Source organism: Juglans microcarpa x Juglans regia, chromosome 2D (assembly GCF_004785595.1).
Source record: "Juglans microcarpa x Juglans regia isolate MS1-56 chromosome 2D, Jm3101_v1.0, whole genome shotgun sequence".
Taxonomy (NCBI): Eukaryota; Viridiplantae; Streptophyta; class Magnoliopsida; order Fagales; family Juglandaceae; genus Juglans; species Juglans microcarpa x Juglans regia.
The window spans coordinates 30,241,379-30,379,691 of record NC_054596.1 but is presented as its reverse complement, the minus strand read 5'-3'; the positions used below and the strand labels follow the sequence as shown (position 1 = coordinate 30,379,691).

The 138,313-nt window shown below is 37.9% G+C and overlaps 4 protein-coding genes and 1 non-coding gene across 7 annotated transcripts; 1 reads left to right on the top strand and 4 right to left on the bottom strand.

Moving 5' to 3' along the window:
- Positions 1–11,599: 11,599 nt before the first annotated feature.
- LOC121248031 (pentatricopeptide repeat-containing protein At4g02750-like) lies at positions 11,600–14,104 on the bottom strand. The gene has a single exon (XM_041146385.1). It carries the CDS (start codon positions 13,933–13,935, stop codon positions 11,716–11,718), a length of 2,220 nt encoding a protein of 739 aa, XP_041002319.1. The 5' UTR covers positions 13,936–14,104; the 3' UTR covers positions 11,600–11,715.
- A 35,350-nt stretch (positions 14,105–49,454) lies between these two features.
- On the top strand, positions 49,455–49,581 carry LOC121251284. Its single transcript, XR_005937952.1, has one exon. It is a non-coding gene; the product is annotated as a small nucleolar RNA snoR80 (small nucleolar RNA).
- Positions 49,582–54,310: 4,729 nt separating this feature from the next.
- LOC121250258 (protein PAT1 homolog 2-like) lies at positions 54,311–86,368 on the bottom strand. Of its 3 annotated transcripts, XM_041149314.1 has the most exons (5): positions 85,917–86,368; positions 85,060–85,208; positions 77,339–77,395; positions 59,145–59,220; positions 54,311–56,912 (listed from the first exon to the last, which is right to left on the bottom strand). In XM_041149314.1, the coding sequence occupies exons 1-5, from the start codon at positions 85,966–85,968 to the stop codon at positions 54,826–54,828; spliced, it is 2,421 nt and encodes an 806-aa protein (XP_041005248.1). In that variant the 5' UTR covers positions 85,969–86,368; the 3' UTR covers positions 54,311–54,825. The 3 variants fall into 3 exon arrangements, with proteins under 3 accessions (XP_041005248.1, XP_041005249.1, XP_041005250.1); XM_041149315.1 differs by lacking the exons at positions 59,145–59,220; positions 85,917–86,368 and having other exon boundaries at positions 85,060–85,133; XM_041149316.1 differs by lacking the exons at positions 59,145–59,220; positions 77,339–77,395; positions 85,060–85,208; positions 85,917–86,368 and adding an exon at positions 58,070–58,087.
- A 1,244-nt stretch (positions 86,369–87,612) lies between these two features.
- On the bottom strand, positions 87,613–89,045 carry LOC121249430. The gene is made up of 2 exons (XM_041148140.1): positions 88,868–89,045; positions 87,613–88,274 (listed from the first exon to the last, which is right to left on the bottom strand). Exons 1-2 carry the CDS (start codon positions 89,043–89,045, stop codon positions 87,613–87,615), a joined length of 840 nt encoding a protein of 279 aa, XP_041004074.1.
- An 11,028-nt stretch (positions 89,046–100,073) lies between these two features.
- LOC121250257 (protein PAT1 homolog 2-like) lies at positions 100,074–114,443 on the bottom strand. Its single transcript, XM_041149313.1, is given in 6 exon segments — positions 100,074–101,567; positions 101,570–102,646; positions 106,522–106,597; positions 111,197–111,253; positions 113,147–113,295; positions 113,994–114,443. Coding segments are annotated over 6 exon segments (2,421 nt in total). The 5' UTR covers positions 114,046–114,443; the 3' UTR covers positions 100,074–100,557.
- Between the last annotated feature and the right edge of the window lie 23,870 nt (positions 114,444–138,313).

Genomic DNA, 138,313 nt, shown 5'->3' with positions numbered 1-138,313 from the left:
GTCTCCTTGCCCACTGCATTCGGCCAGATGATACTCGCCTAAGCTTCCTGGCCAACGCTAAGCTCCTCGACCAGCTTTGTCACAACCCCAATGGAGGACTCTCCATTCTCCCGACTCGACCCTGACCCAAGGGAGAACCCCTCCCTCGACCACCTCATGCACATGCATCCACCTCTCCCTCAGTCACCAAGTTCCTCAGACCAAGTTGCCCGGCAGCCAAGCACATGGGCACCTCTCCTTGACCAATCACATAGGCATCTCTGCCAAGCAGCTTGGTCACCACTGGCGAGCAACGTCCTAACCAGTCAGAAGATGACAGCCCTTGAGCCCTTCGGTCACCATGGCAAGCAACACATTGCCCAGCCAAGTCTCCTCGGTCACAACACTAGCCTCACCACACGGATTTTCCCATCCCGAGGACAATGCTTACCCGAGGAGAAGTTGCTCACGTTGCATGGGCCATGCAACGTGCTCCACCAACTTGCTCGCTCAACATGATCGCCTTACTTGCTCGCCCAACATGCTCATCCAACTTGCTCGCCCAACATGCTCTACCAACATGCTCGCCCAACATGACCCACCAACTTGCTTGCCCAATTTAAGTCATGCAAGGACCGATTACAGTGGCTAAATACCCCGATTTGTCTCAAAACTTAATGTGGATTTTGTTTTTGCTAACATAATTGATTCTTGTAGCACGAAATAGTGGCCAAACACCCGGCCCCACTCAGACACCATTTGGACGTCTCAATACGTCTCTTTCAGAATAAACTCTTTGGCATTCACATGCATGTGGACAAGCGCCTCTCCTACTTAACTCCCCACGGGATCCAAAGGGATGAGTTACGCCTTAAGGCTGCTTTATCCTCCCACGGTGGATAGTGGGTCTAGCCTTTGACTACCTGACGCTTACCTTCTCTGTAGGAGAGAGCGGGTCTAGTCCCAAATTGCTCAAAAACTTACCTCCCCATGAGAGTCAACAGGCGGGTCTAGCTAGGGGTGTAACCGGTCCGATTCGGTCCGGTTTTGAACAAAATCTAGGACCGAACCGGTATGTACCGGTTTTGTATTTTTCAAAACCGATTATGCACCAGTTACCCTCCTAAATCGGTACTTCCAGTTTCACCGATTTCCGGTCCAGTCTGGTCCCGTTTTTCGATTTTTTTAAAATGTAAGTTTCACAATTTTTCATTAAAAATTTGTTTATAAAAAAAAAATTGATTTAAAAATATATGTTTTATACTTTTATTAATCTATTAGACTATATAATAGTATTAATATTAGACTATTGGTATAGTTATATGTTATATATTAGTATTAGTTATAAACTATATATTTATTATTATTATTAGTTATAAACTTTTAGTGATTTAGTATTAACATTTTATGTAATAATTTATAAATTATAATAAGAAATTATTTCATATATGAATATATATAATTATATATTATATATAAAAATTTATAATTATACATAATATATAAAACTTATATATATTAATATATATAATATTTTGTATGAAACTTATATATACAATAATACAAATATTATTTTTTATATATATTTTTTATCAACAGGTCCGGTCCGGTCCGAAAAATCCTAAAACCGGAACCGGACTGGAACCGGCCGGTTTTCACATTCTAAGAACCGGTCTTGGACCAGACTGGTTCAAAACTGGTAAAACCGGTCCAGTCCAGACTGGTTTTCCAATTTTCCGGTTTGAATTTACACCCTAGGTCTAGCTCCCATGGTGGCTCGACCTCCCTCACGGAGGAGAGCGAGTCTAGTCTCTCGGCTGCCTGACAACTTGCCCTGACCTCTGTCATGGCAAAGAGCGGAATTAGCACCATCCTACCCGACACTTACCTTCTTTGTGATATTAACGGGCAGGAACGGGTCCAGTCCCAAACTGCCAGGCAGCTTACCTCCCCGTGAAAGTCAATAGGCGGGTCCAACCCCCCGATGGCTCAACCTCCCTCACGAATGAGAGTGGGTCTAGCCTCTGCTTGATAACTTACCCCCCTGGGCGGGCGAGATCCAAAGGGGTGGGTTATATCTTAAGGTTGCTTTATCCCTCCCGCGGTGGAGAGCAGATCTAGCCTTTGGTTGACCGACACTTACCTTCTTCGTAGGCGTCAACAAGCGGGAGCAGGTACAGTCACAAACTGTCTGGAAACTTACCTCCTCGTGAGGATCAACAGGCTAATCTAGCCCCCATTGGCCCGACCTCCCTCATGGAGGAGAGCGGGTCCAGCCTTTCGACAACAGGCAACTTACCCCAACCTTTGCCATGGCAAAGAGCGGGATTAGCGCCAGTCTGCCCGAAACTTACCTTTCCTGTGATGACAACAGGCGGGAGCAGGTCCAAACCCAAATTGCTCAACACTTACCTCCCTGTGAGAGTCAACAGGCTTGTCTAGCCCCCTGGTGGCCCAACCTCCTACATGGAGGAGAGAGGGTCTTACCTCTCAGTGGTCCGGCGACTTGCCCCGACTACCATCACGGTGAAGAGCGGACAAGCTCTTTAGCTGTCAGACAACTTACCTCCCCGGGGGACCAAAGAGGTGGGCTTAGCCTGAGGCATCCCGACCTCTCCCCCGGTTGAGTGCGGGTTCAGTCTTTTGACTGCCAGACATTACTCCTGGGATGCCATCTTCTGCAATTGAACACCAAATGGATAATGCCTTAGACCCTAGCCACATTTCATCTCCATCAAACGAGATGCCAAATGAGTAACGCCTCAAACCTTTGCCGCACCCCAGCAACACAGTTCCAGTTTGTAAATTTTGTACTCGTGATTGGAGATTATTTATATTAACCGGTTTGACTTTTGTAGCATGATCAAACATCTCTTATTTACCTTCCCTTTAAGGGTTAATAGGTGGGTCCAGCCTTAAAGCAGCCCGACTTGCCTCACGACAATGTGTGGGTCTAGTCTTTCAACAACCAGACATTACTCTAGGGATCGCATCTCCTCCAGCAAACGTCGAGCCTTTGACCTTCGCCGCACTCCAAGACGACAATTTAGGTTTGCAAATTTCGCACTCATGATTGGAGATTATTTACATTGACCAATTTGACTTTTGCAGCATGATCAAATATATCCTACTTACCTTCCCGTTAAGGGTCAACATGTGGGTCTAGCCTTAAGGCAGCCCTGCCTGCCTCACGATGAAGTGTAGGTTTAGTCTTTCAACTACTCGACGTTACTCTAGGGATCGCATCTTCTCCAGCAAATGCCGAGCCTCTAACCTTCTTCACACTCCAGGACGAAAATTTAGGTTTGTGAATTTTGCGCTTGTGATTGGAGAATATTTAAACTGACCGGTTTGACTTTTGTAGCAAGGTCAAACATCTCATACTTACCTTCCCGTTGAGGGTCAACATGCCGGTCCAACGTTAAGGAGGCCTGGCCTACCTCACAACGAAGTGCAGTTCCAGATTTTTGGCTGCCCAACATTACTCTTGAGATAGTATCTCCTCCAGCAAACACAGAGTGTTTACACTTGAGCCATGACTGCCTCTCCTAGGTTATTTTCAACATTGAGTCAATAAACGGGAAAGGCCAGGGACAGCTTGGGCCCCTGGCACCCAGCAAGCAGGTAGGTCACTGGGTTGCCTAACCTTTGCACTCTAAGATGAGCTTCGCGCATGCACCTTACGCTGTAGAGAACATCTCCCGCCAAAACTGAGCTTTGCGTTCACACCTTATGCAGTAGAGAACATTTCTCCACCAAAGTCGAGCTTCGCGCTCGCACCTAGTGTGGTCGAGCTAACCTCCTGATTCTTTGGCCAAGACGAGCTCCACGCTTGCACCTTTCACAGTCGAGTGCATCTTCGCGTTCACACCCTACGCGGTCAAGCCTATCTCTTGTTTATCTCTCTAAGCTAAGCTTTTCTTTCAGACCCTACACAGTCGAGCCTATCTCCCTCTTATCTCTCTAAGTCGAGCCCTGTGCTCGCACTTAACGTGGTCGAGCCCATCTGCCACCAAAGCCAAACTCCATGTTCGCACTTCATGCGGTCGAACTCATCTCTCGCCTAATATTGTGCTTGGAGATCTTTATCACTTAACGAAGTAAAACGGATTACGAGGAACCCGCTCCTGAAATTTATTTCTCTACGAACTTGGGCAGATCAGTTTGATTGCATATTTTACCTTAAGGATTCTCAAGGTATTTTTTGGAACAAATTGCTCTTAAAAATCGTGGGCAACTGGAATTGATAAAATATACCAAGTTCATGGGACTCATCAGGAGGGAAGAAATAGAGAAAGAAGGAGGGGACAAAAGACCGAGGGAAGACAGGGTGTTAGGAGGAAAATGAAAGATGTGACATAAAGGAGAGGGGATGTGACATAAAGGAGGAAGGGGCAGAAGATAAGAGAGGGGCAACTAGAAAACTTCAGGGACTTTTGGCCAAGCTTCTCCTAGGGGACTTCGACTTCCACAGGGGCTTCATCAACCTGGCGATAGGAGTTCTAGCGACAATGTCTTCACCATAAGATAGATTTCTTATATCTATTATATAGTGAGGATGAGAGACCATGAGAGACTATATAATAAACATATTATAATGGACTCTCCCCTCCCTGAACCCCCATGTACGTAAGATCAATGCCGAACCACATAAATCTGTATGTCCACCTCTCTTTATTTTCCCTTTACTTATTTTCCTTTCATTGCCATGGATGTACGCACCACACCGTACAGTCACAATGAACCATTGCTAAGGGCTCCACACCACACTAATCGAGGCCCAGATCCCCACAGCAGGCCGAGAATGACTATTTCTCCCCTTCCGGCCTGTTGTGATGATTTTAGTCATTAATAAATGGAATTATGAATACAATGTTGGTCAATTTATAATAAAAGACTCAACTAAAGATGTTTCAAATCTTGAGATTGGTAGTGGATTTGATTATGGCACATTACAACACATCCAATGGTAGATGTAGTCTTTGGGGGGATACATATCCCATGGCAAGAGTCTCTTGAGTCCTATGAGAGGACAACCTTAGGTGGTGAAAGATAGTACAGGGCACACAACCCACTGGAGGGTTAAACCAAGTGCGTAAGTTACAGATACTATGAACATAAAACAAAATAAATATTAATAATACATATTAAATTTTAGATAAAGGTGAGCTTATTGATAATTGATTTAGTTATTAATACATTTTTCATGTGATCATGGTTCATTACATGTTCTTCTATTCATTATTACTTATTCTTTATTATCCACTCTTTATTATTTGTTTGATTATAATCTGCTTATTTATTCACATCACTGGCACTGGATCTATTTTTGAACTCTCCCCTCTCCCTATTGTTTTTACATAGATGACACTATACAGGAGAACCACGACTAAATTGTTCAATTTTAGCATTTTATTGTAGATTATCACATCCAAATGCCTGATGAAAATTTGCAAGTATTTTTTTGGACGAACACTTGTTCAAAAATAATTAATGGCAATGACAAGAAATATGGAGAAACCATTGGTTTCCCTCAAACCTCCCAATAGTCGAGTTATACCAGCTCCTGGTAGCACTTGCTATGGTGATCCCCACTTCCCTAGGAAACGATTTCCCAAACTTTATCACGGAGGACCTGTCTCATGAGGATAGGGATTTGAATGGAATTCATCCTTAGAATGAATAGGATTAGTGCCACTACTGTCCAAATGAGGAAATTTTGTTATGTATTATAACCCTCTTGTGTTTGAGAACATTTTGTAACCCTTTTAGTCATTTTTTGGTATGTAAGAAAAATCCACTTTTATGTTAAATTTGCCTTCCTTATTTATCACGTCTTTGTTGATGGCATCTTTTCTTTAATTAGCTCAGAATCGTTGTGCAATACATGTGCGTGATTCTCCACAGGAGGCAAAGTGCTCGCTATCCAAGGAAGCAGCACAATAGCATGTGTTCGCCATCTGGACAAGAAACATGGGGAGAGATAGTGCTCACCCTGGGTGAGCAACATGGGAACCAAAATAGTCGACATCCTAGGTAAGCACTACGGGATACAAAGGTGGGGAGAATTAGAGCTCGCTTCAAGTGAGCACCTCGGTGAGGAACATAACTTTGGGATAGAGTTCAGGCTGTGTGACGCCTCCAACCTCTGCTTGGGATGGAATGGGGATTTAAAGCGTCGGGACATGCAACACAATATTACATACCCCTATTCATGATAGTTAATATGCAATGCATCCTATAAATACATCTAGTAGTATGCAATAACCGCAATAGAATAAGGGTAACTAAATAAAATTTATGTAAGAATAAGCTAAAACATCACAATGTCATTTATAACCATCATAAAGTTCAACTCCTCTTCAATTATTCTTGATAAGAAGTCTCCATAGCTAAATCAACAGCTTCATGCGTTCTAATGCATAAAGAGTTAGAGCTGTAAACATCAAAAAGTGGTCCAATCTTTTGTCGAGATCCAACTCCTCTTCAATTAATCAGATCCACTGTTCCATCTAGTACATCCTCAATGGGTCCTGACACAACTTCTATTATTCCAAATGGAATGATAGTGGGTCCACAAAGATAAATTATACATGATGAATAATAAATATGAAATGCATGCGATGTAGAAAAATTAGTGTATGTCTCTCATCCAGATTCCTCAATATTTTTAGAAAAACTTAAGACATACATTTTCTTACAGAAAATATTTTTCACTTCAACTTTTAAAAACATATAGTCCATCGTAACGTTTCATCAATATTAGCAATTCACATTTAATCATAACATTAACATCATAACATATAGTATCGTCACAGTTCCCCATATGCACTGTGAGTACCTGTTGGTGATTGTAGTACAACTCATGTTGAAACTACGTTGTCTGGAGACTCGTTCTCAATGCATTGGTAATATAACATAACATCATCATAACATTATAACATATACACCTACCAGCTTTAGGTGTCATAATATTTGACTTCACTTCAGCGTTTTTTAAAAAGAACTCATTTGAAACCCATTGATTGTTCTTCGTTAACCCAGGGTTACCACTCCATTTTTACTCACTCTAAATTGGACAAATGAGTTCCACTAGGATAATTCCCTATCATGGCCTTTGGGGTTGTGAAAAAAAGTATTTTTATGCTATGTTTGAAAAATGTATTTCATGGCATGTGCATATGTAGTAAGCTTTCATGTAAAAATTACATTTATATGCAATATGCTAAAAATGATGAAAATGTCACATGTCATGTAAGTAAGTAGTCATGTACTCGATGTATCATATAACATGATGTTTCATGCTCAAAATGACAATTATAACATTAATGTTGCATTATCAAAAAATTTATCTAAGTGTAAGTTAGAGATCAACTTACAAACTGCTTGGGTTTGGAAAAATGTAGCCGCTGTAATCAAAATTGTACTAAGTTAGGATTTGAACTACTATGGAAGATTTTCATAATCAAAAGGTTTAAAAAAAGGGTAGTTACAAAAATATCCCTAAACTTTTAAAAATTGACAATAAGGCCTTAATTTTTCACTATTTGAAAGCAAACTCCAAATTTAACCAAATTTCATAAATCTCATATTTTTCATATTCTAAAATCAACTATACCCTTATAATTCCAAAAATCAAAATGGAACTAGTCCAAATACACTCAACCCGTGGATGCACTCTAGTTGATGCTTAAGTGTAATTTTAACTATTGACCCTTATGAATGCATGCATATTCAGTTTTCTTTAATTACAGATAATTACTATAATCCTTAATGACATGTTAAAAGCTTAATCTTAGGTGAACAAGTTCATCCTAATACTTAATCATGGCTAAACACCTTAATCTCTATTAAACTAGTCCTTAAGCATGCATGATATTTCTTAGTCTTTTTCATCAAGAAAAGTTTCAAAAACTGGAATTAAATCATGTATTTATCTTCTCATCCCAATCACAAGATTTTCCAAATTTTGATATTTCAAGCCTAGGTGAAGTAAATCAAAACTCAATAAGTTAAGCATAAGTTAATCAAATTGTGCATGCTTTGATGATCAACACAATATAGAATTAAAACCAATCATGTCATGTTTCTAATCTCAAAATCAAACCTTCAATGATCATTCTAAGATATTAATACATCATATCAAAATATGCTAAGACATGTCATAGCTATAATTCTCACTTAAAACAATTTAAATACTTAATCCCACCTTAATGAACTCGATTTTGATTTAAGTATGGTAACATTTTCTAAACTCATCCAAAAATCACTTCAACACTTAAAAACAACACATAACATGCAAACTAAGATCTAGGGCAAGAAAACTTACAATTTTGGTGGCTCTCTAAAGCTCTCAACACAATAACTCTCAAAAACTTCCCAAAAACACTCAAGACCACTCAATTTCTCTCTATGGCTTGCTAAGGGAGGATAAGCTCCCAAGATCTCAAGAGAAGCTTGGAGAAGAGGTGTGAAGGAAATGAAGGAGTGGAAGGGGGTTTTTATAGGCTTCAAGAGGGGAGGGGATGCTTACCTTGGTTCATGGTGATTGGGTGAAGTGGTGGACTTTCAATTTTCTAGCTTGGTTGCATCACCTTGTGCAGGTGAATAGTGATCCAAATCAAATGATAGTCTTCATTTTCAGGTGTTGCAAAGTGCTAAATGGGTGCAGGAGTTGCCATGGGGTGAAAAATAAAAAAAAGGAAAACAAAAATGAGGCATGAGGACATGCCATTGTGTCGTTGGGTAGTAGAATGAAAATTTGGACAGATTTTCATTTTTTTGGTGCATCATATTTGTTTTATCTCCATGGCTAATTTGTGTAGTTATCAGGACACTCCTTGAAGGATTTTCCAGGTGGTAGAAGGTGGAGGGTTGGCTTCTATGTGATGATATATGTACAGCTCAAAGAAGAGGGTGAAATGAGGGTGGTTGCTGAGTGATGTTTTGCACAAAAGCCAATCGGTTTTGATTTTATTTGGGGTGGCTTTGGGTCAAGGTTTACCATGATGACTGGAGTGGCTCTTGGGGATTGAAGGATAAGGGAGGTGGCATGTGATGGTGGCTCAACCATGTGCAGAAGTGCAACCAAAACACAAGCCATTTGGTTTGGCTTCAACTAGGCCTCCAATGGAATCAATTGGCTTCTTTGACTTAGTTTCCTTGGGGCAAAAAGGTCCAACACTCAAACTGAACTACGGGATAATGTGAGGTGTTAAAAGACAAAAATACCCTTGAAGAAAGAATGAAATTGGCATGGACTAGGGGCTGGATTGGTATAATGCACCAAGTGATGTATTAAGGGGCCGATTGGTGGTTTTGGACATTGATATGTCTTTGCCCTTAATGACATGTGTGGAGGTTATCTAGGGTTCTAATATGATCTATAAATAATGAAATTGAATAATAAAATAAGAAAATTTCAGATAAAAAAGGTGAGAAATAATTAAAAAGAAAATTAAGCTTAAAACATGGTTTTAGAGATTACTAATCATGTAGAGTTTGATCCATGCTCTTAACCCAAGTTCAAAACTTAATTTGGGTCCAAAGAAGTCCTTAGGGTCGTGGGGTACAACTTGGGCTGAAGGAAAACAATGGTATGGTGTATATAGGCTTCAAATAGAAGTGTAAAAATGCAAGACAATGCTTTGGACCTTGTTGGGCTTAAAAAGTCCATGAGAATGAGTTGCATGGTTTATGGGATTTGGGTGTGGGTTGATGGGAGGCCTCGGTTCCAGATTTTAAGAGGTCATGAGAGGCCTTAAAATCCACAAAAATGGGACTTGAAAGACTTGCCTTATCATAAATGGGTCATGGGTCAATGCTAACACCAAATTAGGCCCTAAATGCCTTATGCTTCCTTCACACTTGGGCCAAACCTTTCTAAGGCTAACCCACCAAGACTTAAACTCTTATAAGCCTTTGTTCAAGTCTTGGCCATTCTAAAGGTTTAAGGGCTTTAAGTGTAGCATAATGGGCTTACTTCCTAAACCAACCATTCTTAACCCTTAAGCTTAACCACTAATGACACTAAGTGTCATAGTTTAATGAGTAAAATAAACCTTACTCCCAAAAATAAATAATAACTCTTATGCTAAAAAAAATTGTAAAGAACAAAAATATAATATTATAAGCTCATTCTAAAGGAGATTAAGGGTTAATCCTAATAGATAATTAGGCGGAGTGTTACAAGCTATAGGCGAGCAATAACTTGAGCAAAGTGCTCGCCACTATGCGAGTACTATGGGAAACAAAGTAATCGCCACCTAGCGAGCAATACCAAAAGAAAAGTGCTCATTACCACATGCTCACTACGAGATCTAAAGTGTTCGCTCCTAGACGAGTAAAATAGAAGTAAAGTGCTTGTACCCTAGGCGGGCCCTACAGGAAGCAAAGAGCTCAACACTCCAAAGACAAATGTGGAGAGAGAATGTGCTTGCCACCAGGCGAGCACCTTTGTGACAATAAAAAAAATCTAGGTCGTGATGTAAGGATTCTTTCACAAAATTGTAACTCCAAGTAAAAGATATAAAGATCTCAAATAGTATTTGAACTATCTCATAATTCTAGCAAAAGATGATCTTTCCTAAGTACTATTTTCGCAGCCGAAAACACTCCAACTATTATTTGAATTAATTCTTTTTTGTAATTGTCTATATGATGCAAGAGTGAAGCACTAATAATATCCAGCATATGTGAGCAATTCAAAATTAGCATTGCAAAAGATAAAATGAGGGGAAATTACACTTTGCACTCTCAAACTACCGTTCATCTTGATATGCGCACTATAAAACAACAAAATGCTATAAGACCTACACTAAACTACTTTAAGTTTCATCTGCATCCTTGATTAAAATATGACTGTTAAAATGATTCAAAAGTAGGTAATGTTATATAATTTGAACGTACAGATTTCAATGGAAGGTATACTAATTGGTAGTTTAGGGTGCAATTTAGACTTCACAACTTTCCGATGTAATTACTCCAAAAAGTAATATAATTAGAACCGAATAAAATCTCCATCAAGAGAACAAAAGGAAAAGGCAGTTATCCCATCAATGTATTTGCTATACTTATGGTTTAACAACATAGTGGAATTCCAAGCTTTCATGAGTGGCAGTAGGGAGAGCAGTTGGTATTCGATATGCTAACATGAATTATAGTTACATGAATTCATCAATTGGTGATAAGGACAGCTGACACACTTTAAGCTTTTCTTCTTTCTATGTTTACAAGGCAAATTGTGAGCGTGCGTATAATAAACTACATTGCCACAAACAGAGATACATTCTTTTACTGAAAAATCCATAAGAAAACGAGGTACTTCATAGAACTTCAACATGCTATTTTCCTTACCAGTAAGGAAAAGGTGTCAAGGTAGAACTGACCTAAGCAATCATCTTCCACAGAGGATATTAGAAAAACTTGGACTATGATCCTGCAAGGCATGAGTTGCCTGGTGGCTGCAAAAAACTGGGCGAAGACATTGTTGAGGCTCATGAAAACTAATAAACGCAAAGTGACCTCAGAACACAACTATATAAACAGCCCCAAAGGTTTCATGTACACATGTACACTCGTGAAATAATTTTTTTTGATCGGTCACTTGTGAAATAATTAATACAAGAAAAAGATTGCATATATCCCATAATGTACAGGATGCCATCATTGCTCTAATACTCATGTTGGAAAAATGTGTCAGTCGATGCTACAGTCATTTCAACCAAAAATGTCGAGTCAATATCTGAAATCAGATAAGGCACCTGGGTTTCTCATAACTGCTGTTAAACCCTTTAATGTATTACATATCTCTGCTGTCCTAGGCTGCACTTGATTATCCGTTACAAAAGCAAGTATTTGATTTCTGATTTCTATCCAGCTGCAGCCTGTATGCTTCTCTGCTCTACTCTTTTTCATTGATAGCCTGACTCTCTCAACCTCCTCCCAACGACCAGCCTCAGCATGCATATGTGACAAGAGCACATAATTTGAAGTTTTATAAGGTTCAAGTTCTAAGAGCTTCTCAGCAGCAAGTCTACCAAGTTCTAGATTATGGAGTACCCGGGAAGCTCCTAGGAGTGAACCCCATATTCCAGAATTGGCATTGATCTTCATTCCTCTCACCAAGTTAAAGGCCTCTTCTAGTCTTCCTGCTCGGCCAAGCAAGTCTACCACACATGCGTAGTGCTCAGATAAAGGTTCAACACCGTATACTTCAGTCATGCTTTTGAACAATTCCAAACCACAATCGATGAGGCCAGCATGACTACACGCAGACAACACTCCAACAAAGGTGGCTTGGTCAGGAACTGGTCCATTAACCAGCATCTCTTGAAACAGCTTGACAGCCTTTTGGCCATACCCATTCAAAGCAAACCCAGCTATCAAGGAATTCCAAGAAACAATGTCAACAAAATTCATATCTCTGAAGAAAATCTCAGCAGCAAAGATCCTTCCGCTTTTAGCATACATGGTGATCAGAGCATTACTGACAAATAAATCATTCACAAAACCATTTTTTACAATCATATTGTGAAGTTGCTTCCCAACTTGCAAAGCTGCAAGATTGGCACATGCACTTAGTCCACATGCAAAAGTTGATTGATCCGATCTTATTCCTTCCTTCTCCATCAACATGTAACTCTTTAGTGCATCCAAATATAACCCATTTTGGGTGAAACCTGTAATCAGAGAATTCCAAGAAACAATATTCCTTTCACCCATCTCCTTGAATATGTTAAACGCTTCATCCATTTGTCCAACTTGAGCATAACCAACAATCATAATGTTCCATGAAACCATGTCCTTATTATCCATTTTTCTAAAAATACACACAGCATCATCCATTCTCCCACACTGAACATAGCCTTTAATCATCGTGTTCCAGCAAACAGTATCACAGGTGTCAATCTGACTGAATATTTGACTAGCTTCAGCTATCATTCTATTTTGTACATATCCAGAGATCATTGCGGTTTGGGCTGCTATGTTTTTGTAAGGCATTCGGTCAAGATATTCCCTTGCTTCACCAATCTTACCAACACGAACAAACCCATTAACCATTGTAGTCCATGACACAGAATCCCTCTCTGGCATTACCTTAAATAGCTTAGTAGCCTCATCAATTTGGCAGTTTTGAACATATGCTGCAATCATTGCATTCCAAGAGACGACATTTCTACATGGCATCTGATCAAAAAGTCTCCTAGCCTCAACAAGCTTACCATTTCGTGCAAACCCACAGAGCATTGTAACCCATGAAACCATATTTGGGTCTGGAATCTTTTCAAACAACTGCCAAGCAGAGTTCAAATCACCCACCTGAACAAACCCATCCAAAATCAAATTCCATGAAACCACATTCTTCTCATCCATTTCCTCAAAAAACCGCAACGCCAAATGCATCTCTGCATTCTGGGTATAGCCAGCTAGCATTGAATTCCATGAAACTAAATTTCTGACTGGCATTTCATCAAGCAATTTCTTGGCGTCATCAAACTGCCTGTTCTTCGCGTAACCAGCAATCATAGCATTCCAACAAACTGTGTCTCGCTTATCAGGAAGCAAATCAAACAATTTTCTGGCCTTTTCAAGCTCCTTATTACGTGTATGGCAAGTTATCATTAAAGACCAGGAAAAGAGGTCTCTTTTAGGCATTTTATCAAATAGCTCAGAGGCTTCTTCAACATTACCACTATGCAAATAACCGGCTATCATAGAGTTCCATGAAATCAAGTTTCTATGAGACATTTCATCGAACAATCGGCGTGCGTCACTCGTTCTGCCATTCTTGCAATAAGCAGATATCATGGAGTTGTAGCTAACAACATTCTTTAGTGGCATCTGTGAGAAAACTTTAATGGCTTCTTCAATCCGGCCCGATTTCCCGAATCGGGTAATCTTCAGATTCTGCTTAAACACAAGGCTTTCTTTTTCACCTATCAATCTGAGCCTCATAGATCCTCGCGGTTTTAATATACAACCCTTGGGTAGTCGCAGAAAAATTCGGCCTCATGCAAAACCAATGTTTGCTAGTTGAATTTGGTAGACGCTAGATGCTAAAGGCCTACAATGTACGATTAGCTCTCTTCCTACTTGTTCGGGTTTATAATGTTTCTTTTGCATATTGCGCTGACTCGTCAATAGTCGGGTAAAATGTATAACGTTTATAAACGTACTGGTGTAACCGGTTCGGTTTTGGATAAAATTTAAGATCGAATTGGTATGTACTGATTTTATATTTTTGAAAATTGATTACGCATGGTTTATCCTTCTAAACCGATACCTCCGGTTTATCTGTTCCAGTCCGATTCAATCTGATTTTTTAGTTTTAATAAAATAATACATTGATACTAAATTATTACTAATATTATACACTATTTTAATAGTGATATTAATACTATACAATAATATATGGTCATAATGATATAGCCATAGTGATATTAATACTATATATAATTATAGTGATTTAGTTATAGTGAATCAGTGATTAGTATAATTATATAATAGTATTAGTATTAGTATAACTATATATTAGTATTAGTTAATAGTGATTTAGTATAACAATATTAGTATTAGTATAAATATTAGTTAAAGTTATAGTGATTACTGATTAATATAACTATATATTAGTATTTGTTATAGTGATTTTAATTTAATATAACTATATAATAGTATTAGTATAACTATCAGTATAACTATATCACTGATAGTTATACTAATACTAGTATTAGTATTACTATATACTATAGTATTATATAGTGATAGTACTTTTTTTTTTGAAATAGAAGTAATCATGATCTATTTATGAATAATGTTGGTAATCAACCATTACAATATCAGAAATAGAAGAACAAATAGAATCAACATCAATTCTTTCTTCATCTAATAGCATTGCTACCCTTGCGAGCTCATGTGCTACTTGGTTGCCACTCCTCTTGACATGTCTTACCCTCCAATCAGTACCCTCCAACAGTTGTATAATGTCTGCTATGATAGGATTGTTGCAGTAATCAAGGTCTCTCTGATTATGTATTGCAGACACAACATTTGAAGAATCTCCCTCAAATAAGCACTCAAGCAAGCCAAGGTCCTTGCATAACTTAACTGCTTCGAACAGCCCCTTGCTTAAGCCATATCAGCATTTGAACAAAAGACATAGGCTTCATCAAGCTTAGTATTACATACCCTTCCCAATCTCTAAGCACAATGCCAATGCCAATTCTATTGGCTTGTTTCTATACTGCAATATCCTAGTTGATTTTCATAAACCCCTCAGGTGGTCTTTCCCATTGAACAGCAACATTTGAAACTGAGACAAGGTGACAAGTGGTGGTCTCCATAGCTTGCTGATATAGATCACATTCATTGACTGCATGCTGGAACAAAAAGGAGGGTGAAGTAAACTGCCCTTGATGAATTAAGGAATTCCTTATGTGCCATAAAGAACGAGCCACATAAGCAAAACAAGCAAGATCTCTCCCTTGCAACTTGTCAAGCACCTGCTTAAAAATCTGAGCGAAGTCAACATCAATAACAGACATTTTCTGCAAGGTCTTATCACCCATCAACCAAACATCCATAGCAACAGGACATGCCCATAAAATGTGCCCAGTTGACTCAGGTTCTAATAGACAGATAGGACATAAGTTGTTCTCAATCACCTTCCTTTTATAAAGATTCAACTTAGTTGGGAGTGAGTTTGAAATAGCTCTCCACATGAAATTCTTGACAGAGTTAGCAACAGGTAAATCCCACAATTCTTTCCAACAAGGGTCACACTCAGCTCGAGTAGAGGTCTCACCATAGATACTGCTAATTGTTTCCATATAGAGATGATAAGCACTTCTGACAGAAAATAAACCATTCTTAGTCCCTCTCCATACCAATCTATCTGTATTCCCAACACATTAATTGGAATCTGTAAAATTGTAGCAGCCTCCACATTATTAAAAACAGACTGAACCAATTGAACATTCAACCAAGCATTTTGTTTATCAATTAGTTCCTCTACCAAAGCATTAGGACCCAAAGTCTGAATTTGAGATTGAGGCATTCCTGAGATGGTCCCTGGAATCCATCTGTCTTGCCATATGTGAATCTGACTACCATTCCCCACCCTCTAGATGAGACCATCTTTAAGAATCCTTATGGCTTGCCAAATGCTTCTCCACATATAGGAGGGTTTTGACCCTAAGTTTGCTTGCAACACTGAAGATGAGGGATAGTATTTTGCCTTAAAAATTCTACTAGGAAGGCTGTTTGGGGTAATGAGGAATCTCCAAGCTTGTTTAGCTAATAAAGTCATGTTGAAACCAGAAAGGTCTCTGAACCCACATCCTCCTTTCAGCTTACCAGTGCATAAAACATGCCAAGATTTCCAATGCATCTTATTTTTATCTTCCAGACCACTCCACCAGAAATTGGAGATTAAAGAATTCAGCTTCTGACATAAGGTTTTCGGCAAGAGAAACACACTCATACAGTATGTAGGGACTGACTGAAGCACAACCTTGATTAGAACTTCCCTTCCAGCTTGAGATAGAAATTTATTTTTCCAATTTCCAATCTTGCTTTGTACTTTACTCACAATAGTCTGGAAAGCCTTCCTTCGAGATTTGCCCACCAAGCTAGGTAGCCCCAGATACTTCTCCATATTAGAAGAGTCATTCAAACCAGCAATCTCCTTAATATAATCTCTAGTTGAGGCTTTTGTGTTCCTACTGAAAAAAAGAGAAGTCTTATCTCTATTGAGCAATTGACCAGGGGCCTCTTCATAAAGACTCAGAATATGATTCAATCTCCCCCATTCCATCATATTAGCTTGACAAAATATCAAACTATCATCTGCGAAAAACAGATGATTCATGGATAACACACCCCTAGCAATAGGTACACCAGAAATCAGCCCTTGATCTTCTGCTGCAAATAGTTGAGAACTCAAGGCCTCAGCACAAAGGATGAATAGGTATAGTGAGAGTGGACATCCTTGTCTTAAGCCTCTTGAGGGTTTGAAAGGTTGTTGAGGTGAACCATTAACTAGCACTGAAAAGCTAGAAAAGGAAACACATTCCATAATCAAATGGATGAAATTCTGTGCAAAGCCTAACTTAGCCAAAATTGCCTTGAGGAACTCCCATTCCACACGATCATAAGCTTTGCTCATGTTGAGCTTTAAAGCCATATAACCCTTCCTGCCATACATCTTACTATTCATTGTATGAAGAGTTTCAAAAGCTGCTAATATGTTGTCAGAAATCAAACGTCCAGGCACAAAAGCACATTGGGTTGGAGATATTAACTTTGGCAAAACACACTTCAATCTGTTTGCTAACACCTTTGCAATCATCTTGTATAGCACATTACAAAGACTAATTAGTCGATATTTAGATAAAAATTGAGGCTTGAACTTCTTTGGTAACATAACAAGATAAGTGTGATTAATCCCAGCTAATGATTGCTTGTTATTCAGAAAAGAGAGGACTGCCTTACAAACATCCTCCTTCACAATTGGCCAATGATCTTGAAAAAAGTAGGCAGCATAACCATCAGGGCCCAGGGCTTTATGAGGACCCATTTGGAAAAGAGCATTTTCTATTTCTGTTATAGTAAAAGGCTGGTTCAGCATTGCATTCATCTCAGTAGAGACCTTTTCTGTTAAATGAGCAAGACATAAATCAATGTTAGTAGGAATAGAGGAAGTGAAGAGTGATTGATAATAGCTAGTAAAAGCATTCCCAATATCCTTTGATTTAGTAAACACTGTCCCCCTTTCATCAGCAATCTTCAAGATATGATTTCTTCTCTTTCTTTGAGTAGCACAGAAATGAAAGTACTTGGAATTGCGATCACCCTTTTGCAGCCAATGCACCTTTGCTCTTTGTTTCCATCTGATATTGATTCTCTCCAAAAGGATATTAATCTCTTTCTGCAGATGCTTAATTTCCCCAACAGAAGTAGCTGTCATAGACTGCTGCAGGAAATTCAGTCTTTCCATCTTAGCCTGCAGAAAAGAATCAGATAGAGGCTCCTTGCTTCTGCTCCATCTTTTGAGGGTTGACATACCTTGCTTTAGCTTGGACATGACTGAAGAAAAACTAACTTCTGAGTTATTAGACCCTTGCCAAATTCGCTTTACCAGTTCTCCACAATCATCACAGGAAGACCAACTTGCTTCATATCTTACAATTCTGCAGTGAGGTACATGCTACTGTCTCTGTGGCAGTAGTGTAACCATGAGGGGACAATGATTAGATGAGAGTGTAGGCAGAACTTGAATGTTACCATCTCCAAAAACATCGCTCCATTGCTTTGTAGCCACGACTCTGTCCAACTTTTCTTTAATAAAACTAGCATCCTGTCTGTTATTAGACCACGTGAAAAAACCATACCCAAACTCCAAATCACACAAGTTACAATCTTGTAGCACTTGGTGAAAAAGTTGCATTTGACTCTGCTGCCTCTCGGCACCACCCAACTTCTCATGATTATACAAAAGCTCGTTAAAATCACCAACACACAACCACATACTTGTATCCAAACTGTTCAAAGCTCTTGAAATATTGTATCCCAAAATTCTACGTTCAGTCATGGGGTGGCCATAAAAGCATGTCAGCATCCACTTAGAGGTCTGCTTAGAAGTCACCCAACTATTGATATGTCTTTGAGAAAAAGATTGAATAGAGAGAGATACCTCTTCCTTCCAAAAAATTGCCAAACCTCCACTAAGCCCAATCCCATCTACAGAAAATAAATTCTGAAAACCAAACTTAACTTTCAAAAGATCCAGTTTAAACTTCAATACCTTTGTTTCCATAAGAAAAACAATAGTTGGCTTATGAGTCTTGATCATGCAATCAAGATCACAAACTGTTCGAGGGTTGCCAATCCCTCGACAGTTCCAACTTAAGAGTTTCATTTCTCCCGGTGGGGCTGTAACACAGCCTCCACCGATTCATTCTTATTATGAGTTTGTGCTCTAGACTTCCTAAGAGTTTTGTAAGGAAGAATAGATGGCAAATCAGAACTTTTGGGAAATGACTTCCTCTTCTGACCACCTTTTGAGATTTGAGGTTTGAGCAATCCCCAGCCCTCCTCCTTTCCTTATGTGCCTTTTCAATTTCTGCAATGAATTGCCATAATTTGTATCTGAACTAGAAGAGCCACGTCTAGGACTATCAACCTGATTCATACCAGAAGCATGGAGACACAACCCTTCCCTCCCCTTCACCATATCCACACTAATTGCACTCATGTAGCCAAAAGAGAATCAACACCACTTGGGAGCACAGATTGTTCCACAATAGTTTTTCCAATAGTTACCTTTGAATATACGTTAGAGTCATTTACAGGACACGTAAACATAACTGCCTTCTCACCCAATCCTTGAGTGATATTTTCAGAAACTTCCTGTAACTGTCCAGAGCAGTTATCATTTTCATGCACATCCTCAGTAACTGCCATCTTCCTACCTTCAGCAGAAGAACATGAACCATGGGGAATAGCAGGAACAAATTTGCTAAGTCCCATGAATGGACCTGTATTAGTTGCTCTCATCCAACTACCATACTGCAGATTAGACTCATCCCTTCCATAGCCAACCACAGGCTTTTGAGGGCATCCATTCGTACCATGTAAGATCAATCCACAATAGAAACAGAATCGCGATATTCTCACATATTTAAATTGAATAAAACACCTCTTCCCATAGACATTAATTGTCTTGCCTCGAATCAAAGGCATAGTGAAATCCAACTCAAGCAGTACACGAAGGTACCGTCCCCAACTAGTACCCATATCGTCAGCCTCCACATGAATTACCTTCCCAATTGAACTACCCAATTGAACACCAATATCAGCATTCATACAACCAAATGGCAAATTATGCAATTGGACCCATAAGTAAGTATGATTGAAAGACATGGCAGAAGGAGAAGTGAGACCATCAAAGTATTTAATGCAAAGAAGACACTGATCAAAAGACCAAGGCTGGCCATCCCACACCTTTTGCAATGCAGTCTCATTAGCAAATTCAAAAAGAAAAAGATTAAAACCCACGTCAATGATGTTTATAGTAGTGTCCACTTTCCATATCTTCATCATAGTGCCCTTAAAAGCATCACGATTTACCCTCTTATCGGTGATAATCTTACCAATCAAACAAAATCTGCCCCTTTCCAACGTTGCATGAATATCACCTTCCTTCACAACAACATCTTTAGTCTCTTCTTCCGTTAAAGATAATTTGTCCCACAAAGAAGTAATATCCTCAGCCATCCGTAGCTAGAGGTGAACAAAGAAAGAATCAAACACTCTAATCTCCTTAGAGAAAGATTGCATTACATCCACCCGACTCAAACCTTCGCTTGGTAGGAAGGAGAGAAAACTTTCGCCTCATGCACGAGAGAAAGACATTTATAATAATTTATATAGTTCTTTATATATAAACTTAAAGTGGATTACTAATACTAAATTAGTATTAGGGCATAAAATATAATTAATATAGTAATATACTACTAGTATTACTAATGTATTATGTATTTATTAAAAGGAATATGTTGAGATTCGAGAATTTATTATGCCATAAAATGTTATTAATATATATAATTTTATGTTTAAAGCATATGATCAAATAAATTTTCATGTTTAACATTAAAATTTTATGTTGTAAATTATAACAACATTATCTTATATATAATTATAATTTATATTATTATATATATTATATATATAATTTTTATATAATATAAAAAAATTAATTTAAAATAGATAATATAGTGAACCGGTCCGATATAGTTTTAAAAAGCATAGAATCGGAACCGTACCAGTACTGGCTGGTTTTGGAATTAAGGGAATGAGTCTTAAACCGGACCGGTCCAAAACTGAGTTGGTTCCACTGGTTCGGGCCGGTTCAGTTTGATTTTTCGATTTTTCAGTTAACTTTTACACCTCCATATAAATGCATACACAAACTCGCATCTCATTTATCACCTTTTAAAATTCTATCTCAATCAAACTTTTCAACTAATTAAATTCATAAATATATCTTATTAATTCATATATCACATTTTCATATTCGTTAATCTTTTACTTATATATATAAAAAATAGTTCTTATCCTCTTATGCCTATAAAATAGTATTGATGATCATTTGTACAAAAATAAATAAATAAATAAATAAATGAAGTGAATAATATTGAGCTCATGAAAAGCTAATTTTATATTGCAATATTTCAATTCTCTTGCTATGCCTCTTTAGTTTTACAATATGTTTTCAGCACGAGACTTTAGGTAGTGTTCTTTTAATATTTGGTAAGATAATATACGTAACGTATATCAACCACTGTAATTTTCTCTCCTATAAATATTGATATCTGCTAATTGTGAAAATCTTGATATGATCTATGTGATATTATATAAAGTATAATATTATCATATCAATGTGATGAATATTCTTTTTAGTCTAATTTTTAAATATTTATTTCTCATTCAATATTAATATATCTGTTATAAATAATGTGAAATCTTATAAAACCCGAGTTTGTTGCCCTCAATGTTTCTTACAATAACTGATAACAATTATTATCATGGATCATTGATGTTGAGATTCATTTATCTTGAAAATATTATTAAGGTAGTAAATAAGCACCCTTGCAAGATCACTCTGAAGTACCTCACAATAAAATATCCATAGATTCTATGAGATAATTTAAGGCAGAGATACGAGTATCATAAGAGCCTAATCTTCCTAAAAGCACATTATAATTGGATGCACACAAAATTGCAATATTATTAATGAAGCAACAAGCATCTAAACATATCTTTGTGCATAAAAGGTACCAATCCGAGAGTTTATGCTTAATGCCTTGCTAATAATGTGTATTTGACACCTAAATCTTTAAAGTCATCCAAGATCTTCAATAAACCTTAAACAAAGGTCATATTTTAGAAATTCTATGATATGAGGAGGTTTGGATAGTGAGTTGTGATAAGACAGGATAGAAGTTAAAAGTTGAATAAAATATTGTTAGAATATTATTTTTGTTTTGAGATTTGAAAAAGTTGAATTGCTTATTATATTTTGTATAAAAGTTTGTGAAAGTTGTAATAATAGGATAAGATGAGTTTGAATAAATTTTGAATCCAACCCTCCCTCATATATCCTACGGTTACACAAGTGGAATACCATATAGAACTCAAAATCTTAACCAAGACATGTTCTAAACATCTTTGTTGCATAGAAGCGTTCATCAACATAAATCCAATGTACTATTTGCACAACCATCAACTTAAACATGTTATAAGCTTAAAACATAAACTAAATCCATCATTTTTTCATAAACTCACCATTTACCAGTCAAGAAATACGAGATATCATCAAAATCATAAATGAAGCTTAAAATGAAACCTACATTGTCACTTGCAAATTTCAAAGCTTTTTGTTGCTTAGTCCTCGTTGGAAGGAAAAGATTGTCAAACTCTGTCTTGAGTCGTTCCCAAGTGAGTGCAGTCAAACTTCCCAGTTCTTAGGCCAAAAGTTGCCTTTTGGTATGCCACCAAATTCCAGCTTCTCCTTAAAGCATACGACCCGCGTACTGGACCTTCTGCTCCTCTGAGCATCCACTAATTTTGAAGGTTCTTTCTAAATCCATAAGCCACTTATTAGCCTTTAAAGGTCCTTCGGTTCCAACGAAATTTGGGTATCTATACACCATGAACTTCTCGGAAGTACATCCATGTTCTCCTTTAGGCTGTACTTGTCTGGCATTTTGTCCTTGTTCCATCTGAGTACATACACCTCAGTCATCTGCTGAATGGCTTCAGTTATAGCCTATCCCCCTTCCATTGGAGCATTCCCAATCTCTTGATCCCCACCTCTCGGAGATGTATTCTCACGCCGGTTTCAAACCATAATTTCCTTCTTCCTGAAAATGCACAAAACCAATGTGGGCCAGTCTCTTCCTTAAGGAGAATATCCTTTCTTCCCTTGAACTCGCGATCTTACAAACGTAGCTTCTTCTTCTCATAATTCAAGCCAAAAGCTATAAGATTCAAGCCTATGACTACAGATCTCAAGCCTAGTTAAAGGTACCATGTATTCCTAGGACAACGTGTGAGTTTACCCAGAGACGTAATTGCTTTGATATCATGCTCGGTGGTGCCCCTAGCCCTCACTTGGGATTGGACAGTGATTGAGATGACGGAACATGTAACACAAGGCTACACACCCCTCGTACATGACATATAATATGTTATGCACCTTAGTACACTAGCAATATGCAATGGCATAGCAGTGGAAAATTAATAAAAGTCAGATAAACTAAGCAACGCGATAAGCAATTGCAAGCACATGGCACCATACTAATATCATAACCCAAAACATTGTCCAAACGTAAACATGAGCCATAAAGGCATAATATCCCAAAAATCATAAAGCATAGTTTAAAATTCCCAAAACACGGGATTTCCTCAAAAGTAACATAAATCCACAAAAGTTGGCCATAAATCCACATGCAAAAAGCTAGCTAAATCCGAAATCTCATAGGCCTCCCTTCAGTTTCCTATGCAAAACTTCAAGAAAAGCTCCATTTCACTTCCATAAGCTTCCCTTTCTAAGAAATCTACATTGGAACTTGAATTCTGGACAAAAACAATGGGCTAGGCGTGCAAGCCCATCTTGGTGCCTTCCTACACCTTTCTTTCCCCCTTAACCCAATATCAAGACTAGGTTTAAGGTGTAACATTCGCATGACACATGGCACTATTAACTTAGAATTGGATCATGAGCCTAAACCATTGGACCTAAGTTTCTAAATAGAGCCAAAATTCCAAAGTAAACTAAGGCCACTCTCCTCTTGGGCTCAAGTTACTACATCAAAGGTTCTAAGGCCTTCCAAAGTAACTAAGGCTCCTAAAATGCCATGGCAACCTAGAACAAATTCTAAGGGCCAAACCTAGACAAAACTTGGGTCATCACACTTAACCACTTTATTACATCCTGCTAATCACATTGGGTGAAAAAATTTGGATTTGGGCTTGAACCCAACCGAAACCTCAAAAGGAATCCCATGAAACCCTAAAATTCAGCTCATCGGTAAGGCCCATCTTTTTCCCACTGAAAGTCACCACCATGGGAGGCTTCTTGAGGACATCTCGTCCCCCAATGATCACTTGATAGATGACAAGAAGCCTCGCCAAAGCCTAAGCCATCCACTCTACTAGAAGTGTTGTTGCCAACAGCAGCTGTGCAGCACCTTGTTCCCCTGATTTTTGGCTACCAACCTCCCATCCAAAGTTTATTCAACCACCCCATATCATCCCCCCATCATGTATATCAAGCCTCTTGCCTCCCACACTTCACCATTTGCAATTACACTCCATTTTCTAGAAAGAACTAGAGAGAGAGTCTTGGTAGTTTTCATGTTTGTTCTTGCTTGATTTTTTCTAAGCCTTTTTAAGTCGATTGTCACAAAAATTCATTCATATAGTTTGTTTCTATTTTATTATATTTTCAATTAATATATTTCAGATAATTTCTCAATGAGTATTGAATGGTAAAAGTTAGGTTTGAACGTGCAAAGGTCATTCTGGGAGACAGTTTCGGTGTCGTGAAATTTTGATATTTGGATGAAGTTTTTGATTGAATATTGGGTATATCTTGCTGTGGTGAAGTGTTAACATGTTAATACGAAATTTAGGTTTGGATTTATTGCATGTTAATAATTTTTATAAAGAGTTTGCATGATTTTAGAAAGTCGAAAACTGGAAGTATCAAAATAGTTTCTGTTTTGGTGAAGTTGAAATATATTATTATAGAAACATGATCCAATGGTCTTGATATTCACTTAGGATGTACTTATGGCTTTTATATATGTTTTAGAAGTTTATTTTTGGAGAATATTAGTTTTGATGGAATAATATTTACACATGCAAAAATTTCTGTAGGACCCAATCTAAAGGCTTTCAGGTATGTGTTAAGTTTCAATGAAACTTTTTCCATGTGGTTCTAGAATTAATGCTTAGATTAATTTTAGAACTTGAATATGAGGTATATGGTATTAGTTTTTGAAGTTTTATTTCATGAAAATCAAGGATCTTGTGTCTTTATTCCAAGTCAAATCATAAGGTACATGGTTTTGAAGTTAGTGTCAAGCCTATTGTTTGGTGAGGAGTTTTGTGATATTTGTTATTTGTTCAAGTATGTTACCACTTAGGTTTTATTTTTAAACCTGCTAAGAATGTGTTTATGGACTTTTAGAGTCCTTGGAGTTGATTAGAAAAGCATTAGACAAAGAACATCAAGAGTTGGTCCCTTTAGACCTAGAACTTGGTATTTTGGCATTTTTATTGATATGATGAGATTATGATTTTTATAAAATGTGTTTATCAATGTCTTAGAATGATTCTAGAACCTAGGACATGATTTTTAGAAGTTGGTGAAATTGGTTTAAGCATAAAAGTTTGTTTGAATAACAAGTATGCAACAAAGTGTTGATTTTTGCCCTAGAATGGTTCAGCCATAGTAAAGTTCTCCTAGTTATGATTTGTTTTAAATTTTTCTGATTTGATATTTAGATTTAGAACAAAGCATTTGGAGTTAGTATGCAAAATCCTTATTTTGGAGGCAAATTAGTAATTTCCCATATGTAGAGGGGTTACTTTGCCATTTAGCCCTAAGTTAGTGAGTCTTTATGTTGTATGAGGCTTAGTGAGATATTTTAACCTTAGGAATTATCTCCTTTCAATCAATACTTTTTCACACTACGCTTATGCTTTACGTGAAAAATTTGTAAGTTAGCTTCTTACTCTCGGGATATCTATGTATGTGTTATGGTAAGACTGCCATTTTTATATTTATGTCACTATGCTTATTGAAGTTGCTATGATATACCATGCCATGTCATTAGTTATCTGTTATACATTTAACTATTACCCTTTTATCTCTTACATGTCACAAATGTCATGTCATTATTATATGCCATGAATGCCATGCCATTTGTTACATGAATGTCATTACTGTAACATGTCTATCTGTTACATGTCATGAATGCCACATCATCATGCCTATTACATGTTTATCTATTACATGTCATGAATATCATTTCATCGATTACATACTTATCAATTACACGCCATGGATACATGTCATGAGTCACACAAGCCCATCAAGAAATGTTTTAGTCAGTGATGCATGGGATACTCAAGGTATAATCACTATGACTGTCCAAATATCTCCATTGATAATTCATACAAGTACTTATAGCGTAATCATTTTGATTGTTAGAGTACCTCTACGACAATACTCATGGCGTAATCATTGTGATTGTTAGGGTATCTTCATTAAAATACTCATGGCATAATCATTCTCAGTCTGAGTATCTCTGATAAAATATGTTAGGTGAAATCATTCTGATTTTTCACTTATTCTGATGAAACGACTGGCGAAATCATTCTGATTGTCAAGTTCAATTCATGTCAAGTATTTTAAGTTCATGCTCAGTTCATGGCAAGTATCTTTTAGTTCATGTCAAGCCACATTATGTTCATGTCACGTTCATTTATGTTCATGTCAAGTTATGTCATGTTCAATTTAGTTTAGTTCAGTCAAGGCAAGCACATCCATGTTTCAGTCACGTTATTTTCAGTCTAGCTCATGTCATGCTATTTTCCACATCATGTCACGCATATTTATGTCACGATGCATCCATGCCATTTTAAAGTCATGCATGCATATGTCTACTGTTAGTATCTTGGTAGATTACTTACTGAGATTTGTGAACAAATCTCACTTGGTAGTCCCAACTACTATTCCCCTCAGAATGGTAGACAATGTGTCAAGATCTAGACGAGGCTAACTAATCCACAGAGAGACGACAAAGAATTGATAACTATAGTTATTCACTTTCTAGACTATGTTTTTTAATGTCTCCAGTACTCTTTATTTTACAGACATGTTGGAACAGTTTGTAACCTTTTGGATATCAGTTACTACGTGAGTTTTATGAAAAATATTTATGTTTTAGGATATATTACTTCTAGTACATAGTATTTATCAAAGAAAAAATTTGTCCACTGCGAATATTGCATACTGTTAAATGCATAGTTACATTGCATCGTTAATTGTCATGAGCGGGGGCAATTAACCTTGTATTGCATGTTCCGACGCTTTAAATTTCATCTGAAGCTGATCTGAGGGCGTCATAGGGTGATATCAAAGCAATATGTCTTTGAGTTAAACCCACATGTCCCTAGGAATTGTACCAGAGTATAGGATAAGATTTTAGTCTTTTATTGTGCTTGAATTTTCCTAAGTATAAGAGTTAGTACGTGAAGTTGATACACATAAACATATGTTTCAATAAGTAACACATGACATGTGGTAGAGCACCCAGAAACCCTGGTGGAGATAACAACCAAGAAGAACATAATCCTCCAATGGAAGGAGGGCAAGGATTAGCTGAGGCTATATGTTTGCTGATTGACATGCTGAGACAGCAACAACAATAGCAAGTGCACGTGCCTAGACCAAAGTTAGAGACTGTTCCTATGAAAAGTTTATGGTTCACCGTTACCCAAACTTTGTCGGTAACGAAGGGCCCCTGAGGGCAACTAATAGATGATCGATCGTGATAGGAGATTCGAGATCTGTGGTTGCACTAAAGACCAAAAAGTAATGTATACCAGATATCTACTTGAAGGAGAAGCCAGCATTTGGTGGGATACGCGGAGGCAGCTTCTGACAAGGGAGTTGGGAACCCTAGTTGCCTTAACTTGGGGAAGATTACAGGAGGAGATTGATAATTGATTCTTCCTAGTACGAGGCAGTATGTATATGGAATAGTATGCTGCCAAATTTATGGAATTATGGAGGTTTGCACCTCACCTAATTTCTACTGAGAAGATGCAAGTCTAGAAGTTTCAAAGAGGCTTGCAGCCGACGATCTACAACCAGGTGGCTTGCTTCCGGACCAAGAACTACCAGGAGTTGATCAATGTAGCAACTATTTCATAAGCAGTGCAGAAAGGTTTGACCATCCATATCATTTCAGAATGAAAAAGGACTTCACCGAAAGCTACTAAAGAAAGTCCAGAAAAGAAGAAGATGTATACTGGACCAAATAAGGGAAAATACATCAAGACTAGGAGCTCAATGCGAACCACATATCGAATATGTGGGATGTGCGGTAAAAACCATGGAGGAAAGTGCAAACTTACTTTAGGACTCTGTTTCGAGTGTGGCCAACATGACCGCTTGATAAAAACCTGTCCCAAAAGAGCTTGGAGAAATGGGGTTGCTCCCAACAGGGATTTCAAACCAAAGCCACGACCTCCAGTACCAGCTCAAGTGTATGCAGTCACTCCTAGAGAGGTAGATGCTGACACCCCAAGAACAGAAGGACCAAACGTCATTTCTGGTATTTTCCTAAGACCTATGTATTGTTAAGCTTAACTAGATTGAGTGGATTGCAATTGATGGTATTATTGCATTATTGTTCTTATGGGGTAATGTCAAGCTGTTGAGGTTTGTACATTGTACATTGTTATCTAAGTCATGTATGAGTCTTTTATGTTATCACGACCCCAAGTGCATAACAGTTAGTCATGAAATATTTTGAGTCAAGCATGAAGCATTTATCAAGTTAAACTGCATTACAGTCAAGGAGATACAATCTGTCGGGTATTAAGGTGAAGGCACATGAGCTATCGAGTACTATGACAAAGGGTATACATCTGTCGTAATATGAAGGGTACTTAGTGTGAAGGCGTGCAAGCTAATTGAGTACTTCTATTCTCAGTTAAAATGCTTGAATTCAGTTTACATGAGCAAGCACACCATGTTCATGTCAAGTCAAGTTATTTTCAGTCATGTCACGTTCATGTCAAGTCATTCCACGTTCAGTTCAAGTCAAGTCATGTCATGTTCATTTATAGCCGTGTTAATTTCAAGTCATGTCATGCATGTTCAAGTTCATATCATGATGCATATATGTCATATTACTGTCATGCATGCTTATTCATATTGTTGGTAGTTTAGGAGCTTTACTTGCTGAGATTTTATAAATATCACTGTGGTAGTCTCAACTCCGGAATGGTAGGAGCTGGGTCAGGGCTCGATGGAGCACCGTGTCCCAGATTGGATGACATCGAGTAGATTGGGGACAAGCCTCTAAGAATCAATGGGTAAGATACTTCAGTCTTTTAATATGATTTTGGCACTGGTAACCGAGCTGAGTGAGTAGCTTGACAAATAGACTAAATATATTTTAGCCTGTAACTAAGGAGTTCCAACTCCAGTACAATGTCTACTTAGTTTGAAGATTGGTTGGACTAATGATGTTACTTTTGAGTATGCTTATTTGAATGAAAAGTAAGGATGTTTTGGGATCAATATTCTGGTACATTATGTATTGCTCAAAGAAAAAAAAACTATCTACTGCGAATACTACATACTATCAAATGCATGCTAGGTGCACTGTATCTTTTACTGTCATTAATGGGGTATGTGACCTTTCGTTGTATATCCCAACACTACAAGTTTCGTAAAACTCCAAGCGGAGCTTACAAGCATCACAATTAGCCATGAATCTAAAATAAAATCAACAAGTAAATGGCTAGTTAGATCCACAATATAATAACCAATACTAAATAATCCAAAGGCTTGTTCATAGAACTAGCACAATTCCCACTTACAATGATCAGTAAATTTTAACAATCTTCAGAGCATGTTTCTCTCTTTTTCTTTTTCTCTCTGTTTTCCTTGCTCACTGGTGCCCACTCTCTTTTTCCTTTCATTCCTCACCCACTCTCACTGGTGTTCTAATTTCTTTCCACATCCACTTTTCGCCTTTTACTCTCACTTGGGCTATCTATTCTTTCACTACTCTCTTCTCGCCTTCTACTCTCACTTTATACTTTTTCATTGCTCATAAGTTACCACTGGTCTCCCTATTTATAGTGCTAGGAGTCTTACTGCTGAAGTAAGAGTAAAGTCTTTCAGCAATCTTACCCACTGTTATTCTAGTGCCTAGTCCGACACCTTACTTAGGCAGCATCTCAGCCATGTTTTTAGTTATTCTCTCTAGACCCCTCTCTTCATGTGCTCCATCCTGCTTAGCATATGAAGCCCCCTATGTATACATATAGCAACTTAGGTGACACTACAAATCTTTAGTTCTGAGCAAGAATACTCTGTAATTTTGGTCAGTATGCTTAGCATTTTAGTTGGAGGTGATGTTGGGTTGGTCCCAGTTGGCTAGGTTTCAATTGGTATAGGAGTGTGCAATTGCTTGGTTCATAGTTGTTCCAAGACGACTCACAACATAGAGAGATGGCGTGATAAGGACAAATTGGACTTCACTAGTCAACACCAAAACACGAAATGGCAACATGAGAGAAGAAAAATAGTCATGAATGGTTGGGAAGAGTTGCGTTGAGGGAAGAAGAGGGGTAGAGGACTCATAGTGATCATGGCTTCCGTTGGATGTACGTCTTCAGCGTGCAATGGTAATAGGGTGGGGCAAAGATTTTATAGAGATGGTTGGCTTGCGATGCAGCGGACCGACTTTGTCGGCAACTTCTATGCACCTTGCAATGGTGCTGGTAGCCCTTTGTAGTGATGGTGATGTTAAAAAGTAGTGTAGAGAGAGGCAATGCTAGTGGGAGCAAAGCACAGGGATAGAGAAAGGGAGACATGAAGAAATAGAGGAGGGACACGCACCTGATTATTGGTGCAATTGACCGAGCTTGGGGAAGAAACTAGTGGCGTAATATGATGTGACACCCCCAACCTTCACTTGGGATGGAATGGAGACTTAAAGCGTTGAGACATGCAACACAAGGTTACATACCCCCGTTAAATATGAAATGCATATAACAATATGCAATAATCGTGACTAAATAAAACTTATGCCAGAATAAGCTAAAACATCCCAATGTCATTCATAACCATCATAAGTTCAAAACATAGGGTAGCATAATCTTAGTACAATTATTCTTGATAAGAAGTCTCCATAGCTAAATCACTTGTTTCATGCGTTCCAATGCACGAAGGGTTAGAGCTATAAACATCAAAATGAGGTCCAATCTTTTGTTGAGATCTGGCTCCTCTTCAACCAATCGGATCCACTAGTCCATCCTCGTCTGGTCCTGACACAACTTCTATCATTTTGACTAGAACAATAGTTGGTCTACTAGGGGTAACATTTACTTGAATCTCAGTAAATTAGACAACCAATGTGCACAAAGATAAATTATGAATGATGAATGATAAATATGAAATGCATGCGATGTAGAAAAACCAGTGTATCCCCATCAAGATTCCTCAACATTTTCAGAAAAACTTAAAACACACATTTTCTTACGGAGAACATTTTTCACTTCAACTTTTAAAAACATATAGTTCATCATAACATTTCATCAATATTAGCAATTCACATTTAATCATAACATATGGTATCGTCACAGTTCCCTCATATGCATGTGCATACCTGCTGGTGACTATAGTACAACTCACGTTGAAAATATGTTTTCTGCATACTCATTCTCAATGCATTGGTGCATAACATAACATCATCATAATATCATAAAACGTACACCCACTAGCCATAGGTGTCATAACACTTGACTTTGCTCCGGTATTCTTTAAAAAAGAACCCATTTGAAGCCCGTTGACTATTCTTCGTCAACCCAAGGCGTTACCATTCCATTTTTACTCACTCCAAAGTGGATAGGGGAGTCCCACTAGGACAATTCCTCATCTTAGCCTTTGGGGTCATGACAAATTATTTTCATGCTATGCTTGAAAAATGTAGTTAATGACATTTGCATATGTAGCAAGCTTTCATATAAAAATGACATTTATATACAATATGCTAAAAATAGAGACAATGTCACATGTCATGTTGGTAAGCAGTCATGTACTTGATGTATCATATAACATGATGTTTAATGCTCAAAACGACAATTATAACATGAATGTGACATTTACCAATAAAAAACTATTCAAACTAGGAAACCAACATAAGAATACACGGGGTATTGATAGGGGAAGAAAACCAATAAAATAAAATCACTATTTTAAAACTGATCTGTTAAAATATTTACTAAAATATAATAATAATAGTTATTATTATTATAAAAATAATAATTCTAAACCCTAATTTAGGATTCATATGTTACAATCTCCTCCCTTAAAAGAAATCTCGTCCTCGAGATGTGTACTCAAATCCCTTTCAGCACGTTAGAAGGTCCTAAATATCTCGGACTCTACTCGCCTTTCTTTTCGATCTCCTGATTCTCTTCACCAATGCCACCTTCAAGAATACTCAATTCTAGGGAAGCCAGTGTGCTACTAACCTTAACAAAATTTCTTCTTGCTAGATCCGAAAGATTCCGTAATTAAAACCAATCTTTATTAAAAATACTAAGAAAATCGGAAAGAGATCCTACAAAAGCACTTATTAAAACCAACCAAGTCTGACGTGCTTAATAAATAGCTTATAAAAATAAATAACTCATAAAATGAGCATGTCATAAAATGCCTAGGCCTCTGCCTCGTCTCCCTCGTTCAAATCTTGTCCTGCAACTCCATCCTCACAAAGATCATCACCTGCTACCTCATCATTAGTAGTAAGAGCAAACACTCTAGCTAGTGTTGTAGCCCTCTTCCCACTTCCTTCTACTGAAACTAATGCATTCTTTTTCGGACAATCTCGAGCCAAATGGTTGGACTCTCCACATTTGAAGCAAGCATTATGGTCCTACAAACAGTTTCTCGGATGCATCCTTCCACATGTCTTGCAAACTGAGTAGGACTGACTACCATGAGATGGCCTTGGACAATCGTTCGGAGTAGGCTTTTTGTTGCGGTAAGGCTCTTGCAGTGAAATTACAGATCCTGAGTGTTATAATATGACTTCGAATTCTCAAATGTACTCCCCGCTCGAACTTCTCTGCTTTCCTCACTTCATTCCGAGTCAATTAACTTGCGAAATGTGACAGTGCAACAAATGTTGAAGCATAGTGCCCTATAGTCATAGTTCCCTGTACTAGATCAAGAAATTGTCTAGCTTTTGCTTCCCAAAGTGCGGGGGAAAAGAATCGGTCTAAAACTGATAGCTTGAAGCGATCCCAAGTGATGGGTACTCCTTCACCGAGTTCGAGCTGCAGTAATTCCCGTGTAGAAGACCACCACTCATTTGCCAGTACATAGATAGCATACTCCACTTTTTGCTTGTCAGTACATAAAAGAACCCTGAAGATCTTCTCGATCCTTTTAATCTAGCTTTCAGTCTCGAGTGCTTTCGACTTGCCATCAAAGGTCAAAGGATTCAAACAAAACAAGAGAACTTAAGTTTGAACACTAACAGAATAAATATAGCATTCTCACAAACATCTCTTCTCAATCATTGTAAATCTCTCAACATACCTCCTTTTATTGTACTTTCAAGTATCTCTCTCTTTACCCCTCTATTCGATAGGTCAGACATCTCTCTTCTTCTTTTTTTGTGTGAAAATATTCCATACTATGTCGACTACCTTTGTAGATGACTCTCGTCAGCCTTTTCCTGTTGGCCACACAGTAGACGAGTTGACTCTTCACACCCTCAAACTTACGATTTTGACAATATTGCTATACTTAACTTTACTTGTAGACCTTCTACCTCTCTTGCCTTTCATGCTCTTGTGAGTCTGTGACTTTGTGTAAATTTAGTTCTCTTGAAAGGTAAGAAAATCAGTGTTTCAGCTCAAATAGGGTAAGGAATATGAGGTTTACAAGAAAGAAAAATATAAGACCAAAATATATTTCAATAAAGCTCAAAGGGATGACTAGAGATAAAGAGAATAAACAAGTAAGCTTGAAAGGCTCAATCGGTTCAAAGAATGCCTTAATCATTTCCTTAGTAATATTCTGTCTAAGATTTCGTCTCAAGTATAATCAAGCAAGTTCTAGAGTAAGTTGAGAGCATATAAATTCATAAAATTCACATTAAATTTCTCTAGGTACATAAAAACAATTAATGATCAAAAGAAACATTCATTGAACATAGAAAATACCAAATTAAGTAAGATCAAGTAAAGAATTAACAACTAGACTTAAGCATTCATCATCATCATCATCATCATCATTATTTTTAGAAAATAATATCCTTTACCTCCAAACTTAAATATCACATTGTACTCAATGGGAAAAAGGAAGAGAAATAAAGTAAAATAACCTGGAATATAAACTATGTTTTCAATGTTAGGTTACATCAAAGCTCTAGAAAATAAAATTAGTTCATAATGAAATTAAAAAGAACAAATAAAACTGGTGTTCTTCGTTGGAGTAAGTTGATGAAGCATGCGGCTCTCGCCTCTGCTCCCCCAGATCTACCTCCATGAAAGAAACTCAAATAATAAACTCAGAACTATCGAAACCTAAACTTAGACTCTCTAAAACTCGAAACTAAAACTCAAAAACCAAAGACTAAAACTAAAACTAAGATTAAGAACCCCAGATTCCCTATTCATCCTATAAGATGGGATTAAATAGATGTCAAAACTCAAATCCGGAAACAAAATAAATGCGGCTAGAATCTATCTTAAAAATCTGGAAAATAGTTTTCCAAGATAGATGTTAACATAAAGAAATTTATTCCTAGAATATCATAATTATCTAAAATGGAAGATTCAGTGATATGCGGCTTGAATTGTGGAGTTCGGGAGGATTTGATCATCATATTGCAGAACTCGAAAGGGTCCCATCGAGTAGATGTCGTGGGCACTGAATATAACTGGCAGGAAGGTCACAAATGAACGAGTGTGGAGGTCACAAAGACCACACGACCCTCTCCTCGCCTACCGAGTGGAAAAACTCCCAACCGAGATGAAAGACTTCTCTCGCCTTTTCTAGTTGTTGCCCATGATGTCGTTTAGATTGGTTTTTTAGGTTGATCGTTCAAACTAGTCACTCAATCTAACAGCCTAGAGCCTTGTCGCCAAGTCTTCACGCATTCTGGATGCACCTTTTGGTCGCGAGTCTCCTCGCCCACCGAGAGGAAGTCTTCTAGCTTTTGGGCGAGAAAAATCTCTTTGCTACCCAAGGGACAATGCTCCTCACCCAAATCTCATCGGCTCTCCTAAGATCTCGTTGCCTCTCATCAGTCTGGATTCGTAGTCTCTTCTTTTGTACCAAATTGCTATTCTTTTGCACAAAATCTTTAATTTCTTCAAATCCATGAAAATAAATAAAAATATATAGAAATAAAATAAAATCAATAGTATTAAAGGGAAAATGACACTTTTCATAAATAAAAGAGTGATAAAAATTACATAAAAAGAACACTTATCAAATACCTCCAAACTTAAGCTTTGCTTGCCCTCGAGCAAAGAAGAAAAGAAAAGACAATTAAAACAAGCATTGGTTTGATTCATAAAATTTATTGCCTTAAAGATTGTCTAAAGTCTATAATTCAAAAGAATCATTCAAGATCAATCAAGTCCAAGATTTAATTCAAAACTCAATTCCACCGCATTATCCATCCCCACATTCATGCATAACCATCATTCTCACTTCATCATTAGCTCCACAGATAGTTTTATACAAACAAGTAAATAAATAATGATCTCTAAAAACTCCATAGGTTTGCTTTTCAAATCACACTCCACTAATGTAGAACAGAAACTATCACTAGGAATCAATATGTCTTTATTAAGCTTGTAATGTAAGGTTAGGGTGTGGGCAACAAAAAAAAAAAGGTAGGATTCAAACAAAACAAGAGAACTTAAGTTTGAACACTAACAAAATAAATAGAGCATTCTCACAAACATCTCTTTTCAATCATTGTAAATCTCTCAACATACCTCACTTTATTGTACTTTCAAGTATCTCTATCTTTACCCCTCTATTCGGTAGGCCAAACATCTCTCTTCTTCTTCTTCTTCTTCTTATTCTTCTTCTTCTTTGTGTGGAAATATTCCATACAATGTCAACTACCTTTGTGGATGACTCTCATCGGCCTTTTCTTGCTGGTCGCACAGTAGACAAGTTGACACTTCACACCTCCAAACTTATGATTTTGATAATATTGCTATACTTAACTTTACTTGTAGACCTTCTACTCTGTTGCCTTTCATGCTCTTGTGAGTCTGTGACTTTGTGTAAACTTAGTTCTCTTGAAAGGTAAGGAAATCAGCGTTTAAGCTCAAATAGGGTAGGGAAATCAGTGTTCAATAAAGCGCAAAAGGACGACTAGAGATAAAGAGAATAAATAGGTAAGCTTGAAAGGCTCAATCGGTCCAAAGAATGTCTTAATCATTTCCCCAGTAATATTTTGTCTAGGATTTCACCTCAAGTGTAATCAAACAAGTTCTAGAGTAAGTTGAAACCATATAAATTCATAAGATTCACATAAAATTTCTCTAGGTACTCAAAATAATTAATGATCATAAGAAGCATTCATTGAACATAGAAAATATCAAATTAAGTAAGATCAAGTAAGGAATTAATAACTAGACTTAAGCAATTAGTATTTTTCCTAAAAAATTTAATCAATTCCAATCATATTCTTATCATAGGTTTTTTATTCACCAAACCATACTATTTTCTTCATCATCATCATCATCATCATCATTATTATTGTTATTATTATTATTATTATTAGAAAATAATATCCCTTCCCCCCAAACTTAAATATCATATTGTCCTTAATGGGAAAAAGGAAGATAAACTAAAGTAAAGAATGAGAGAAGGCAAGAGATGCTCCCTTGAGTTTTATTTTTTTCTGGTCTTCCAATTGAATATTTTCCTTGAAGATATAACCATGTACCACTTGGAGATCTCCCTAGCCTCTTCGTTCCTTAAATTTGATGGAAACAGTTTGAGTTCAAGCTTAGATAGTTCCATACTTAGTAGCTTTGGGAATTCAGCTCCATAAGTCTTGTCGGCCATGACCATGTCTCGGTCGGTTATTTGAAAACAAGAATGTACCTTGGAAGGGAATTCTATAGATTTAAATACATCATAAGTGACCTGCTCCTCGCCAACCCTTAAAATGAGTTTCCTTTTCTGGACATCAATTAAAGTTCTCTCCGTCGCAAGGAAAGGTTGGCCCAGTATCAAAGGGGTCTCCTCGTCCTCCTCCATATCGAGTACAATGAAGTCGGTTGGGAAGATGAACTTATCAACTTTCACTAGTACTTCCTCAATAAGTCCTCTCGGGTATTTAATGGATCTGTCTGCCAACTGTAGAGAGATGGTGGTCGACTTTGCTTCTCCAAGACCTAGTTCCTTAGGCGGCAGCTTCTTTTGTACAATTGCACTGCTCTCCTCGGTCGCCAACTGTAGAGAGAACTGATTATCAATCTTATTTTTTCTTAATCTCTATAGAAAATGAATCGGTGGATCATAAATTGAAGAAGAATAAGTTTCAGAAATAAACTCCTTCGACTTCTTCGGTTTTGCAGCCCCTTTATTCTCTCTAGTCTTCTCAGCTTGCTGGTCGTTTGCCTCGCAATCGGTTTCTTTCACATCGTCATTTGTTTCCTTCTTCTTGGACTCCACATTTTCGAAAACTTCTTCATCTTGCTCAATATTTACCGACTTTGGCTGGTCATTTGTCCGCCCACTTCTCAACATTATGACTTTGACATGTTCCTTTGAATTCGTTACAGTGTTGCTAGGTAAAGTCCATGTTGTCCTCTTGGTAAGTCCCACCAAGAGGTAAGTCTTCGCACCTTTGGGCGAGAAAAATCTCTTTGCTGCCCACGGGACAAGGCTCCTCGCTCAAATCTCATCGACTCTCTTCAAATCTTGCTGCCTCTCATTGGTCTAGATCCGTAGTCTCTTTTTTTGTACCGAAATGCTCTCCTTTTGCACTAAATCTTCTCATTCCTTCAAATCCACGAAAATAAATAAGAATATGCAGAAATAAAATAAAATCAATAGTATTGAAGGGAAAATGACACTTTTCATAAATAAAAGAGTGATAAAAATCACATAAAAATAACACTTACCAGATGCTGCTGTATAAATTGATTTAGAGGGCAACCAACCCTGGGAGTCCTAGCTCCTATGTTGCGACCATTGGCTAAATGTTGGAGTCGTCTAGCAGCAGTAGCAGCCAAAATCTCAGGCTCGCTCAATTGTGGTTCTGCGGACCCTTCAGAGTGCGCGTTGCTTCTAGTAGTCGGTGTCATTTTAAATAATATAGTTCATGTAGATGAGTAAATGATAGCAGAAATATTTCATCCATTATACAATCAATCAAGAACATAGCAATAAGCATCAAACATAATAGTAAATAACTTCTCTTGAACTTCGAGCTAGCCTGGAGTCATCCTAGGTATTTCCTATCCTAGAACTCTTTCCTAAAAAGTCTATAGAATCTATCGACTTGGCTCTGATACCAATTTGTAACACCCCTTTCCGTAGGTCACAAATATTACAAACATTCATAACATTATGCCCAGTGAAGAGATTCAAAGTCATAAAAATACCTCATTTATTGGATCATCAAACTAACTTAACAAAACAATCTTTGATAACATAAAGCTTAAAACATAATGAAAAGGCATAAACTAGTTCTATGTGATACCAGCACTGCTTAATTGTCTAGATCATACACAAAGTCTTTGGAAATTGATTCTACTCCTGGCACTCCTGTTCTGTATCCACGAAATCATCATCTGGGACATTAAAACATTAAAACATAAAAACATAGAAACAAACAAATGAGTCGAAGACTCAGTAATAACACATCATATTGTAAACTTACCTTAGTTTAACATTCGGCTTAAAACTTACATATATCGCCACACATTCACATAACATATATCATTCATTAGTAACATTAGCGGAATCAAACATAATCATGACAATACATGTAACGTGGATGCATGAATGAATGACTCCATGCATTTCCTAACAATCGTACATGACTTGTTCATCTTGTCTTTAACTTATTTAGTGGAAATCATTACATGTGTGTACCGGTCCAATTGGCATTGACTGTATACAACATATCATAACATATGGTAAACCACGCTTGGGTCTGTGGTACCGTATAACTTATCATAACATGTAGTGAAACACGTTTGGGTCCATGTTATTAGTTAACATATGGTGAACCATGCTTGAGTCCATGACACCATCTAACATGTTATAACATGTGAAACACGCTTGGATCCATGTTATCACATATCATATGGTGAACCACGCTTGAGTCCGTGGCACCTCATAACATAACATGTGGCGGAGCATGCTTGAGTCCATGTCACCTCAAAACATCATATCTTTCATGTGGTGTGGTAGACCATGCTTGACTCTGTGACTTTCACATCCACCCATAACATACGACCATTTTTAAATTTTACTCATCATTAATGTGTTTTCTTACTAACTTTCATAATGCATGAGAACATGTTTGATTTCATGAATTTATCTGGTATGCCATACTCTTGTGCATGTCATAACATTATACATGGCATATTAATATGAGTTTTATAGCACATAGCATAACATAGCCATGGCGTAACATGATCTAAACATTACATAGCATACATGATCAAAGTATTACATGAACATTACATGGCATACATGTGATTTTCATGACATCTCATCCATCAAATAGAAATCCATATCAGCATAGCACATAGGCTCATTTACAAGCATATCATCATATTCATAGAGGTTCGTGAAAAGGGGCCTAACCTTGACCTTGCTCGTAACGTAGCGTAGGTAAACATCACATTTTTCATTCACAATCAGAATAATTACAGCACATATATAATTATGATCATGCTACTTACCTCTTAGCGTTGCTTCCACAATCCCACGTCATAGCTCGTGACCTATACGATGATGCACTAATCATCACTAACGTTTCTTAGAACAACGTGTCGTAGCATTCTAACTACTTGGAATCATACCATAGAGAAAATTTAATAAATATTCAATTATACTAAAATTAATAAATAGTAATATTATTTAAAGCTCATAACATATTCCTTGATTTTCTATTTAAATATAACATAATAATTTTATTAAAAACCCAATTAAATAGACAATTGGATATTAACTAGAATAATAGACTCAATAGTGTACTTTAAAATATACTTTAAATTCCTTATAACTTACTACTATAACATGGTTTATAAAAAGATTAATACTTAATAACATAATTTAACTCCTAAGTATGTTCTAGAAAAATAAGGTTTTTGGACTAACATAACCGAGCCCAAACTAATCTTAAACACAAGTCCCATTTAAAATTAAGCCCAACCCCAACAAAACTCAGCCTAATAAAAAGGGCGTTTTGGGAAAACATCATAAATGGGCATGGGCATTTTGGGAAGGCTGAAGACAACAATAAAAGGAAAGAAGCAAGAAAGTTATGGAAGAGAAGCATCGTGGGACAGAAGGATTTGGGACTCACTGAGAGAGAAGGAGAGGTGCGGCGGTGGAGGTGAGTCGAGTTCGACCGCGGCAACTGGAGGATTCCTCTGAAAATGGTGGTGTGACATAGGGAGAGAGTTCACAGAGGGAGAGAGAAACTGTCAATCCGAAAGTAACAAAGAAAGTGGAGAGTGGCAAACAGTCGTGGCTTTATCAGAATAGTGGGGATCCGATGGAACTTGGCTGGCCGGCAGTTTCTGGGTTACCTCGTGGTGGTCTGGTGTCCTCTGAGGTTGGCGGTGGGCGGTGGGCGGTGGCAACAACACACACAACTATTAGTTAATAACGATAGAGAGAGAAATGATAGAGAGATATGGGTCAACGCACGCGGTGGAGGAATGAGGGCTTACATCAACATTCTCTGTGGTGGTTTCCAACAAGGAGAGAACCTCGATTTGCTAAGAAGGTCTACGAGGCTCTGCTGAGGGTTGGTTTGTGTAAGGAAGGTGATAGGGCTTTTATTTTCAATGCGGGGGCTTGCTGTGAGAAAGGATTTAGCCGCAAGGGTGCTGCTGGTTTGATGAAGGGAATATTGTGAGTGTAAAGGAATGACTTATTGAAGGGTTTTTGGAGCGTGAATTGGTTACCAAATAGGAAACTATTCAAACTAGAAACCAACAAAAGAATACACAGGGTGTTGATAGGGGAAGAAACCCAATCAAGTAAAATCACTATTTTAAAAATGATCTGTTATAATATTTACTAAAATAATAATAATAATGATAATTATAAAAATAATAAATCTAAGCCCTAATTTAGGACCCGTATGTTACAGGCTCAGGGCTCGAAGGGGGTCTCTTAGTGTCATCTTTTGTCATCTCATCCCGAGTGTGGTAATAGTACTCATCATCCTCGGAATCATAAAAAGCATTAACTCTTTCCTCATTGAACCTCGACTGTCGAATCTCCTCGCTCTCAAGCCAAGGATCTCCCTCCTCATGGAAACGAACGCGACTCAATGAGGAGTCAGAAAAATCTAATGTGTCGAGGGGAGAGGGGTTAGGATATAGCAGCTCCTGCTTAGCCTGACGCTACTCGGCTGCCTACCTCAAGTCAAGCTAATTTGGTGTAGCTGAAGGAGTCAATCTAATACGGCGTCTAAGCCATCGAGCCCTTGTCTCTCCCATCCACCTAACGAGGTCATATGGTTGGCACTTTTCATGTGGCAGTGCTCTCCTAATATAGACATTACCTCTTCCGTCATGGTCAAGGATGTGAGTCCTATGGTACTCCAACCTCTCCTACTGAGTCCAAAAGATATCAATCATACGGTCTAGTCGTCGACGTCACTACTCAGCTCTAAGCCTCCGAAGTCGACTGGGGGTCATATATGTTCGTTGGGCAGCTTTACCATTTCCGGCCATGGTGCAACTATAAACGATAAGAGAAATGTAGGTCATAGGAAAAAATGAAATGGATGCCATGCATGCATGAATGGGTACGAATGCCATGATGTCGTGTGATGCCACACAAGTCACAAGCCATACAAATAGGGGTATTTGTTTCTCATATCAATTTCCTTCTCCCAAATAGCTTCCTCAACATCGTGATTCCGCCACAAAACCTTAATCGGAGGAATTTTTCGATTACGAAGTTCCTTATCCTTCCAATTTGTGATTTGAACAAAAATTTCTTCATAAGTTAGGTCGAGTTGTAGTGAAATATCCCTCGTATCTACAATTGTTGGTGTTTATTTCTCAAATCTCTTCTTGAGGGAAGATATGTGGAATACGTTGTGAATTCCTTAGAATTCAGCTGGAAGATCCAGTCTACAAGTGACTGTTCCTACTCTTTCTAGTATCTTATAGGGTCCAACATATCTCGAACTTAACTTCCCCTATTTCCCAAACATAAAAACTCCTTTCATCGGCGATACTTTGAGGTAGACCCAATCGCCAACTCTGAACTCAAGGTTCCTTCTCCTCCCAATCTATAGGTACAATTTCTTGTACTGCGGCAAGAGATGCATTAGGATGAAGATCCTTAATCAATAAACTTCTCATGCTATGCAGAAGTGACTCCATTTTTAAGGCGGGATCTGAGGGATCATCATTTTGTGACTTTCGACTTAAAGCATCTGCTACCACGTTAACCTTGCCAGGGTGATACTTGATTTCACACCGTTAGTCGCTAATCTTTCCCACCACCTCCTCTGCCTCATTTAAATTTTGTTACTAAATAAGTACGTTAGACTTTTGTGGTCAGTGTAGATTTCGCAAGTTGCACCATACAAGTAGTGCCTCCAAACCTTCAAGGTGAAAACTACAGTGGCTAGCTCCAAGTCATGGGTGAGGTAATTTTGCTCATGGTTCTTTAGTTGTCGTGAAGTGTAGGTGACAACCCACTCACCTTGCATGAGTATGCATCCAAGTCCTGATTTGGACGCGTCGTTGAATACTACGTAAGGCTTATGGGGTTCAGGCAGGGCTAGTACTGGTGCGGTTGTGAGTCTTTCCTTGAATTCCATGAAATTGTACTCTCACTTCTCTGTCCAAATATAATTAGTGTTTTTCTTGGTTGGGGAAGTAAGGGGTCCTGACAGCTCGGAGAATTCTTCCACGAGTCGCCGATAGTAACCAGCTAAGCTCAGGAAACTTCGAATCTCAAGCACACTAGTCGGGCATTTCCAATTTATCACAGCTTCGACCTTGTAAGGATCAACTGCTACTCCTTGGCTCAATATTACGTGCCCTAAGAATTTTACCTACTTGAGCCAAAATTCACATTTGCTAAATTTAGCATACAACTTCTGTTCTTTCAGCCTTTCCAAAGCCAAACGGAGATGTTGTTTGTGCTCTTCCTCGCTCCTAGAGTAAATTCATATGTCGTCAATGAATACGACAACAAAGTTATCTAGGTAGGGTCTAAATACTCTGTTCATCATATCCATGAATGTGGCAGGGGCATTGGTTAGACCAAAGGACATTACTAAGAATTCATAGTGTCCGTATCTAGTTTGAAACACCGTTTTAGGGATATCTTGTTCCCTAATCTTGAGTTGATGATAACCAAACCTTAAGTCTATCTTCGAGAACACTGATGCTCCTTCTAGTTGATCTAACAGGTCATCAATACATCCGTGTAGATCATCAGTGAAAACCTCAAGATAATCTTCAACTATAGCTATCCCTTGAATCTCCTTACTAATACCGTAAGCTTCAACTATGAATGCTAGGTAGGTCGTGGCACCACTAGCGATGCACTTCTTTGCTTGCAAAGTCAAAATTAGAGAGAGGGTAACCTTCACAGTCCCTTCCGTATAACGGATCTGTCCATCTTTGGGTGATTCAAAGATAATCTCCTTGTTCTGGCAATCTGTCCTACAACAATGTTTAGATAACCAGACCATCCTTAGTATAATATCAAATCTTAATAGGTTGAAGATGGTCAAGTCGGCTTCCATCAATTTACCTTCTAGGCTTAGTGGGTAGTTTTTCAATATGCGGGTAAAGGTGATCGTGCTTCCATCAAGAATTGACACTACTATAAGTTGAGGTAACGTCTAGGTCGGCAGGTTACATGTGCATGCAAACGCTGCAGACACAAAAGACCTTATAGCGCCGGAGTCAAACAAAGACAAGTCATATATTCGTATAGCGCGATCTTACCTAAGGTGTAATCAACTACCAACTACTTAGCAGCTAATTCAAAAAAACTAATTACTAAGAGGGGTACTTAAAGAAAAATACCAGTGATGACTCCCTCCTCTTCATCTTCGAGAATCTCCTCGTTTATCTCACCAGGGGTGATAGCATACACATGAGCTTCGGCAGGCGGCCTCTGATTGGGTCAATTGTTAGGAGCGTTCCTTCCGCCTTGTGCATTTTGAGGGCACCCCGTATCATGTGTCCTGACTAACCAGATCGAAAACATACTCCTAAACCCACTCGACATTCTCCACCATGATTCTTTCTACACTTCTTACAAGTAGTAGGTGGGTTTGTCATAATGACTTTGCCCTTGTTGGCTCCCTATATAATCCTACTTTTGGCATTATTCCCTCCTGTAGAGAAAGAAGAAGCCATTTTCCATTCTAGCTTAATCTGGGCTGCCACCCTTCGTTGTTTCGCTTTTGTCATCGAGGCCACGTTAACTAACTCCTAGAAATTGTTGATGCAAAACCCGACTACATAACTACGAATCCGGGGTTGTAGTTCTCCTTGAAACTTCTGGGTCTGTATCTTTTCCGTGGCAATCAGATGTGGGGCAAACCGTCACAACTCCATGAATTTTACAACAAATTGTTTGACTATGAGATTGCCTTGCACCAAAGTGGCAAACTATTGAGCCTTATGAGTCATAATCGATTCATGGAAGAATCGAGTGTCAAACTCCTCTTTGAACCTATCCCAGGTCAAAGCAGCAATATTGCCTAATTCCCTTATTAGCAGTTGCCTCTTGGTATCCCACCAGATACTGGCTTCTCCTTGAAGCAGATGCCCTGCTTACTGTACCTTCTGCTCTTTCATACATCCACTAATCTCGAAGGTCCTGTCGAGACCTAGTAGCCACTTGTTGGCTTTCATGGGTCCTTTGATTCCCATGAAACTAGGGTTTCTGTATATTAAAAATTTCTCATATGAGCAACCTCGGCTCTCCTGCCTTTCAACATGCGGGTGTGGTTGTTTTTGGTTTTGCCATAGGATTGTCTCCTGTTGCTACTTCATGGTTTCCATTATCTGGCAAATTACATTCGCCAAATTGCTTCTCTCACATGCCATTCAAACAGCAGTCTTCTTCATGACAAGCATGGGACCATTCAAGATTTCTTTCCCTTCTCTCACGTGTCATTTTGCTTCAGTCTTCAAATCCTATGAGGCACGTGTATCAAATCCAATTCCTGCTGCAAGATTCAAGCCTATCCCATCTAAAGGTTAAAACCTATACTTTGGCATATCATTCCTAAGGACATGTGGTACCCAGAGACATAGTTGATCTAATACCACCCTGTGACGCCCCCAACCTCCGCTTGGGATGGAACGGAGACTTAGAGTGTCGAGACATGCAACGTAAAGTTACATACCCTCGTTCATGATAGTAAATATGTAATGCATCCTATAAATGTATCTAAAAGTATGCAATAACCGCAGCAGAATATGGGTGATTAAATAAAACTTATGCCAGAATAAGCTAAAACATCCCAATGTCATTCATAACCATCATAACTTCAAAACATAAGGTAGTATAATCTTAGTACAATTATCTTGATAAGAAGTCTCCATAGCTAAATCAAATGTTTCAAACGTTCTAATGCACAAAGGGTTAGAGCTATAAACATCAAAATGAGGTCCAATCTTTTGTCAAGATTCCGCTCCTCTTCAATCAATCAGATCCAGTGATCAATCTAGTCCATCCTCGACAAGTCCTAACACAAATTCTATCATTTAGTGGAGTGATAGTGGGTCCACAAGGGGTGAGATTTACTTGAAATCTCAGTAAGTTAGACAACCAGCGTACACAAAGATAAATTATGCATGATAAATGATAAAAATGAAATGCATACGATGCAAAGAAATCAATGTATTTCTCCCATCTAGATTCCTCAACATTTTCAGAAAAACTTGAGACACACATTTCTTATAGAGAACATTTTTCACTTCAACTTTTAAAAACATATAGTTCATCATAAAGTTTCATAAATATTAGCAATTCACATTTAATCATAACATTAACATCATAATGTACAGTATTGTCACAATTCTCCATATGCACTGTGAGTACCTGCTGATGACCATAGTACAACTCACGTTGAAACTACATTGTCTACAGACTCATTCTCAATGATTTGGTAACATAACATAACATAACATCATAACATCATAACATGTACACCCACCAGCCTTAGGTGTCTACACTCAACTTCACTCTGGTGTTCTTTAAAAAGAACCCATTCAAAACTTGTTGACTATTATTTGTCAATCCAAGGGTCATCACTTCATTTTTACTCACTCCAGAGTGGACATAAGAGTTTCACTAGGATAATTCTCCATCCTAGCCTTTGTGGTCGTGAAAAAAATTATTTTCATGCTATACTTGTAAAAAGTAATTCATGACATGTGCATATGTAGCAAGCTTTCATGTGAAAATGACATTTATATGCAATATGCTAAAAATGGTGAAAATGTCACATCATATGGGTAATTAGTCATGTACTCGATGTATCATATAACATGACGTTTTATGCTCAAAATTTTTGCTCAAAATGACAACTATAACATGAATGTGGCATTTTTCAATAAATCATAAATAATTTATCAATGTGTAAATTAGAGGCCAACTTATAAACTACCTGAGTTTGGAAAAACATAACCGTTGTAATCAAAGTTTTACTAAGTTAAGATTTGAACTACTATGGAAGATTTTCATAATCAAAAGGTTTCAAAAATAGATATTTTTTGTAAATACCCCTAGACTTTCAAAAATTGCCACTAAGGCCCTAATTTTTCACTATTTACAAACGATCTCTAAATTTAACCAAACTTCATCAACCTCATATTTTCCATATTCTAAAACCATCTATGCCCTTAGAATTCCAAAAATCAAAGTGGTACTAGTCAAAATACACTCAACCCGTGGCATGCACTCTAGTTGATGCTCAAGTGTAATTTCAACTATTGAGCCTTATGAATGCAAGCATATTCAATTGTTTTTAATTAAAAATAATTACTATAATCCTTAATGACATGTTAAAAGCTTAATCTTAGGTGAACAATTTCATTCCAACTCTTAATCATGGCTAAAAACCTTAATCTCTATTAAACTAGTCTTTAAGCATGCATGATATCTCTTAGTCTTTTTCATCAAGAAAAGTTTCAAAAACTGGAATGAGATCATGTACTTATCTTCTTATCCCAATCACAATTTTTTCTAAATACTCATATCTCAAGCCTAGGTGAAATAAATCAAAACTCCATAAGTTGAGCATAAATGAATCAAACTATGCATGCTTTGATGATCAATATAATATAGAATTAAAACCTATCATAGCATGCTTCTAATCTCAAAATCAAACCTTCAATGATCATTCTAAGACATTAATACATCATATCAAAATATGCTAAGACATGTCATAGCTAAAATTCCCAGTTAAAACAATTTAAACACTTAATCCCACCATAATGAACTCGGTTTTGATTTAAGCATGGTAACCTTTTCTACGCTAATCCAAAAATCACTTTAACACTTAAAAGCAACACGTAACATGCAAACTAAGATCTAGGGCAAGAAAAATTACCATTTTCGTGACCCTCTAAAGCTGCCAACACAAGAAGTCTCAAAAACTTCCCAAGAACACTCGAGAACACTCGGTTTCTCTCCATGGCTCACTAAGAGCACTGGCAATGGACTAGCCATTGCCAAGTCCAAGTCTAAATTGCATTTGATTCTGAGATAAAATCCTTGCATTGGAATAGGCAAAGTCATATTTTTCTAATTTTAGCTACAGTAAATTCCTCTCGCTAGTCATAGTTGGCGAGTTCCTGTAGAAGGAGCAAACATATATTTTATTGTTTCCGCTCTCTCTTTCCCTCGTGTTTTCCATTTCCCTCGTATTTGCCCTCTTCTCTCATCTTTCCCCTTTCCCTCGCCATTTTTTTTCTGAAGCTCCTATCTCGTCTTCTCTCTCTCACTCGTCTGTCCCTCTTCTCTTCGTTTGCCATTTTTGTTTTCTGAAACTGCTCTCCCTCTTCTCTCCCTTGCTCATCTCTCCCTCTTCTCTCTGTTTGCCATTTTTTAACCTCTAAAACTCATCTTCCTCTTCTCTCCCTCACTCGTCTCTCTCTCTTCTCTCCGTTTGCCATTTTCTTTTTTTGAAACTCCTCTCCCTCTTCTCTCTTCCTCAATCGATTTTCTCTCCGTTCCTGGGTCGATCTTCAACGGTCGTGCAATTTCCCCTCTCTCTCTCTCTCTATCAGCTTGGCTCAAGAACGCAACACTCTCTCTCAGTTTGGGTTGGTAAAACTACCGAAACTTTATTTGGGTAAACTTTGTATTGAATATTGAGTATAAATTTGTGAATTTGTGAAATGGGTATGAATTTATTTGGGTAAGATGGTTATTATCGTTGCTGATTTTTCTACAGTTGGTGTTGTTGATTTTTCTAAAGTTGGTGTTGCTGATTTTTCATCAGTTGGTTATTATTGCGTCCAGCCAAACCTCCTCTCAGATTCTTGGAGCTGAGCCCCCATATATTTTGTTTTTTTTTTTTTTGTGTTTTCAGTAACTACAATCCACTGTTTCTACTTTCATTTTTTTGGGTTTGTTTGCTTTACGTGCATGGCTATTTTCTTGTGTCCCACTCTGTTGTTTTACTAATCATTTTGGTTATCGATTGGTTTTGTGTTCGCTATTGGTTACTTGGTTCTGTATTTTTGTTGTTGTTGTTGTTTTTGTGCATATTCAGGGTTTTGATTTGAGCTTGTATTCAACATGAAAAGATAATGTTGGGATTTTCTTGTTTACTAGTTTATATGCTTTCATGTATAGGCTCTTTTTTTTTTTAACGTGTGTATCACCACACCTCTATTTTTTTTATGTGCACATGAATCAAAACACCTTTTCTGTGAATCATGTAAAGGATGGAGTCAGATTAAACTGACTAGGTTGAAGTGGCTCTTTGTTTCATCTCAATTCTCAATGCATTTTCATCTCTACAGAAGTTGATTATTATTGTGGACCTGTTCGACAACATCAATTTGACCTTTGGAATTTGAATTCTTCTCATTGTAGTTGTTTTAAAACTTCCCACCAATCCACATGGTTCATGTATTAGTGCCTTTGATCTTGGTATTGATGCATTCCATAATGAAGCTATTGTAAGGATTTTGGGCTGATTCAATGCATCTCATCAACAAATTTTTTGATGAGTTTCTGAACCGGCAACCTCATATTATATCATCACCCAGCTTCTTCATATCATTCATCAACAATTAAATGTCCATTTCAATAAAAGGGCCAAGCATATTACTTCAGGGTTTTGATTTGAAAATGTCCTAGATTTTCCCTAATTTAAGCTCTCCTTTCATGAAAGCATGCTTAAGGGTGTATTTATGTGTGTATGTAGTAATATATGTATGTGGGTAACGGCTTGGACGCTACATATAACGTTTGTGGCTATCTTGATCGATAGTTTCTTTCAATACCATTTTATCCCAAAAACACCACATATATTATTTGTTACCATCGTTGATTTGTGAGCATGCCTATTATTGTTTAGATAATATTGATTTAGATTGAGTAGAACATTAACATCAACACATCCAACCACAAATAGAGATGAGTTTGCTGTTCTTTGCAAAACAGATGAGGAATAAAATGTGTTTGTTGTTCTTCTTTGCAAAACAGAACAAGAAGTTTATTTCTTTGTTGTTTTTCTGCATATTTCTTTGCTTTTTTTCTTTGATATTTTTCTACATATTTCTTTGCATACCAGATCAGCAAATGAATTTTATTTCTGACTCTGATTTTCTGCATATTTGTGGACTGTTTGCATGTCAGTTTGTTTAATTTGTGGTAACATGATTTGCTATTTGTGGGACTTGAAAATTTTAAAACTTTTCTGACTCCTTGAAAATGTAATATTTTTCAAGGATGGACACACAAATTGATGATGATCTCTTCTTTACCACTCTATTACAAAGTGGAGGAGAGGGTTGTAATAGCACCTGAATGCAACATTCTAATGTTGTGCTCCAAGCAACATTCAATGACGGTGAAAAGAGGCATCCTCCAAAAAAAGTTCAAAGGGGTACATCTTTCACTGCAGAGGAGGATAACCTCCTCGTCTCAACTTGGCTCAACATTAGTATCGATGCAATAAAGGGTACTGATCAAAAGTCCAGTCAAATGTAGGAAAGAATTTTAAAATTTTATCATGAATATAAAAAACAGAACAATGTGAACCATCCTATAGTTTCTTTGATGAATTGGTGGTCCTCGATTTAGAAATGCACAAATAAGTTTTGTGCATTTTTAGCACAAGTAGAGTCATTGCATCCTAGTGGTGCAATGGAGCAAGACAAGGTATGTAACATTTTCTTTTAATTATCACAATTATATAGGACTGATTTATGAACTAACAATATTCCTATGGATTTGTAGATTGAGAAGGCAAAAATTTTGTACAAAGAGATTGAGAAGAGTAACTTCACAATGGAGCATTGTTGGTGTCTTCTGAGACACCAACCAAAATGGCAGCAGTACATCTCCACCCTTGGGATGAGGAATCTCCACCTTTGGGACGAGGAGAAGGCCACAAGGTGAAGTTGCTATTGACACAGTGGAGGAGAACATGGAGGTTTTTGCTGAGAGACCTCTAGGAAAAAAAGCTGAGAAAGAAAGGGAGAGGAAGCAAAAGTCGATGGAAGGCAAAGAGTCTGAGATCAGCATTTCCTTACTAAAATGACAGAGGATAGAGCCATGACCATGGAAGAGCGGAGAAATACTGCGTTGAAGGCAGACCAAAAAAGAGAGAAAGTATTTGAACTAAAGCAGAAGTTTGAACTAGAGAAGAAGAAATTTGAAGGCAAGATGATAATGATAGATCTATGTGGCATGAATGCCATGCAACAAGATCTAACTCTCCTTCGACACCTTATTATGTATATATCTAACTTCTAATATTTATAGAACAAGTTTTTTTGAGAATTTAGTGGCTGCCCAGCCACATGTGGGTTGGATAAATATGTGGCTGGGTAGCAACTAATTTGTGGACTGTTTTGGTAACTTTTCTGATTCTTTTGGTATATAAAGAGGTATTTATTTGTGGGACTCTTTTGTATAGGACTCTTTTGTATTTGCACTAAGTTTGGGACTATGTTGCTGGACTTGAATAAGATTGTGTTGGTATTTATTTGTGGGACTCTTTTGTATGGGACTGTGTTGCTGTTTTGTATATGGCTTGCTAGTTTCAGGATCTTCTATTTTTTTTCTCGGTTCTGATTCTATATTTTTTGTAACTTCTATATTTTTACTTCACAATTGGAACTTATATATTTTTTGTAGATGAAAAATAATAGGTTGAGGAAAAAAATTAGTTGGGAAACAATAATTTAAGTATCAAATTAAATTATTAATTAACATATGGTTAGTGTAATTGTAAAATATGAAAAAATAAATAAAAATAATATTATTAAAAAAATAATATTATATTAATATTTTGACTAATCTAATGGCTAGTCCAATGTGGATTCATCTAGCCAAAGATTAAGGCTATAGCCAAAACTTGAAATTCTAGCTTAAATTTGGACTTGGCAATGGCCAATGCTCTAAGGGAGGATAAGCTCTCAAGATCTAAAGAGAAGCTTGGAGAAGTGGTGTGGATGAAATGAGGGAATGGAGGGAGGTTTTATAGGGCTTCAAGAAGGGAGGGGACGCTGGCTTTGGTTCAAGGTGATTGGGTGAAGTGGGCAGTGGTGAAGGAGTTTGAATTTTTCAGCTTGGTTGCTTCCCCTTGTGCAGGTGAATAGTGACCCAAATCAAACTATGGTCATCATTTTCAGGTGTTGTAAAGTGCTATGCGGGTGCAGGAGCTGCACAAGGTGATGCAACCAAAATTAAAAAAAAAAAAAAAAAAAGGAAAACAAAAATGAGGCATGGTGTCGTCGGGTAGTAGAATGAGAATTTGGACAGATTTTCATTTTTTTTCTTGCATCACCTTTGTGTTATCTCCATGGCTGATTTGTTTAGGTATAATGACATTCCTTGAAGGCTTTTTTTAGATGGCAGAAGGTGGAGGGTGGACTGTCTTGTGATGATGTATGTGCAGCTCAAAGAAGAGGGTGAAATGGGGGTGTTGCCGAGTGATGTCTTGCACAAAGCCAATTAGTTTTGGATCTATTTGGGGTGGCTTTGGGTCAAGGTTCACCATGATGACTGGAGGGGCTCTTGGGGATTGGAGAAGAAGGGAGGTGGCGTGTGGTGGTGGCTCAGCCATGTGCAGAAATGCAACCAAAACACAAGCCATTCGGTTTGGCTTCAACTAGGACTCCAATGGAATCGGTTGGCTTCTTTGGCTTAAGCCTCGTTTGCATTCAAAACCCACCGCAACTTATCCCATCTCATTATTATAATTTTTTCAAATTTTCACAAAAAATATAATAAACAATTCAACTTTTTCAAATTTCATAACAAATTTCCTATTAAGCCTCGTTTGCATTCAAAACCCACTGCAACTTATCTCATCTCATTATTACAAATTTTTCAAATTTCCACAAAAAATATAATAAACAATTCAACTTTTTCAAATTTCATAACAAATTTCCTAAATTTTCATAGAAAATATAATAAATAATTCAATTTTTATTCTACTATTCACAAGCTATCTCAACCCATCTCAACTCATCTTTGAATCCAAACCACTCCAGTTTTCTTGGGGCAAAAATGTCCAACACTCAAACTGAACAAATGGGATAATGTGAGGTGTTAAAAGACAAAAATACCCTTGAGGAAAGAATGAAATTGGAGTGGACTAGGGGCTGGATTGGTATAATGCACCAAGTGATGTATTAGGGGCCGATTGGTGATTTTGGGCATTGATATGTCTTTGCCCTTAATGACATGTGTGGAGATTTGTCTAGGGATCTAATATGATCTAAGAATGATAAAATTGAATAATAAAATAAGAAAATTTCAGATAAAAAAAGGTGAGAAATAATTAAAAAGGAAATTAAGTTTAAAACATGATTTTAGAGATCACTAATCATGTGGAGTTTGATCCATGCTCTTAACCCAAGTTCAAAACTTAATTTGGGTCCAAAGAAGTCCTTAGGGTGTGGGCTACAAATTGGACTTGAGGAAAACCAATGATATAGTGTATGTGGGCTTTAAATAGAAGTATGAAAATGCAAGACAAGGCTTTGGGCTTTGTTGGGCTTAAAAAGGCCATGAGAAGGAGTTGCATGATTTATGGGCTTTGGGTGTCGGTTGATGGGAGGCCTTGATTCCAGATTTTAAGAGGTCACAAGAGATCTCAAAATCCACAAAGCTGGAGTTTGAAAGGTTTGCCTTACCGTAAATGGGTCATGGATCAATGCTAACACCAAGTTAGGCCCAAATGGCTTGGTTCAAGGCTTCTAAGTCTTGACCCGTAAGGTTCTAAAGGTTTAAGGGCCTTAAGTGTAGCACTAATGGGCTTGCTTTCTAAACCACCCATTCTTAACCCTTAAGCTTAACCACTAATGACACTAAGTGCCATAGTTTAATGAGTAAAATAAACGTAACTAACTCCCAAAAATAAATAATAAATCTTATGCAAAAAATAATAAATCTTGTGCGAAAAAAGAAAAAAAAAATTGAAAAGCCCAAAAATATAATATTATAAGCTCATTCTAAGGGAGATTAAGGGTTAATCCTAACAGGTAATTAGGTGTGGTGTTACACGTGACATAGAGGGAGTTATGTTTTGTGGCATTTGACTCTGGAGGCTTGCTCACTGGTGGTTTCAATGGGTGTTCCGTGGCTATTGGCTAATGGCGTGCTGAGTAATGCTACTCATCATCCCAATTCTCATCATCCTAATTCTCAGCATCCTTCTCATCATCTCATGATGTGACATTACATGATTGAAGACTATTTATTATATTTTACTTGCAAACCTATTACCTAATGTCATATTATGGGATGATGAATTCTTCTTAAAAAAGAAGTGGGTGTGATAGAAATAAAAGAAAGAGAGAAGAAAAAAAGTTGTAGTCATTTGGTTTTTTTTTTTTTTTTTTTGATAATATATTCATTTTGACAACAATATCCAATTTTATTAAAAAAATGAAGTAACTTTTTAAAATGCCAAAAAGAAGCAAATTCGGTGTATTCAAAGTTCTAACATTCAATAGCTCGTGTCTAAGTTAACGAGTTTGGTTCCATGATAAACAAGTGAAAAAAAGGTTTCCAAGTAGTAGATAATGACCATTCAGTCAAGTGAATTAGATAGAATGAAACGAAGTTTTGGAAGGTTCAGTAAGATCAACCTGTACATTCTATACCCACCATGCTTATGTCTGGAGTTTTAACACAGCACCAGTGTAGGTCCCCAAAAGAAGAATTTCGCTTACAATCATGCACCATGAAGTTCCATCATAATACACAATTATGCAAGACCATAGTCTGTCAAAATGAGCATCATAGGGAAATTTTGTCTCAAGTAAGCTAAATAACACATATTACACGAGCCTTGAAGTGCTCCTGCAACAATCGCACATGCCTTGCATACACTTCCCATGCAGCCAAATTTCCCTCCAAAGCAGATTCGCTTCGTGAAATCATTCAAGAGAGATCTCCACTTCACATTTACTACATCAAAGCATACTAAAGGAGATCCGTACTTTCACGAAAGCATCCAAAGAAGATCTGGAGAGAAAAAATCAACCAAGGCATAGATTCTTCCAAAACCTTTAAAATTTATCCGTTGGTATCCTCAGTCACTTCACTGATTCTGAGGTTATCCGGCTGCTACTCTCCCCACTGGAATTGAACCCAGCAATGGGCATGGAACGGTTACCAAAATCTAATAGAAGTTTCCGTTGGTGCTCATTAGTGTGAGGAAGACTGGCGCGTAGAAGCTGAACAGGCATTTCCCTACTAATAGCTAGGGCTGCATCTGATCCAATGACGTCTGTACTTGGCTGGATCTGTGAACATATGGATTGCACTATAGTTTCATATTTACTCAGGCAATACTTGGTAAGAAGTGTGAAAAATTCATCAAATGAAGCTTGCCACAGCGCACGATTAGGAATGCTGCAGTTGCCAGCAGCGTGAGGATCAGTTAAGAGCTCAGTAGCCCTTTCAAGGACAGATTTCAAAATAATAGAGGCCCCATCACCAGCAGGGCTTCCAACCGGGCGCAGTGGTGGCTGCTCTGAAGAACAAACAACTGCAACTAGACAAGCACTTAGTGACCGTAAATCCATGACCTTGACACATGAGGAAACTGTCTTCGCAAGATGAGTGGTTGTCTCAGCTGCTCCAGGATCAGACTGAAGGCCGCCGAACAAAAACCTTAAATGACGAAAAATAGCCATACAAACAATACGGGCAAGCTCACTACCAGAGAAGAGAAGCTGAAGGAACCTAGATAAGAGTTTTCGACCCTTGGGAAGAGAGACCAATCGTAAGAACACAAGGTCATCCTTGGAAGTCAGCCCAACAGTGTGGCTGGTTTTGCCAAGTGGGTCTACAAGTTGAAGTGATGTTGCCAGACCTTCTAGAAGGATCTGTCGCCTTCGCCTGAGCTGAGCCCCACCATCCTGGGATGGACTAGATTGAAGAAACCGATCAATATCATCGACATCAAGAAGAAGACAAAGTCCATCCTCAATGGTGATTCTAGCAGCAAGCATCGGTTCCTGTTCCAGAGGCTTCTCAGAGACCTTCTGCTCGGAGCTATCACCAGAAGCAGTGGGAGGAGGGTCAACTTCAAGGAGGGGGCGAGGTCTGCGTATGGAAGAGAGAGGTATCCTACCAATAGCATCAATAGAGAGATGAGGATGTTGTTCTGTACTATTACGGCCACGAGAAGGGAGCTCCCTCAAGTGAGATGGGCAGAAAGGCTGTTTCAACCTCGATCCAGTAGCTCTTTTGGCAAGACTTGCTTGGTGGTAATAGTCATCAATGTATGGGTCATTGCCATGTGTAGCAGCATGCTGCATTTTAAGTATATTCTCTATTTCCTCAGATGTCATATACTTGGATCTAATATGGACCCACCCAGTCTCACTTTTCTGGCTACTAGTATCGGATCCTTGCTGAGAAAAACGCAGATTATGTTTGCTCCTTTGTGATGATTTTGGTCTTTGGTCTCTCATATCAGCCAATCCAAACTTTGACTTATGTGAGGACGATGGATGGACATTATACGGTTGGGACTGTAGTGCGGCAAAATGGGCCAAAGAGGGTAATTGATGTTGCAGTCTCTGCTGTTGCAGCATCTGTTGTGGTGCCATTATTTGTGGGGACCTGAGACCATTTTGATGAGGTAACTGTTGTTGCACAATAGTGTTTAAAAGGCCTGCGTGATCCCCATGCAGTATACCAGCATGGTTGGCCCAGTGATTTTGCGGCCTGCTATTAAAAGAAAGGCCACCACTGGTGAACTGAAGCATATTTCCGCCATAATTCAAACCATGAGATAAACCAGCCAAGTGATGAGTAGAGTTAGAACAAGGAGAGAGGTTTGGTGTAGAGAAGGGTATCTGTGGACCACCACCAAGGAAAGACATATTAGGGTGGTGTGGTGAACCTTGTTCGGATCTGCTTCCAGGTGGAGGGAAAGACGTGAATGTTGATTTAGGTACTAGAATTGGTTCACTAGAGTAGCGATGCAGCACTGGTTGCTGCTCCGGGTATGAGGATGTTCTGTACAAAGGTTTGTATTCTGCAACACGAGCAGAGGGTTGAGGTTGTGATGACCACCTCTTCTCTTCTTCAACACCATCTGTGCCAAACATATGCTGATCTAACCAGTTACCAAAGTCTCCATCTTGTGTCCACTCAGCAGCAGACGAACCTGCACAGAACTTGCCATTAGCGAGAGGGAAGTTCAGAAGGGAAAACAGGGGCGGACGGGACAACAAGAAGCAGTCTTTTGCAATTAACAAACAAATGACGAAAAATGAGGTAAACAAATGAGCACCAGACTTGATCGTCAAAACTTGTTGGCATCAAATAATTAATAAATTCACCAAAAAAGCGTTTTTCAATGAAGACACTCATTTTGGCATGGAGAGGGATTAACACAATTTGAGAACCATATGAATCAGATTCACTGTTAATCTTAATCAGCCTGATATCAGTAACCTGCAAGTGTGATGGGAATGAAGAGGGCATTTCATAACAGTGAAATTGGTACAGACCCAACGAAAATCTCACATGAACGTTTAAACCCTGATAATATAATCCTAGGAATTGAGCACAAATAAATGGTTCGGACAAACAATAATGGATAAGATTCATATTTTATATGTTCTTTCCAAAAAGCTACAAAAGCGTGTTTTTGTACTTGAAGCTTACTAAAAAAAGTGCCGAAAACTGTAGTTAGGTGCGCTTTCATAAATGTACATCACTTTTGAAAAGAGAAGCGCTTTAGCCTTGGCACTTTGCACTAAGCACTTAAGCGTACTGGGGATGTTTGTAGGATAAGATGAGATGAGAATTTTGTAAATAGTAGTGAAATGGCTTGTGAATAGTAGTGAAATAGTTTGAGTTAAGATATTTTATTGGGTTTTGGGAAATGAGAGAAAAAGTTGAATAAAAATATTATAAAGTTCAAATATTGTTAGAATATTTTTTGTTGGTAAAAAATATTGTTAAAATATAACTTTTTAATATTATTTCTGTTTTAGAATTTGAAAAAGTTGTATTGTTTTTGTGTTTTTTCTGGAAGTTTGAGAAAGTTGTAATGATCAGGTAATAATTAGATGAAAAAGTTGAAAATTTAAAATTGAAAAGTATTTGTGTTTGAGTGATGTTTGGGAAGGAAATTATGAGATGAGATGGTTTGTGTTCCCAAACAAAGGCATAGAATTAAACCTTTCACTTGCAAAAATAAAAAATAAAAAATTGAAAATCCACTCTCCATAATAACCAAATTCTTCTAGTCCGTTGAAGCTGAAGGTTGGTTGACATTCAATACTGTAAAATACACAGGGATTGGTAAAATAATACCAGATCAATCTTCCAGAACACCAATGAATGACCAGCCAACTTTCTGAATGTAAAGAGAAAGAAATGGTTAATCTAGCCATATGGTTCATGAGTAATTTCACAAGGTAGTGCAGAAGTTACATATAATTTTGTTGAGTTATTAAAGGGTATTTTATTCTTTTGGCTTATTTTTGTTAATTAATATATGGACAACATTGACAGATATTAAAAGTACAATGTTTTCTGGTTTAAAACATTCCCTTCTAAAAAATCACAGAATACTTTAGGCCTAGTTTGGTTATATAGATGAGATGAGAAATCTATGAATAGTAGTGAAATGGTTTGAGTTAAGATATTTTATGGGGTTGTGAGAAATGAGAGAAAAAGTAGAATAAAAATATTATAAAGTTAAAATATTGTTAAGAATATAATTTTTTAAAATTATTTTTGTTTTGGGATTTGAAAAAGTTGAATTGTTTGGAAGTTTGGGAAAGTTGAAATGATTACATAATAATTAGATGAAAAAGTTGAAAATTTAAATTGAAAAATGTTTGTGTTAGAATGGTGTTTGGATGCCTTTTTTTTTAAGGTATGGTGTTTGGATGTTGAAATGAGATGGGGTGAGACCATCTGTGAAACAAAACGGGGCCTAAATCACTCAAATACTCTTGACCGCTAATGAATATTTCCTCTGCCTAGTTTTGTTTTCTTTCGGAACTCTAGGATTTGCTCGATCAAGCACCAATGAAGAGATTTTTCTCTGTTTCCTTACTTGGGGTCTCTATGTCAAAAACCAAGTCTGAAGCAACTTTAAGATCCCAAAGATCAACTTGGAGAAGTACCAAACTCACTTCTGCATAAAGTGGTTTTTGTCATTGAAATCAATCCAAAAACGCTTTATGGGAACGCGTAATCACGATCACTCTGTGCATGACTGAGTATTCCAAGATTCCCATTTTGGAGTAGTAGAAACAAAAGGCTACTTAAAACTTTCAATTAGATTGTAGAATGTCTTGACCCAACTTACACCCTATTGCATCACAAATAATCTAAAGACTACCAAAAGGCAGAAAATATTCACAGTAAGGTTACTCACTTTCTCTTGAAAAAGATCCAGATCCTCTATCACCAATAACTCCCGGGTGTCTTGGCCCTGTTACAGCTCTGTTCAACTGTGTAACATAACAACGTCAAATACTAAATAGGGGTAAAGATTACAAAATTATTTGGGTAGTGCAATTAAGGGCAGCATAATATCAATAGAAAAACTAACCAGCATAACCATAGCAATTAAAAGGTTGACTAAACATCAAGCAACCATAAAAGCAAAGTAACTATGAAAGAGGGGACCACCAAGGTGGTAGCTCAATTGGTATGAGCTGGTATTTCATGGCTTCGAGGTCAGGAGTTTGAGTCAGGACATAAGTTGAAACCACTTGTAGTAGTAAAGCCTGACCTTTGGGCTATGGAATGGGCTTTGGACCAGCTGGATACTTTGGACGTGTTGTGGTGATGGGCTTACCCTTGGGACAATAGCTATGGCTCAAACCGGACATTTCACAACGGGGAGGAGTTCCTATAGTCATGCCCAAGGAGAGTTGCTACGCTGGTCACCCCCGCCTCTCCTTTTGCGAAGAAAAAAAAAACTATGAAGGAGGGGGCCATGAAATTTTTTGATCAGTAAATAAGATTTTATTGATCAAAGGAATAGGCAAAAGCCAAGTACACGGGTCATATACAAGAGAAACGCCTAGGAGTGATGTTCTAGTCATACAAGAGATTGGCCATGAATTGAATAACCACTATTGTATATCTACAATTCTCCATGCTAAATAGCTGGTTATAATGTTTGACTGACTAATCGAATGATTTCATCATGTATTACAGAAGTTTGAATAATATAGCTAGGGATAGATTGAGATGGTAGACAGCATCTGGTTCCTGGATCTTGAAGGAATTAAAATTACAAGTACAAGAAATTAAAGACCTACTTCTATACTGATAAGGAATAAAGTCTAATGCATTCAACTGTGAACTGTCATTAAATGTATATTTTGCGCTCTAAACACCAGCATTGAGAGAACTTTTGTCATAGCCAAGCCCTAGAATCTCTAGGTGTGGGTAGAAATTCGAACCCTAGGCCCTCAGGCCCATGATTTCCTGCATTGTTATTTTGTGTTATTATTTATTATGTTTAAAAACGGACCAGATATTCGATAGGAGATGACATGTTGCATTTTATTAGAAATCAACCAACTCCTAGGCAGACTCAGAATCCATCACAACTTGTTTATAAATTCGAAGAACCTAGCATTGAGAACCCTAGCAGCAGCTGGCACTTCAAGATAGATTAGGACGAGTTTTTAACTATCCAAGGATTGGGATAGTGCCAAAAAACCATACAGAACTACTAAGATATGCAGCCAAATTCTGGAACAAAGAGGATAGTTTTTAATTGTAAGACATCTAGAAACCCCAAGAAGATGATGATCAGCCCTAAGTTAAGCCCTAGAGCCACCCCCTTATGTTCTCAAAAACCTAAATAATTTTTTGAAACCCTAACCGTAGATAGCAGTGGCACAACCTAGAAATTTCCCTAGCTGCCGACCCCTTTATATAAACTCTAGACTCCAATCCTCCACAAAGTATCGCAGTCACTTCTTATTAACCTAGCCCTAAAGAATGGTTTCCCTTCTCTTTTTTAGGATTGCATTCGATCAGGGAGCTTCTGTGGCAGATTATATGGACAACTCCAATGGCTTTTACAGTAGAATGTGAGGCTAATTCGAGCTGTACAGGATTGGGAGGTCGATGATATCTCAGATTTTTTCAGCATCTTGTATGATCATTGTATAAGGCTATGTTGTATCAATCACTATTTTTGGTACCGTACCGTACTGGGTGTACCGGCCGGTATCGGCCGGTATTTGATGTTTCGGCCGAAACACTTATTTCGGCCGGTACGAAATTTTGCACCCAATGAAATGGCATTTTTGAAATTCTAATAAACTTTCGGGGGCAATTTTGGATTTTCACGTATTAGGGTTTCTAACATTTCTCTTCTTTTTTTCGGTTTCACGCATTTGTTTTCTTTTCACTTTTCTGATTTCTCTCTTCAGCCTCAGCCGACCAGCCTCAACTCTCAAGCTCTCAAATTTTAATTCTTCATTTTCCTTCAGCCAGCGGCAGCAGCAGCAGCAGTGCAGCTCGCAGTCGCACCGTTCGTCAGCCGCAAGTTGCCATCCGCCGTCGTCTCTACCCCCCGGTAATTTTTGAAATTAATTTAATTTTTTTGTTAGTTTTTTTTTTTTTTTTATAAATAAATCAAAATTGTATTTTTAAATTTTATAGATGTTTTAGATTATATTTTTATAGTGTTTCTTTGTTTTTAGATTCTACATTGTATCTATGATTCTATAACTTTGGGTGATTGTCTATGGCCTATGCAGTCGGTATTTTGATAAAATATTAGCTAAAATATTTTATCTATGGCCATCGCAGTCACACTCTATTGAGTCTATTCTACTCGAAACGTGTTTTATACTTTTATTATCTCCAGTTGCAATTCGGTATTAGTCTTGGTGTTATTAACTTATTATCTCCGGTTGCAATTTGGTATTAACTTGGTGATTGTCTATGGGCTACGCAGATGCTTTATTATATATATATATGAGGTATTTTGATTTTTGTGACTTATAAGCAAAATCAGTGATAAAAATATATATATATATCCTTATTTATTAGCTAAAATTCAGTGGGTGTTTGGTACTTTGGTTTCAGATGAACCTGGTGTTTTTTTAAAGTTAATCATGTTTGGATTTGATATGTTGATTTTTGATGAATTTCTTCTAAAATATGTGTGTTAATTTTAATGACTATTGAATTTCTTCTTTTTTTAATTTTGCTTACTTATAAGTGTTAATTTTTTATACTTTAATAGTTAAAAATGTCTAGTTGTCAATCAACCGATGGTATGACTTCAACTCCAACACTTGCTCCTGTAAGATCAGAAGATCCAGCATGGGCCCATGCACGTGCAGTGCCAGGGGCAAGAAATAATACTGAATGTTTATATTGTAATAAAGTAATTAGAGGTGGCGGGATCACTCGGTTGAAGTATCATCTAGCTGGGATTCCAGGCGATGTAGAATCATGTAAAAAAGTCTCTGAAGATGTAAAATGGCAAATGATTGAGTTGTTTAATAAAGTGAAAAAAAACAAAGAGAAGGAAAGAAAAATAAGGTCAGAGATTGGAGGTAATATAGATTTAACATCTGATGATATTGATGATAGTAATAGTATGGAGGGACAGTCTCAGCTTTCAGAAGGTAAGGGGAAGTCGAAAGAATCTGGAACAGGAAAGTCAGTAGGGGAATTGAGTAAATTTTTTGCTCCAAGAACAACTCCTGGGGCCCAACCTTCAATTAAGAGTTCTATGTGTTCAAATGAGATGATTGTAAAAGTAAAGATGGCTGTAGCACGTTGGTGGTATGATGCTAATCTGCCTTTCAATGCGGCTCAATCTAAATTTTATCAGCCAGCTATCGATGCCATGACTGCCATCGGGCCAGGATTCAAGGGCCCATCTTTATATGAGTTGAGAGGAAATTTGTTAAAGATGGTTGTGGATGAGGTTCAAGATTATTTGCAACAAATTAGGAAGGTTTGGAATGAGACCGGTTGTTCACTAATGGCAGATGGTTGGACAAACCAAAAGCAACAATCAATAATCAACTTTCTAGTTTATTGTCCGAAAGGTACAATGTTCTTGAAGTCTGTTGATACATCTGGTCTTAGAAAAGATGCTGAAACATTATTTAATATCTTTGATGAGGTTGTTCAAGAAATTGGAGTTGAGAATCTTGTGCAGTTCATAACGGACAATGATGCAAGTTATAAAGCTGCAGCAAAAAAGTTACAACGAAAGTATGGCTCTTTCTACTGGTCCCCATGTGCAGCTCATTGCATAGACTTAATGTTGGAGAATTTTTCTGATCCAAGATATTTTCCCCTTATTGATGATACTATAAAAAAGACAAAAAAGATAACAAAGTTCATCTATAACCATGGTTGGGTTTTGGCATTGACGAGAAAAGATTTTACCAAAGGTCATGATTTGTGTCGTCCTGCAATTACAAGGTTCGGGACAAATTTTTTAAGTATCCAATGCTTGCTCTTGTTTAAGAAAGAACTTAGACAAATATTTACTTGTGATAAATGGATTGCATCAAGTCATTCTAAGAGCAGCATAGGGAAGGAGATAGCTAAGATCGTTTTAGACGATAAAGAGTTTTGGGCTCAATGTCAATTTATTGTTAAAGTTAGTGAGCCTTTGGTTCGTGTTCTACGACTTGTTGACGGGGATGAAAAGCCTGCAATGGGATACTTGTATGATGCAATGGAAAGAGCCAAAGAGAACATAAAAGCAAGATGCAATAACAAAGTTTAGTCAGTCCATTCACCAGGATTATTGATTCTAGATGGGATAGGCAGCTTCACAGTCCATTACATGCGGCGGGTTGTTTTCTTAATCTTGGAATTTACTATAGCCCCAACTTTAAAAATAAAAATGATGTTGTAAGAGGCTTCAACAGCTGTGTTATGAAGATGGAACTTGATCCCGATAATCAAGACAAGATCATTGCAGAACTTGACTTGTATAAGAATGCAGTAGGTGAGTTTGGACATTCTTTGGCAATCCGCCAGCGTGATAAGATTAATCCAGGTATTATCATTTATCAATATCATTTATTAAATAGTGTGACTTTGTACTTTAAATTTTATCTTATTTTATTTTTACTTATATTTAAATAATAATTTATAATTACATTATTGTTATAGTTGCATGGTGGAACCAATTTGATTGAGAGGTTCCAACGCTTCAAAAGTTTGCTGTTCGAGTACTAAGTCAATGTTGTAGTGCAACTGGATGTGAGAGAAACTGGAGCACATTTGATTTTATTCATTCGAAGAAGAGAAATAGATTAGTGCATAAACGTTTGAATGACTTATTATTTGTTCGTTATAACTTGAAGCTGAGAGAGAGGTAAATTTTTTTAATACTAATGTTTTCACTATTGAAAAATATATAATATTTTCACTTATGTTTGATTTTATTTTGACAGGAGCATAAAAAAGGGAAGAGGTGCTTTAAATCCAATCAATCTTGAAAACATTGATTTGATGGAAGAATGGGTGGGTGAAGAATCTGAGCTTCTTGATGGAGAAGATTTGAATTGGGCAAGTATTGAGGAGCCATTAGCCTCACTAAATGAGGAAGACAATGATAATGTTGGTATTGATGTTGATGACGGTGATGACATTGTTGAAAATATTTTGATTAACATGTCGAATCCTGATCCTTATTGTCTTTTTGATGAGGATGAGTATCTTTGATGACGTGGTGACGTTAATGATTTTGTCATGATAATGTTGGTATTTATAACTTTATGTTAGTTGTAACTTAAAACTCAATACTTGTATTGAGAAGTATTGAGTTTATGACTTATTTTGTTGTTATTTTGGAATACAATTAATGCTTGTATATATATAATTTATTCAGGTATAAATTATTCCGAAACAGTACACAAAACAGTACCAGTACGGTACCGGTACCGAAACGGTATCAGTACCGAAATATTATCCCGAAACGATACACGAAACGGTACCGGTACCGAAATATTTCGTTCCAGTGCCTTGACCGGTACGGCTTCTGGTACGGTATTCAAAACTTTGGTATCAATCCCCTAATGATTTTCCTTGGAAGTGCTTTTGGGGGAGCAAAATGTCTCGCAAGGTTGCTTTTTTGGTTGGCTGGCTTCTCTTGGGAAAATTTTGACAACTGATAATTTGAGAAAGCATGGTCTCATTTATAATGGATTGGTGCTTTATATGCAAAAGGAATGCAGAATCTGTAGATCACCTACTTTTACATTAAGAAGTGAGAAAGGTTCTTTCGGACGAGATTTTTAATAGGATTTGTGTAACGCCCCAAGGGGGACCCAAGCCTATACTCCAAAAGGACTTGTCAATCATACAATTGGAGCCCCATTGAAACCATTATAAAGAGCATAAACTTCTCCAATCCAAGCAATGCCAGATCTCATACACCATATACCCTCATCATTCAATATGGGGTATCACTATTGGTCTTGCTTGGTTGATGCCTAGGAAGGTGGTGGATATTCTGCTTGCTAGAGAGGAATTAAGGGTAATCGCCAAATTGCTGCAGTTTGGAAGGTGGTTCCTCTATATCTTATGTGGTGTATTTGGCTCAAGTGGAACAATCATCGTTTTGAAGAAAGAGAACGCTCAGCTATTGTATTGGATGGGACCTATTTTCATGATTTCTTTGTTGCTTTCTCTAGTTCTTAGCTTGTAATTAGGTGTTTTCTCTTGTATACTCCTTGTGTACTTGGGCTATGCCAAATTATGTGGATTAATAAATTTCTATTTACCTATAAAAAAAATGATATGACTGCCCTTAAGGCTTTTTGGAAACTCCCACAGTGACTGAAAACAATAACATGGACATAATGATGACAATCCCAATTGCTTTAGGAATAGAATTACACCATGTATACATGAAACAAACACAGAAAGCAAAGAAACACCAACCTGAAACTTCAACAAAAATGCCTCAAAAAGGAGAGAAATCAAGTTCTACCCGTAGTCGAGAAAGTAAAGTTTGTATAGGTATTAACAGTGTAGCATTGTATAGGTATTAACACTTATAAAAAAAAAATAGTATTGTATAGGTATTAACACATAAGTTTGTATGGGTTATCTAAATATGATTTATTAGTACTTTCCTTTCCTCTCCCTTATCTTTTATTCATTACTAACATAAATACTTTTTCTTTTTATAATTGATAAGAGAAATTTTATTCCAAGTAAATAGGCATAGTCCAAGTACACAAGATGTGTACAAATGAGAACACCTACTTACAAGCTAAAACAGAATACAACCAAAGCAAAACATTACAATCATTTCCATTCCTTACAAGATTCTTCACCCAAAAACTTGTAAGTTCCCCTAAAGAACGTTCACAATTGTCAAAGCACCTCCCATTCCTCTTCAACCATAAACACCAAAGCAAGCACAAGGGGATCATCTTCAGCACTGCAGTGCTGTTACTTCTCCCCACAATACCTTGCCAGCATGCAAAGAAATCTATTACACGCATAGGCATCACCCAAAAAATGTCAACCCTTGCAAAATCTCATTCCTCAAAGAAGTCACCACCTGAAGAAAAAGATGATCAATAGATTCACCATCCTTACACATAAAACACCAATTAACCACCGGTAAGCCTCTCTTTCTCAAGTTGTCCGTAGTTAAAATTTTCCCAAGAGCCACCAGCCAACAGAAGAAAGCAACCTTACTAGGCAGGCACCTTGGCTCTCTAAATACTTTTCCAGGGAAAATCTTTGACCCCATGACAGGTTAACACCTTATAAAAAGAACTCACTGAAAATCTGGAATAACTATATGCACCCACTGCAGACTATCCTCCCTGTTCTGATCAAGCTTCATCTCGTATAATCTTCCAAATAAATCAGAAACTGCACATACTTCTCAATGTCAATGGACAGCCATATTTGTTTCCATACTTGTTTCCATATTTGTTTTCTTGATTTACTCTTCAGTATAATTAGCATAATATTTGACAGATTGTATAGGAATAGAATTAGCATATACATAGTTCTTTCCATGTATAAAATGTTTTGTACAGTTCATATAATAGAGAGAAATCACAAGGCCAACGATTCGGCCATTCATAAATTTGCCTTATTTTGACATGGTATCAAGAGCCGCTTGAATTTTTTTCTTCTTTCTTCTTCTCGGTTTGTCTCTTGGCATGTTCTGGGCTGTCCTCTCCAGCGTCTTCTTAGTTCCGGGTTTTCTGGGTTCTTCTTAGTGAACCACGAGACAGCTTCTTTCGTTCTGTTTTGTCTGGGTTGGTGCCGTCGGCACTTTCTGTTCCTGCTTTGTGCCTTCTCGGCAGCTTCTGTTCAGGTCTCAGCAGCTGCAGTCTTCTAGTGGGTAATTCTCGGCAGCTTCTCGGCAGACACTTTTGTGCCTTCATTTTTTTTCGGCAGTTTCTTCATTGTGTGACTCCTTGAGTTTTTTTGTTTTTTGGTTGACTTGCTTTGTCTCGGAATTTATTAATTTGTGATGGACTCCGCACCTGTGTGTGTCAAGTTTACGGGCACAAATTACTCTACTTGAGCCTTTCAATTTGAACTTTTCCTCAAGAAAAAGATCTTTGGGATCATATTGATGGCACGGATGTCGCCCAAACATCCAATACTGACAAATCCAAGGATTTCGGGGCTTCTCCTTCATGGGCTGTACTTGATGCTCAGATTACGTCTTGGTATCTTGGTTCGGTGGAGCCACATATTGTTTCCAACTCACGGGCTCATCGCTCTGCTCAATCCATGTGGAATTACTTGAAGAAAGTTTATCATCAAGATAATGATACTCGTCGTTTTCAATTAGAACATGTGATTGCCATGTTTCAACATGGTAGTCTTTCCGTCCAAGACTACTACTCGGCCTTTTTGACCCTTTGGCATGAATATACTGGTTTGGTTACAGCGGATGTTCTTCTTGTCACTCTTTCAACTATTCAGACTCTTCACGAGACTAGTTGGCATGATCAATTTCTTATGAAACTATACCCAGAATATGAATTTGTTCGCTCCCCTCTCCTAAACAGATCTCCTGTTCCTTCTCTTGATATTTGTTTCGGTGAGTTACTTCGCAAAGAACATCATCTTAGTACTCAAGCTACTCTGGAGCAATCTCATGGCAGTTCAGGGACGGCTATTGTGGCTTATGTTGTCCAAGGATGAGGATCACCTATGAATTCTAAGAACTTGCAGTGTTTCTGCTACAAGGAATATGGGCATATTGCTGCCAATTGTCCTAAGAAATATTGTTCTTATTGCAAGAAGGGTCACATTATCAAAGAATGTTGTATCCGCCCTCAAAATTGTCAGGCCCAAGCATTTCAAACTTCTGTTATTGCCCCTCCCGCAGCGACTTCTACAGCTCATGGCTCTTCTTCAAGTGCTTCCTTCGTTCCTGCAACTCCTACAGTAAATTTCTACACACCAGACACGATGCAAAAGCTGATTTCGACATTTTCAGCAATGGAGTTCCAAGGTAAAAACTCTACTAAACTCTGGTACGTAGACTCGAGGGCCTCTAATCACATGACGAATACTTCCACCTCCCTGTGTCATGTTCAGCCCTATGCTGGTCAATTTGCCATTCAGATTGCCAATGGCAATTCTTTGCCAATCATTGTTGTAGGAGATGCCTCTTCTAAATTTACTAATGTGTTTCTTGCTCCTCACCTTTCCACAAATCTTATTTCTGTTGGTCAATTAGTTGATAACAATTGTGCTGTTAATTTTTCTGGTGATGGTTGTGTTGTGCAGAACCAGGTAATGGGGGAGCTGATCGCGAAGGGACTTAAAGTAGGGCGCTTGTTTCCACAATGTTTACATGTTCCAGCACTATCGTCAATTTCTTCTATTAAGTTTTTTGCTTGTAATAATGTTTCAGATCTGAGTATGGTGTGGCATTATCATTTAGGTCATCCCAATACTCAGATGTTATCTCGTGTATTGCACTTTGATTTTCTTGGTAATAAAGAACGTTCTTCTTTATCTCTTGAATGTGATTCTTGCAAAGTTGGTAAAAGCAAAACTCTTCCCTTTCCTTTGCATGCTAGTAGAGCTTCTCACTGCATTGATCTTATCCATAGTAATGTTTGGGGACCTTCTCCGATTAGTTCACATGAAAAATTTAAATATTATGTGACTTTCATTGATGATCATAGCAAATTTACTTGGGTTTATTTTCTCCGCTCTAAATCTAAGGTTTTTCATACTTTCACCGAGTTTTTAGCGTACGTTGACAATCAATTTTCTACGACTATTAAGACATTACACAAATTCTGGTGGTGAATATTTGTCTACTGAGTTTCAGGCATTCTTAGCTTCTAAAGGTATTACTCATCAACATTCATGCCTGCTACTCCCCAACAGAATGGAGTAGCCGAACGCAAAAATCGTCATCTTCTTGATGTGGTACGTACTCTCTTATTAGAATCCTCTGTTCCATCCATGTTTTGGATTGAGGCTCTAAAAACTGCTGCTCACTTGATTAATCGTTTACCTTCCCAAGTCTTACACATGGAGTCTCCCTATTTCTGCTTGTTTGCTAAGCAACCTAGTTACAATAATTTTCGTATTTTTGGTTGTGTATGTTTTATTCATTTACCTCCTCATGAGCGGCAAATTATCTGCTCAATCTGTTAGATGTGCATTCTTGGGATATAATGTGTCAAAATGGATTTGTTTGCTATGATCCTACATTACATCATACACGCATTTCTAGGAATGTTATTTTCTTTAAAAATCAACATTTCTTTCATATGTCCTCTATGCCCTCTTCTTCTACTGTGGTCCTCCCCTACTTTTGAGTAGCAGTTCTCAAATCTTCATCAAGTCAGTTCTCGCTTTAAACCATGTATGGTGTATACAAGACGCTCCCGCCCACAGTCTCTTCCAATGGCTCACCCGATATTTGATCCTAACATGCACCAGAATCAATCAATTGCAGCACCTCCAAAGCCTTTGGTGCGTCGCTCTCCTTGAGTGTCTGTAACCCCGGATAGGTATGGATTTTCTTTTAGCAATTCTATTTCAGCTCTTACTACTGCATTGTCCAATTTTGATATTCCTACATACTACTCACATGTTGTTAAGCATGACTGTTGGCGACAAGCTATGCAAGAAGAAATTGCTACTCTAGAGGCCAATCACACCTGGGACATTGAGCCTTGTCCTTCCACTATAGCTCCCCTAGGTTGCAAATGGGATTACTCAGTCAAGGTTCTCTCTAATGGAAGTTTGGATCGTTATAAAGCTCGGCTTGTTGCTCTAGGGAATAATCAAGAATAAGGTGTCAATTATGAGGAGACCTTTGCTCCTATGGCTAAGATGACCACTGATCGTACGATCCTAGCTCTTGCTGCTTCCAATGATTGGCCACTACATCAGATGGATATCAAGAATGTTTTTCTTCACGTGGATCTTAAAGAGTGTATTTATATGAAGCCATCCCCGGGATTGTTTCCCTCTCCAACCTCCAATGTGTGTAAACTTCGTCTCTCTTTATGGTCTCAAACAAGCTCCGAGGGCCTGATTTGATAAATTACGAGCCACTTTATTACAATTGTCCTTCAAGCAAAGCAAATATGACACTTCATTGTTTCTTCGAAAATCAAACATGGGTATTGTTGTCCTTTTGGTTTATGTTGATGATATTGTGATCACTGGTTTCGATTCTGCTTTACTGGTCCAGCTCAAGACTCATCTCTCAGAGTCCTTTCATATGAAAAATCTTGGGTCTCTCGTGTATTTTCTTGGTCTTGAGGTGCATCATAGTCCCTTTGGTATTTCACTCAATCAACATAAGCATGCTAGTGATTTGGTGGCTACAACTAGACTAGAGGAGGCTACCTCTGTCGATACTCCCATGGAATTAAATGTCAAGCTTTGCAAAAAGGAGGGTGACTTACTTGTTAATCCCAGTTTATATCAAAAGTTGGTAGGTAGCTTTATCTATCTCACCATCACTAGACCAGATATTTCTTTTGTAGTACAGCAAGTCAGCCAGTTTCTTCAGACTCCTCGTCATCTTCATTTGGCTAATATCCGTAGGATCATACGCTATGTTCAAGGCACTTCTGCCTGTGGCTTATTCTTTTCTGCAGGCAATTCTCCTCGTCTTGTTGCTTATAGCGATGCTGATTGGGCTGGTTGTGCTGATACACGTCGCTCCATCACTAGTTGGTGCGTGTTCTTAGGTGATGCGTTGATCTCCTGGAAGAATAAGAAGCAAGACAGAGTTTCTAAGTCATATTTTGCACTCCCAAACCTCCACAAGACACCGAGAGACAAACTTTATTCCAACTCACCAAATGAAGCTTTCTTTCCTCCCCCATTACCATCCCACAGAAAATTCCGATAAATCCTCTCTATGCTTTTAGCAACCCCAACTGGTAAAGGAAAGAGAGAGGAAATAAATAGGGAGATTAGTCGATGTGCTCTTAATCAAGCTAATTCTTCTACTTTTGACAAGTACAATTTTTTCCAGCCAGCTAACCTCCTCCTAATATTCTCAATCACCCCATCCCAAATAGAAACTGATTTGTGAAGAGTACCCAAAGGTAATCCAAGGTATGTCATTGGTAACAAAGCTACCTTACATCCCAAAATATTGACCAGATCTAAGATATTCATGACCGTACCTACTGGAAAAATTTCAGACTTGGAAAGATTAATTCTTAAACCAGAGACAGCTTCAAAACATAACAGTAAGGCTCTCAAAACACGAAGGTGAACCTTATTGCTTTTTTTTTATAAGTAAGGCTCTCAAAACACGAAGGTGAACCTTATTGCTATCACATAAAATCAAAGTGTCGTCTGCAAAAAGCTAATGTGATACTGTAATACTATCCCGAGTCATCACCCACCACAAAACCCAACATAAATTTTCTTTCAACAGTTGCTTCAAGCATACGACTCAAAGCATCCATTACTATTACAAAAAGGAAATGAGACAAGGGGAAACCCCAAGAGCTGTTAAAAAAACCAACCAGATTGCCATTCACTAATATCGAAAATCTGGCCGTCGAAATACAATATTTAATCCATGAACACCACTTCTCACCAAAACCAAATCTCCCAAGTATGTAAAGAAGAAAATCCCAATTGACATGATCAAAAGTCTTTTCCATGTCAAATTTAACTAAAACTCCAGATTTACCCATTCTTAATCTAATTTCCAAGCATTTGTTTGCAACTAGAACTGAGTCAAAAATTTGTCTTCCCTCACAAAATGCATTATGAGACTTTGATATAATTTTGTCCATAACCACACTAATATGATTGGCTAACACCTTGGCAATAATTTTATACACCCCATTTACCAAGCTAAGAGCATCCTCAATGGATTAACTAAAGTTAAAGGACATTTTTTATAAATATAAGAGAAATTTGATTTTTAGCTATTCCATTCACATAAATCTTCACATAGTAATGAGTAATTAATAATTTCAAAAATATTTATTTTTTTAATTATTAATTTATTTTATTTTATTTACTATTCTACCTATTATATATTAATTAGTAATCATATTCTAATTAAATTAATATATCACTAACCCAAATTAATATATCAATGCATGAACCCAACCCCCCAACACATGAACTCGTGCACATGAACTAGCCATCGTGATAAAAAATGTGATAGAAAGAAAGAGAGAAATAATTGATAAAATATGTATTTGGTATATGTACAATAACCTTCAAATTTGAAAATTCTTTTGAAAGTAACTGTAGCTAAATTCCAATTATTTGGAATTTGGCTAATCCATTGTGATCACATTTTGTGCTCTAATCACTAAATACTCAATGAATTTAGCTTTTAGTTAATCCATTGAGGGATGCTCTAATAGGGTGAAAATCCCTCATCTCCACAGCACCCGCTGTTTTAGGAATGAGAGCAATGAATGTAGTATTAATGCTCTTCTCAGATTTCAGGAACGAGTGGAATTCACCAAAAACTTTCATAATGTCATCCTTCACAATGTCCCAACATGCTCAGAAAAACACCATAGAAAAACCATCCAGACCCGGTGCCTTGTCCTTAGACATACCTCTAATCACATCGAGAACTTCTTCCTCCACAAAAGATCTCTCCAACCAATCTGCACTCAATTGATCAATGGGCTCAAACACTAGCCCATCTAACTTTGGTCTCATAAATGTTCTTCCCTAAAAAGCTTCTCATAATAACTCGCAATGTGGTCTTCAATCTCCCCAATATCGGAAAGAAAATTATCACCATCATGAAAAGCTTCAATAACATTGAATCTACGGTGAGAATTTGTCATTTTATGAAAGAACTTCATACAGTTATCGCCTTCCTTCAACCAAAGAATCCGGGATTTGTGCCTCCACGAAATTTCCTCCATAAGAGAGCTTTTCAATTTCAGCATTCACCCCTTTTTTCTTCTCCTTCTCCTCATAGGAAATATCTCTCACAATCTCTTTATCTTCCAGAATTTGCAATTGTTCCATAAGCTTTTTTTTTTTTTTTTTTTATTAACTACATTACCAAAAGTCTCCACATTACATCTCTTCAAGTCTTGTTTTACCACTTTAAGTTTGCCCGCTAAAACAAAACTTGGAGTGCCAGAAAAGTTATACCACCACCTCCTAACCCTTTCAACAAAGCCCTCATCCTTCAACCACATATTTTCAAAGTTAAAATATCTTCTCCCACTTACAATGCCCCCACAATCCAATAAGATAGGATAGTGGTCAGAAACAATTTTCTGCAACATTTTCTGCCTCACTTCCGTAAATAAGACTTCCCAACAAGTCGAAATCAAAAATCTGTCCAACGGGGTCCATGCTCTCCCATTTGACCATGTGAATTCCCCTCCCGCCATGGGTAAATCAACCAACTGTAGCTCAAAAATAAAATCTGAAAACTCAGACATAGCTTTACCAATCTGAGAATCCATTCCTCGCTCACAAGGGAACCAAGTAACATTGAAGTCCCCACCAAAGCACCAAGGGTGATCCCACCAACAGCAAATTGCCACCATTTCATCCCACAAATACTCCTAGAGTCCAAGTTTGGCCCATATACTCCAGCAAACACCCATTCACATCCATCATCCACATTCTTAAAATGACATGCCACTAAGTAATTTCCCACATAATGATCTACTAATTCCACAGCCCTCCTATCCCACATAATAATAATACCTCCCGAGGCTCCATTAGAGACTAACTCAACCCAACCCACCCAACTACAGCTCCATAGGCTATTAAACACCGATTTATTGACTATCTTCAATTTAGTTTCTTGAAAACAAATAACTTCAGCCTTCCACTAACAAACCATATTATTCACCCGAAGGCGTTTCCTATAGTCATTTAGCCCCTGGACATTCCAAGATATGATCTTGGGCTTCATGAGGAACCATTGACAGCCCTCTCCTTGCCTTTATTTCTAAAGGCACTCCCTTCCCTAGAGTTATAATTGATAGTACACTTCAAACTTTTCAGCTCCCTCTCCCTTTTGGTAGCTGATCTGGCCAGAGCAGGTTGACCAGCCTCTATGGCAATTAGGAGAGCTCTAAACTGTTCCTTAAATGCATCACAAGAAATCCCCACACAATTCCTGATTTCTTCCACCTTCCTCTAACACCAATCAGAAGAATTATTAGGCCATTCAATAACAAGATTAATAGAACACAAAGGAACAGTATCAGGATCTTCATCTTCATCAGAAACAAACAACTCTCCAAATTCACCAGAAACAGAGCCTTCACCTCCAACAATCACCATCTGTAAATTAGATAAATTGAACTGAGTACAAGGAACCTCAAAGATAGACTTCTCGACCCCCTCAGCCCCTCACAACAGACATCTTCTTCCACACTTGCCTTCCCTGTCACTAGACCTAGGGAAGATATCTCATTCCTGTCAATTGTATTAGAACTCGACCCCGTAGTACCCCCAAGAGAGCCTCCATTTTCTGTCGCATCCTTCTGTGTTACATGCTCTTCCACCAGAGCCATTGTGGTTTGGACCTAACAACGGAACAAAACTGACCCTTTGAAGGATAGGAATTAGTTTGAGGAGTCGCCTAAGACAAAACAACCATCGTATTGCTTCCCGGAGAATAACCTTCGACCATCAACCTCTAATGTGTAGAAAGAACTTTCGTCAGCGCCACTGCTTGAATGGCCTATTCCTTTGATGGCACCGCGGTTGTAGAAAGCCCTTTCTCCATATTAACCGTATTGGAACTTGTCGACGGGATACGCCCAAAAGATTCGCCCATCGCCGTCAACCCACTCTATGAAGACCGACCAGCCATTGGAGCCACCACAGGTTTGGGCTGAAACATCTCCCTTCTCGGGCTTGATTTGCTCTAAAGCCCGCCATTGACTTGGTCTTTCCAAAACACAAGCCTCTTAAGTGAGCCTCTATCAAGCCCAACTCCATTATTAGCTTTAGAATCCTTAGGCCCATCCAACCTCCCCTTCTTCTCAACAGTAACTTCATTATATTGTTTAGAAACAAAATCTAAGCCCGTAATTAGGCCCAGTCCATCATCTACTATCTTCAACAATGCGTCCAGCCTCTCCTTCCACCCCAGGAGCTCAACCCGTATGTGCCGAAATGACCCTTCAACTTCTCCTACTTTCTACAACTTCTGGGAATGCTGACCGTCAACCCCAACTACAAGAAGATTCCTACTGATCACCTCCATCGATCTTTCTTTCTTATTTCTTGTAATCGTCCCTGCCTCATAATGCATGGAATAATCTTTTCCAGATGCTTTGCTAGGGCCAGGAATATCATTCACTGGATTCAACAAAGCTAACAAGTAAGGAGCTTCATGGGAAGAAGCAACCCCTCTGTGAGGATTAACCATTCTCACCACTTTTCCTTTGAAAGCCTTATTATCAACACCGTTGTTAAAGTCACCTCTATTTTCAGAGATAAAAACAGAGGAACTCGAACCGACAAGTTCTCTTACCTTCCTCACAAAACCTTCCCATCCACTTCCATTTCTACCTTCAGGAATTGCAATGATACCCTTCCCCTTGCCCGGGACCAGCTCAACCAATTTTACAAACCTACCATACGTGTTTTGACATAATGGGATCAGAAAAACTCTGTTTCCCTCCCTTCTAGTCTGGTAAGGTGCCCTATTACCCGAGAACTTTAAGCATTCCTCGACCGCCTTAGCCATCCAAGCCATCACATCTCCATTGAGGTATAGGTCTTTCATGAACTTTCTACATTTCTCAACTAAGCAAAATAGAGTCCCCCCTCTTCTTCTGATCACAAACAACTTCGCTTCAATCCAAACACTACACTACAATTACATATCACCACATGCAGAAGCATATCTAAATTGACATGAAAATTGTGAATGTAAATCAATTGAGATATGCCTCTGAATGTGTTGTTATGCAATTGTAATGAGTATTTATGTTAGTAATGAATAAAACATTTTTTTATCGGTAGTAATGAATATAAGAAGAGAAAGGAAAGAAAAATACTGCTTGATTGCATGCACTATATTGTGACTAATGAATTTCGAGGATTAACAGTGCTAAAGGATGAGAGATGCATGGTAATGCCAAAACTTTGCTCACTCGAGAGCACTTGAGTTTGTTGAGTAATGTCCATCTCCTTTCTGGTGGGGTTCCACCAGAGACCGCTGGTTGGAATCGTGATCTTAAAGATCACCCACCCTTGTACACAAGGCATAATCATGTGTATTGAGGAACTGCGAGTGATGTATGTGTATGATGTAAAGGTTTTCTTTCTAATGTTAAGTTTAAGCATGTGTTAAAAATAAGACTTGAAATGTTATAAATTATAAATGTTTACTCTTTATTATATTTGCTAACTGTGTATTCAACTCACTATTGTCTTTACGTTTTAAACATCACAGATGATGATGAATTCATTGACAGGTCTGCAAGCCAGGCTCAGCATATGGAGACTAAGACTTGACTAATTGTATTGTTTATTAGAGATGTTTTCTTTATAATGTCTTTCCTAATAACATTAAGGATTTTATGAGAACTCATAACTTTATCATTTTGAAATAAATACTATTATTGGGTTTTATTGATCAAGTTTCAGAATATTTTGATGATGGAATCTATTTTTACTTGGCTCATAGAATTTTTTATGTTAGTAGCATCCCTATGCTTAGAGGAAGGGGGTGTTATAACTTTTTTTTTTTTTTTTTTTATAAGTTGACAAGCGTGTTATTACTTAGGCCTCGTTTGTTTTCGCAAATGAGATAAAATAAGATGAGTTAAGATAAAAGTTGAAAATTGAATAAAATATAAATTATTGTTAGAATTTTTTTTTTTAATATTGTTTCTATTTTGGGATTTGAAAAAATTGAATTGTTTATTTTATTTTGTATGAGAATTTAGGAAAATTATAATGATTAGATGAGATGAGAATAGTTATGAAAACAAACGAGGCCTTAACATTTACAAAGAAGAGAGAGCATTACAGTTAGAATCTAATACCATCACATGAAATAAAGTCAAAAAGTTGACAGACAAGACATAAAATGAAAGAAAATGAGAAATTCGTAAAAATTTATATATCACTGCTTTCATGAGCATCAATTTCAAGGAAGCTAACCTTTGCAAAAGTAGCAGCTAGATCATCCACGTCAGACAAAGATCCGAAACCTACAACCTGGAATGAAAAGTAAGTAAATTGAACAACGTACTAGTTTTCAGACCCAGCGAATTGAATTGTTGAAAATACAACATTACTCCACTAAACTTGTAGTTTCGAAAGATAGAGAGAGTGAGTATAGATTTTCTAATGAGTCCACTATCTCCTTGATAACATTGTTCAGTTTTTAAAACTTCCTTAAAAATCCAGAACCAAACCAACATCTAGAAACTGACCAATTTTCAAACAGTCAATTATTTCAACATCTAATAGACACAAAATATGAAACTATGAGAGAAGTTGGTGTTCACAGACGTGAACAGGTCTTTTGTTTATTTTGTGGATTCATTTATACTTCCTGTGTGCCGGGATAACATCTCTTCTCATCATTAATTAAATTTTATCTTATTAATAAAAAAAATAAAGTTCTATTACCCTAAAAAAATCTGCAATCTTTTTTGGTCACAGAGCTCTTTTTTCTCTTCGTACATCTGAGAAAAAATGTTGTTCCTTTCGTTGCGGTTTATGGTGGTCGAGTTCAGTCGTGATTAGCTTAGTATTTCTTCATTGCGTTATGAGTGTTTGCGCCATGGGGTCGAGTAGGAATGTTATCATTGATCAAAAGTGCTTTGAGTTTATGAAGGTTAATGAAGGGTGGTGGAGAATCACGGAGAGTAGTTGTCGTGCGGTAAATCATATTTCCATCAATCAAGCATCGTTGGGGTGGTTGGCTGCCATGATGAAGGAGAGGGTGTAGCTTTTGAGGGTCCTTCTGTGTTTCTTAGAACAAGAAGAAATGGGTCTCAAGTTTGGGTGGTGCAAAGGCAGCAAAACTCTCATGGGAGTTTTTTCACCCTATCGGAGTTTGGCCAAGCAAGGCGGCATGGGATGCTAGTGATACCGGAAGGGAGGAAGGGGTTAGGATGGAGAAATTTTGCAAACTTGTTGGAGGAGCTCTCAGCAAAATCCTCTGTTTTGGGAGGGAATAACAAAGGGACTTACCCACTGATGCCCTCTCCTCCGTCGCAGTACCACCAAGCCTCCTCTTCCTACAGGGAGGTCTTGTCTCGAGCCTCAAAACATGAAGAGAGGCCAGCCGGCTCTTTCTCTTTGTTGGAAGCGCAGTTCTGTGAAGGGAATGGCAGGAAGGTGTTGGGGACAAATGTGGCATCTATGTTGCATGCCTTGACTGAAATGGAGAAGCAAGTGGGTTGCTTGTAGATTAATATGGTGATAATGAAACGCTGCGTTGAAGAGGTGATAAAGGACTGGGGTATGGGCCAAGATGAAGGCCCACGTAATGGGCAGGGTAAAGGAAAGGCAGTGGCCTTTGATGGTAGAGTGGCCTTGAGGGGATTTCAAGTGGGCCAGCAGCCTTCTATGCAGGCCCGAGTAGAGCACCAGGCCCAGTCTGCTTCCCAGGCCCAGGCAGAGAAGCCTGTCTGGAGGAAGAAGTCGCTGCACCTTGGTGGCCCGTCGACATCTCGGCCCACGTCACCGTCATCGGCGATACCACAGACAACATCGCTAAAGACCGTAGAAGCTCCAACGAAGGTCCCGACGCCAGAGTCTATTCTAATCGAAGCTGGTGGAGGGCTTAACGCTGCGTCGCGGGGTCACTATGTTGTGATTTCAGCTCAGATCACTTCGTCGAAGCATTCTAGTGCACGGACAACGCCGAAGAAGTCAGAGAAGGTGTTAGAAACTCCGAAGGAGGTCCCAGTGCCAGAGTTTGTTCTTTTCGAAGCTGGTGGAGGGATTAACGATGCGTCACGGGGTCACAATGATCTGATTTCTGCTCAGATCACTTCGTCGGAGCATTCCAGTGCACAGAAAACCGCGAAGAAGTCAGAGAAGGTGTCTGAGAGCAGCATCAAGGCTCCTGTCCTCGAGCTGGTCACGGCCAGTCCCCGCGAAGACTCAGGTGGATTGGAGATGGTGTCCTATGCGCCGGCGTTGGAGGTAGGGGATACAGTGGACGAAGTAAGGTCAGTGGAGGAGGGGACAGTCTTAGATTTTTGAAGATAGTGAGGAGGAGGAGATGGGTAGTCTGTCTCCTCTACAGACACTTCCCCCTCATATCGCACCTAGAGCATCAGATTGGGTGTTAAAAAAAATCGGGGAACTTCAAGGTTGGGTGGGATTATCATGTGATGGATACAAAGAACAATTTATGGCTCTCCTAATAGCCATGGAAGCGGGCCATCCCACAGCCATGAAGTCAGCTGTTAGAAAGGAGAGAGAGCTGAAACGATTAGAATGTTCTATCAATTATGATAACAAGGAAGGAACTTCAGGAAGGGATAGATCAAAAGGGAGGGACTCCATTATTGTTAATGAAGCCTAAAATATTGTCTTGGAAGGTAAGAGGGATCAATGATGTGAATAAACGCCTTCGCATTAGATCGCTTTTACGAAGTTGGAAAGTTGATATTGTTTGTTTGCAAGAGACTAAACAGTGTGGTGTTGATAGAAGTATAATTCGCAGTTTGTGGGGTTGTTCCTTTGTGGGGTGGTGCCATTTAGCTTCGTCAAGGGGCTTCGGGAGGTGTGTTGGTGATGTGAGACAGAAGAGTGGTGGAGATGGTAGAGGACTATATCGGGTCCTTTTCCATGGCTGTATCTTTTAGGAATATTGAGGATGGGTGGAGGTGGGCTCTTGCGTGTGTGTCTGGGCCTAATGTGGATAGTGATAGAAGCTTATTGTTGGAGGAATTAGCGGTCTAAATTCTTTATGGGATTTACCTTGGATTTTTTGTGGAGATTTCAACGTTGTTCGGTTCCCTAGTGAAAGGGCGAGGACACCTGCGTCAACAAGAGCAATGGAAAATTTTTCTGAGTTGATTTTTGAGTTAAATCTCGTGGATCTTCCTTTCGTAAAGGGGGCCTTTACTTGGTCCAACAACCGATGGTGGTCAAGGTTGGATAGATTTCTAGTATCCCCTTCATGGGAGATGCACTTTCCAGAAATATGTTAGAAAAGGTTGTCATGGATATGTTCTCATCATTTTTCAATTTTACTTGATTATGGTGGCATTCATGGGGGTAGGCGCCCATTCAAATTTGAGAATATGTGGTTGAAAGTTGATGGATTTGTGAATAAGGTAAGGGCTTGGTGGGAGGCTTATTCCTTTGATGGAACACCTAGTTTCATAGTGGCAGGCAAACTCAAAGCTCTAAAGGCTGACTTAAAGAAGTGGAATGAAAAAGTATTTCGACATACGGAATTGCAGAAAAATATCCTTTGGGATGAGTTGCAAGTATTGGAGGAAGGAGAGGTGAATGAGGATTCTTTGTCAAGATAGAAAGTGGTGGTAACCGAAATAGAGAAAGTGTTGTTGATGGAGGAAATATCTTGGAGGCAGAAATCAAGGGCGCTTTGGTTGAAGGAGGGAGATAAATGCACTAAGTTCTTTCACAAGGTGGCCAATTCCCATAGGCGCCACAATGCTATTGAAGTCCTTCATTCAGGCTCGAATGTGTTACAATCTCCCAAAGAGATCCAAGACCATATAGTGCAGTATTATGAGGAACTACTAGCTGAAAAAGTTGAGTGGCGTCCCAAACTGGATGGTTTATTGTTTGACCAGCTAGGTTCGGAGGTAGCAAGTTGGTTGGAGAGGCCGTTTGTTGAAGAGAAGGTGCATCTAGTGGTGAGAGGCATGTGCAAAGATAAAGCCCTGAGCCCGGATGGTTTTTCTATGGCTTTTTTTAAGAATGTTGGGAGATAGTGAAGGAGGAAGTGATGCAAATTTTCCATGCTTTTCATTCTAATCTTAAGTTTGAAAAGTCATTAAATGCTACTTTTATTGCTCTTATCCCCAAGATAGTGGGTGCCCATAATTTGAAAGACTTCCGGCCAATTAGCTTGGTAGCTGGGATCTACAAGATTATTTCAAAGGTGTTAGCTAATCGCATGAATTTGGTGATGGACAAACTCATTTCCAAACCTCAAAATGCCTTTGTTCGGGGGAGGCAAATTTTGGACTCCGTTTTGATAGCAAATGAGTGTTTGGACAGCCGGTTAAGAGAAGGCATTCCGAGGGTTCTATGTAAATTGGATATGGAAAAGGCCTATGATCATGTGTGTTGGGATTTCCTCTTTTATATGTTGAGAAGATGTGGTTTTGGAAGCAAGTGGTGCGAATGGATTAAACACTATGTTTTGACCACTCGGTTCTCAATTTTAGTCAATGGAAAATCTTGTGATTTTTTTCAGCCATCGAGGGGTTTGCTACAAGGGGATCCATTATCACCATTCCTCTTTGTTTTAGTTATGGAGGCTTTGAGCCGCATGGTGGAGGCTGCCGTTAGGGGGGGTTTTATTACGGCTTTTTCGGTGGGTAACAATATTAATGGTGTCAGTTCCATTTCTCACTTATTATTTGCAGATGACACACTTATCTTCTGTGATGCTGTTAGTGACCAGAAGCTCTAAGGGTGGTCTTGTTGTGTTTTGAAGCTGTCTCGGGACTTAAGGTGAACTTGGGGAAGTCGGAGTTGGTACCGGTGGGGGTTGTGAGTAATATTGCTTCTCTAGCTGAGTTGTCGGGTTGTAAAATTACTTCACTTCCTATGAAATATCTTGAACTCCCCTTGGGGGCGTCATTTAAAGCAAAGAGCATTTGGGATTGGGTGGTAGAGAAGATTGAGAAAAGACTATTGGTGTGGAAGCGGCTATATTTATCAAAAGGGGGGAGATTAGCACTTATTAAAAGTACCATTTCTAACCTTCCTACTCACTATCTTTCCCTCTTTCCTTTGCCGATGGGAGTGGCTAACCATATGGAAATGTTGTTTAGAACTTTATTGTGGGGGGCGTGGGGGAGGAAACTAAATTCCACCTTGTAAATTGGCAAAGGGTGTACTATCCGATTGCAAAGGGGGGATTAGGGGTGCGAAATTTGAGCATTTTCAACAAGTCCCTTCTTGGTAAGTGGTTGTGGAGGTATCAAATGGAAGGGAACTCATTATGGAGAGAGGTAATCGAACACAAGTATGGTAGTGAGTTGGGGGATGGTGTTCTAAGGAGGGTAGGGGGTCATATGGAGTGAGCTTAGGGAAATTTATTAGCAGGAGGTGGTACTCCTTTGAAAAACATATTAGGTTCGGAGTGGGTGACAGAGTAAGACTTCGCTTTTGGCATGATGCTTGGAGTGAGGAGAGTGCTCTTTCCACTATCTTTCCACTCGCTTTTAACATGGCTGGAAATCAGCAAGCGGCAGTTTCAGATGTACTATGCTGTGCCAATGGGACGGTAACTTGGAATGTCACTTTTACTAGAAATCCTCAGGATTGGGAGCTTGATGAGATGGCAGCCTTTTTTAGCCACTTGTATTCAGCAAAGGTAGGAGGAAATGGGGGAGACCGTATGTTGTGGATTCACACAGGGAGAAAAGATTTTACTGTTAAATCTTTTTACAAGGCTTTAACAACACTACAACCCATCTTTTTTCCGTGGAAGAGTATTTGGAAAGCACAAGTTCCGCCTAAAGTTGCATTTTTTACTTGGACAGCCGCGCTTGGAAAGATATTGACGGTTGATAACTTAAGGAAGCGGAGAATGGTGGTCATGGAGTGGTGCTACATGTGCAAAAGGAATGGAGAATCGATAGATCATTTGCTTTTACATTGTGAGGTGGCAGGGGAATTATGGGCTGGTATCCTTGATAGAGCTGGACTGAGTTGGGTAATGCCTAAGAGTGTGGTGGAACTACTAGCGTGCTGGAACAGGAGGCATAACAGTGCACAATTGGCAGCAGTGTGGCGTATGTTACCTTTGTGCCTAATGTAGTGTTTATGGTCAGAAAGGAATGATAGGTGCTTTAACAACAAGGAGCGTGCAGTGGGGGAAATCTGAAATTTTTTTGTATTCTCTCTTTTACAATGGTTTTCTACTATTGTACTGAAGGGTGGGAGTGTCCATGAGTTTCTATCTTCTTTTCAACTCACTAGTATGTAATTAGGTGTCTCACTTTGTATACTTCCTGAGTACTTGGACATTGTCTAGTTTCATTCTATTCAATAAAGCTATCTATTTACTTATCTAAAAAAAAAAAAAATCCGCATGTGAATAACCAAACCTTCAAAGATTCTATCAATCAAAGAAGCATGTTACAATAGTCAGATTTAGATAAAGAAGTTCAACCTCTTTCATTGGGACACCAACACCATAGTTTTTTTTTTTTTTTTTTTTTGAAACTGATGCTCGATTGGATACCATTTTACACTTCAAGACTTCTTCATGATAAACATGATACAAGTCCTTTACCTCCAGGTTGGGGAAGCCTCTTCACTCTCCTTCAGCTGATTCAGAAACTATATCTCATCTATTGGAAGGAGCAACAGAAGCTCTCTCGAGAGGTTAGGTATAGGAGTGAGGGAATAGACTCAGACTCCTAGGTCCCCTGGAATCCTTGAAAAGCATAGCATAAACATAAGGTAGTTACCCATGGATTAACAACAAGGAATAGTGAAGGTGGATGCTTGTTGACTTTTTCAACTCCTCGAGTTGAAACATCAATGGAGTCTCAACTCTCAAAAACTATTGTTGTTGGCCTAAATGGATGAATCGAAAACCAAAACCATGGAGCACTATTGGATGTGCAGGAAACGCCCATATGAAAAGATTGAGCAGACCCATGTACTTGGGCTTTTGCCTATTCCTACGATCAATAAAATCTTATTTACCGATTAAAAAAAGGATTGAGCAGAATCCAGGTATAGGTGATTAGGATGTGTGAAGCAACAGGGGTTAAGGTGAAATGACAACGTTGATGAGGAACTGAGATGGAGGTCCCATAGGGATTGGACAGTTTCTTAGATATGCATTGTATGAATTCTCTATATGTATGTGTGCATAAAGATGGGAATAATCAAAATAGGATTATATGTAGTTGAGATGCTAGGTTGAAAGACATAGAAAGGTACAACTATAGAAAAGGAACGTATATACCACACCTATTGACATATTTTTTATATCCCGATTGGGTGAATGAAATATGTAAGGAGATTGTGATACCCCAAATTGTGCTAAGTCCCATCTTGAATGGGTAAATTGTAAACACATTACATAAACACCAAGTCCTACATCAGATTTTTATTAAGTGAAAATTTACATGGATAGTGGTAACTTCAACTGGATCTTTTGGATGTGACGCGTGTTTAGCACTTTCCCTAGGTCATGACACTAATTCGAGATACATTTGATTACAACCACAGGGCTTTTTTTTATTATTATTGGCACCAGGTGGTCCAGGAACAGCATCCCAACTAATCCCGGGGGTGCACAGGCCCTCAGCAAGGAGTTTCCCGCAAGTGCACCTCAGGTAATTCGAGAGAAAAATCCCCCAGTTCGATGGCCCCTAGAGATTGTTTGCACCCAAGGGGATTTAAACCTTAGACCTGGGGGGAGCATACCCACAAGCCCAAGGCCTTTACCACTTGAGCCAACCCCTAGGGGTTACAACCACAGGGCATGCATAATGGAAATCATAATTGTGGCACGCAATGAAATATATATTCAAACATTTTTCATCATGTAAGGTAAGTTTAAACATTTTTTTTACCTATAAAAAAAAAAGTTTAACAATTTTTTTTTACCTATAAAAAAAGTTTAACAATTTTTTTTACCTATAAAAAAAAAAAGTTTTAACATTTTTTGAAGACAGTAAAAATCTTACTTCTTCTCTATCAAACAAATGATACTCATCGTCAGCAGGTCCGAAAGCAGGACCATTATCTCGATTGTCTTCTAAACCTCCCAAATCCACTTCTTCCACAGCATTATGACCAAAAAACTCATATTGCGATGCATCAAAGAGTGCATTGCCTACATGACAAAAAAAACACAGTTATAAAAGAATATCAGATCAGCAATAAGACTCACTTCAGCTTCAATCCATCTCAAATTGGCATCCACTTTCAGGTACCAATCTGTAACATAGAACGTTGCACGCCAGAAAAGGAAGAAGCCAAAAAGTTATATGTTTCACACTAACTATTTTCATTCTTAATCTAATAGCAGTTTCATATATCCCATATGGTAAGCTTTTAGCAAATAATCCATTAATCTCCCCCATCGTTTAGGACAAACACTTGAACAACATGGAGAGATATAACTTTATGCAACCCTAAACTAAACCAAGCTTCAATTCAATAAACGTGAAACTGATACACAGAAACTCTTTAAACGGGACTTGATTTGCGAAATAACTAATATCTTGAACTTAAACGTATATATTGTCGAAGACAATAAGCAAATTCGCATAATTTAGGTATAGGATAATTTTGTTGGTAGCCAAGAGGAATCAAGAAAATAAATGGGGATTAAGAATGTTCGTTAAACTTCATCTTCCAAGAACAAAAATGATAGAACAAAAAATCTTTCTTTTCTTATGCTGGTATCCTAACAAACAATTTAGAGCCAAAAAAAACCTTAGAAATTGAAGCACATAAAAAGAAAGAGCATATTTTTTTTTTTTTTAAACAAAAAAACAGAGAAGAGAAAAAGGAAAAAGTAAGAATCTTGCAATTCGACCTGAGGAATCTTCAGCGAAGTCCTTGAAGGCTTTGCCGTCGGATCTCTCCATATTCACAGAACCAACCTCCAAAGATTCGAGCAATCGCGACGCCAGAAAAAAAGGGAAAGTTACGTAGACTCAGTTGGGTGCATTGTAATAGAGAAGAAAATTGGGTTCTAGGGTGTTCGTGAATTAGGCGGTGAGACGGGGCAACGGCAAGGCCGTGTGCGTGTGCGTGTAGAATGCTTATTTTGGGAATTGAGAGAATTTTAGGCTACGAGAACCCCTCTCACACAGACGGAGAGAGAGAGAGAGAAATATTATAAGCATAATGGTTAAGTTAGGTCATTCTGCAGCTCAAGAAGGCGACGACGACTTTCGCATCATTCTCCTGCGTTTCAGACAGGCTGATGCGAGAGAAGGACGGAGAGGTTTTCTACTTAATTTGAGTTTATTCGGAGTTGTAATAAACCTATAACAGGCCACCGTGTAAGCACTTATTGTATGTCAACGTCATAGGATTGAAAACAGAACAAACCAAAACGTACCACCGACCGGAACTTAAATTTTGACCCGACCCGATATGAAACGGGCTATGCTGGAAAACAAAAACCTTGTCCATAGGACTTGACGCAAATCACTTCATTTCAGATGATTTTAAATAAGTTAAATAAAATATTATTAAAATATTATTATTATTTAAAAATTTAAAAAAATTAAATTATTTATTATATTTTATATAATAATTTAATAAAATTATAATAATAAGATAATTTTTACAATGAGCCCTAAGTCAAGTAGTATACTTCAATCCAACTATTAGGTCAAGCTCTTCTTTTAGGATATTCTCTCTCATCATAAATGTTAAATTAGTGACATGAAATCTTAAGAAACGAATAAAATTCAAATTTGATGGCATGGCGTTCTTATTCCAATTTAGATGCTTACGTGGCAAGAGACTTTTCAATTATCATTTTCAATTTATTAATTACCTTGTTTTGTTGCGTGGTCTTAATTATCCAACCTGTATCAATTAGATTTCATGGCATCGGTGTAACAATCCAATTTAATATTAATAGGATCAGGATAAAGATGATTTTATTGAGCCTAAATGAGATTTTTTTTTTTTTTAATCAAAATCTGTATATTGTATTCATGTATCAACCGATCTATATTGTTTATCAAAGTTAACATAACTCTGAACCTCCTGAGGATGATCTTCCATCCACATTTTTTCCTCATTTACAAGTAAAGCAAATTTAGCAAGACAATGTGCAACACAATTATAATTTCTATTTACATATAAAACTTTCCAATGCCTTCTATTCTTCAAGACATCATTCATATCTTCTATCATTTGGCCATGACATTCCTAACACACTTCTTTATCATAAACAGCTTTAACCACAGATAAAGCATCACCCTCCAGTTGCACCTCATTGAAACTCAGTTCATCGCGCAGCTTCATAACTCTTCATAATGCATAAACTTTAGTCAACGCAAGATCAGAAATGTTCAATTTGGAGCAGCACAAATAGACCAAACTTCACCATAGTTATCTCTAATTGTCACCTCAATCCCTCCTCTGTTCTCATTTATCTTTAAAGTCGTGTCCCAATTAACCTTCACGACCTCCCCCACAGGTGGCTTTCAATAATTCACCCTACTGCATTGGCCACTACTCACCTGACCCCTCCCTTGCTTATTTTATGCCTATTGAAACTCAGTCAAGCAATCAACAGCTTGGTTAAACACCTCATTAGGTCCCTCGAACCCGTTATCAAACACCAAGACATTTCTCCTCAACCACAGTCTTCTCAGCACCACAGCCATCACTTCCAACTGAGCTAAAATCCCTTCATACCAGAGTTCGAAAAAATCATTCTCACTACTTGACCAATTCTGCACTGGACTCCTTTCACATGCCCAGACATCACTTGCGCCACTGCAACTCCACAAGACATGACAAACTGTTTCATCACATCTCTTGCACATTGGACATAAAGCTTCCTTTGTAACTTTCCTTTTCATAAGATTTTTCTTTATAGGAAGACAATTTGCAATAGCCTTCCAAACAAAGACCTTTATAATCCCAAGAACATTCAGCTTCCACAGTTTTTCCCATCCCTCATCTATTTTGCTAGAAAATTCTCCACTCTCCATTCTTTTTCTGTTTACTTGTACATGATATGCACTTCTCACACTACACATACCATTTTCTGTGAAAGCCCAAATTTGTTTATCAGGAAGACTAGAAAAGCTAACAGACAGTTTGCACACAATATCAACTTCATCTTTATTAAGTACTTGTTTAACCAACTCCACATTCCACCCACTATTTCCATCATCAAGAAGTTCCTCCACCTTTGCCTCAACTTGTAGGATATTCACAGGAGATTGAATTTTAAAAGTTAAAGCCCTTGGTACCACCTATCCTCCCAGATCTTGATGCTCTTGCCATCCCCAACTCTCCATATCAACCCTTCTTTCAATAGATCTAAGGAGTCCACAGACTTCTCCATATAGCTGAGGGCTTAAACCTTAAAGAATAATGCAATATATCTGTGTCTAAAATATTTCTCTTTGAGAATCACTTCAGCCATAGAGTGAGGATTCATCATCACCCTCCAACATTGCTTTACAAGAAGAGCTTGATTGAAAGCTTCTAAATCTCTAAATCCCATACCCCCATTAGCTTTTAATAACCCCATCTTGGACCAACTCCTTCACTAGATTATGTTCTCCTTCTACTTAAAACCCCACCAAAACCTTGTCATTTAAGATGCTAATTCATGACAAAGCTTCTTACACAGTCTAAAAGCACTCATATAATAAGTAGGAATGGCTTGGATAACTGTTTTTAGTAGCATCTCCTTTTCTGAGGGAGACAAAAATTGGTTTTTCCAGTTGCTCAACTTCTTCCATACACGATCTTTGATACTGCAAAAAGACTAGTATCTGGACCTACCAACCATAATTGGAAGCCCTAGATACTTTTTCACAGTTATTTTGTATTGAGCCCCACAATCTTTCACAATACCATCCCTCACATCTGCACCAACTGCTGGACTAAACAGAATTGTAGTCTTATGCTTATTCAGACTTTGACCAGATGTCTTCTCATAAAGCTCCAATATCCCACTCATTTTCTTCCATTCTTTCCAAGTGGCTTTTCCAAATATTAAGTAGTTATCTACAAATAATAGGTGGGTCAATTTCACCCTCCCTCTAGCCATTGAAACACATTTCAACTCGTCTCTTTCTCTTACCTTTTCAAGTAAGGAACTTAATCCTTCTACATATAAAAGGAAAAGATGAGTCTCCTCGTCTTAATCCCCTTATAGGAACAATGTTGTCGCCTGGCTTACCATTAACAAGAACAGCATAAGATACTGATAAAATGCACTGTATAATCAAACCAGTCCATTTGACCCCAAAACCTAGCTTTCTCATGACTGCCTCCAGATACCCTCATTCCACCCTATCATAGGCTTTACAAATATCCAACTTCACTGCCATACTCCCCACCCTACCCGTTTGCCTGCCCTTCATCGTATGCAACACATCATAAGCTACTATAATGTTGTCTGAGATCAACCTCCTAGGGATAAATGCACTCTGGCTTCTTGATATAACCTCATCCAATACCCTTTTAAGCCTATTAGCAAGTGTCTTAGCAATAATCTTGTATAAGACATTGCAAAGACTTCTAGGCCTAAATTCATTCAAATTTTTTGGGTCACTTACTTTAGGAATCAATGCAATAAAAGTCTTGTTAATAGAGCCTTGCAAACTGCCACCATTCAGAAACCCTAACACAGCTTTACTCAGCTCATCCCCCACCACATGCCAAAAGGACAGAAAGAAACATGCCCCAAAACCATCAGGTCCTAGGGCCTTCAAAGCTCCCATCATTCTCAAAGCCTCTTCATCTTCCTCCCTTACAAAATCTTTTTCATGAACATCATTCATAGAAGTTGTCACCCTAAGCTCCAAAGCCTTCACACACATTAATTTCTACTATGGATGGCTTTGCACTGGTATAAACATAAGAGAAATGGTCCCTAAAAGCTGCAACAATACCCTCCTCACTCTCCCTCAAAAATGCCTAACCATCCAAAATAGAGACAATCTTGTTCCTTCTCCTTCTTTGATTAGCACACTCATGGAAGAATCTAGTATTCTTGTCTCCCATGTTGTACCAATTTCTTTTTGCTCACTGCTTCCATTTCACATCCTCTGCTCAAGTAACAAACCAATATTTTCTTGTAAATTCTTCAACTCCCACATATTGTTTTGACATAAAACCCCTTGTACCTCCTTGATTTTCTTTGTAAGCTGCTCAATCTTCATCCCTCTCCCCTTATCTCTCCCTTTGAAGCAAGTTACCAAGGAACCACTGCAAAACTGTAATCTGGTATGGACTCTCTTGAGAGGTTTTAGAATTACGTGCCCCTCCTCCCATCCCCTCCTTATCTCTTTCTCACACTCCTTTTGCTTGATCCAACTGGCCTCAAATCTAAAAGGGAATTGCTTCATCCTCCTTCTTTGCTCATGCTCATTAATAGAAAGTAAAATAGGAAGGTGGTCAAAACACCTCCCAGACAAAGCCTCCACCCTCATCTCCTCGAACATAGACCTCCACTTTTCATTCACAACAAACCTGTTCAGTCTCTCTTTTGTAAAAGATTGGTCAAAATGCTTATTTGATCAAATGAAAGTATTCCCTTAACAATCAATATCACCAAGCCCACAGTCCTCCAAAACTTCTCTGAACATGTTAACCTGACTTTCAGCTCTCTTCTTACCGCCCACCTTCTCATTATACCTTAGAATTTCATTGAAATACCCCCTCCCCCCCCCCCCCCCCCAACACACCAAGCTACAGAATTAAGAGGCATCAACCTCCTCAACAAGTCCCAGGAGAGACCTCTTTTCCCTGTCTCAGGATGGCCATAGAAGCCTATAAAACTCCAATCTCTACCATCCCTCTTCCCTTTAACAATCACACTTATATGCCAGTTTGAATAGTTAACCACTTCCACACCCTTCTCATCTCTCCAGAATAGCACAAGACCACCTCGCTTCCCAACATAATCCACAACAAGGCATCCCTTCATGCCTAATCTTCTTTGCAATCCAGTTATTTTACAAGATCTGGCTTTTGTTTCACAAACAAAAACCAGAATGGGCCTTTTTTTTCTTAACCATAAGGCTAAGATCCTGAACTGTTCGAGGGTTCCCAAACTCTCGTCAGTTCCAACATATTATTTTCATAATGCTTGGTGGTGCTGCTCAGTAGCCACCACCCCTAGTCTATCATCAAAACAGACCACATCATCATTATCTCGTATCCTTTATCCTTCCACCATCATTTCACAATCATCCCAATAGACGCATAATTTCTTTTCAACGCCCTTCTCTTCCATCTTGATGATCTTTTGCTTTCTTGGTTTTGTTCCACAGCATTGGAACTCAATCTCTCTATCAACATCTTACTTTCCAACACAACTTTCTGAACATCAGGCATGCTCACATTGTTACCAGGCCTCAAATCCTTCACCCCTTGATCCTGCACTTGAGACTTCAAAACCAACTCCTGAGATTCTAACAGATTAGAATTCTCATCACTCATCTCCTCTCCCACCTTAACTACCTCCTCCATTTCTCCCCTTTGAAACTCCTCTCCCATCTCCACATCTTCTGAATTTTGATCAAAATGTTCACCCCTCCCCTATCTTTTTTTCTTTCACTCTCTGCTCCCCACCCTTGACAGCTCCTTTTCTGGTATGAGCCAAAGCTCTAAGCCAAACACCATACTGACTAGCATTCCCTTTATGCTCCTTGCAACCATCCTTCTTGTGGACAATTCTTCCACAGTTAAACCATAACCTGGGCAACTTTTCAAATTGAGAAGGCACCCAATTTTTCTTTCCATCCACAATAATAGTTCTATCTCGAGCAACAAGCCTTCTTAGGTCACACTCCAACCTCACCCTCAAGCACCTCCCAAGCCAAGCCATCCTCCTGCACATCAATCTCCATAACCTCCCCCATCGATCTCCCAATTGACTTCCCCATCTTCTTATTCATATAACTCAGAGGCAAATTCAACATCAGCACCCATAGGCAAGCATGATCAAAATCAAGTAGGCTAGGTTGCGTTTCACCATCAAACTCTTTCAAGACAAACATATGACTGTCAAACAGCTATGGACAGCCATCAAGAACCTTCAGCTTATCGCTTTAATTAATAATCGTGATAACAAAGCAATTACCTCTAATTTCTTGAAACTCTAATGGCTTCCCAACCTTCCAGACTTTCCCCACCAGACTTCTTTCTCCCTTCAATTTCATCGAACCGAGCATTTCTTGCTGAATCTCAATTGGGGAATCATCCTCATCATTTGGCTTCAATCTTCTCCATACTTCCTCCATTTCCTCCATCGCATTACTCTGCTCACATTCGCAAGCAAATAAATTATTCCTTCCTTAGTAGAGGAAGAAGACTAAGCACTTCTCCTCAAGTCGCTTTCTAGAGTGGGAAGAACGGTTGAGAGAAGACTATGATTTGATACATATCTACTCAATTATAAAATTCCTAAATGAGATTTAATGGGCTATTTTGGACAAACTCAAAGACTATAATTTATTAAAGTTGGTTAATAATTTTTAATTAAACCCAAAAGTTTGTTTTATGGCTTGTTGAGGTTTAGTGAATGAGTTTGGATGACTCTAACATGCCAATATTTTTTGAAAGTCCAATTGAGCTTTATCAGATAATTTTAAATAGGTCACAGGCCCAATATTTATTATGGTGGATTATGAAATTTTATTATACTCAACAATTTGGTTAAAACACATTTAATATTCATTGAGCACTTAGGCTCATATTTATTGGATAATAGGCTCAAGGAATTATTTAAAAGTCCAAGAGTACTTTTTGGACAACTTGGGCTTACTTTGGACACAAACCTGATCAATTAGAATTTGTTATTCGACTTGGCCTACAAAATTATAGACAAGTCTTGAAATTTGGTTAGACCCATTAAATGGTTCAACCCACTTGCTAATGGACTAAGCCTACAAAAATAGATCTAGCTTATGTATGTGTGTGTATGGGTAGAGACCAGCCTAAGACCAAAACCCATTAAAAAGCTGAAGCCCATTTCCCATTAGATTCATATTAAACTCCCCCATGAATTACGTGAGGAACTTCCATCTTCTCTCTACTATTTATAAATATATTGAGATATTCTAAGTATCCAAACAGACCCTAAGTGTAGATTTGGGGTTAAGGAGATTGATTACTTAGGCCCTGTCATTTCTAGCATTGGAGTGAAGGTTGACCCATCCAAAATTGCCTCAGTGGTGGAGTTGCCTATACCCACATCTTTGAAAGCATTAAGAGGATTTTTGGGCCTTGTGGGTTATTATAGAAAATTCATAAGGCACTATGGATCTATAACAACCCCATTGACTGTGTTGTTGAAGAAAAACTCATTTGTGTGGACTGAAGAGTCAACCAAAGCCTTTATCCAATTGAAACAAGCTATCACTCAACCTCCTGTCTTGAGGTTACCTGATTTTTCTAAAAGTTTCACAATTGAATTTTGTGCTTCTAGGGTAGGCTTGGGGGCTGTGCTTATGCAGGAGGGCCAACCCATTGATTTTTACAGCAAGGCTTTGAAGGGAAAGGCTTTACTGTTATCCACATATGAAAAAGAGCTTTTGGCCCAGTGTTTGCAGTCAGTAAGTGGAGACCATATTTGTTAGGGGCCTAGGGCAGTCCTTTAAAATCAAGATTGATCAACAGGCATAGAAGTACTTATTAGAGCAAAAGGTGGGTACTAAGACCCAATAGAAATGGTTATTGAGGTTGATGAGTTATGACTTTACCATTGTCTATAAAATGGGGACGGATAATAAAGTTGCAGATGCACTTTCAAGGAAGGCTAAGGAAGAAACAACTACATGGCTCTCATATCTTTTCCAACTCCACTGTGGAAAGGGGAACTAAAGCAAAGCTATCAGCTATCTCTCAATCTAAATGACATTTACTCCTAGCTCTAGCAAGCTCTAGGTGATCCAAAGCATTACTTAGTGCAAAAGGGTCTATTGTTGAGGAAGGGAAAGATGGTTATGGTTCCTACTTCACCATTCAAGGCTAGCATACTATAACATAATATACACCATAGTCCATAGGTAGGGCATGTACACTGCAGAAGACCAAGTTAGATTTCTATTGGGAGGGGATGCGCAAGGATGTTTAGAAGCTTGTCAAGGAGTGTGATGTGTGCCAAGCTAATAAGTATGAAACCCTTCATCCAACTAGATTACTGCAGCCACTGACAGTTCCTAGCTCTCCATGGTCGGATATTTCCATGGACTTTATTGAAGGCCTCCCTCTCTCAAATGGGTTGAGTGTGATATTCATAGTGGTGGATAGACTTATAGAGTTTGCTCATTTCTTTCTCTTTCACATCCTTATACGGCAAGTAAAGTGGCTCAGATAATTTTTTTTTTTTTTTTTTGGAGTCTTTAAGCTACATGGGAATGCCCAAATCCGTTGTTTCGGATAAGGATTCAATATTCACCAAATCCTTTTAGAAAGGGTTTTCATTTACAAGGAAATTCATTGAATTTTAGTTTTGCTTATCACCATCAGTCTGATGGACAAATTGAGGCATTAAACAAATATTTGGAGGGGCATCTAAGATGCTACAACAATAACAAACCAAAGGAGTGGAGCCAGTAGATTCCTATGGCATAATGGTGTTACAACACCACATGTCACTCTTCAATTGGGGTTTCTCCCTTTGAAGCCCTCTATGGTTATCATCCACCTAAGTTGCTCACTTACATTCCAAGGACTACTATTAATGCTGCATTGGATCAACGAGGTCAAGGGAGTAGCCTTTGGCACTATTAAAAGAGAACTTGCACAAGGCTTAGCAGAAAATGAAAATGTTTGCAGACAAGAAAAGGACTGTGAGGAGCTTTGAGGTGGGAGAATGGGTATTTTAGGCTCCAACCCTATAGACAAAAGACATTTTCAAGCGGTTGCAAAAATAGGCATAGTGGCCTACAAATTTAACCTACCATCTACTTCCAACATACATACGGTTTTTCAAGTGTCATGTTTGAAGAAAATGTTGGGATAGCACAACACTTCACTACTGACATTACCTCATTTGGATCCACAAGGGCAAATTCAACCTGAACCTGAATCTATATTAGAGAGGAGGATGAGGAAAGTTGAAAATCATGTAGCAATTGAGGTTCTTGTGAAATGGTTGGGAGCACCGGTAGAGGACAGTTCCTGGGAATCTCTGTGGAAGCTAGGCAACCTTTACCCACACCTTGGGGACAAGGTCCTTTAATGGAGGGATAATTGTAAGTGGCCTTGAGTTCAAGGGCCATAAAGGAGAAGGGATTGTAAGGGGAAAGTTTGGGAAGAATCTAAGTGATTGTGGAAAGACAACAATATTAATAGAATGAAGGTCGAAATGGTGCGTTTAAGGATTAAATGATGCGGTACATTTTGTAGTGTGAAGAAGAATAGCTGATAGAGAATGTTGAAACACTGCGTATTAACTTGAATTGTAATAAAATGTCACGTTTTGTTAATTAGCATTTCAGTTGTATAAAAGACTGACAATTGGAAACTTCTATGTTATTCAGACTTGTTAAGAAATGAAGTGAATTGGAGGTTGGAGATTCCTCGAAAATCTCTTCCAAGAATAAAGACTTTAATTCCTTGTTTCTTCTTCCTTCTTGCATTCTATTTTCCATTTGTTCTTGCTTGTGTGGGTGAAGGGAGTCCGTGACATATCCTTGCCATAAACACACAACCATAATTCCAGTGCCCACCGACTCTCAAAATAAGGTCATTTCATTCCTTCAAATGTCTAAAATCTAGTACCTAGAAGCATATAACATGTGATGTGTTTTAAGCTAAATTACACAAATTTTCCTACAATACTTTTTGGAAAATCAAGAGAAAATAGAGGTTTGGATTTGGAAATAATTTTAGGATTTAATTGTATAATTATTTGGGGTTAATGATATTTTACTATTGTAATGATTTTAGGCTTAAGGAAAATAGGTTATTTAAGCATTTTGGGCTTTAAATAGAAAGTGCATGTTTATTACTAAATTAGGTGACAATACGTTAATTGTATAGGTAATCAGTGTGCCCCTAACTTGATCATATATTTACATGTATGAAATAGGTTATTTAAGCATTTTGGGCTTTAAATAGAAAGTGCATGTTTATTACTAAATTAGGTGACAATACATTAATTGTATAGGTAATTAGTGTGCCCCTAACATAATCATACATTTACATGTACGGACGGTAAACAACATGTTTATCATAAAAGTATTATGATGTATGCTCTTCATTAGAAGCCCTTTTTACATACCCAAGTCATGAAAGAAATAATTTTTTACTGCCATAGTAGATTTATAAATGTCATAATCTTTTATGCATACGTTCGTGTTAGTTGCATGACACATTCATTAAAATATTTTATGAAAAGTCATGATTTTATGTGAGGAATTATGCACAAAATTATTTATGAAAAACCATGATTTTATGTGAGGTATTATACATCAAGATATTTATGAAAATTTATGATTTTGTATATCAAAATATTTTATGAAATGTCATGATTTTATATGAAGAAACACGTATCACAATATTTTATGAAAAGTTACGATTTTATTTTATATCTATGATATGATAAGGCAAGTTATGAGAAGAAAGTATATATGCATGATTATGATGAGGTATGACTGTTAAGATACGTAATGGTTTATGTTATGATAGTGAAGATAGTACCATGAGGTTAAAAGGCATATTGCATTGCAAGGATGTACACGCTGATAGTGCATCCAGTGTTGTCTTCCTTATGTATAACTTCCCAACCCATGGCCACAGACAAAATCAAAATCTTCAATATTCACGAACACTAACTCACAAGGTCAACAGTGGGTATCGGCCAATGAGGACAAATGAAAGATAAGTTAAGGCATTTCATGTACAATTTAGGTTCATGTTATTTACATATATAACTTTGAGTATGCATGTTTTTCAAGAAATCCTATGTTTTATAATATGTTTACTATATGAGATGTTACTTATCGAGTATTCGACTCGTTTTTCTATATTTTATATTTTAACCATCCTTGGTGAGGATCTTTAAGAGGATGGAGCTGTAGGATGAGACTTGTGTTGTAAAATGATGGCATAAAGTAAAATAGAACAGAACAAGAAATCAATCACATGACACAAAGATTTACGTAGTTCGGCAACATGCCTACGTCCACGGAACTGCAGAGAATTTTATTCTCTTTAGGAATATCAAAGTACACTGTGGGGAGAAATTACAATTCTCAAAACTAGCCATACTGTTCATAATAAACATATATAGGGTTGTAATTCGGAAACCCTAGTTTTATAATTACTGGGTTATTCGCTTGAGTAAGCTGTCGAGCGAGTCTCGAGCAAATTCTTTGTCCAATGTTCGTCCAAGTGACATATCGAGCGAGTGTTGAGTAAACTCTCTGCCTAAACTTCACTCAAGCGAACTTCCTATTTGGCATTTCTCGAGTCACAAACCATGTAAAAAATGTTTGGCATTTTGCTTTGGCTTGGGTCGAGAATTTTACAAAAAAAATAGTGACAAATCCTTGTCAAGCCAGATCATCAAGTCGGGCCGTCACAAGAATGAACCAGTCTCCACAAACCAAACAAGTTGGCTTAGGGAGGCGAGACAGAGGTCAAGGTGAGTCTATCCTCCAGGTGAGTCTATCCTCCACCTCTCACCTCGACTCTCTCCCCCTCTCTCTCTCGAACAAGATTTAAAATTTACTATTACGTTCTCCCCCTCCCCCATATCATTTCTCAATCATCTACACCTACCACCACTGCTCAACAACATCGTCTCATGTGCGTTTCTCTCCTCCGCCTCTCACCTCAACTCTCTCCCTCTCTGTCTCTATCTCTCTCTCTCTCACTCTATATATATCTCTCTGTGAAATTAAGATTTATTGTTATAGTTGCCATTATCGTGGTCTAATGCTATCACATACAACCAACTAACTGCCTGAGACACCCCTCAAGGTAAACATCACATTTGTGTCTTTCTTTCCCTCATACTCTTGATGTGCCCTAACTAGAGAGAGAGAGAGAGAGAGAATCAGGGTGAGACGTAAATGATAGATGGAAGAAGAGAGACTCACTTGAGATATCGTTGAACAGTGGTGGTGGACAGAGATGATAAAGAGACGACATGGGGGAGGGGAGAAGGCGAGAGTAAGAGAAAATAAATGATTTTGAATTCTAAAGCCTATTCAGTGCTTTTGTTTTAAAAAAAATCATGTGAGAGTCCAAGAGGCTATAAAACAGTAGGTGCAATATGGTTATCCATAAAAGAAAGAGAAAACAAAAAACAGAAGAGAAAGCGTGTTACAGATGTCCACCTTTTTTTTTTGAACAAAATATTCAATTTGACAACAATATCCGAACTTATTAAAAAATCGAAGAAACTTTTTAAAAACACCAAGAAGAAGCAAAATTATTTTATTTAAATAAATCACTGAAATGCAATGTATTTTGAGTTCTAACATAAGGGTATAAAAAAATCCAGAAAACTAGTTGAACCGATGGGTTTGGTCTAGTTCACAACCAGTCTCATACCAATTCTTTAAATATCCAAATTGGTTTTCATATTTTGAAAATCAATTTGAACTAGACCGGACCAATATATATATATATATATATATATTATTTTTTATATTATATTATATATATTACATATAAATTACTAATTAATATAACATAAAATTTTAATCATATTATTCAAGTATATTAATCTTATAACATTTGATATAAGTTAACACTACTTACACTATACTAGATAATTAGATACTAATGAATTAGTAATTATTAATAATTTTTTTTTTAAATCGGTTTGAACCGAACCAGACAAGTATATATATGTATATATATTTTATAATATATAATTTTTTTTACATTATATATAAGTTTTTATATTATATTATACATCTTATATAGGAAATTGTTAATGAATATAACATAAAATTTTAATCATATTATTCAAGCCTATTAATCTTATAACATAAAATTAATATAACGTTTGATATAAATTAGATCCTACGTAGGCCTCGTTTGTTTTCACAACTCTTCTCAATTCATTTTATCACATCTAATCATTACAATTTTTCAAATTTTTATATAAAATAAAATAAACAATTCAAGTTTTTCAAATCTTAAAACAAAAATAATATTAAAAAATATATTCTAAGAATATTTTATTCAACTTTTAACTTTAATCTCAACTTATTTCATCTAGAAAAATAAACGAATATATTATACTAGTTAATTAGACACTAATGAATTATTAATTGTTAATAATAAATACTAAACTCTAACAATTAAGTATAATATTAAAAAGTTATAGTACAAAACTTATTTAGTGCTACGTGTAAACGATAGATTGAAAAAACTAAAAATCTCGATTTCAGTGATAAATCAATGATAAACCATAAGAACCAGTATAGTTCAAAATGTATCAAAACAAGACCCGTGATATCCCTATTCTAACATTCAATGGCTCGTGTCAAACTTAATGAGTTTGGTTCCGTAATAGATAAAAGGCCCAGAAATGTACATGGCAAGACTTACAAAATTAATGGGCTCCCTCCAGACGATGGTTCTAAAAATTATTATAAGTTGTCTGATAATAATAGCCTTTTACAATTATAGGCCGTGGACCCAAAATAAAACGAGTCCTTTCAAGATTAAAACCTAAAATTTTAAAAACCTCTCATTTCATCATTATAATTTTTTTAAATTTTCACACAAAATAAAATAAATAATTCAATTTTTTCAAATCTTAAAATAAAAATAATATTAAAAAATATATTCTAATAATATTTTATTCAACTTTTTAACTTTAATTTCAACTTATCTCATCTAATCTCTGAAAACAAACGAGACTTAAACCGATCCTAATGAATTTTAGGATTCGGTGTTACACCCCTCCCATCCATCAAGCCAAAGCAAGAGAGAAAAATGTGTCCATCCAAGTAGATAGGTAACCTACAGCTGACAATGACCAATCAGTCAAGTGAATTAGATGGAATGAAACGAAGTTTTGGAAGGTTCAGTAAGATCAACCTGTACATTCTACGCCCACCATGCTTTGTCTGGAGTTTTAACACAGCACCAATGTAACTCCCTAAAAGAAGAATTTCGGTTAAAAACATGCACCATGAAGTTCCATCATAATACACAATTGCGCGAGACCATAAAGTCGTAAAAATGAGCATCATAAGGAAATTTTGTCCCAAGTAAGGTAAATAACACATATTACACAAGCCTTGAAGTGCACCTGCAACAATCGCACATGCCTTGCATACACTTCCCATGCAGCCAAATTTCACTCCAAAGCAGATTCGCTTCGTGCAAACATTCAAGAGAGATCTCCACTTCACATTTACTACATCAAAGCATACTAAAGGAGATCCGTACTTTCACGAAAGCATCCAAAGAAGATGTGCAGAGAAAAATCAACCAAGGCATAGATTCTTCCAAAACCTTTGAAATTTATCTGTTGGTATCCTCAGTCAACCCTTCACTGATTCTGAGTTTATCCGGCCACTACTCTCCCCACTGGAATTGAACCCAGCAATGGGCATGGAACGGTTACCAAAATCTAATAGAAGTTTCCGTTGGTGCTCATCAGTGTGAGGAAGACTGGCGCGTAGAAGCTCAACAGGCATTTCCCTACTAATAGCTTGGGCCGCCTCAGATCCAATGACGTCTGTACTTGGCTGGATCTGTGAACATACGGATTGCACTATAGTTTCATATTTACTCAGGCAATACTTGGTAAGAAGTGTGAAAAATTCATCAAATGAAGCTTGCCACAGTGCAAGATTAGGAATGCTGCAGTTGCCAGCAGCATGAGGATCAGTTAAGAGCTCAGTAGCCCTTTCAAGGACAGATTTCAAAATAATAGAGGCCCCATCACCAGCAGGGCTTCCAACAGGGCGCAGTGGTGGCTGCTCTGAAGAACAAACAACTGCAACAAGACAAGCACTTAGCGACCGTAAATCCATGCCCTTGACACATAAGGAAACTGTCTTCGCAAGATGAGTGGTTGTCTCAGCTGCTCCGGGATCAGATTGAAGGCCGCCGAACAAAAACCTTAAATGACGAAAAATAGCCATACAAACAATTCGGGCAAGCTCACTACCAGAGAAGAGAAGCTGAAGGAACCTAGATAAGAGTTTACGACCCTTGGGAAGAGAGACCAATCGTAAGAACACAAGGTCATCCTTGGAAGTCAGCCCAACAGTGTGGCTGGTTTTGCCAAGTGGGTCTACAAGTTGAAGTGATGTTGCCAGACCTTCTAGAAGGATCTGTCGCCTTCGCCTGAGCTGAGCCCCACCATCCTGGGATGCACTAGATTGTAGAAACCGATCAATATCATCGACATCAAGAAGAAGACAAATTCCATCTTCAATGGTGATTCTAGCAGCAAGCATTGGTTCCTGTTCCAGAGGCTTCTCAGAGACTTTCTGGTCAGAGTTATCACCAGAAGCAGATGGAGGAGGGTCGACTTCAAGGAGGGGCGAGGTCTGCGTATCGAAGAGAGAGGTATCCTACCAATAGCATCAATGGAGAGATGAGGATGTTGTTCTGTACTATTACGGCCTCGAGAAGGGTGCTCCCTCAAGTGAGATGGGCAGAAAGGCTGTTTCAGCCTCGATCCAGTAGCTCTTTTGGCAAGACTTGCTTGGTGGTAATAGTCATCAATGTATGGGTCATTGCTATGTGTAGCAGCATGCTGCATTTTAAGTATATTCTCTATTTCTTCAGATGTCATATACTTGGATCTAATTTGGACCCACCCAGTCTCACTTTTATGGCTACCAGTATCAGATCCTTGCGGAGAAAAACGCATATTATGTTTGCTCCTTTGTGATGACTTTGGTCTTTGGTCTCTCATATCAGTCAATCCAAACTTTGATTTATGTGAGGACGATGGATGGACATTATACTGTTGGGACTGTAGTGCCGCAAAATGGGCCAAAGAGGGTAATTGATGGTGCAGTCTCTGCTGTTGCAGCATCTGCTGTGGTGCCATTATTTGTGGGGACCTGAGTACATTTTGATGAGGTAACTGTTGTTGCACAATAGTGTTTAAAAGGCCTGCGTGATCCCCATGCAGTATACCAGCATGGTTGGGCCAGTGATTTTGTGGCCTGCTATTAAAAGAAAGGCCACCACTGGTGAACTGAAGCATATTTCCACCATAATTCAAACCATGAGATAAACCAGCCAAGTGATGAGTAGAGTTAGAACAAGGAGAGAGGTTTGGTATAGAGAAGGGTATCTGTGGACCACCACCAAGAAAAGACATATTAGGGTGGTGTGGTGAACCATGTTCGGATCTGCTTCCAGGTGGAGGGAAAGACGTGAATGTTGATTTAGGTACTAGAATTGGTTCACTAGAGTAGCGATGCAGCACTGGTTGCTGCTCGGGGTATGAGGATGTTCTGTACAAAGGTTTATATTCCGCAACACGAGCAGAGGGTTGAGGTTGTGATGACCACCTCTTCTCTTCTTCAACACTATCAGTGCGAAACATATGCTGATCTAACCAGTTGCCAAAGTCTCCATCTTGTGTCCACTCAGCAGCAGATGAACCTGCACAGAACTTGCCATTAGCGAGAGGGGAGTTCAGAAGGGAAAACAAGGGTGGAGGGGGCAACAAGAAGCAGTCTTTTGCAATTAACAAACAAATGACGAAAAAGAATGAGGTAAACAAACAAATGAGCACCAGACTTGATTCTTAACTCTAAGCTCCATGAATAGCTACAGCTAAATCAGTTTTCCTTCCACTATATCAAATATTATTCATAATGGCTGAGAATATGTGCGCGCGTGCGCGCTTCACACTGAATTTCTACAATGACAAAAAGTGAAATTAAAAGGACTATTTGATACATTTTCAGCCAATCATCGAGCTTTCTGATGCCTTCACACAAGCTTCATATTTTAGTATGCTAATATAGAAAATCAACTACGTCACAAGCCTCAAACAAATTTTAACTATGCAATTTGTGTCAGCAAATTACACCGACTGAATTTTGACATTTTCATGCTCATTAAATAACAGCTTTCCAGAAGCATTCCCGCTAGGCTGTATATGGTTCCTTATTTTCACCATTTTAAGCCAACTAATATTTTGACAGAACACCATTATCCTCATATTTTATATATTCTTTCCACAAAGCTACAAAAGTGTGTTTTTGTACTTTAAGCTCACTTCTAAAATATCACAGAATATCAAATCACTCCGATACTCTTGACCTCTTATGAATATTTCCTTTGACTCTTACTTAATAAAAAATAAAAAAAGGAATATTTCCTTTGGCTAGTTTTGTTTTCTTTGGGAACGCTAGGATTGGCAAAATCAAGCACCCAATGAAGAAGTTTTTCTCTGTTTCCTTACTTTGGGTCTATATGTCAAAAATCAGTCAGAAGCAACTTTAAGATCCCAAATATCATTTTGGATAGGTATCAAACTCACTTCTGCAGAAAGTGGTTTTTGTCATTGAAATGAATCCCAAAATCACTTTATAGAACGAGTCATCAAACGATCACTTTGTGCATGACTGAGTAGGCCCCCGCCATTCCAAGATTCACATTTTGGAGTAGAAACAAAAGCCTACTTAAAACTTCTTCTTTTTTGTAAGTAAGAAAGAACTTTATTCATCGAATGAAATAGGCGAAGCCGATGTATACAGGAAGTATACAAAAGAAAACACCTAATTACATTCTATAAAGAAGATAATGAAAACAAAAAATCATGAGCTGAAGCTCCATTAAGCACTATAGCAGAAAAACATTGAAATAAAGAGAACACAGAATTTCCAAATTTCCTCCATAGCGTGTTCCTTATTATTAAAGCATCGCTCATTCCTTTCCCACCAAATACACCACATAAGACACAAAGGAACCATCTTCCACACAGCAGCCACTTGAGGAGAACGTTGAAGCCCAATCCTACACGCAAGTAGATCCACTACTTTCATAGGCATCACCCAAGCCAGCCCAACTCTACTAAAAATATCATCCCGCAATGCCTTTGCCACCTCGCAGTGCAAAAGTAAATGAATGATCCACAGATTCCCCATGTTTCTTACACATGAAACACCACTCCATAACAACAAAGCCACACTTTCTCAAGTTATCAATCATCAGAATGTCCCCGAGTGATGCTGTCCGTATGAAAAAAGTGACTTTGGAAGGCACATGAGACCTCCAAATACGCTTCCAAGGAAAAGGAGAAAAATACTGAATAGTCAATGCCTTATAGTAAGACCATACCGAAAACTTTTTACTACCCGTATTCCATACATTCTATCCCTCTATTACCCCCAATCCCCAGGGAGCATAAGAAGCTGAAAAAATCAGATACCTCATCAAGTTCCCAGTCCTGTACAGCTCTAGTAAAACAAACATCCCACTACAAGGTTCCATTAGAACAGACTAACAAATCAGAAACAGTAGTGTTCCAATGGGCTGCCACACTAAAAATAACCGGAAACTCACTAAAAAGAGCCTGATCACCACACTAAACATCAAACCAAAAATGGATCCTTGAACCCTCACCAACAGCAAAGTTAATGTTTAGCAAAATTCTCCCATCCTTTTCTAATAAATTTCCAAAAACTTACACCATAAGCCCCCCTAGCCTCCTTAGAAACCCCCCCCAATCACTCCCATATTTCCGATCTATAACCTCCCTCCACAACGACTCCTCTTCCAATTGATACCTCCATAACCATTTCCCCAACAAAGCCTTGTTGAAACTACTCAAATTACGAACCCCCAAACCTCCATTTGAAATAGGAGAACAAACTCTATTCCAACTAACAAGGTGAAATTTAGTCTCCTCTCCCATTCCACCCCAGAGAAAAGTACAAAATAATTTTTCAATCTGGTTTGCCACCCCTGCAGGCAATGGAAATAAAGATAGGTAATAAATTAGGAGATTGGAAAGAGTACTTTTAATAAGAGTAATTCTAGTATTCTACCCCCTTTTGATAAGTATAATCGCTTCCAACCCACCAGCCTTTTATCAATCTTCTCAACTATCCCATCCCAAATAGACTTAGCCTTGAAAGACGCCCAACGGAAGGCCAAGATATTTCATAGGTAAGGAAGCAACTTTACAACCCAAAAGAGCAGCCAAACAGTTAATATTTCGCACCTCTCCCATCGGAACGATCTCCAACTTACCCAAATTCACCTTAAGGCCTGATACAGCTTCAAAACATAATAATACAGCCCTTAAGGCTTGAAATGCCCACGATTAACATCACAAAAGATAAGAGTATCATCTGCAAAAAGAAGATGAAAAAGTGTGATAAAACCATAATTAGCATTTCCCACCAAAAACCAGAAAGAACCCCCCCAGTCCTTGATGTGCCTTCGTTGGGAATCACACCATCACCCTTGAGAATATGAACAGACTTCTGCATCAATAGCCCTCCCGAATGCAAGATCTTCCCACCAGACACCCCACGAACCTCCCTACTGCCCTCCATACTCGGCGGTGACTTCTTCAAAACCTCCACGAAGCTCCCCTTCCATCCCTCGGCAACGTGAGAAAATGATACAACCTTCTCAGGTACTCTGTATTTCACGCCCGAAACAGAGGAAGAAGAAACATCCACTCTCAACGATTCTTCAAACCTCCTCTACCCCTCGCCCTTTGACCCTTCTGGAACAACAATGAAGCCACACCTTCTTTCTTGTCCAAACTCTGACAAAGACAAAAACTGAACGAAACTATTGATTCCCCCAACGTAGATGCCAACCACTCCATAGCAGCATTAATGGAAATGAACTTAGTGACCCTATGATTGCTCTCTGTAATCCTTCACTACTAAGCATTTTCTCGTTTAAACTCAAATAGCTTCTGATCAATACGTAGCTTCCGACACGAACCCATCGAACAACTAGTATCAAGAACAACCCAGAAAACCAAAGAGAAAAGGAAGAGAACAAATGAAGATTGAAATGAAAATAAAACAAACAATCTAGTAGAGATCAATGGATTATTTCTGGCGAGAAGCGCCGGAAATAAGAGAAAAGTTCAGGCATATATATATATATAGAGAGAGAGAGAGAGAGAGAGAGAAGGGAAAACTACCCACAAAATTTGCTCAACAGCTGTGTGATCCCTTTGCTCATCAAACTGCATGTGTAATACATCACATTTTCTTCAACATCTAAATAATTTGGTGATCAAAGGGGGAAAAAATGAAGCATTGCTGCATAGTGGTCTCGATTTCTAATAAGGAAAAAAAGAACACAGATGTTGTTCTAACTATGCATTTCAGAATGAACAGGCAAGTCCAGTTTACAAAAGAATCCATTCAACATAAAAGTTTACTTCTACTACTTTCAATTAGATTGTAGCATGTCTTGATCCAACTTACACCCAATTGCATCACCAATAATCTAAAGACTACCAAAAGGCAGAAAATATTCACAATAAGGTTACTCACTTTCTCTTGAAAAAGATCCAGATCCTCTATCACCAATAACTCCTGGGTGTCTTGGTCCTGTTACAGCTCTGTTCAACTGTGTAACATAACATCGTCAACTACTAAATTGGGGTAAAGATTAAAAATTATATGGGCACTGCGATTAAGGGCAATATAATATCAATAGAAAAACTACAACCACCACGATGGCAATGATGATCAAGCAACCTTCACTCAAATGAAGCTAAAATGAAGCTTCTAGTAAATAGCATTCAATTTTCAATGTTTTTAGTCACAAAAATATATGCCACCAAGAAGCAACCAGCATAACCATAACAATTAAAAGGTTGACTAAACAGTACCTCCATTCACGCAACCATAAACGCAAAGTAAATATGAAGGAGGGGGAGCCATGAGTTGAATAGCCACTATTGCATATCTAACAATTCTCCATGCTAAATAGCTGGTTATAATGTTTGAATGACGAATCAAATGAACTCAGCATACATTACAGAAGTTAGAATCATATAGCTAGGGATAGATCGAGATGATAGACAGCATCTAGTTCCTGGATCTTGAAGGAAATAAAATTACAAGTATAAGAAACTAAAGACCTACTTCTATACCGACAAGGAATAAAGTCTAAAGCAGTCACCTGTGAACTGTCATTAAATGCATATTTTGCGCTCTAAACACCAGCATTGGGAGAACTTTTGTTATAGCCAAGCCCTAGAATCTCTAGGTATGGGGTGGAATTCGAACCCTAGGCCCCCGGGCCCATGATTTCCTTCATAGTTATTTTGTGTAATATTTATTATGTTTAAAAATGGACCAGATATTCGATAGGAGATGACAGGTTGCATTAAATCAGCCAACTCTTAGGCAGAATAGGAATCTATCACAACCTGTTTATAAATTTGAAGAAGCAAGTATTAAGAACCCTACCAGCAGCTGGCACTTTAAGATAGATTAGGACGAGCTTTTAACTCTTAACGATTCGGATAGTGCCAAGAAACCATATGGAACTACTAAGATATGCAGCTGCCAAAATTCTGGAACAAAGAGGATAGTTTTTAATTGTAAAACATCTAGAAACCCCAAGAAAATGATGATCAGCCCAAGTTAAGCCCTAGAGTCGCCCCCTTATGCTCTCAGAAACCTATATATTTTTTTGAAACCCTAACCCTAGATAGCAGTTGCACAGCCTAGAAATTTCCCTAGCTGCCGACCCCTTTATACCTAGACTTCAATCCTCAATAAAGTAAAACAGTCCTTCTCATTAACCTAGCTGCCACCCTCTTCTTGTAATTGACCCTAGGGATTTCAAATTTTCATAAACAAGAATTAGCACATAATAGAAAAACATACCATATTTCTGTGTTGTGCCACCAGCCCTAAAGAAAAGAAAGCCCAAAACTTTCTTTCCTCTCCTCTAAGTCAGCCCCACTGCTAATAAACCAGAGGTACTTCTTTTGCTGTGGCCTGCCAACAACTCTTTTCCTGAAGTTTTTATTGTCAAATCATTAAAAGAAATATAGAAGGTGCTGCCACCATGGGTAAGACAACTTCAAGAAAACTATCTCTTCCTCCAATGTGTGTTGGGTACGCCCTCTAGGCCTTACTAACTGATGCAGCAGTCCTAAGTGAGCAGTTCATCGATCTATGCTCTTCCTGCTCTATAATCTAAGTTATAAATGCTGTCCCTCTCCATATATTTCTGCCCATATCTCTACAGCACTAAGAAAAATAAAAACCAAGAGGACTAATTGCTGCATAGTGTAGCCGAGCATTATGGGCAAGAGTTATTTATTTATTTATTTCATCGTTAAGTAAAGAAGATAATCAATATGACAAATAACTGTAAAATACTTGTCATAAGCCCTAAAAATTTGCTCTCTCTCCTAGACACACTGCGCATACTTGATATTAAAATCAAGAATCTTAGAGAAACTGTCCTATAAGCCTAATACACTGAAGAAATCTCCTGAACACGAGGTTATCAAGAAGAAAACCCTGCTGCCAATTTGCAGGAAAATTCCAGAAGTATACCTATGAATATCTAGTTGAGTTAGAGGCTGTGAAGATTAATTATATGACTGCTGAATAGGTTTAGGGGTTCAAAAGCTGAGAATTTATAATAAGGCACTCATAGGGAAATGTTTATGGTGGTATCACCAGGAGGGGGATGCTCTTTGGTTGATGCCAAATATGGGAGCATTTGGGGAGCGTGGTGTTCAAATAAAGTAAGAGGTGTGTATGGTGTGGGAGAGTGGAAATCTATTCGGAATGGATGGGGGGATTTTATTAGTAATTTCAGATTGGTGGTGGCAGGGTCGGGGATCCCAGATTCAATTTTGGCATGATATTTGGTGTGGGGACACTACCCTAAAGAATGCTTTCCCTTCTCTTTCTGGGACTGCATTTGATGGAGCTTCTGTAGCAAATTATATGGACAACTCCAATGACTTTTTATAGTGGAATGCGAGGTTTATTAGAGCCGTACAGGATTGGGAGGTGGGTGAGATCTCAGATTTTTTTCAGCATGTTGTATGCCTTGAATATGGAGGTCAGTGGGGAGGATAGGTTGCTTTGGATTCATCGCGGAACAAGAACTTTTTGGTCAGATCACTGAATAAGGCTATGCCATATCAATCCTACGATGATTTTCCTTGGAAATGCATTTGGAGGAGCAAAGTGCCTCTCAAGGTTGCTTTTCTTGGCCGGCTGGATTCTCATTGGAAAATTTTGCCAACTGATAATTTGAGAAAGCATGGTCTCATTATTATTGACGTGCAAAAGGAATGCAGATCACCTACTTCTATATTGTGAAGTAACAAGGGTTCTATGGGACGAGATTTTAAATAGGATTGGTCTTGCTTGGGTGATGCCTAGGAGGGTGGTGGATCTTCTGGGTTGCTAGAGAGGAATTTAGGGTAGTCGCCGAATTGCTGCAGTTTGGAAGATGGTTCATCTCTGTCTTATGTGGTGTATTTGGCTTCAGAGGAACGGTCGTTGTTTCGAAGACAGAGAATGCTCGTTGGGAGGAATTACAGATTTTATCTTCCACACGTTATTACTTTGGGCATCGACTATTGTATTGGACAGGACCTGTTTTCATGATTTTTGTTGCATTCTCTAGTTCTTAGCTTCTAATTAGGTGTTTTCTCTTGTATACTTGGGCTATGCCTAATTATGTGGTTTAATAAATTTCTTTTTAACTATAAAAAATTATTGACTACCATTAGGGATTTTTGGAAACTCCCACAGTGACTGAAAACTATAATGTGGACATTTTCTGCATTAGCTAGGACCTAGACTTTATACACAATGATGACAATCCCAATTGCATTAGCAATAGAATTACACCATTTGCACATGATGATACAAACACAGAACGCAAAGAAACACCAAACTAAAATTTCACCAAAAATGCCCTAAAAAAAGGAGAAATCAAGCTCTAGTCTAGAAAGTAAAGTTTGTATAGGTATTAACACAGAAGTTTGTATGTGTCTCTCAATATGATTTATTAGTACTGTCCTTTCCGTTCCCTAAAATTTTATTCATTACTAATATAAATACTTACAATTAAATATCAGCACATGCAGAAGCATATCTCAAATTCTCAATTGACATGAAAATTGTGAATGTAAATCAATTGAGAAATGCTTCTGCTTGTGCTGTTATGCAATTGTAATGTATATTAATGTTAGTAATGAATAAAACATAAGGGAAGGGAAAGGAAAGTACTGCATGATTGCACGTACTGTATTGTGACTAATAAATTTAGGAAAGTACTGCATGATTGCACGTACTGTATTATGACTAATAAATTTTGAGGATTAATGGTGCTAAAGGATGAGAGATGCATGGTAATGCCAAAAATGGCTCACTCGAGAGCACAAGTTCATTGAGTAATGTCCATCTCCTTTCTGGTTGGGTTCCACAAAAGACAATTGGTTGGAATCGTGATCTTAAAGATCACCGACCCTTGTACACAAGGCATAATCATGTGTAATGAGGAATTGCATGTAATGTATATGTATGATCTAGAGGTTTTGTTTCTAATGTTAAGTTTATGCATGTGTTAAAAATTGAAATCTTATATATTATAAATGTTTTTTTTTATAAGTTATATATTATAAATGTTTACTCTATTATATTTGCTAACTGAGTATTCGACTCACTGTTGTCTTTACGTTTTAAATGTCATAGATGATGAAGAATTCAATGAGAGGTCTATAGGTCAGGCTCAGCATATGGAGACCAAGACCAAGACTTGAATAATTTTATTGTTTATGAGCAAGTTTTTCTTTATAATGTCTTTCTTCATAACGTTAAGGGTTTTATGAGAACTCATAACTTTATCGTTTTGAAATAAATGCTACTGTTGGGTTTTATTGATGACGTTTCAGAATATTTTAATGGAATCTTCTTATTCTTGGCTTGTAGAATTGTTTACGTTAGTAGCATCCCTAAGCTTAGAGGAAGGGGGTGTTTTAAATTTTTTTTTTTAAGTAGAAGGGTCTCTTATAACTTAACATATAGAAAGAAGAGAAAAGATCAATACAGTTAGAATCTAATACCATCACATAAAAAAAAAAAGTGTTGAGAGACGACATTAAAATGAAAGAAATTGAGAAACTCATCAAAACTTATATATAACTCTTTCATGAGCACCAATTTCAAGGAAGCTAACCTTTGCAAAAGTAGCAGCTAGATCATCCACGTCAGGCAAAGATCCGAGACCTACAACCTGGGATGAAAAATAAGTAAATTGAAGACAACATACTAGTTTTCAGACCCAGCGAACTGAATTGTTGAGAATGCAACATAACTCCGTCACTAAACTTGCAGTTTTGAAAGATAGAGGAGAGAGTGAGTATACATTTTCTAATGATAGATTTTCTAATGAGTCCACTATCTCCTTGATGCATTATTCAGTGTTTAAAAACTTCCTTCTAAATCTAGAAACGAACCAACATCTAGAAACTGACCAATTTTGAAACAGTCAATTATTTCAACATCTAATAGACACAAAATATGATACTAAGAGAGAAGTTGGTGTTCACAGAGGTGAACAGGTCTTTTGTTTATTTAGTGGATTCATTTATACTTCCTGTGTACTGGGATACCATCTCTTCTCATCATTAATTATATTTTATCTTATTAATAAAAAAAATAAACCTGTATTACCCTAAAAAATCTGCATGTGAATAACCAAACCTTCAAAGATTCTATCAATCAAAGAAGCATGTTACCATGTTCAGATTTAGATAAAGAAGTTCAACCTCTTTCTCTAGGATACCTACACAATAGCTTTTAAAGTGAAACTAATGCTCAAGCGGATACTATTTTCCACTTCATGACTTCTTCATGATACACATGATACAATTCCTTTAGCTCAAGGTTGGGGAAGCCTCTTTACTCTCCCTCAGCTGATACAGAACCTATATCTCATCTATTGGAAGGAGCTTAGAAGCACTCTTGACACGTGAGGTATAGGAGTGAGGGAACAGATTCAGACTCCTAGGTCTCTCCCTGGAATCCTTGAAAAGCATAGCGTGGATTAACAATAAGGTAGTTACTCATGAATTAACAATAACTCAGGAAGACGAAGGTGGAAGTTTGTTGATTTTTTTTCAACTCCTCCAGTGAAAACATCAACGGAGTCTCAACTCTCAAACACTATTGCAGTTGGCCTAAATGGATGAATTGAAAGCCAAAACCAAGGAGTGCTATTGGCTGTGCAGGAAACACCCATATGATAAGACTAAGCAGAATCCAGGTAATTAGGAAGTATAGGTGATTACGATGAGTGAAGCAACAAGGGGCAAGGTGAAACGACAACGTTGATGAGGAACTGGAATGGAAGTCCCATAAGGGATTGGACGGTTTCTCAGATAAACGTTGTATGAATGTTTGAATATGTATACGGGTATAAAACCCACCCATGGGTAGCCCAAGTTGTAAGGGAGAACTTGTCTGCATGAGCCCTATGTCACAGGTTCTTGGGATCAAACTGCGATAAAGTCAGAGGCCATGGTGGTGGGTTGCTGTGCTAGTCTCATCAAGGGTTTAGGTTCCATGGGTGAGTCCTAAGGGCTCTACCGTGGGGTGGTTCCCCCGTCATTAAAAAAAAAAGTGTGTAAAGATGGGGATAATCAAAATAGGATTATATATAGTTGAGATGCTACGTTGAAAAACATAGAAAAGGAAAGTATATACCATACCTATTGACATATTTTTGACATCCCCATTGAGTGAATGAAATATGCAAGGGAGATTGTGATACCCAGATTGTGCTAAGTCCCATCTTGCATGGGAAATTTGTGAACGTATTACATAAACACTGAGTCCCATATCAGATTTTTATAGTGAAAATTTACATCGATAGTGGTAACTTCAACTGGATCTTTTGGGTGTGGCACATATGTGTTTAGCACTTTCCCTAGGTCAAGACACTAATTTGAGATACATTTGATTACAACCATAAGGAATACACGATGGAAATCATAATTGTGAGTTGTGACATGCAATGAGATAGAAATTTAAACATTTTTCAACAAAGTAAGTTTAAACCTTTTTTTTTTAATTTTTACCAATAAAAAAAAAGTTGAACATTTTTCGAAGACAACAAAAATCTTACTTCTTCTCTATCAAACAAATGATACTCATCGTCAGCAGGTCCAAATGCGGGACCATTATCTCGATTGTCTTCTAAACCCCCCAACTCCACTTCTTCCACAGCATTATGACCAAAAAAATCATATTGCGATGCATCAAAGAGTGCATTGCCTACATGAAAAACAAAACACAGTTATAAAAGAATATCAGATCAGCAATAATACTTACTTCTGCTTCAATCCATCACAAATTAGCATCCAGTTTTGGGTATCAATCTCTAACGTAGAATGTTGCATGCCAGAAAAGGAAGAAGCCAAAAAGTTACATTTTTCACACTAATTATTCTCATTCTCAATCCAATAGCAGTTTCATATATCCCAATTAGTATGCTTTTCGCAAATAATCCATTCGTCTCCCTACCGTATAGGACCAACACTTGGACAACATGGAGAGATATAACTTTATGCAACCCTAAACTAAACCAAACTTCAATCCAATAAACGTTAAAACTGATACACAGAAATTCTTTAAACCGGACTTGATTGGCGAAATAACTCATAACCTGAACTTAAACTTATATATTATTGAAGACAATAACCAAAGTCGCATATTGTAAGGATAAGATAATTTTGTTGGTAGCCAAGAGGAATAAAAAATAAAATAAAATAAAATGGGGATAAAGAATGTTTGTTAAGGCTTCATCTTCCTAGAACAAAAATGATAGAACAAAGAAGTTTTCTTTTCTTATTCTGGTATCCAAGCAAGCAATTTAGAGCCAAAAAAGCCTTAAAAATTGAATCACATAAAAGGAAAGATCATATTTAAATTTAAAAAAGAAAAAAGAAAAAAAAAGAATCTTGAAATTCGACCTGAGGAATCTTCAGCGAAGTCCTTGAAGGCTTTGCCGTCGGATCTCTCCATATTCACAGAACCAACCTCCAAAGATGCGAGCAATCGCGACGCTAAACAAAAGGGAAAATAGACTCAGTTGGGTGCATTGTAATGGAGAAGAAAAGTGGGTTCTAGGGTGTTCGTGAATTAGGCGGTGAGACGGGGCAACGGCAAGGATGTGTGCGTGTAGAATATGTCTATTTTGGGAATTGAGAGAATTTTAGGCTATGAGAACCCCTCTAAAACAGACGGGAGAGAGGGAGAGAGAGAGAGAGAGAGAGAGGTATATACTATATTCTAAGCATAATGGTTAAGTTAGGTCATTCTGCAGCCCAAGAAGGCGACGACTTTCACATCATCCTCCTACGTTTCTACGTTTCATACAGGCTTGATGCGAGAGGACGTAGAGGTTTTACCCCACGCGCGTCGGCGGTTAGGATTGTTAAAAGAAAAACGCATTACAGATCCGATCCCTAATAACCGACCCGATTTGAAACGGGCTGGAAAACGAACTTAGGGATGCTTCAAGAATGAGAGATTTGAAATATGTAAATATTAGTAAAATAATTTGTGAATAGTAATAAAATAATTTGAATTATAATATTTTATAAAATTTAAGAAATGAGAGATAAAAAATTGAATAAATATATTATAGAGTTAAAATATTATTATAATATTATTTTTGTTTTAAAATTTAAAAAAATTGAATTGTTTTTTATATTTTGTTTAGAAGTTTGAAAAAATTGTAATGATTAAATAATAATTAGATGAAAATTTTAAAAATTTAAAATTGAAAAGTATATATTTGAGTGGTGTTTGAATATTGAGATGTGATTAGATGAAATAAAATGAGATGAGATGTGATAAAATGAGATGAAAAGAAACCATCTCAACATCCAAACGCCCCCGCCCCCGCCCCCGCCCCCACCCCCGAGCCTTGATCCAAATCACTTAGCTAAGTGGTCTACTCCAATCCAACCCTTGGATCAAGCACTTTCTTTAGTAACCCTGTCTTTCTCTTTCATAAATGTTGGATTAATACCATGAGATCATTTGAAATTAGTAAAATTCGAATTTTATATAGAGTTAGGAACACACATGCTACAATTAGTGATGCAAAAGCATAATCTAGAATCATGTGGCGCCTTGGTGATGTGGCATTTTGATGGCATGGCATGCCATGTGGCATTCCTATTCCAGTTTAGATGCTTGTGGCAATAGACTTTTCAATAATTAATTACCTTGTTTGCTGTGTAGTCTTGGATACCTGGTTATTTTCTATGATTTATAAGTTGTTCCATCATTTATTATCATCTAGTGGGTTTTTTGTTTTTAATAGAAATGGATTCATTTCATTAATGACTCGAAGTTTATTACTGTGACTTATCAATACATAAAAAATTTAGACTATAAGTCAAACTACGCATCAGCTCTAGAGCTTCCCCACACACAAATTCTTTTGTGGGGGATATTGTCTTAACTTCTCCGTAAGCTTTCTCCTAACAGAGAGATCGCTCTTTAAAATAAAACTTAAAGGCCCCCTTTGTCCTCTCAGAGAGGAAGAGTATGAGACACTGCGATGGACATCAAATCCAATAACCTATTTCTATTTTATTAATAACTAAAATAACCAAAAAACTACAAAAAAACATATTAACAACTACAGAACCACAAGCATTGGCGTGAACCCGGATGTCACGCCCACTGCAAGCATCGGCATCTCGAGCCCCAATGGCATGAGCACCCAGCTCACTCACGGACAAACAGCCTCCACTGCACAGGCGACACCTACGCATGAGCACTAGCTGACCACTAACCATAGCATCGCCCACCACTCTCGAACAACTCTTGACCAAAATTGCGTCCGGTCCAACGGCTCAACATCTCACTCGGGTCAACAAAAACGGAACAACAAAAAAAGAATGAAACAACAAAAAATAAAAATGCTAAAACAAAACTGATGAACAATGCACAAAGCGTCGGTAGTGGCGCGTGCAGGACATTGGTCACTTTGGGAGGAAAGCCGATGGTCATTCTTGGAAGTCCTAGAGTCAAGGAGTCTAGAAAAACCGAGCGTGGTGTTGGCAGAGGGCTCCTCGGTCGGGCCATGCATTAACGAGATCTGGAACTTCTTCCTGTGCATGCGGGCTACTCTCCACTCTGATGGACACTAGATTTGGTGGTCTTGAAGATCGATGGTTGGGCATCATCCCAGTGGGGCATGTGTAGAAGGGCAATGGCTGGAAAGAGCCGAACAACGATCCTCCCTTATTTGGCCTGAAAAATATAAAAATAAAATCAAAAAACACTACACAGAAAAATAAAATGGACAGAGGACAAGGGAGGGGGAAGGAAAAAGAGGAGAGAGGAGCCAGAGCTCCCACTCATTTTCGTTAGATCTGGAGTTTGGGAAAGCTTAGAGAGGGGAGAGGATTTTTCTAGTGAGAGAGGGATAGTTTGGGTTCTATCATCAAGTGGGTTGTGTAGTCAAAGTGGGAGGTTGTAAACTCATTAACTATGTGTTGGATTGCAATTTGATGTAACTACTATTAATTTAATAGTAGTGATATGGACAAGAGGGTGCTTTGATCAAAACTTATCCTTTTGCAAGCTTTCTCTTGCTCTAAGTTTGAGTGTGATTGTTCATTCTTTAATCAAGTATTTAGTTTGGTCATGTGAATGAGTCCACGATTAAATAATAGTAGTGACATCCGTTATCCTCTTATTGAGTGACATCTCATACTTATTTTCTATTTTCATTTCTTCACTTGCATTCTTGAATTAAAATTCTTCCTAGTTGTGCAAGCTCTTGTAATTTTTGGATGACCTGCATCAGTTAGGTTTCATGGCATTAGTGTAACAACCTGGCCCAATATTAATAGTAGGGGTGCAACCGGTTTGGTTTGATCCAGTTTTAAGTATATTTTAGAACCAAATCGGTATATACCGCTTTTGAGATTTGAAGAATTGATATCGCACCGATTATACTCCGAAACGGATACTTCCAATTTTACCCGTTCCGATCCATTTTTTTGGGTATATTATATAGTATATATAATATAGTATATTATAATACATAATAATATAGTAATAATATATTGTAGTATATTTTAATATATATTATAATTGTATTATAGACTATATATAGTGATATATTATAATATATAATATAGTGATATATTATAGTAGATTCTAATATATAGTGATATAGTATTAATATAACTATACAATAGACTATAGTGATTATGTATAGTTATTTATATAGGATTATAAAATTTAATATTATATTGATTCGTAATTTATCATATAATACAAAATTATTTTATATATAATTTTTATATATAATATATAATTATATATTATATATAAAAAATTATATATAATAAAAAAATCATATAAAAAATATTTTATACAATATAAAAAATTAATATATATATATAGAAACATATATGAACTAGTCCGGTTTGGTTCGGTCCGGTGTTAGAAAAAGAAAAATCGAAACCGAACCGATTTTGACCAGTTTTGAGAAAAATAAAGCTAGTACCGGACCGAACCGAACCATTAGGTTACCCGGTACTGGACCAAACCCACTTGTTCGGTTTGGTCTGGTTTGGTTTACCGGTTCAATGATTTTTTTTCACTCCTAATTACTAGGGTAAGAAAAGTAATAATTTTACTAGCCTTAAATTAAATTTAATGGTCCATTTTGGGCAAGCCCAAAGCCTATAATTTATTGAGGCTGACTAAGAATTTTGAATTAGGACCAAATGTTTGTTTTATGACCTGTTGAGGTTTAGAGGATGACTTTGGATGGCAATAATGCACCAATATTTTTGGAAAGCCTAATTGAGGTTTATTGGATAATTTTAAATAGATCACAGGCCAAAGATTTATTATGGTGAATTTGAAATTTTATTGTGCTCAATAATTAGGTTAAAGCCCATTTAATATTCATGGAGCAAGTGGGCCCATATTTATTGGATAATAGGCTTAAGGAATTTTTTAAAAGCCCAAAAGTATTTATTGGACAACTTGGGGTTTACTTTGGACTCAAACCTTGCCAATTATAACTTATCATTTGACTTGCCTACGAAATTATAAGCAGGCCCTAGAATTTGGCTAGACCTATAGATGGTCGACCTTTAAAAGTCCACAAAATAGATCCAAGGAGAAAACCTTAGGACCCATGGGCTAAGCCCATAACAAGGAACCTAGCTTATGTATGTGTGTGGGTAGAGATTAGTCCAAGACCAAAACCCATTAAAAAGCTTAGACTCGTTTCCCATTAGACCCATATTAAACTCCCCCATGCATTATATGAGGAACCTCCATCTGCTCCTTGGGGTTGTTGTTAACCTCCATAGCCTCCTCTCCAGCAAGACAACCTCCAACAACCACCAACTCCTCTATGCACCACCATGTAATGCAACTTTGCCTTAAGCACGTTCATAGCCAATCACAAGCTCCTAGAGATGCACATAGACATAACAAGTTACAACCCAACTCTAGCAAGCCATCTCAATGACAACCATGCGTTGTCCATAGTCAAACTAGCGCACAAAGTTTTCCCCTCTCACATCTCTCTTCCTATGCACATCCACCAGCACCCAAGCCCAAGTTCAGTCACTGCACCACCTAAACTAAACTACATCGATGCCACCATAGTGTTGACTTGCCCTTGCATTGCCAAGAGACCACCATGCCACATACTAGCTTTAATTTTACCTTCCAATGCCCTCAGTTGGTTTTGTACACATTGCAACGGCTAACTACTCTCTATTCTTCCACAAGAAACCGCAAGCTCTATTTTACCTCCCAATGCCCCAGGATGCTTATGTACACTCAGTAAGCATTAATTAATACTGTGAACATATACTAACATAAAACTTTCATTCATACATTCTTCATTCTTCTTGTGGTGCCCCCGACCCCTAGTTATGTTTGTCGAGGAGTCGTGGTACCCGACATGCAAGCTGGATGATTACATCCCTTGCATTCATGAGAATCTTGTGTGTTCATATGCCAAACACACGTGTTTCTCAAAAGTCCAATGAAATTAGTATAGGGTATTAGTCAGAGACTAATACTAGTAGTACTAGAGAAATTGCTCATTGCTCGCTCATTATTAAAAATATCTATAAGTTAGTGTTCCTTCATCCCAAATATAATTACATACCAACATTTGTTCTTCAACCAAATCAAGATATAAAACACCATAAAATGTTTGCCGCCTAATTATATTAAACATCCTAAAATTTACAAAGGATTATAAACTTAATGGGGACAGGCCTCCCCTTTCGATGGCTATTCCTCAAGCTGCACTGGTCCTTCTTCCTTGAGATAACCCTCCTTAGCTACATCTACATCAAAGTCTACGGTCTTGGTGAGCAAACATGTAATGGGACTACCACGGTAAGATTTCAACAAAATTTCAGTAAGTTAAAACCCATAACAACATTAACAATGTAAGTCAATGTCGATGAATATGAATGCACAGTTTCATGTAGATAAGGTTAAAACCAAATATAGAATAAGTAAAACGAGGAATCACCCTCTAAATAAAATACATATATATCATAAGTATGATGAGGAATTACCCTCTAAGTAAAACAACGTAATCATGAATCATCATACACATCACCAAATATGGGGAATCACTCCACCCATTCGACATGGAGATCTCTCTACTCGGTCAACACTTGAACTACATCCACCAAAATAAAACACGAAATCACTCCACCCATTCAACACGGGGAATCTCTCTACACGTCCAACACGTGAGGTACTTCCACTAAAACAATATTGGAATCGCTCTACTTAATCAATACAGAGACTCTCCTTACCCATGTTATCATGTGGAATAGTACGGAGATGTCCTACTTCAATAAGCACTGAGAATCCCTCTATTCGAGTGAAACATGTGGCAACGTGCTGCCAGGAATGGTATCAGGTACCACTTAACCCGATCCCATGAGTATTGAGCCCTTTGAAACCACATTACATGAAACATCATCATCAAAGTAGTCAACATAATGAGAAAACATGCACTTTCATGAAAGAAAGGGGTGAGAAGTAGAAAATGAAATCATGAATCTACCCATACATATTTACCCCACATTACTAGCGTAGTCTTAGGAGTAAAGTACTTAGACAGAAACTAAATACTAAAATTTATGCTGGAGTTGTTAATCTTCTCGTTAATGAAGACTCTAAACCCTTAGTCTCATTGAAGAACCAAACAGGAGAAGAAATAAAATAAAGTGTATTAAAGTACTTAACGATCTTTGAAGTGCGATGAAGACTTTCGTCGAAATGTCGTTTATATGGTAGCATTATCAGCACGTTTCTGACTGTTCTAGCATTCGATTGACTAAAAGAGCAATCTCGAATCTCAATTTTCCATGTGTACACTGGATTGAAAAATAGTAGAGACCGAGTGGATTGATGGGACAAGACATGCATGTCTCTACATCTTGCCTTGGAACTAGGTGCACAACCTACCTCCTTATGATAGTTGGCCATGTGGCGTTGGGCCTTAGTTCTGTGGTTAGACGTATGACTTGCAGGTCCTCATTCCTCTTTTCCCTTGCGTGCTCCTATTGAAACATCATTGTTGGAGCACGGGTCTATATAAGGTCCAATATAGCTTGGGTTTTATTTATGGGTGACACCTTGAAATACATCCAATCGCCCTTTTCGAAGGTCAAGCCACTTTTTTTCGAATCGGCATTACTTTTCTGTTGGCTTTAAGCCATCACCATTCTATCTTGTATAATTTCGACTTGATCATTCATTTCTTGGATTAGCTTTGGCCCAATAAGCTTACCTCTTCCAACTTCATCCCAAAATAGAGGCGACCTACATTTCCTTCCGTGTAGAGATTTGTAAGGGGCCATTTGAAGTCAAACATACAAGCTCTTAACATATCGTCCATCTTTGGGTGATAGGTGCTACTAAACCTTAACTTAGTGCCCATCGTCACTTGCAAGCTTCTCCATAGAAAGCTTCTCCATGGAGATAATCTCACCAAAATTTCAAGGTGAAGACTACCGTCGCCAATTCCAAGTCATGCGTAGGATAGTTCTTCTCATGGTCCTTTAAATGTCGCGAGGCATATGCCACTACCATTCCTTCTTACATTAGGACACACACTAGTCTGTACTTAGATATATCAGTAAACACCACCATTGGCTTGTGAGGCTTCGGTAATGCCAACACAGAGGTTGTGGTCAACCTCCTCTTCAGTTCCTCAAAATCTCGTTCGCATTGCTTGGTCCATATTAATTTGGAATTCCTTCTAGTCAATGCAATGAGCAAACTTGAAAGTTTAGAAAATCCCTCCACGAATCTTCTATAATATCCAACAAGTCCCATGAAACTCCTAACTTCATGGACTATTGTGGGGGCGTTGCCAATCTATGACCGCTTCGATTTTACTCGGGTCCATCGCTACTCTTTCCCTGAATATAACATGTTCAACGGACTTATATTCTCCGACCATAACTCACATTTACTAAGTTTGGTGAATAACTGGTGTTCCAGTTTTCCCAATACCTATCCTCAAGTTGTTCTTATGGACTTCTACGTCCTTGGAGTAGAATAAAATGTCATCGATAAATACCACAACGAATGGATCCAAGAATGGTCTAAGCACCATGTTCATGATATCTATGGATGATGCTAGGGCATTAGCTAAACCAAACGACATCATCGTAAATCCGAAGTGTCCATACCTTGTCCTAAAGGTAGTTTTTGACCTGCACTCTCCCTAATCCTTAACTGGTGATACCTAGACCTAAGATCAATCTTGGAAAACATTGATTGTGAGGATCGCACCAGTGCAAGGAGACATACACTTTCCAAGGTCAAGTGGAAGGCAAAGAAGAGAACATTTCCTTAGAAAGATAGGAGATGAGGCAGTGGTGATCTACAAAGTGCAACTAGTCCAATAGGGCGAGCATCACTATGTAGAAGGCATGATGGACACATCTCAGCACAGGGGGTAAGAAATGATTTCTCACCCTGTGCCGGGCAAGCAAGTACCCAGGCAAAGAACGAAAAGTTAAGAGGCTAGTAGTTCTAGAAAAAAGTGCCAATCTTACAAATGTGAGAAAGTCTAAACGAAGGGTGAGGTAAGAGTCTAAGGCGTGCAACGGTCAAGGACAAGACCCATAAAGAAGTAAAGGCTTTCCGAGATTACATGGAAATGCTTAGAAGGTAGCAGTGTCGTATGTAGAGGCACATACTCCTCCTGAAAGGTCACATTTGGAGTGGGTCTGCAAAAGATAGGTCATAGCTTGTAGATCATATCATCTGAACTCAGAGGTATGGTCTGACACCACGTGGGAGACCCATATTAAAAAAAGATATTGCATATTGGACTAAAAACAAGCCGCAAGAATGTGCATGCCTTGTCCTGTCAGTCTGTCTCTCTCATCCTGCAAATTAGTAGTTAGAAGGACACTTGACGATCCCGTCCTATAAAATGACTTAAGGTAACAGTCAAAATCTCATTTTGAGATAGTAAGTGTTCGAGTCTCTTTGGAGTCGAAGTCTTCAAAGAAAGTAAGTGGCTTCAGAGGGAGCAGCGCTAGCGCCGCCATAGTATTTTAAATATCATGAGGTAGGTTAGTTTTAAATATTGTGAGGTAGGTTAGTTTCAAAGAAAGTACTGGAAAATATGGGGGTAAATGTCATGGGTATGTTGTGAATTCTAGCATTGCATATGCTATATCTTATCACCTTTCTATTCATGAATTAATAAACATTTTTCTTCATTATGTTTAGAATATCTTTAGATTGTAATTTTGAGATCTTGACATTTGAATGATCTAGATTGGTGATGTGGTGATTTCGGGTGTGTAAGTCTTACCATTCGTCAATCATCATGGATGGGTTGAGGATTCCCCGAGCCATTCCTACGATACATTGCCACGAGTTTCATATGGATAGAGAGAGTCCCCGTGATTATCTGGATGAAACGATCATATTGGCCTCACTTGATAGACGAGTCGAGAGATTCCCTGGGCATATCATGTGTGGTGTCTTCGAGTTAGTTGCCTGGATAAAATGTGTTCCTGGTGCAACATGTATACTTCAATGTATGTATTGGATGATTTGAAATAGGCGAATTAGCTTGCATGTTGGTTGGGCGGGAATGATTCTCTGAGCCGAACGGTGAAGTGACTTCCCTTCTTGGCATTTTATAAGATGAGACTTTATGTGATGAGAACCTATGTGTGGCAATGAGTTTTACATGCTTGAGAAGAGGGTGATTCCTTACCTCGGTGATAGACTTGAGTTTTGCACATAGGGTAATTCCTCACCACACACAAATATATGTATTCACAGATATTTTATATGAAAGTGTGGATTATATCTTCACATGTATTGTCCCTTATTAGCGGTCTTGTCATAGTTGTTTAACCTATTTATGGTCTTGTTTATCGAAACTGTAGACTTTGATACAAAGTTAACCCAGGAGAGATACTCGAGGATAAAGGACTAATCCCACCCGAGCAGAAGATATGGAGGTCTGTCTCCATCAATAGTGTAACACCCCACCTAAAACGCCCGTTAGGACTTAAACCATTAATTCCCTTAATCTTAGTTAGTTTAAGTTGGTATTGTTGGAATAAAAATTGGGAGTATTTTAACATGAGAATCACATTTTGAATAATTGGAAGATTTCTAGTATTTTATTTGGGATTAATTGCCAAGAAGCCAATAGGGGTATGATACTTGGCATTCTTAGTTGGCTAAGCTAAAAGGGCTAAGTATCGATGGATTTAGAGGTAAGCCCAATAATATTTTATCTAGGACCCTCAATCACTAAGGATGTGATGGGCTAAAGATAGATGCCATAAGCCAAGACCCATGTGGATTTAAGAAGCTTGGGCCTTTCTTGAAAAGCCTTAGAAATTAAGCCCAAACATGAAGAAGGCATGAAGCTTTTGGGCCTAACTTGGTGATAATAGAGCCCCTTGGCCTAACCTTAGAAAGACATGCCATTTTGACCCAATCTTGGTAGACCTTTGAGGCCTTATATGAGCCCATAAATCTGAACCTAAATTCCACTCATTGACTCACACCAAGGGCCCACAACCAAGAGACTTACACAAATAGCCCTACAAGCCCAACAAGGCCCAAAAGTCTTGTCTTCCATTTTTACCCTTCTAATTAAAGCCCACATACACATACCATTGGTTTCCCTCACACCCAAGAAGTACCCCATGTCCCTAAGGTCTCCACTTGAGTTAAGGGTATTAATCAAGTTACACATGATTATTGACCTCTAAACCATATTTTAAACTTAATTTTCCTTTTAATGATTTCCCAAATTTTTTATCTGATTTTTTTTTTTTTTTTGTTTTTTTTAATGTGCATCATTATTAGGCAAAATTAGAAGTTTAATCTTGACCCAAGACATGTCAATATAGGCCAAGACATGCCAAAGCCCAAATCACCACAATCCATGTGCACCTTCATGTGCATTGCACCAAATCAGCCCCTAGCCCAAGCCTTTTGCACCATTTTCTCAAGGAAAATTTCATCATTGAACACCTCACATTATCTCTCATAGTTCAGTTCTAATGATGGACAAAATGGCTCCAAGAAACCAAATCAAAAACCCAACAGATTCCACTAGAAACCTAGTTGAAGCTAAACCGAGTACATTGTGTTTTTGTTTGAGCCAACACCACATGCCACCTCCATTTCCCTCCAATCCCCATGAGCCCCTCAAAGTCTTCATGAAGTCTTGACCAAGTTTTCCCCCATGCTAGACACCACAAACCGATGGGCATCAAGCTTGAAGCACTCGGCAACTTCACCCTCTTCCACAATCTGCACACACTTGAGCACTTGACAACCAATCCTCCACCTTCCAGCACGAAAGCACACCTCCCTCACTTCGTACTTCGTGGGTAGGGGAGGTAAACTATCTTTACTAACCCCAAAGCATTGCTAATCGGAAGAGCCAATGGACATTGTCGCAAAGGCCTGACACATAAATAGAGGTCGTCTGCTTGAATATTTTGGTTGAGTCTTTGAGAACATCGTCAAGCACTATGACCTCGCAGGTTGCAGATCTGACAAAGCTGATTGGAATGACTTGAGTCGGATGGATCAGAACTAGGGCAAGGGTGTGACCTAGGATAAGGGTAATAATAGTCGTTGGATTGGGTGTAACAAGTCTTCAATCTCCTCTACGGCCATGATAGCTTTCCAAATCTTTCACTTCGACCTAAGTGAGCAGCTAAAGAGAGTTCTTTCAATATCCCCTGAAAAAGCCTTCAAGAAGTGACATTATACCTGCACAAATCAGTCTTAAAGAAAAGACAAGAGTGATGCAATCATGAGATGAAAACCTATCAAGATTTTTAAACTCCTACCCGACGGCATCATGGCATGACTTCATGCCTTTTTTTTTTTCAATTTATTTTGACACCATGGCAGCACTTGCACCCACATAGCACCTTGCAGCACCTGAAATGAAGAAATCATGAAAGGTTAGGACACTATTCACTTGCACAAGTGATGACACAAGTTGAAATTTCATCACCACACTCCACCGTCCACTCAACCATTCACCAAGCTCTCTTCATCCAAGGCCAACATCCCCCTCCTCTCTTGAAGCCTATAAATACCTCCCTTACTTCCTCACTTCTCCACACCTCTCTTCCAAGCCTTCACTTGAGTCTTGAGAGTATTTCTCCCCCTTAGTGAGCAATAGAGTGAAATTGAGTGAGGTTCTTGAGAGTGCTCTAAGGGCCACGAATCTTAGTAAGTAACCTTGTCCTAATATTTGTTTAGTATTAGCAAAGCATGTTTGGCTTTAATTTTACGCCATGGGAATGAGTTTTTAATTGAGTTTAGTTAAGGTTACCATGCTTAGTTCAAGGCTGGGTTAATTATGATCATTGATTTCATAAATTGTTTTTAAGTTAAATTGTTAGGTATGACATGTCTAAGAATAATTATATATATTCAATAATGTCTTAGAATGAATCTTGTAGGTTTAACTTTGAAGTTAGAAGCATGCCATAATAGGCCTTAATTCTATCTTGTGTTGATCATCTAAACATGCATCGATTTTGATTAGTTTGTACTTAAGTTATGGAAGTTTTGATTAATTTACCTTGGCTTGAATAATGTGCATTTAGAAAATCCTTGTGATTAGGATAAGAATGAGAATGAGAATGCATGATTTGATAAAGTTTTTAAAACATATCTTGGTAGCTAGAAACATTATGCATGCTTAATGGGTGATTTAGTGGTCATTAAGGTCTTGGGCCATCTTTAAGTGTTGTGATGAACTTGTATGACCTGAACCTAAATTTATAAATTTTCATTAAGGTTGTAATTATTAATGGCACTTGATGAAATTGAGTACACATGCATCCATGAGAGTTAATTAGTTAAAATCACACTTAGGCATTAATGAAATGCATGCCATGGGTTGGGTGTGGTTAGCATAGTTTCACTTTGGTTCTTAAAATTATAAGAGCATAGATGCTTTTATAACATATAAAATATGAGGTTTATGGTAAATTGTGAGGCTAATTTGAAAATAGTGAAAATTTAGGGCCTTAGTGGCAATTTTGGAAAGTTTAGGGGTATTTTTGTAAATATCTATTTTTGAACCCTTTTGATCATGAACATCTTCCTTAGAAGCTCAAATTCTAACTTAGTATAACCTTTTTTACAGCCGCTACGATTTTCCAAACTCGAACAGTTTGTAAGTTGGCCTCTAACTTACACTTTGATAACTTATTTTGATTTATTGATAAATGCCACATTCATGATATAAATGTCATTTGAGCATGAAAAAACCGTGTTATATGACACATTAAGTACCTGACTACTTGCTTACATGACCTGTGCAATTCTCATCCTTTGAGCATGTTATACAAAAATTGTCATTTTCACATGAAGCATACTTACAAATGCATGTCATGCAAAATATTTTCAAGCATAGAATGAAAACTTAATTTTTTTCAAGACCCTAAAGGCTAGGATGAGGATTTATCCTAGTAGAACTCTTCTGTCCACTTTGGAGTGAGTAAAAATGGAGTGGTAACCTTTGAGTTGATGAAAAACAATTAACGGGCTTCGAATGAGTCCTTTTTAAAGAACGCCAGAATGAGGTCAAAATTTTATGACACCTAAAACTTGTGGGTGTATATGTTATGATGTTATAATGATAATGTTATGTTTTGTTACTAATGCATTGAGAACGAATCTGCAGACAACGTAGTTTCAACAAAAGTTGTACTGCAGTCACCAATATGATTGTTATTGGTGCTTAACGATGATGAAATGTTATATTTTTAGAAGTTGAATTGAAAAATGTTCTCTGTAAGAAAATGTGCATCAAAGTTTTTATGAAAAAGTTGAAGAATTTGGATGGGAGACAAATACTAATTTTTTACATAGTATGCATTTCATATTTATCATTTATTATACATAATTTATCTTTGTGTACGTTGGTTGAATAACTTATTGAGATTTTAAGTAAATCTCACCCCTTGTGGACCCGGTATCATCTACTTGGGATGATAGAAGTTGTATCAGGACTAGACAATGACAGATAGGATGGACCAGTGGATCCGATTGATTGACGAGGAGTTGGACCTCAATTGAAGTTTATATCTTATTTTGATTTCATAGCTCTAACCCTTCGTACCTTATAACGTATAAAGGAGTTGATCTAATTATGGAGACTTATCATTTGAACTATTTTGTATTGAGGATATGCTACCTTATTGTTTGAACTCATGATGAATATTAATGCTATTGGGATGTTTTAGTTCATTTTGGCATAAGTTATATTTAGTCACCCTTATTCCGCTGCGATTATTGCATATTGTTAGTTATATTCTAGGAAGCATTGCATATTAACTGTCATGATAGTGACATATGGATATTTGTGTTAATGAATGAACCTATTTAATTGTTTAGACCTTTGGTATGAATAGTATTTTAGTCTCTGACTAAACCTTTACTTATTTCGCTGCGGTATAATTGAATAGTTACTGACACATCCACTACCTTATAAACATTGCATGTTTATTCCTAATTTAAACCTAGGGTGTTGCCAATTGGCCAGCACCCTTATTACCACAGATCCTTGCTAGATCATTTATTGAGGAACGGGGCGCCAGATTGATGCCCACTACAATTAATTGAACTCGTCCTGGAACAACCAAATTGTCCAGTTCTTATAACTATATTTCTAGCAATCGATACTTGTTGATTCAAAGTTACATATCCCTCGTACATGACAGATAAGATGAAATGCACCTAATGATAACTAGCAGCATGTATTATATCGCAGCGAAAAGTCAACTTAGGTCCAATAATAGAACAATAGTAATGGTACCGAAGAACATAAAATCTCAATACTTCATATTCCAAAAGAGTCATCAAAAGTAGTTAAGAGTTTCCAAAAGAACTCCCAAAACACGGGACCAATACATCCAATTATCAAAAAAGTCATTTCTCAAAAGTGGTCCCTAGGTCTTTTCATAAGGTTGATCCTACTTGACCTTGTCCTAGTTCAGAATCCTTTTTAAATGCTCAAAAAGCTGAAGCACCTCTATGATGAATTGGTCGGCAAGCGCCAACCTTTCTAAAAGTGATAACTCCTGAGGGATCTCATGTCTCTCCAGAGATTCCTTAGGCTCTTGGGGGACTGGTCTCTTGCATTTTCCCATTAGTATCATTTGGGGTTCCTATCACAACTTCTACCATTCCGAGTAGGAGAATGATAGTGCAAATTACAACAGTGAGATTTCGAAAAATCTCAGCAAGTAAACAAATAACATATAAAATATATTGTAAGCATATGTAAGCAAACTTAACAATGACTGCATGGACATTGGACTTTACTTATGCATTTGACTTTTCAAAATACATCGTATAAATCATGATTTTCATAACCTTTTCTTTCATAAAATATTTTTTCTTCATTTCATACTTGTTCATTTAATATACTTGTGAGCACGATTCTTGATCATATAACATAACTTTGAGCTCAAGGCCTTTCTTGACTTTTAACATATAAATGGATACCTCACGGCTCCCCCTTGGACCATGTATTCCCCGCTAGTTACCGTATCAACCATTGGCCACTTTGACCAAGGTGATTACGTCTTACTTTTAATCTTTCATATTATGGCAGTTCGTTTCGACTTCACCGTGGTGCACCCACTAGCTTTAGGTGTAATCCCGCTCGGGTATCCTTTTCTTTTAGGAACCATTCGACATCCGTCGATCGTACTTCATCGACCCAGGGGTTACTACTCCATTTTAAACACTCCTAAGTGGACAGAGGAGTTCCACTAGGACATTTCCCCATCCTAGCCCTTGAGGTCGTGATAAAAGCTTTAAAAAAACTCTTTTTCTTTTCAAAAGATTTTCACAATCCCAATGCACGTGACATGACAATGACACTTGGAACTTTCATGAGACACATGCAATGCCAAATACATCATCATAACCATATGACATTCAACATGTAATTCCAATACATTTCACATTACGGCTTGAAAATATTAGAACATGTGAATATGTTCCTTTATAAAAATTTCTAAGGCATTGAACATCAATCAAGAATCAAACATTCAATATTTACCATGTAGAGGCCGAAACATGTAAACCCTAGCACATTCAAGAATTGGTCTTAGCCCATTAAACCTTAATCACCAAATGATCATACCTCATCCATAGTAATAGCCGAGACCCTTAAGTTTGAAAAAATGCAGTCCAATCAATTTTCATGAACTTAGAATCTTCTAATGTGTTAAGCAAAACCTTTAACAATGTATACTCATGGGTGGCCAAAACACTTTAGTGATCATAGACAAACATTTTCTTGAACTTAGTCCCATACTAGATTTGGTCAAGTAACAAACATTCATATACAAAACATACATTGTGCAATCCAAACCCTAAGATGGCTTCTTATTCCATTTTCATTACATGAATACATTCCATAGACCATTATATGCATACCTTAGATAGTCATGCTAAGAAGAAATTATATCACAAGGAAGAAACATCAATATCACAAACATTGACATAAAACTAAGCAACCAACAAGTTCACATGACATATACATAAAATATCTGAGTACATGTTAGAAGAAGTTTACTTACAAAAAAATCCGAAATAGATAGCAAGCAAGCTGAATATACATATAGTAATCGTCAGGTTCATTATTTAAGAAAAACTCTAATCCATGGGATTAAGTGTTATGCTCTTGACATCTTCTTCCAAGAAAAGACTCACAAACATTCAGACCTCCATTCCCTCAAGTCTGAATCTTATACAACTAAACCCTAACTCAAAATATCACTAAGGTCGTGACCCTCTTTCATCAAAATAACATACTTATGAGCTTAAAGCAAGTAGGGTTGAATCCATCTTTCTTGAAGAAATACCCAAATCTAACCATGTGCATAAAAACGTAGGTTCATATGGAAAAAACCTCTCAAAACATGAGGTAACCAATTCTAGCTCAAATGTGTGTGTGAGCATGAGTTCTAGATGAACTTGCTAGAACCAAAATTTCACCCCTTCAAAATCGTGCTTGTGCATGTGTTGGAAGGGTGATGTTGGCTTCATACCTTCTATGACTCTCCTTTTGGAAATATCTTCTAGCTTTGCTTATCCTCAAAATGATGTTCGGGTGAGAAGAGAATATTGTGGAGAGTGTTTGGATGACGAGAAAGTGATAGAAAGTTGGAGAGAAAAGTGGTGGTCGAACATCTCAAGAGCAAATCACAAAATGACTAAAGGACTTTGGGTTTTCAGCTCCTCTCCCTTTTATAGACACAAAAGCTTCTTGCATGAGCTAAGCTCATTGCATGGATACCAAGTGGCATCCCACTCTAAGGCCTCTTCCTATTTCACATCATTTGATTGTGTTGGAAACACAATATGATCTTTTGGACAAGTGGCACCTCTTTCCTCAAACTAAAACCTCTTCCTATTTTGCCCCTTCACTTCATGTCTTGGTTCAATGAATCCTGTGACTAAATGGTCTTTGTCAACTTAGTAATCTTCTTCAATCTCCTACATGTGTGCATGTGTGTCAAGTGGCATATGAGGAGTGTGTGTATGGTGGCTGCCGAAACTTCCCTCTCTTCCCAAGAAGATCTTCGTTCACCAAAACTTTGGACAAGCATGTGATTGGTCAAAAGCATGCACAAACTCCCTTGCCCTAGTCGTCCATCTCAAGGATTTCCACCAAGATTTCCTTCTAAAAACCCTAGGCGTGTGTCTCCTTCCTTCCTAATTGGATTTTGCTCCTTCCCAAGGCAACATCTTCTCTTACCTTCTTTGCATGCTTGACACATGGCAAAAAGCAAGAATGTTTTCTTCCCTTTTTCCAATCGTTGCCGTGCAAGGCCTCTTGGCTTTCCCTAGGCTCCACTTTTCTATAACCTCATCATTCTCCTTCTAGAAACTCTCTCTCTGATAGTGACAAGTGTCACAAAACTTCTTCCCACAAGCAAACCTTCTTGCATGTGTGACACATGGCAAGAAGATGATGGTTGATCTTCTATGGTAGGTGTGTAAGGCCAAACCCTAGATCCTTCTCACCTCTTTTCCCTCATTTCCATCTAGATTCATCAAGTCGTAGACATAAGCTCTATTGGATGACAAGTGGCATGCAAGAACTTGAGTTGGGCATGAGCCGTAGTTCCATTGGGCTTCAAACCCTAATTTCCTATGAAGGCTAAAACTCTCATGGGCTGTTAAAAAAAAACATTTATACAAAAGGCCTAGAAAGTCTTGGTCGTCAAATCCTCCCCTCCTTAGAAAAAAGATTTCGTCCTTGAAATCGGTACCATACTATCACTAAAATTTTACTAGGGGAAGTTAACCAATCCTCCTTAGTACCTCTTATACTGGCGGCTATAGATTCCTCAGATGTTGATGGTTGTGGCACTTCACCTTCTTTGTTTGTCCCTGAATATTGTGAGAAATAGAATATCACATCCAAGTCATAATCATAATACATGTTCACTCACATTTCATTTCATCTATACTCAATCTCGAGCTCAGTGACTTCAATAGGTTGTCGCTCTTCATGATAATGGATACGATCAATAGACGTGTCTGAAGTCTCAAAAGGCTCATATCTTGAAGTGCAAGTTCCTACGACACGACTGGATTCCACTTTAGGGTTAAGTCTGAGTAAATGTAACCTATTGGCATCTCTCCATACCAACGGGTCGTGTGGGGGTTGACGCTCCTCATGTAGTAGAGCTCTTCTTAGAACAATATTATTCCGAAAGTCCGTGTCTAATACACGAGTGCGATGATGTTTGAATCTTTCCATCTACTGCCAATGAGCCCTCATCATTTGATCCCTCCTTATTTGTCAATTCCGACAACTACGTTCACGTCTTGCTTAAATTTGCGCTATCAAAGATACAGACATGTGAGGGGTATTCCTATTACGGGCCATGCCTTCTTCACAGGTATGGTAGGTACACATGTCATTAATAAAATTCACAGATAACACAGAGATAGTCACACACAAGAAAACAAGACATAAACAATCACTTGTTCAAAGATGAAGTTCATGAATACAAAAATTCTAAGTTACAAACAAATGAGGATATTTAGTCCTCATTGAAGCCTCTCTTTCTCACATTGCTTCTTGAAAATATAGATTATTCCAAAGAACCTTTACTAATGACACCTTTCAGTTCCTTAGTTCTTGTTCTATGCTATCGATGACCTGTATAGGCCATTCTTCATAAAAAAAATTCGGCTGAAGTCGTATTCTACCGGCTTCCATTAGTACATGCTGTCTTTCACCAAAGCTTTTCTTCAAAGACGATACATGAAAGACATTGTGCCCTCCTTGCATCTCAATTGGTAGATCCAAACAATATGCGACTACACTGACCGTTTCCATAACTTCGAACGGTCCTACATACCTAGGACTCAATTTCCCTTTCTTTCCAAACCATGTGACTCCTTTCATAGGTGATACCTTGACATACACCCAATCTTCCACATTAAACTCTAAGTTTCTTCGTCGCTTGTCGACATAACTCTTTTGACGACTTTGAGCAGCCTCATCCTTTCCCAGATCAATTCCACTTGCTTTCGTACATTCTACAAGTACTCAGGTCCTAGCAACTTCCTTTCACCTACTTTATTCCAATACAACGGAGATCTGCATTTTTTCCCATACAATCCTTTGTAAGGTGCCATTTGTATTTTAGCCTGAAAGCTGTTATTGTAAGCAAATTCTATCAATAGCAAATGGCTTTCCTAGTCGCCACTTAACTCCATTACGCAAGCACGTAGCATATCTTCCAATGCCTTAATAGTTCACTCTGTCTGTCTATGGATGGAAAGCACTACTAAACCTTAGATTCGTGCCCAATATTTTCTATAAACTTTGCCAAAAATGTGGAGTGAATCGTGTGTCTCTATTAGATACTATAGGCTTAGGCACTCCACGAAGTCTGACTATTTCCTTAACATTGACTTACGATAGCTTGTCCAACGAATCTGTGTTAACAATTGGTAGGAAATGTGCACTTTTGGTTAATCGGTCAACTATGACCCAAATCGAATTCTTTCCTATTGATGTCCTTGGCAAACCTACCATAGACACATCCTTCCACTTCCATTCTGGGATCGGTAATGGTTGTAACTCTTTTGCTGGCCTCTAATGCTTAGCTTTTGCCAATTGGCAAATTGAACATTTTGCAACAAAATCAGCCACATCTCTTTATATTCCATCCCACCAAAATTGTCCCTTCAAGTCTCGGTACATTTTGGTGCTACCAGAATGAGCAATATAAGGTGTATAATGGGCTTCCTTCATAATCCTTTCCTTTAATTTAGAAACATTAGGAATCACTTTCCTCTTCTTATAATGTAACATCCCATCCTTGCCAATCGAGAATTGTTGCGGTCCTTCAAATTTCAGAGTTTTCTTTCGCAATTTCTCTAGTTTATCATCTGTATTCTGTCCTTCAATGATTTATTCATCAGTCAATGACACGGTCTCCTGCACCACCGTTAACTTGACATCTCTTCGCGGCTTTCCTATTAGCAATTCCCTTATTTTAGCCAGAAGTGATTGCATGTCGGCCTGGGTCTTATGACTAAGGGCATTTGGTACCACATTGGCCTTTCTGGAGTGATACTTGATCTCACACTGGTAATTGTTGATCATTTTGACCCATCTCCTGTGTCTCATGTTTAGGTTCTTCTGACTAAATAGATATTTGAGACTTTTTATGGTTAGTGTATACCTCACACCTTTCTCCATAAAGATAATGTCTCCAAATCTTCAGCGCAAAAACTAGGGCGACAAGTTCCAAATCATGAGTAGGATAATTTCACTTGTGATCCTTAAGTTGTCGTGAAGCGTAAACGACGACTCGCTCTTCTTGCATAAAAACGCACCCTAATCCCATCTTAAAGGCATCACTATAAACCATATACGGCTTATGAGGCTCAAGCAAAGCCAAGACAGGTTCTGTGGTCAATTTTCTTGAGTTCTTGAAAACTCCTTTCGCAATCCTCACTCCATATATACTTGACATTCTTCTCTGTCAATGCCGTTAAGGGACTAGACAGTTTAGAAAATCCTTTGATGAATCTTCTATAATATCCTGTCAAACCTAGAAAACTCCGTATCTCGTGGGCGTTGGTCAGTTTCTGCCATTCTATCTTAGCAGGATCTACTGCCACACCTTCACTGGAAATGAAATGTCCCAAAAATTTCACCTCTTTAAGCCAAAACTCACACTTACTGAGTTTAGCGTAAAGTTGTTGTTCTTGCAAGGTCTTCAATACTATCTTCAAGTGCTCCTTATACTCTTCATCGTTTTGGAAATAAATCAAGATGTTGTCAATGAACACTACTACAAAACTGTCTAAAAATTGCCTAAAAATCCGATTCATCAAATCCATGAATGCTGCTGGGACATTTGTTAGTCTGAAAGGCATTACCAAAAATTCAAAGTGTCCATAACGAGTCCGAAAAGTTGTCTTAGGTACATCTTGATATTTAATCTTCAACTGATGATATCTTGATCGTAGGTCTATCTTAGAAAATACTGACATTCCATGCAACTAATCTAACAAATCGTCAATCTATGGTAATGGGTACTTATTCTTAATAGTCACTTTATTCAAATCCCGATAGTCAATGCATATCCTCATATCACCATCCTTATTTTTCAAAAAAAGAATTGGTGCCTCCCATGGGGACGAACTTGGGGTGAATAAATCATTTTTGAAGAAGTTCCTTAATTTGCACCTTTAGCTCCTTCAACTTAACTGGGGCCATTCGATAAGGTGCCATGTATACTGGGGTCGTAGCTGGCTCTAACTCAATTACAAACTCCATTTCTTGATTTGGGGGTAGTCTAGGCAGATCATCGGCAAAAACTTTAGGAAATTCTTCTATCATAGGAATCCCTTCGACTCCTTTAGGTTCCTCTCTTACATTAGTCATAATCACTAGATATGCATTAGCTCCGTCCTTCAGAGCCTTCTTCACTCGTCCTACCGTTAAGGTTGACAGAACTGATTTCACTACTTCCCCCATATAACAGATCCTGTCCTTCAAGGATAACTCAAAGATCACCTTCCTTCTTTAGCAATCTATCTTAGCATAATGCCTAGATAACCAGTCCATTCCTAGGATCAAGTCAAATTCCATTAAATGGAAAACGATTAGATCCCCTATCAAGGTTAGTCCTGCGACTTCCAACGGACAATTCCTAACTATTCGAGTGCATCCAACTACCTTCCCGTTCGCCTCCGAACGTTACTCCTTAAGGATTCAAACCTATAGCTATAGAGTTCAAGCGTATAACTATTTGATTCCAATCCTAACATTAGGTACCATCTATTCCTAGGACAACTTGTGATTTTATCCAAAGACGTAATTGCTATGATATCATGCTCTGTGGCACCCCCAACCCCAATTGGTAGGTCTTTTCATAAGGCTGATCCTACTTGGCCTTGTCCTGGTTCAAAATCCTTCTTAAATGCTCAAAATGCTGAAGCACCTCTGTGATGAATTGGTCAACAAGCTCCAACCTTTCTAAAAGCGATAACTCATGAGGGACCTCACGTCTCTCCGTAGATTCCTTAGGCTCCTGGGGATTGGTCTCTTGCGTTTCCCCATTAGTATCCTCTTGGGTTCCTGTCACGATTTCTACCATTTAGAGTAAGAGAATGATAATGGAAATTACAACAGTAAGATTTCAAGAAATCTCAGTAAAGAAACAAATAACCTGTAACAAATATCGTAAGCATATGTAAGCAAACTTAACAATGAATGCATGGACATGAGACTTTACTTATGCATTTGACTTTTCAAAAGACATCGTATAAATCACGATTTTCATAACCTTTTCTTTCATTAAACATTCTTTCTTCATTTCATACTTGTTCATTTAACATACTTGTGAGCTCGGTTCTTGATCATATAATATAGCTTTGAGTTCGAGGCCTTTCTTGACTTTTAACATATAAATGGATACCTCATGGCTCTCCTATGCACCGTGTGTTCCCTGCTAGGTACTACATCAACAATTGACCACTTTGACCAGGGTGATTACGTCTTACTTTTAATCTTTCATATTACGACAGTTTGCTTCACCTTCACCGTGGTGCACCCATATAGCTTTAGGTGCGATTCCGCTTTGACATCCTTTTCTTTTAGGAACCATTCGAGATTTGTCGATCGTACTTCGTCAGTCCAGGGGTTGCCACTCCATTTTAAACACTGCTGAGTGGATATATGAGTTCTATTTGGACATTTTCCCGTCCTAGCCCTTGAGGTTGTGATAAAAGTTTAAAAAAAACTCTTTTTCTTTTCAAAAGATTTTCACAATCCCAATGCATGTGACATGAAAATGACACTTAGAAATTTCATGAGACACATGCAATGCCGAATACTTCATCATAACCATATGACATTCAACATGCAATCGCAATATATTTTGCATTACGACTTGAAAATATTAGAACATGCGAATATGTTCCTTTATAAAAATTTCTAAGGCATTGAACATCAATCAAGAATCAAACATTCAATATTTACCATGTAGAGGCCAAAATATGTAAACCCTAGCACATTCAAGAATCGTATTTAGCCCATTAAACCTTAATTACCAAATGATCATACCTCATCCATAGTAACAGTCGATACCCGTAAGTTTGAAAACATGTAGTCCAATCAATTTTCATGAACTTAAAATCTTTTAATGTGTTAAGCAAAACCTTTAACAATGAATACTCATGGGTGGACGAAACACTTCAATGATCATAGACAAACATTTTTTTGAACTTAGTCCCATACAAGATTTGGTCAAGTAATAAACATTCATATAGAAAACAAACATTGTGCAATTCGAACACTAAGATGGCTTCTTATTCCATTTTCATAACATGAATACATTCCATAGGCTATTCTATTCTTGCATTAGATAGTCATGCTAAGAAGAGATTATATCACATGGAAGAAATATCAATATCACAAACAATGACATAAAACTAAGCAACCAACAAATTCACATGACATATACATAAAATATCCGAGTACAAGTTAGAATAAGTTTACTTACAAAAAAATGGGTAATAGATTGCAAGCAAGCTGAAAATACATATAGTAATCGTCAGGTTCATTATTCAAGAAAAACTCTAATCCATGGGATTAAGTGTTGCTCTTCATCCATGGGGCTAAGGTCGTGACCCTCTTTCATCAAAATAACATGCTTATGAGCTTAAAGCAAGTAAGGTTGAATCCATCTTTCTTGAAGAAAAACTCTAGTCTAACCATGTGCAAAAAAATGTAGATTCATATGGAAAAAACCTCTCAAAACATGAGGTAACTCCTTCTAGCTCAAATATGTGTGTGAGCATGAGTTCTAGATGAACTTGCTAGAACCAAAACTTCACCCCTTTAAAATCGTGTGTTTGTGTGTGTTGGAAGCGTGATGTTGGCTTCATACCTTCTATGACTCTCCTTTTGGAAATATCTTCTAGCTTTGCTTATCCTCAAAATGATGTTTGGGTGAGAAGAAAATATTATGGAGAGTGTTTGGATGGCGAGAAAGTGATAGAAAGTTGGAGAGAAAAGTGGTGGCCGGACACCTCAAGAGCCAATCACAAAATGACTAAAGGACTTGGGGTTTTCGGCTCCTCTCCCTTTTATAGAAACAAAAGCTTATTGCATGAGCCAAGCTCATTGCATGGATACTAAGTGACGTCCCACTCTAAGGCCTCTTCCACTTTC

Coding starts and splice junctions, on each gene's coding strand:
- LOC121248031 (XM_041146385.1), bottom strand. CDS start 13,935: ATGAGGCTCAGATTGATAGGTGAAAAAGAAAGCCTTGTGTTTAAGCAG.
- LOC121249430 (XM_041148140.1), bottom strand. CDS start 89,045: ATGAGTGGGATATTGGAGCTTTATGAGAAGACATCTGGTCAAAGTCTG. Junction 88,275..88,867: donor AGGGCTTCCAATTATGGTTG/GTAGGTCCAGAT, acceptor ATATCCTACAAG/TTGAGGCAAAGGTGGAGGAA.
- LOC121250258 (XM_041149314.1), bottom strand. CDS start 85,968: ATGGAGAGATCCGACGGCAAAGCCTTCAAGGACTTCGCTGAAGATTCC. Junction 77,396..85,059: donor ATTTGTTTGATAGAGAAGAA/GTAAGATTTTTA, acceptor TTTTCATTCCAG/GTTGTAGGTTTCGGATCTTT. Junction 59,221..77,338: donor TAGCTGCTACTTTTGCAAAG/GTTAGCTTCCTT, acceptor TATGTTACACAG/TTGAACAGAGCTGTAACAGG.